This window comes from Trachypithecus francoisi, unplaced genomic scaffold (genome assembly GCF_009764315.1).
Source record: "Trachypithecus francoisi isolate TF-2019V2 unplaced genomic scaffold, Tfra_2.0 Contig01579, whole genome shotgun sequence".
NCBI lineage: Eukaryota > Metazoa > Chordata > Mammalia > Primates > Cercopithecidae > Trachypithecus > Trachypithecus francoisi.
In genome coordinates this window covers 8265701-8409563 of record NW_022681442.1, presented here as the reverse complement: position 1 = coordinate 8409563, position 143863 = coordinate 8265701, and the positions used below count along the sequence as shown (strand labels likewise).

At 44.7% G+C, this 143863-nt stretch overlaps 3 protein-coding genes across 5 annotated transcripts; all 3 read left to right on the top strand.

The window, feature by feature from the left end:
- Window positions 1-44058: 44058 nt before the first annotated feature.
- On the top strand, window positions 44059-48721 carry HMX3 (H6 family homeobox 3). The gene is made up of 2 exons (XM_033178508.1): window positions 44059-44533; window positions 45147-48721. The coding sequence occupies exons 1-2, from the start codon at window positions 44134-44136 to the stop codon at window positions 45818-45820; spliced, it is 1074 nt and encodes a 357-aa protein (XP_033034399.1). The 5' UTR covers window positions 44059-44133; the 3' UTR covers window positions 45821-48721.
- A 1752-nt stretch (window positions 48722-50473) lies between these two features.
- HMX2 (H6 family homeobox 2) lies at window positions 50474-58748 on the top strand. The gene is made up of 3 exons (XM_033178507.1): window positions 50474-50517; window positions 56431-56699; window positions 57628-58748. Exons 2-3 carry the CDS (start codon window positions 56432-56434, stop codon window positions 58179-58181), a joined length of 822 nt encoding a protein of 273 aa, XP_033034398.1. The 5' UTR covers window positions 50474-50517; window position 56431; the 3' UTR covers window positions 58182-58748.
- Window positions 58749-62306: 3558 nt separating this feature from the next.
- On the top strand, window positions 62307-101269 carry BUB3 (BUB3 mitotic checkpoint protein). Of its 3 annotated transcripts, none has more exons than XM_033180044.1 (8): window positions 62307-62543; window positions 62971-63165; window positions 63712-63781; window positions 65907-66058; window positions 68650-68808; window positions 70472-70649; window positions 70848-71064; window positions 101236-101269. In XM_033180044.1, the coding sequence occupies exons 2-8, from the start codon at window positions 62971-62973 to the stop codon at window positions 101252-101254; spliced, it is 990 nt and encodes a 329-aa protein (XP_033035935.1). In that variant the 5' UTR covers window positions 62307-62543; the 3' UTR covers window positions 101255-101269. The 3 variants fall into 3 exon arrangements, with proteins under 3 accessions (XP_033035935.1, XP_033035955.1, XP_033035945.1); XM_033180064.1 differs by lacking the exon at window positions 101236-101269 and adding an exon at window positions 73276-73598; XM_033180054.1 differs by lacking the exon at window positions 101236-101269 and adding an exon at window positions 72057-73598.
- The last annotated feature ends 42594 nt before the right edge of the window (window positions 101270-143863 follow it).

Genomic DNA, 143863 nt, shown 5'->3' with positions numbered 1-143863 from the left:
ATTTTGCTATTCAGGACACTGAGGCTCAAACAGCATGAACAACTGACTACCGGGCACAGAGCTATGGGGGCAAAAGTGGCCTGTGCAGAGTGTAAGTGCAGGAGTCCCGGGGTGGAGCTAAAACAGCCAACATCTCTGTCGGCCTGAGCCCTTCACCTTGGAGTCCCTCATGTCTTCATGCATCTCCATGGGCTCAGCAAGGCTGTGTGGGTGAAGGATGCTAAGATCATTGCCACTCTGGAGGAGCAAGACATGTGACCCACTGTCATATGTCAGGGGCCCTGGGAGAGGGGCATGGCAGCCTTTCTCAGGGAGAAGGATGTGGCAAGGCAGGCCCTGGTGGTGAACCTTGCAGGGGTAGTGCCCGGAAATGATCCGTTCCCCTGTGCGTCTCTTCACAGTATGCCACGCCCTCCCATACATGCTTTCTAACACGGCCCTGATACTTCCCTGGATGATATGCACAGCCCCACTGAACAAACAGCGGAGGCCAGAGCAGATCAGAGAGGATGAAGGCCTTGTCCCAGGTTGTACAGCTAAGAGCCTCAGGACAAGGCTGGGCGCGGTAGCTCACGCCTGTAATCCAAAAACTTTGGGAGGCTGAAGCGGGTGGATCACTTGAGGTCAGGAGTTGGAGACCAGCCTGGCCAACATGGTGAAACCCCATATCCACTGAAAATACAAAAATTAGCCAGGTGTGGTGGCAGGCGCCTGTAATCCCAGCTACTCAGGAGGCTGAGACAGGAGAATCACTTTAACCCGGGAGGCGGAGGTTGCAGTGAGCCAAGATCGAGCCACTGCACTCCAGCCTGGGCAACAAGAGCGAAACTCCGTCTCAAAAAAAAAAAAAAAAAAGCTTCACGACTGGCCTCCTTCTCATGTGATACTTTACTCCACTGCCGGGGGAAAAGCCAAATGATCTATGTTAGCAAAATACTTCCTACCTCAACAAAACTCGAAAAGTTTAGAATAAATCAGTTAAGAGACAACTGCTGTGTGGCAGCCATTGATTTTGGCTGCTCAGACCCCTTCTCTCTCCCCACAGCTAGAGGAGAGTGACTGGCCAATCAGTGGGCTGCATTTGCTTGGCCACTATGATTGGGTCAGGAAGTGGCTACGAGCTGGGCCAATCACAGGTCATTAGTTTCCGGCTGGCACTGGGAGTGGGTGGGGATTGGCTCTTGCCAACTTAGAGAGAAAAGCCGACCACAGAGCACGAGCCTGAATGGGCAGTGGGTAGGGGAGACCTTCTTCCTGGATCCGCCTCTGGCTGAGACCAACCCATAATAGGAATAGCAAATTCCTATTATTCCTGAGCTGGTTTGAGTTGAATTTCTGAAAGAATTGCCATGAATACAGGCGTTATCCCACAGAACTGGACCACATACTTCTGGGTATTAGCTGAGATAAACTAACAGACCCAAAAATGAGTCATGGCTCGAACAAACAAGCTGATTTCACATTCATGCAAATAGTGCAGAGCAGTTCGGGTGGATGGTGGGGGAGCGGTGAAGGGAGAGAGGTCAGGGCTTTGTTCCCCACCATCACTGGGACAGAGGGCAGAGACCCTCACAACCTTGACGTATGACTTCTGAGGTCATCCTGGGCATGAAAATTGCCAATGGAAAGGGTGAGATCACAGAGGACTGGATGCGGGAGATCTTTACGAGTCAGGCCTGGGATCAACAGATACCAAGGGGTGACCTAACCCTGATAAAAGCAAGGAAGGCTGGGAAATGTATTTGGCTAGTGTCCAGGAAAAGAGGAAGCAGGTTTGGTGACCAGCTTCTGCCAGATGTGGAGATCTTCAGATCCCATTGCCTCCCTCTGTGTCCCTGGCCTGACACTCCCCTCCTACCTAGCACCCATCTTTTTGAGCAAGCTCAGTAACCCTGGGGGAGAGAGAGCCCAAGGCTGGGCCCCCCGAACACCTCAGAAAGGGCCACTGCAAGCGTGTCCCAGGCAGAGCTGCTGTCCTAGAAGCATTATTGGGAACCACAGCTGGGAGGGCCCGCCATACAGATGCATCTCTGGAAAGACTTGACCGCTGAGGCACGTCCTGAGAGTAGGTCTCCAGGGCCTTCTGGGAGTAGTTCTGTGAAAGCCCCTCAAGGGAGAAAGAGCTCTCTCCACTCACTCTCCTGTAGGTCATCTCAGCCCAGCCTGCTCCAGCTCTCTCTTACTGCAGCACCTTGAGGAGTTCAGCCAGATGGTCTGGGACAATGGCAGGCTGGTGGGCATCCCCAGATCACCACCATACAGTCTGAGGCTTTTCTGGCTTTTCTTGGTTCAGCATATTGAGTGCCAAGGCTGAGCCTTGGGGCTCTGGGATGCCTCCTCATCTCCAACAGCCTCCTTGAGCCCCGTGGAACGTGCCTGGGGACCAGCCTTCCTCCCTTGGGTTGCTTTGAGGGCCTGTGGCTTTGCAGACTCGAAACAGTCAATCTTATGTGCAGAGCCTGCTGTCCCTCTCTACTTCCCATCAGGCCAGGAAGTTTTGACCAGGCCCTTTCTTTCCAACAAGGAAAACTGTTTCCGATGATGCCTGTCATTTTCCTCCTAGCCTTGGCATGACCCCCAGACCTCCACCCCCAAAGCCACAAGAAGCAAATGGCTACAATCTGGTGTTGAAACCACCGGGACCCTCACCAGCAAGAACCCTAGATGCCAGACTATCGTGGCCTATCTCTCAGCCTAGCACCACGGTGCTTTCTCAGCATCTTCCTCTAGGTTAAATATCTACAGCATTAATTATTACAATTTATTAAATCTGGAGAAATAAAATCTTACTGCACTCCCCTTGCCACTGCCCCGTGCCCCCACCAAAATGGAGTATCTTATTTTGCTAACTGCTTAAACATAAAACTCCAGAAGAAAAAAATTGTCCCCACAGCTCATATTTTTCATCATTTGGTCATTAAATAGTGATGGATATAAACCTATAAAGAACCTAAACTGAACCTTTTAACAATCCATGAGCAATACTATCATTTCTTTAATAGAACCTGCTGACCGTGCCGCGCGCAGACACCATTTGTCATTTTCAGCACGCAATAATCAATAAGTTGGCTTGAAAATAAATAATATAACAGTCACAATATATTATCTTTCAGACTGGCCTTATGCTAACCATAAAATGGGACTAAAACAAGAGAGAAACTTTTACATAAATGTTAAAAAGTCAGGGACATCACAGTGAGGACTGATGCATGAATTAGGCCCATGCCAGGGTCCCAAATTTGCTGTGAGTTCTGTGAGCCTCTGCTGCCGCCCACTGCCTGCACTGTTAGAGTAATGATGCAGCAGCCAGGTGGTGGAGTCACAGTCAGCATAGTGTGTGGGGGCCAGAGGTGACAGAGTTCTGTCACAGGCTATATTACCCAGGTGCAGACTTCCTGACGTCATTCCAGGTACCCTAGAGCATAGCTTCAAACAGAACCACCTGATCAGTCATACACCCAGTGCCAGCGCTAGGTGGAGGTTTGCTTAGTTCCAGGAGGAGGCCATAGTCCAGATTCAGCTTCAGAGATTTTCATTCTGTGGGAGAGAAATGCCACAAAGAATCCAGGCCAGCAGGTGGCATTGGTGGAGAGTGGGTTCCGGAAGCAGCAAGGTAACGGCTGCAGATCACAGTGAGCTTGTCGTCATCTGGGATAGGATGACCCTTAGCAGCCCTCAGCAACTCAGTCTTGAGTCTGCTGACCATCTGGTGCTGCTCTTCAAGAGCAACAGAAACCCCCCTAGTTTGTTCATACGTTCTTTCATCCATTAATTCATTCATGCGTCCATTCATTCATTTAACAAAAAAGGTATTGGGAGCTTATGCAAGTTCCAGGTGCTGTGCTAGGTGCCAGGAACACAGCAATGAAGCAGACAAAATTCCCTCTGCTCCCCTCCCAGAGCTTACATGCTAGTTGGCGCACTACAACAGGCAGGATATGTAAATCCATGTGACAGGGGTGGTCAGTGCTAGGGAGGACTGTAAAGCAGGGCAAGGGGACAAGGTCAAGTGTGTGCCCTTCAGATCAGGTCTTTCTTGGTTCCCAGGTGCTTAGGCCTTCACTCTGAGTGCCCCATCCAGCCTCGCACCTGCCTTTGGCTCCCTAACTTCTCTGGTAACCAGTCTCCATGGCGTCCTGGTTACACCCCATGCTGTTAGCACCAGACCACCAGAAACCACTGTATGGGAGGAGCCCCATGCCCTGCTGTGAGGCAGGCAGCACTGTCTCCACTGCACAGTTGGGAGCCCAAGGCTCAGGGGCAGTATGTATTTGGTAAGCAAATTTTGCTTGGTGCAAATTTGGTTTGGTGACCAAATGTCCCTGTTTGCCTGGGAATTTCAGTGCTGAAACTAGCACAGTCCCGGGCAAGCTGGGATGATTGGTCATCCTCAAGCAAGCGGCACAGCTGGATCTCAACTTCATTTGGGTCAAAGCACTTTCCACCACCCCCTTGGGGGCCATCTTCTCACTGAGGCTGGTGCACTCCTGGGACATTCTCATAGCAATTTGGTTTCTCTCTTATTATTATTATTATTATTTTATTTTTGAGTCTCACTCTGTCACCCAGGCTGGAGTGCAGTGGCATGATCTTGGCTATAGCAACCTCCATCTCCCAGGTTCAAGTGATTCTCCTGCCTCAGCCTCTGGAGTAGCTGGACTACAGGCATGAACCACCATGTCTGACTAATTTTTTTTTTTTTTTTTTGTATTTTTAGTAGAGTTGGGGTTTCACCATGTTGGCCAGGCTGGTCTCAAACTCCTGACCTCAAGTGATCCACCCACCTCCGCCTCCCAAAGTATTGGAATTGAAGTTGTCAGCCACCGTGCCTGGCCTCTCATAGCAACTTGAAACAGCAACTGTCACTAAAAGTTCTTAGATGATTTGGGCTTATCTGCACAGAATTTGGAGTCAAACAGACCTAGGATTCAATCCCAATTTGGGCATTCAGTAGCTGGGTGGCCTTAGTCAGGCTACTTAAACTCTCTGAGCCTCATCTGAAAGTGAAGGTAAATATGCATATTTCAGCAGGGTCTTGATGCGAATTTGACATCTTGCAAATGACCTAGCCCATGGTAGGTATTCCATAAGTGGTGGTGTTATTAATACCTAGAGGGTTTTATCCCAGGAACTAAAGGAAAGAAGTCCTGTTCCTAGGGGAGGTGTGGAGGTAGAAATGAGTGCTGCCACATTTATTATGAATCAGCTCGCTGTGTGGAGCCAAAAATACTCTCCTTGGGTAGCGTCTCTGTGACTGATATTAAAAATGACTGATTTAAGAGAAAGTGCTTCACCCTTGTTGCAAACTAAGAAGGTAGGTCTGGAGTATTCTCAGCCTTAAATGCTGCCAGTATTTCATCTTTGGGTAGTCATAAAGTTAAAGGTTAATAGGCTGTACAAATGACAGAGTTTAAAGGGAAAGATGGGGAGGGGCCGGGGAGCTCCGGGCAGCCGCGGGCATGTCGGAGACAGGTGGTGACTCACCTGCAGGCAGGAAATAAGGAGGTGGGGCTGACCCGGCCTTCTCAGTCCCTTCTCAGCCCCTTCTCATTCCTGCTCCCATATGGAAACTCCTTATTCCAAGAGCTCTTTTCCTCTACAGGGATTTCTTCCCTGGTAGGACCCGAGGGCACAGGGCATTGGAGACACAGCCTGGGCAGCCTTATGAAAGCCAGTGCTTGATTTGTGTCCTGAGAAAGAGTGCCAGGAAGCAAGGGGACTGAGGCTCTTGGAGACCTGGGAAGAAGGCAGGAGGGTTCAAATGGAATTGCAGTGAGCCCCACTTTTATGAGGCTGACCTTGTGGTCAGAGTTTTGGTTCTCAAATTTGGGAGCACATCAGAATCACCAGGAAGCTTGTTACTTACTCAAAGGCAGATTCCTGGACTCCAGCCTGGAGATGGAGTTGGGACCTGGGCATCTTTATTTTCGTAAATTCCTACCCATCTCCCAGGGTGACTGTAATGTGGCTCTAAGACAGATGATCCATGGGCATGCCTTGAGAAATCCTGAATCAGTCAATGCACTGGAGTCTAGTTCTAGATCCAGATTCCTGGCCCTTCAGTAATGAGGGGCTTTAGGGATTATTGTGCCACAAGCTGCACCCAAATCAGCTAGGAGCTGTTAAATCTGAGTCCCCACTGGGACTTCATTGGCCACACAGAATCTTGAAGGTGTTAACAAGCGGCCAGGGGTGGGGACCTCTGCCTCCCACCTGTTACCAATGGGGAAGTAGAGACAATGCCCAGGAATGACCTGCCCAAGGTCAACCACATAACAGGGGAGCCAGCACTTGGACTCCCCAGTCTAGGGCTCTTTCTACTGCACCACAGGCCTCTTCTTGTCATTGGCAGGGGCTTGTGCTCGCTTCACCAACCACTGCCATGGAGCCTGGTTTCACCCATTCTCGCTTTCTACACATACGAGGCCAGCTCTCTCCTGCACTCTGTCGGGACTGACAAAGGGTGTGTGTGAAAATATCCTGACTGCAAGTGCACACATAGAGCTCCCTAGAATTCACTGTTTACCTCCAGTCTGAGGTTCTAGATGAAGCAGGAACAGAGCCGTCTGTGAACACAAACTTGTTTGAGGAGGGCAAAAATGTTATATTTAGTGAAGCAGAATCCTTGGCAGAATCCAGAACCTTCCAGAAAAGACTTTTTAATTTCAAATGCACCAAAAATATCTTTTCTTGCTAAGGAAATTAACAGATTACAAAGTGCATTTATTGCTCCACCTCCTTAGATCCTCATAAAAACACCATGAGGTAGTGGGTAATGTTCCACTTTAAGGCTAGAGAAACTGAGGCCCACAAAGGCCAAATGACTTGTCCAAGGTAACTGTATAAGCAGAATAATGGCTTCCGAAAATGTTCACACACTGATCCCCTAAAGTGGTGAATATGTTACCTTCCATGGCAAAAGGGACTTTGGGCATGTGACTAAGTTAAAGATGTTAAGACAGGGAGATTGTCCTGGATAACCCTTGTGATGACAAGAGTTTCTATAGGAGAAAGAGAGAGGCAGCTGAGTTTGTGATTGATGTGAAAAAGACTCGACCCTTCTTGCTGGCTTTGAAGATGCAGGATGGGCACTATGAGGCAAGGAGTGTGAGCAGCCTCCTGTAGTTGGAAAAGGCAAAGACACGGAGTGTCCCCTAGAGCTTCCAGAAGCTCAGCCCTGCCAACACCTTGATCTTATCCCAGTGAGACCCACTTTGGACTTCTAACCTGCTAAACTACAAGATAATGCAGTTGTGTTGTTTTAAGCCGCTGACTTTGTGGTACTTTGTTTAGAATAGCAATAGGAAACTGATACAGTCACACAGAAAGAAAACAGCAGAATTGAACCCAATTCTGTAGGCTCAGTCCAGGACCCCTCTATTGAGGGACCAGTGAGGGGGTGTAGACACAGGGGAGGGGAAATGTTTTGTGATGCCCAGTTACTGTTGCCCTCTGGGAGCTGAGGATCACAGCAATGGGATGGTAATTATTCAAACTCCAGCTAAAGTCCAAAGCAGAGAGAAATTACGTCCTCTCTCTTCTCTTCTCAGTCAGTCCTGAGCTCTCTGTTCCACAACCCAAGCCTCCACTGGGCCTCTGTCTACAGGACACAACTTGGAGGCTCAGACTTGCCCAAACCCCACATGGAGACGTTGGTCCCTTCCTCTTGTCCCAGAGCAGGCCTGATGGGAACCAATGCAGTGTAAAAATCCCGAGTGGCCAGCGGCTCTCTGTCCTGTCTCTGTCTAGGCCAAAGCAGTGGGTGGCCCCTCCTCTGGTCCGTCCTGGGTCTGGGGCCCTGGTTGATCCCCCAGTCCTGTGTCAGCCTCTTACCTCAAGGCTCCAGGACTGTCCTGGAAAGGAACTTCTTGCGATCAATCTTACCACGGTCTCCATGAATTTTAAATAATAGCAGCTTTGCTCTTTCTTGCTCACTCCCTGGGTGCGTCAGACTGCAGCTTTCACAAGATCATATTTCTTCACATTTTCATACAATTATTTTAAATGGACAAGATAATGTTGAAATTCTTATTTAAAATGTATGCAGGTAGAGAATGAACCTTCCTGCTTTTTATATTTAACACCAGACGGAGCAACAGAGGGGAATTTTAACAGCAGAACTGAAGTGGAAGTGTCCCCTGCGTTCATGATGGACTATGGTTTTAAGCAGCTGGTTTTCTTTGATGAATAAATAATTATGCCCAAAATAGACAGGTTGGCCATTATCAATCTCATTTTAGACTGTGCACATTTTATTGATTCTTAAGTACAAGAAATTTGCCATTTTCACCAAAGGGTGACTGTCCTAATTAAAATGTAAGTAAAAAAAAAAAAAAAAAAGTTTCAGCAGTCTTGTCAGAGCCAGGGTGGCAGAGGGCCTAGTTTCTTCCAGAATGAATCCTTTCTAGACTAATGATCCCCAGAGATACTTCACACAGCCAGCCCATCTCCTGAGCAGCCAATGAGACCAGCAGAGACCTGCTAAAATGGGGCACCAAGACACACGAGCCAGCCTGGGTAACCATTAGCCTTCTGTTTGGTTTCTGTCTATGTGACCTCAGGAAACAGGGGTGCTTGACCTTCCCGCTTCCCCAGTTCACCCACTCATTTGGGTGTCTCATACAAACATTGAGGAAATTATCTTTTGTTTTTTAATTTAAAAAATTGTTTTACTTTAATACTTTTTAGACATAGGGTCTCACTATATCGGTCAGGGTGGTCTTGAACTCCTGGCCTCAGTCCTTCTGCTTGACCTCCCAAAGTGCTGGGATTCCAGATGCGAGCCACTGTGCCTGGCCTCTTTTGTTTTTTAAACGCTTGTTTGAATTTTATAAATAGAGAACATCATAAGGAAGAAAATTAGATAATCTTATTGCACAGTGATTTGGTTTGGCTCTGTCCCCACCCAAATCTCATCTCGAATTGTAACCACCATGTGTCAAGGGAGGAAGGTGACTGGATCATGGGGGCAGTTTCCCTCATGCTGTTCTCATAATAGTGAGTGAGTTCTCACGAGATTTGATGGTTTTATAAGGGGCTCTTCCCCGCTTTGCTTTCTTTTCTCTCTCCCTTCCCACCATGTAAGAAGCGCCTGCTTCCCGTTCTCCCATGATTGTAAGTTTCCTGAGGCCTCCCCAGCCATGTGGAACTGTGAGTCAATTAACCTCTTTCCTTTATAAATTACCCAGTCTCAGGTAGTATCTTTATAGCAGTGTGAAAATGGACTAATACACAAAGATAATACATATTGACCTTTTGCAAATAAATGAAGGAAGTACACTTAGAAAGTTCAAGAAGAGAGAGAGAAGTGACTAATATTTATACAGCACCCACTATGGTTTTAAGTATACAAAAATCGTGTAAGACAGACACAGTTATTACCCCTGATTATCGATAAGAACACAGATGCACAGGGAAAATGAACATGGCCAAGATCACCCAGGTCAGAAGGGGCAGTGCTGGGATTCGAACCCGGTCTCTAGTGGAACAACTATGCCCTACTGCCTCTTACATAAAAGGATATTTTTAAAAATTATTAATTTATTTATTGAGTCGGAGTCTTGCTCTGTCACCCAGACTGGAGTGCATTGGCTCCATCTTAGCTCATTGCCGCCTCCACCTCCCAGGTTCAAGTAATTATCCTGCTTCAGTCTCCTGAGTAGTTGCAATTACAGATTCCTACCACCGCACCTGGCTAATTTTTGTGTTTTTAGTAGAGACAGGGTTTCACCATGTTGGCTAGGCTGGTCTCAAACTCCTGACCTCAGGTGATCTGCCTGTCCTGGCCTCCCAAAGTGTTGGGATTACAGGCGTGAGCCAAGGCCCCACCAGGATTTTTTCTGAAAAGCCACTCACTTCTCCACCCCATCCCACAGAGGGAATCACTGTCAACAGCTTCTGGTAATTTCTTCCAGAAAAAAAATAAATGCTTGCAATTGTATCATGTTCTGCTTACAGGTGTCGGAAATGTGAAGCTACCAGCATGTTTTCTCATCAGCAAAATGGTGAGTTTTTTAGAAACTTCACCCCCAGCCCAGCTTCCCTGGGGCAGCTCTCTGGTCTGTTTCACGGGCTTTGGTTCTGTGTATCTGTTTGTGAAGAGAAGTCTCATTGCTAAGGGAAGCAGCTGAGTGATCATTTGCTAGGGTCATTCCAGGCTCAATGCCCACGTTCTAGACACATAACATCACCCAAACACAGCGGAGGGCCCTAGCTGCCACTAGAGGAGATGGGGGCACAAAGGGGGTCTATGGCCATTGGGGGAGGCTCCAGCCAAGGCCAGATTTGAGCTGGAGCTGCAAATTAGTGAGGGAAGAAGAGAGCGGTAACCGCCAGGAATGAATGTGGCGCAAAGTGACAAAATCACTCTGGAAAGTTCTTTAAATCAACCTCAAGTGCAGATCCCTGCCCTGTTTATTTGCCACGTGGAACACTGACATGTTGTCTCCCAGCAGGCCCACCTCAGGTGTAGAGGATTTTCTTGGGCAGGGGAGCAGAGCACCATCATGAAATAGCTGACATTTAGGGGCTGGGTGGTAGGAAGAAGACAAAACTTGAAATCCAAAAGTCACATTCAACTTCAGTGTGATTCTCACACTCAGAGAGGGCCCCAGAAACAAGGCTTTGGAGGGAAGAACAGGAACAGGGTCAGGTCCTGGGTCCCACTCTCACCCCAGGGCATACACTCAGACAGAACCAATTTCCCTCACTGTCTGTCTCTTGCAGCATGTACTTACGTTGACCTTATACAAGATGCAATTCCTCTGTGATGGAAAATAACCGCAGGTCATCAGGAGGCCGGGCCTCCTTGGGAGCCATCTACTTGTAACAATTCAACTTTTAAGAATTCTAATGGGTCACCAGATTTGCCATTAGTAATGATGACAATCCTTTGGTGAGCCTACCTAATGCCAGATGTATCCACCTAACTTATTTGCTATACCAACAACCAGTGAGAAAATGGGGCACATATTCAGAGTTTTCCTTGATGTGTCAGCCACCTAGAAAGGGGGGGTTTTCTTAGTTCTGTAGCCATTTCTACTTAAGGTGCTATCTCCTATGTTTGAGATTTACAACTAATTCTGATACAATTTCAGTGGAATTGGGATGGTTATGGCTGTTTTTCTTTGATGGAGAATCAAAACATGTGACTTGAGTGAGTACTTGCCTTTTATTACCCATCCCTGTCTGTAAAATATCTGGTTTATGTGCCAAGGAAAGTATAAACATATGGCACAGTATTGGTTTTTCAGTAACTTGGCTTAAGGCAGAGGGGGGAAAAATCTCATCTTGACACTATTTATGAAACAATTAATGTTGTCAACAGCCTTCCCACCTGCTGAGTTACACATAGCCTTCTAGACTATGAGGACTCCAAGAAGTGTCAACAATTCTAATATGAACTGTTGAAGCAAATCCATTTGAAAGGACTTATTTCTATGACTTATAAAACCTGATGATAGATAGCCCTTCCACTGTAGAGCACAAAAGATGCCTTATTCTCCAGCAAAATCCCCTCATCATAAAGCTAATATCCAGGTAGCAAGCAATGATGATATGCCATCCATTTCTGCAAATGGTATCTCACTTAATCCTAACAACAGCCAGGTGAGGTAGGTATTGCTATTGTTATCTTCTGTGTTATAGAAGAAGCTAGTTCTCATTGAGGTTAAGTAACCTGTTCAACCTCATGAAAGTACTTAGAGACTGAACAAGGATTTTGGATTTGATCTTTGGGATCTAAGGGAGTATATGCCCCAAAGGCAGGTCCCCTGGGAGGGCCTAGGGTGAACCTCACCTAAATAAACCAGACACTTCCAAATTTCTTTGTTTAAAACTCAGATTCTAGAATTCAGTGTTTTTAAAGACAAAATACTGTGAAATACTTTCAAAAACTGTTCAACAGTTTCTTATAAATTTAAACGCAACCCTTGATGTAGTTTGGCTGTGTCCCCACTCAATTCTCATCTGAATTGTAGTTCCCGTAATCTCCACAGGTGGTGGGAGGGACCCAGTGGGAGGTAATTGAACATGGGGGCTTCCCCTTATAAAACCTTCCCCGTGTTGGCTTCCCCTTCCACCATGATTCTAAGTTTTCTGAGGCCTCCCCAGCCCCACAGAATTGTAAGTCAACTAAACCTCTTTCCTTTATAAATTACCCAGTCTTGGGTATTTCTTCATAGCAGTGTGAGAATGGACTGATACAACCCTACTGTATGACCCAGCAATTTCACTCCTACCTATTAGTCAAGAGAAATGAAAGCATATGTCTACACAAAGACTTGCACAAAAATGTTAACAGTCATCCTAAACAGAGAACAAACCAAGTGTGCATCAACAGATGAGCAGGTGAACAAATAGAGGCACATCCATACAAAGGCATACTAGACTGCAAAAAAAAGGAGTGAGCCACTAATACCAGCAACAACTTAGATCACTACAAAAACATTCTGCTGAGCTAGAGAAGCCAGACACAACAGAGCAGATATCAAATGAGTCCATTTAGATGAAATTCTAGAATGGGCAAAACTAATCTACAGTGAGAGAAAACGTGTCAGTGGTTGCTCGAGGCCAGGGGAGAGAGAGATAGCAATGAAGCAGGAACTTTCCAGGGACCAGGAAATGCTCTTTATCTTGATTGTGGTGGTGGTTACAAGGGTATATGCATTTGACAAAACATTGCACTATGTACTTAAAATTGGTACCTTTTATGGCATGCAAATTATACTCAATAATGTTGATTTTTTAAAACACAGGATGGGACGGTTATGTTGAAAAGTAGCACGATTCTCAACGTTAGAGGACCTGACTGCATCAGCCTAGCAATTTCTTGGACTGGCTGCTTCATCCCTCTGAGCTCCACCTTCACCTTGCATTAAATAGAGATGAAGATACTAAGGCTGTGCTGGGTAGCATGAATTTTGGCTGCACAGAACAGAAATCCTATAGCAGACTTCCCAGAGGCATTTTCAACACCTCCACTTGTACCTGGTTGGCTAAAATCAAATAGCTTGACAATCCTAGCTGCAAGGAAGGCTGGGATATATAGTTCTTTATTCCAGGTAGAAATGTGCCCTCCTAAAAATTGGAGTCTGTTACAGGAAGAGGAAAGAGGGTGCTGGGGGAGGCATCCAACAGCCTCTGTCCCAAAGATCTCTTCTTCCCAATTAATCTGAGGATCCAAACGATTTCACTTACCCGTTCTGTGGAGCACAGTGCACATAGTTACCAGGCTGGTTATTGATTAGATATGTATTGATTAGATCTTGTTGATTATTCCTCATCCGTAATGGAATGTTTTCTATGCAAAAGCTGTCGCTTTAGAATTCCACTAAAATAGCACCTTCTTCCACTGCTTTTGCACCAAACTTAATCACTCTCCCAGAAGTCAGAGATCCTGGATCATCCAATTGGTCAAATCTAGGTCTCATCTGCAATAATTATTAAAATAATAATAAATGTTGTAACAATGATCACAGCAGACGTTAATGAGCCCACCCTGTGTGCCCACCCCCCGTGTGTCAGCCCACAGTGTGCCAGCCCCCCCATGTGCCAGCCCCCCTTGTGTGCCAGCCCACACTGTGTGCCAAGCACTCCATATGCATGTTCTCACTTAACTTTTTCCACAACACCCAGGTGTTTCGAGGGGACATTTACCACGTTTAGGCCACCTGACATGAGATACAGGGGAATCACACCATTGTGTGGATCTTGGAGGTGGAGGCAGCGCAAGCTGAAGTGGGGCAAATCTGTTATCTTCCCATTGTTGGTGGCTGGGATAAGGCATATCACCTAGGCTTGATCTATTAGATGCTCCCAGCAGAGACTTTGCACCTTGGGAGAGAGGTGCAGGGATGCAGGCCAGTTGGTGTTGTTCCCAGCAGAGGCTGCAGAGGCTGGTGGCCATGCTGGTGAGGGCCTGTGTTGGTGGCTCCCACAGCAGCCATGTCCTAACTGGCAAGCCTGTCTGGTGGGACTCTGTGCCTGCTGCTGTCTGGACAGCCTTGTTTCCTGCTTTTTTCTGAGCCAGTTCTCCAGCTGTCCTCTCTCTTCTTGAATGGCCCCATGTCTTTCCAAATAATTTGTTGTTGCCTAATCCCACTGCCACTGCTGCGGGGCCCACCGTCAGTATTCTAGGGTCTAAGCCGGGGGTGCTTGAGTCAACTCTATAAAGAGGTGCAAGACTGGTCTCCTTCACCAGTACACCTGAGTCCTACAGCCATGCTGCCTGGGCCCAAAGTCACTCAAATTCTGTGTGTTACCAGCTCCTCATTCTGGACTCAGTCTCTCTCCGTATCAGGCTCCAAGTCAGTCCATGGAGTTTGGAAGAGTTGGAAGAGTGGGGCAAACACCATGCCATTCCGTGTCTCTTCTCCTCTGATCTCTCCTTCTAGTTGAACAAAAACAAAATAAAACAAAAAAGTCTTACTCCTGTTGTATCAAAGCCAAAGCTTCCATCCACATCAACTTACTAAATAAGAGACCACCAGGTTGCCAGCTTAAAAAAGAACGCTGGGCACAGTGTAATCCCAGCACTTTGGGAGGCCAAGGCAGGAGGATTACTTGAGCCCAGAAGTTCGAGACCGGTCTGGGCAATATGGTGAGACCTGGTCTCTACAGCAAATACAAACATTAGTTGGGTGTGGTGGCTTTGCCTATAGTCCCAACTACTTGGGAGGCTGAGGTGGGAGGATTGCTTGAGCCAGGGAGGTAGAGACTGCAGTGAGCTGTGATTGTACCACTGCACGCCAGCCTGGGTGACAGAGTGAGACCCTATTTTAAAATAAAAAGAGCTACATTCTAAATCCCATTGTGCACCTAACTAGGAACCACCGTAATAATAAATACACTGTACCCATATGAACACACACTGCTGAGTGTGGTTCTCAGATGGAGTCTTCGGGAATACACGCCCCTGCGCTTTGACTGAGCTGGCTGATCTTGTCCTCGCACAACCAGTTTAATTTATTCTTAGGCCGGGCGCGGTGGCTCACGCCTGTAATCCCAGCACTTTGGGAGGCCAAGGTGGGTAGATCACCTGAGGTCAGGAATTCGAGACCAGCCTGGCTAACATGGTGAAACCCTGTCTCTACTAAAAATACAAAATTAGCCTGGCATGGTGGTGTATGCCTGTAATCCCAGCTACTTGGGAGGCTGAGGCAGGAGAATCACTTGAACCTGGGAGGCGGAGGTTGCAGTGAGCCGAGATCACGCCTTTGCACTCCAGCCCAGGCAAGAAGAGTGAAACTCCATCTCAAAAAAAAAAAAAAAAATTCTTAACCATCAGCTTCACCATTAAGTGACTTTCCAATCTACTATTATTTGTTCAAACAAACTACCCTCATTTTGTCCTTAGATTTCAAAGCAAATTGATGCTCAGCAGAAGCCCACACTAGATCTTCTGTGTTCATTTTGTGATTTTATTACAAATAGCATCCATATTTTATCCTCAAATACTTTCCTTTAAATGTTTTATTTCAAATGTACTTTGCTTTTTAAAAAACAGAACATTTTTTCCTGATTACAAAAATACTTGCTTATTGCAGAGAATTGGAAAATTATACAAAGTACTAAGACTAAAATAAAATTACCCATTATCCCATTATAAAAAACAATCCCGAAAGTTTTATTATATTTTTCAGGTTCCCTGTCCCCTCCCCCAACACACACACACACACACACACACACACACACCCCTTCCCTGTCTCTATCAAACACACATTGACACAGTATTTTTCTTTTTAACTGTGTGAGAACTTTTCCTTGTCATTAAGCAGACTTCAAAAATCAGTTCTGATGGCTTACATAACATTCTATTCCACTGTTTGGCTACGCCACAGTTTATTTAACCGTTTGCTTATTTACATTTTATTGTATTACAAGTAATAGTAGAATGTATGTCTGTGTATTGGTAGGTATGAATGTGTTAAGAATCCAGCTTTTTTTTTTTTTTTTTTTACGATATACTGTATTCTAAAGGGAAACCCCTGGCTCAAAATATTTGGATTTAAGAGCTCTTGATCCGTATCGCCAAATTATTTTCTGGAAAACTTACACTGATTTACTCCCAATGGTGAGGTGTAAATATATCATTTGATTTTCATCCTCACCAGCATTAAGCATTAGCTTCTTTTCTTGGCTTTGCTAATTTAATAACAGGCAGGTATTTCACTGATGTTTTAATATGCATTTATTAAATTCATAAAGATTATGATCTGCTCATTATTTCTGTGACTTGCTCCTTATATTCTTTGCCTAGACTTCTACACCTGTTAAATATTTTTGTAATGGTTCATAAATCCTTATTTTTGTATTTATTTTGGAGACAGAGTCTCACTCTGTCACCCAGGCTGGAGTACAATGGGGCATTCATAGCTTACTGCAGCCTCAAACTCTTGGGCTCAAGCGATCCTCCCGCCTCAGCCTTTTAAGTAGCTAGGACTACAGGTGTGCACCCACTCGGCTAATATGGGGGCTTGCTGTGTTGTCCAGGCTGGTCTCAACCTCCTGGCCTCAAGCAGTCCTCCCACCTTGGCCTCCCAAAGTATTGGGATTACAGATGTGAGCCACCATGCCTAGCCCTATAAATGCGAGATGCGAGATATAAATATATATATATATATTTGGACGGAGTTTCACTCTTGTTGCCTAGGCTGGAGTGCAATGGCGTGATCTTGTCTCACTGCAACCTCAACCTCCCCAGATCAAGCAGTTCTCCTGCCTCAGCCTCCCGAGTAGCTGAGATTACAGACGTGCCACCACGCCGGCTAATTTTTTATATTTTTAGTAGAGATGGGGTTTCACCATGTTGGCCAGGCTGGTCTCAAACTCCTGACCTCAGGTGATTCACCCACCTTGGCCTCCCAAAGTGCTGGGATTATAGGTGTGAGCCACTGCACTTGGCCTTGCTTTTTATATATTAAGGATATTGACTCTTTGTCTTATTTGTGGCAAGAAATTTTTCCAATCGTTTTTCTGTATTTATAGGCTTATTTTGGTTGCATATTAAGACCATAATTTTTTTGAAAAATTCTAAACTTCCAATTTGATAATAGAAATAAATGCAGAACGTCTGGGCTTGTTATGCAGACTCTCGATTTACAGAATCTGTTTCTCTCACAAAGTAGGTACAGGTTTAACTGACAAAGTAGTTCTTCATAGACTAACTTCTGAACTGAAGTGAATCTTTGTGAAAGACATGGAAGTCAGCTCGATATCTACAATGACCTTCCCTTTTTGGAACTTTCTGTGTATTTCCCTGTGGTTCTCATGCCTTCCCTCTCCACTGCCTTCCAATGGCCTTTGCTCTTATGTAAACTTCTTCCCATCTCACCTTAGTCTCTGCATTCAAGAAATGGTCCCTGCTTTGGGTGAATATTGTCTCTTATTTTCCTCCCTCTCTGTTAAATATCTGCTGTCAGAAAGGAAAAAGATGGCCCTTGTAGTCAGGCTGACCTGGAGTCAACTCCATGTTTGCTGTGTGACCTCAGACAAGGTCTCTGAGCCTCAGTTGCCCTCTTTGTAAAGCATGATTATTGCAGGGTTTAGAGTTCAAGGAAGTCAGACCAAGCACAGAGCTGGGCTCAGTTAGCAGCTTCTTTTATGAGTTTGGCTTTCTGAGTCCTTTTTCCTTGAATTTTAAAGACCAGGAAATGACATATCTTTTCTCCCAGAATTCTTCCCACTCTTCTGCCCTGTAGCTGTTATTCATTAGCTGGGTAACTTGCCAGAGCATTTAGGGGTACAATGCTTATACTATACTATTAAAAGTGAAGTTTTCTTGTATTATTTAATAATGATATTTTTTGCCATTTTTAAATAATGGAAAATGTGTGAACTGTGTCTCTCCCCTTATTGCCAGGTGCTCCAGTACTGCAAATTGAAAAATAACATTTTAGGGAGTAATATTCCTTCTTCAGGTCATACATCATATATATGTCATCTTCATTGTTTAATTGATGCTTTAATTCCCCCATTAAGATACAAGCAGAAATAAATTTCACTTCTTTCTCTATAGATGCAATTTCATTTCGATCACATGTGTCAGTGGGAGCAATAAAACATCAATTAAACAACAAATTTCTGACAAATACATGGCATTTGATGCATCATTACCTCCCCCACCCAATCTCACTTTCTTCAAGGCAAAGGCTTCCTCAGCCCACTTCTGTTCCAGGTTTCACCCCCTAAATTAGGGCATGAGCTTTTCACCTTTCTCCCCACCCACAGGACAGGAATCTTGAATACAGCCCACCAAGGAGGAGCTAGGCTGGCAAGGATCTTCTAATTATCTTGGATCTTCTAATCATCATCTTGTTATTGAGATGAGTCTTGGGAGGCAAAAGCCTTGCATGACCCCACCGCCACCCCACCAGGGTGCAAGCCGGGACTAGAGCTCAAGTGAGCTCACTTTCTGCCTCCGATTCATCCCAAGAAAGGCCAAGAATGTAGGGGATGGGGTGCATCTCAGAGAAGTGAGGCTTCCTGGGAGTCCCAGCACCTGGCTGGGAAGGTGGAGCATAGAAGTCCTTCTCTCCATTTCAAGCTCCCTAATGCATTCCACAAACAGGGTTGAGGGTTCTTTGTGTGTGGGGCTCTGTGCGGGTCCTGGGGACACTGGCTGTGCATTTGGTGCCATGAGAAATGGATAAACCCAGTGCGGTGAGGGTAGGGGGAGAGGTGGAGCCCAGAGCCTGGGGAGCCAGGGGAGGGACCTATGCAGGAACATGGGAAGCACGTCCCATACGGAGTGTTGAATGGATTAGGACATTCGAGAGTCAGTGACTGCTTCACCACCAAGCTGCCATCCAGTGCCTGGACTGGGAGCAGCACTGCAGCAAGTCGGCCACCTGCCCAAGCTGGCAGGCAGGCCCCAAGCTGAACGGCCGGAACCATAATCCCAAGAATGCTAAATGTTTGGGGACCGAGGTTGCCTCCTGGAACCTAACGGTGGCTCCTTTTTCAGGAAAGGCTGTCATGATTCGACTACAGTGTCTGGTGGAGGGGAGTGGAGGAGGCTGGGGGGTGGGGTGAAATGGGCCGTGCCTGAAGTGTCATTTAAGGGGATGTTTAACTTCCACTCCCTGTTTCTGAAGAGTAATTTTCTGCAGAGACAGGAAGAATAATAGGAGAAACTTGGCTCATTTTGGCAAATTGCTCCAATTTTCCCACAATCTCAGCCCCCTGTCTCACCTGCCCCCACCTGTCTATTTGGGCCACTTAATGCCCTGGATTCAGACCTAATAGAGGCTGTTTGTTTGGCCCTGGCTCAAAGGCTAGACTTGTTTTCAGGACAGAAGCTGGAAGAAAAACCAATCTGGACATCTAAATCACAGCCAGGACTCATTACATAAATGATATATTTACACAATTGATCCCTTTTCTACTGGGTAATTAATTTGGCATCGGAACCCTTAACGATTTAATCGTCATATGTTTAAACTGAAATGGTCGCCACAAATTTCCAAAGACAAGACGCAGATTGAGGAGAGGGCCTTCTTTTGTCCTCAGAGTGGGGGTGGCCTCCCTGCTTTCAATATTGCCATCAAAAGGAGAAAAACCTGCTGCTAGCCCCGAAAGGGCTGACACGTCAGGACTGTGTCTGTCTGGGGGCCTGCCCGTCTTGCTGGATTAGGCCATTTAAAGGAGGAAGGGGCCAGGTGCGAAGAGAACTGAAATCCAGAAACGGTAGGTGGGGCCCTGCTTCCACACTGGATAGGACAGGCCTGTGCCTACCCAGATCCCCTGAATCCTGCTCACTCCGTCCCACCTCTGCACCCTGGCACTGCTTGCTTCAGGCACTTCGGCTTCCCATGGTAAGCAGCTGTGACTGTTTTGGAGGACAGCTGAAGCCACTTTGCCCCAGTGACCAGAGAGCCAGAGGAGCCTGGAAGCTCATGTCCTCCAGGGCAACCTTGACCACAGACCTCCTGAGAGCAGGAATAGGAAAGGTCCAGCGCCCGTACCTCTGACAGGGACAACCCCGAGGCATGACTCACCCATCAGAGCTCCTGGGAGGATGAGGATGGATCCCCACAACTGCAAAGCTGTGGCCAGGGGTTGGACAGGTTGGCTTCCCTTCCCTCCCTGCCCCATGATCTCTGCCCCTTCCCAGTCTTCCTGGGGGCATTTCCTTAATAAACCAATCCTTCCCTCAGGGCCTGCTTTGGGGGAACCCAGCTGAGGACAGCTACTCTCTAGCTGAGTGATGCTGGCAAGGCTCTTACCTTCTCTGTGCCTCAGCGCCATCCTTCCTAACAGGGGGCACTTACGGAGTGTGTGCCAGGAAGCTGGCATGAAGGCACTTTCCACACTTTGTCTCACTTAATCCTCTCAGCAACTCCAAGAGGAAGCTACTTCCATGATCCCCATTTGACAGATGGGGAGGTGAGGAGCAGAGCAGTTAAGCCCTTTGTCCATATTCACAAAACCGGTGTAAGGGCTGAGTGTTTTGTATCCCTCCCCAAATTCATGCGTTGAAATCCTAACCTTCAATGTGATGGTATTAGGAGGTGGTGCCTTTGGGAGGTGATTAGGTCATGAAGATGGAACCCTCATGAATGGGATCAGTGCTTTTACAAAAGGGACCTCAGAGAGCTAGCCAGCCCTCTTCCCACCATGTGAGGATACCACGAGAGGATGGCCATCTGTAAGCCAAGAAGAGGGACCTCACCAGACACCTGGCACCCTGATCTCAGACTTCCAGGCCCCAGAACTGCAAGAAAGAAAGAAACAAACCACAGGGTCTCTGGTACTAAGTTACAGCAGCCCAAACTGACAAAAACAGCTGGTGAGTGGCAGGGATAGGATTCAACCCCAGGCAATTTGGCTGCAGAGAGTACCATTGACATCCCTCCCTCATGCATAACACAGCCCACGCAGCAGAGATATGCTGAGGACCAACAGAGGGTTGTGGAAGCACTGGTGACTTACAGAGGGCCTGGGATCACTCCAGGACAAAGGAGGTCCACCTAGCCCCTTGGCTCACCTTAATCCCTAGAGAAGAAAGGGGAGAGTGTCGAGGTCTTGGGCATATTGCCACTGCCTCGGTGCACACCTCATAGTTCTTCAGAGAAATGAAGTCACATGCCTTCCCCACTTAAGTCCTGCAGCCTCTCCTGCCTCCAGAGAGTCCATGACCCATGGACACCTCTCCTCCACACTCCCCCACTCACACACATAAGCACACACAGCCCCCAGAGTGGCCAAGTTGGCCTGCTCTCTTTGTGGATTCAAAACATTTGTGAATAATCAGGAGGCTGAGGTGGGAGGATCACTGGAGTCCAGCTGTTCAACATTAGCCTGGGCAACATAGCCAGACCCCTGTCTCCACAAAAGTTTTTAAAAATTAGCCAGGTGCAGTGATGTGTGCCTGTAGTTTCAGCTACTCTAGAGGCTGAGGTGGGAGGATTACTTGAGCCCAGTTTGAAGCTGCAGTGAGCTATGATCGCACCACTGCATTCCAGGCTGGGTGACAGAGCAAGACCCCATCTCTAAAACAAAAACAAATACAAAAACAAAAAACAATAACAACAACAAAAATCATCTGTGCAACATAAGGGAGTAGAAGCTTTGTCCTAATGTCATGACCAACATTTGGTGAGAGAGAGAACAGGCATGAAGTGTCTGCACCACCTCAGGCTTCTTGGCTGGGTCAGCCAAGGAGGCAGCGGTGGGGATTTAATGGACCAGGGAGCCCTTGGCCAGCTCTATCTTCCTAGATTTTTTGTGACCCTGCAAACCCAGTTAACTGTTGAAGTGAAATATCCCAAGCTTTTGGCTTCATACCTAAGGGCATTGTCTACCAGGGATATGGTATAGCACAGGTGTGTCCAATCTTTTGGCTTCTCTGGGCCACACTAGAAGAAAAAGTATTGTCTTGGGCCACACATAAAATACACTAACACTAGCAATAGCTGGTGAGCTAAAAACAAATCTCATAATGTTTTAAGAAAGTTTATGCATTTGTGTTGGGCAACGTTCAAAGCCACCCTGGGCCACGGGTTGGACAAACTTGTTAAGTTTTAAGAGCATGGCCTTAATATCAGATAATGTACATGAAATATTTAGCACCACAACAGGCTCCTGCTGTAAAACACACATGCTACCAACATCCTAAAGGGGTTAGTCACGTACACTTTAGTAAGGATGAGTACAACTCTTTCCAAATTGACAGATAGGTGAGATTAAGTTCTTAAACTACCCTAACTAGAAAATGGAAGTTTGAGTAGGTGAGTAGAACCAAGTTCAAGAAAGTCATCGGGGCAGCCCCCTAAACTGGACATTTTCTTGCTTCTCTTCCTCCAGACCTACTTTTTCTGCTTCATTATGCATATGGTGAGTAAAAGGTGTCCAAACGTTTGCAGCCAGTGGGCATTGTCATGCGTTACTGGGGATGAGAGAGGGAGAGAGAAGGAAGATCAATTCCCAGGAAAGGAGGTATCTCAACAAATTGAGAGCCATTCATGCTGGAAGTGAGAGCATAGAGGCCATGGGCATGAGGGAAGGCAGTGTGGCTTGCAAACAGAATGCTGTACAATACTTGGAGTTCGTATCCCTGTGCCCCACTTCTCCCCTTACAGCTTTGCTTCCTCGGACAAATCGGTCAACCTCTGCTTTCCCAGATGCAATCCAGCAGAAATATTAAGATGTAAGAGTACTGAATGAGATAGCATTCATTCAACATGTACCTCACACTACCCCTGCCTTCAATAGATGCCCAGAACATTTTGATGAAAGAGTGATGAAGGAAAATTTCACTTTTTTGCTTAAGGCTTACCCTGATCAGTAGGCTTAATCTCTAGGTTTGGCAATCTGGAAATAAAATCTATAGTTGAAGTCAATTTATTTGGGAGGCTACACACTAGAATTATTAAATAAGAGAATTGTTCTGTAATAGTACAGTATTTTTACAATTGCCCTTTTAAGAAACAGCATACCATTAATTACCATTATTTTTTCCAAGTCTAAAATCTTGTTTATCTCATTTACTAATTTGTCTTCCCCACCAGAATGTGAATCTCAGGAGATCAGGACCCTCTGTCCTGTCCATCTGTCTCCCAGGGGATATGCTAGAGCTGGGCACTCAGAAACTACTTGATAAATACGCATTTTAGAGTGTGTGCCCAGGGTTGACTCATAGTGACAGTGGAACACCAAGTGGTGATGCCGTAGTGACCTGGTTGACAAAGTAGGGACCAGGTAGAGCTGGACACAGAAACATCACAAATCCCTACAGTTTTAGGACATTTATATGTTTTAACAGAAAAGAACTGCATTAGAGTTTTGAAATTACAATTTATATGCACACATATGTATATATATAAACACACCAGCAGGTCATTTGTTCAGCATTATGCTTGAAACTTCAGAGATATTATTAATCTGGAATGGGTCAGGCCAAGAATATTCCAGATAAATTACTGTCCATTCTACACTATTATTTTCTCTTAATCTGATTATTCTCTACTCCACATATTTAAAACCAGATTCATCATGATTACCCTCTCTATCAATCGGCTTGTGCCATGTAACAAACCATCTCAAACTCAGTGGCTTAAAGTAACAACCATTTATAACTACTTTTGTGAGTCAGCTGATCTAAGCTCAGTTCTGCTGCAAGCTGAGTGTCCAACTGGCCTTGGCTCCTTACCAAGGATTGGGCTTAGTTCTGTTCAGTCTGGGGCCCATCCTAAAGGGACAGCAGCTACCCCAGGGAAATTCTCTTCACCACGATTGCACAGAACGGCAAGGTCCACCACATCAGTACATGTCAAGCCTCTACTTGCAACACACCTGCCACCATCTCATTGGCCTAAGCAGATCAGGTGGCCAAGACTGAAGTCAGGATTGGTCAGATACAATTGCCCATCATTAGACCAAAGCAAGTCCAGGGCCAAGCTTGATATCAACGGAGTGGGAGGTGCAATCCTCCCATGAGGTGGTGAGTAGGGGGTGTGTGTGACTGTTTTGAATAGCTATTTAACCTGTCATATCCTCAAACCGAGTTTTCCTCTTATGTTCCCCAAACTATTGTGTTTCCTTAGTTCTAAGAATATATGTGCTTTTATATTTAACATTTCTAAAAATGGGATATAAACTACACCTAATATATACATTTATTGTAGTGGTTTCTTGTTTTTTTTTTCTTTTACCTGAAAACTTGTAATTAAATTGATGGTGCATCTTTTTTTTATTTTTTTATTTTTATTATTATACTTTAAGTTCTAGGGTACATGTGCATAACGTGAAGGTTTGTTACATATGTATACTTGTGCCATGTTGGTGTGCTGCACCCATCAACTCGTCAGCACCCATCAATTCGTCATTTATATCAGGTATAACTCCCAATGCAATCCCTTCCTCCTCCCCCCTCCCCATGATAGGCCCCGGTGTGTGATGTTCTCCTTCCCGAGTCCAGGTGATCTCATTGTTCAGTTCCCACCTATAAGTGAGAACATGCGCTGTTTGGTTTTCTGTTCTTGTGATAGTTTGCTAAGAATGATGGTTTCCAGCTGCATCCATGTCCCTACAAGGATGCAAACTCATCCTTTTTTATGGCTGCATAGTATTCCATGGTGTATATGCCACATTTTCTTAATCCAGTCTGTCACTGATGGACATTTGGGTTTTTGCTATTGTGAATAATGCCGCAATAAACATACGTGTGCATGTGTCTTTATAGCAGCATGATTTATAATCCTTTGGGTATATACCCAGTAGTGGGATGGCTGGGTCATATGGTACATCTAGTTCTAGATCCTTGAGGAATTGCCATACTGTTTTCCATAATGGTTGAACTAGTTTGCAATCCCACCAACAGTGTAATAGTGTTCCTATTTCTCCATATCCTCTCCAACACCTGTTGTTTCCTGACTTTTTAATGATTGCCATTCTAACTGGTGTGAGATGGTATCTCATTGTGGTTTTCATTTGCATTTCTCTGATGGCCAGTGATGATGAGCATTTTTTCACGTGTCTGTTGGCTGTATGAATGTCTTCTTTTGAGAAATGTCTGTTCATATCCTTTGCCCACTTTTTGATGGGGTTTGTTTTTTTTTTCTTTTACCTGAAAACTTGTAATTAAATGATGGTGCATCTTTTTTTTATTTTTTATTTTTATTATTATACTTTAAGTTCTAGGGTACATGTGCATAACGTGAAGTTTGTTACATATGTATACTTGTGCCATGTTGGTGTGCTGCACCCATCAACTCGTCAGCACCCATCATTCGTCATTTATATCAGGTATAACTCCCAATGCAATCCCTTCCTCCTCCCCCCTCCCCATGATAGGCCCCGGTGTGTGATGTTCTCCTTCCCGAGTCCAGGTGATCTCATTGTTCAGTTCCCACCTATAAGTGAGAACATGCGCTGTTTGGTTTTCTGTTCTTGTGATAGTTTGCTAAGAATGATGGTTTCCAGCTGCATCCATGTCCCTACAAAGGATGCAAACTCATCCTTTTTTATGGCTGCATAGTATTCCATGGTGTATATGCCACATTTTCTTAATCCAGTCTGTCACTGATGGACATTTGGTTTTTGCTATTGTGAATAGTGCCGCAATAAACATACGTGTGCATGTGTCTTTATAGCAGCATGATTTATAATCCTTTGGGTATATACCCAGTAGTGCGATGGCTGGGTCATATGGTACATCTAGTTCTAGATCCTTGAGGAATTGCCATACTGTTTTCCATAATGGTTGAACTAGTTTGCAATCCCACCAACAGTGTAATAGTGTTCCTATTTCTCCATATCCTCTCCAACACCTGTTGTTTCCTGACTTTTTAATGATTGCCATTCTAACTGGTGTGAGATGGTATCTCATTGTGGTTTTCATTTGCATTTCTCTGATGGCCAGTGATGATGAGCATTTTTTCACGTGTCTGTTGGCTGTATGAATGTCTTCTTTTGAGAAATGTCTGTTCATATCCTTTGCCCACTTTTTGATGGGGTTGTTTGTTTTTTTCTTGTAAATTTGTTTGAGTTCTTTGTAGGTTCTGGATATCAGCCCTTTGTCAGATGAGTAGATTGCAAAAATTTTCTCTCATTCTGTAGGTTGCCTGTTCACTCTGATGGTAGTTTCTTTTGCTGTGCAGAAGCTCTTTAGTTTGATGAGATCCCATTTGTCAATTTTGGCTTTTGTTGCTGTTGCTTTTGGTGTTTTAGACATGAAGTCCTTGCCCATGCCTATGTCCTGAATGGTACTACCTAGGTTTTCTTCTAGGGTTTTTATGGTATTAGGTCTAACATTTAAGTCTCTAATCCTTCTTGAATTAATTTTTGTATAAGGAGTAAGGAAAGGATCCAGTTTCAGCTTTCTACTTATGACTAGCCAATTTTCCCAGCACCATTTATTAAATAGGGAATCCTTTCCCCGTTTCTTGTTTCTCTCAGGTTTGTCAAAGAGCAGATGGCTGTAGATGTGTGGTATTATTTCTGAGGACTCTGTTCTGTTCCATTGGTCTATATCTCTGTTTTGGTACCAGTACCCTGCTGTTTTGGTTACTGTAGCCTTGTAGTATAGTTTGAAGTCAGGTAGCGTGATGCCTCCAGCTTTGTTCTTTTGACTTAGGATTGTCTTGGCAATGCGGGCTCTTTTTTGGTACCATATGAACTTTAAAGCAGTTTTTTCCAATTCTGTGAAGAAACTCATTGGTAGCTTGATGGGGATGGCATTGAATCTATAAATAACCTTGGGCAGTGTGGCCATTTTCACGATATTGATTCTTCCTATCCATGAGCATGGTATGTTCTTCCATTTGTTTGTGTCCTCTTTTATTTCACTGAGCAGTGGTTTGTAGTTCTCCTTGAAGAGGTCTTTACATCCCTTGTAAGTTGGATTCCTAGGTATTTTATTCTCTTTGAAGCAATTGTGAATGGAAGTTCATTCCTGATTTGGCTCTCTGCTTGTCTGTTACTGGTGTATAAGAATGCTTGTGATTTTTGCACATTAATTTTGTATCCTGAGACTTTGCTGAAGTTGCTTATCAGTTTAAGGAGATTTTGGGCTGAGACAATGGGGTTTTCTAAATACACAATCATGTCATCTGCAAACAGGGACAATTTGACTTCTTCTTTTCCTAACTGAATACCCTTGATTTCTTTCTCTTGCCTGATTGCCCTAGCCAGAACTTCCAACACTATGTTGAATAGGAGCGGTGAGAGAGGGCATCCCTGTCTTGTGCCAGTTTTCAAAGGGAATTTTTCCAGTTTTTGTCCATTCAAAATGATATTGGCTGTGGGTTTGTCATAAATGGCTCTTATTATTTTGAGGTACATTCCATCAATACCGAATTTATTGAGCATTTTTAGCATGAAGAGCTGTTGAATTTTGCCAAAAGCCTTTTCTGCATCTATTGAGATAATTATGTGGTTCTTGTCTTTGGTTCTGTTTATATGCTGGATTACATTTATTGATTTGCGAATGTTGAACCAGCCTTGCATCCCAGGGATGAAACCCACTTGATCATGGTGGATAAGCTTTTTGATGTGCTGCTGAATCCGTTTTGCCAGTATTTTATTGAGGATTTTTGCATCGATGTTCATCAGGGATATTGGTCTAAAATTCTCTTTTTTGTTGTGTCTCTGCCAGGCTTTGGTATCAGGATGATGTTGGCCTCATAAAATGAGTTAGGGAGGATTCCCTCTTTTTCTATTGATTGGAATAGTTTCAGAAGGAATGGTACCAGCTCCTCCTTGTACCTCTGGTAGAATTCAGCTATGAATCCATCTGGTCTTGGACTTTTTTTGGTTGGTAGGCTATTAATTACTGCCTCAATTTCAGAGCCTGCTATTGGTCTATTCAGGGATTCAACTTCTTCCTGGTTTAGTCTTGGAAGAGTGTAAGTGTCCAGGAAATTTTCCATTTCTTCTAGATTTTCTAGTTTATTTGCGTAGAAGTGTTTATAGTATTCTCTGATGGTAGTTTGTATTTCTGTGGGGTTGGTGGTGATATCCCCTTTATCATTTTTTATTGCATCTATTTGATTCTTCTCTCTTTTCTTCTTTATTAGTTTTGCTAGCGGTCTGTCAATTTTGTTGATCTTTTCAAAAAACCAACTCGTGGATTCATTGATTTTTTGGAGGGTTTTTTGTGTCTCTACCTCCTTCAGTTCTGCTCTGATCTTAGTTATTTCTTGCCTTCTGCTAGCTTTTGCATGTGTTTGCTCTTGCCCCTCTAGTTCTTTTAATTGTGATGTTAGAGTGTCAATTTTAGATCTTTCCAGCTTTCTCTTGTGGGCATTTAGTGCTATAAATTTCCCTCTACACACTGCTTTAAATGTGTCCCAGAGATTCTGGTATGTTGTATCTTTGTTCTCATTGGTTTCAAAGAACATCTTTATTTCTGCCTTCATTTCGTTATGTACCCAGTAGTCATTCAGGAGCAGGTTGTTCAGTTTCCATGTAGTTGAGCGATTTTGATTGAGTTTCTTAGTCCTGAGTTCTAGTTTGATTGCACTGTGGTCTGAGAGACAGTTTGTTATAATTTCTGTTCTTTGACATTTGCTGAGGAGTGCTTTACTTCCAATTATGTGGTCAGTTTTGGAATAAGTGAGATGTGGTGCTGAGAATAATGTACATTCTGTTGATTTGGGGTGGAGAGTTCTATAGATGTTTATTAGGTCCGCTTGGTGCAGAGATGTGTTCAATTCCTGGATATCCTTGTTAACTTTCTGTCTCATTGATCTGTCTAATGTTGACAGTGGAGTGTTGAAGTCTCCCATTATTATTGTATGGGAGTCTAAGTCTCTTTGTAAGTCTCTAAGGACTTGCTTTATGAATCTGGGTGCTCCTGTATTGGGTGCATATATATTTAGGAGAGTTAGCTCTTCCTGTTGAATTGATCCCTTTACTATTATGTAATGGCCTTCTTTGTCTCTTTTGATCTCTGATGGTTTAAAGTCTGTTTTATCAGAGACTAGTATTGCAATCCCTGCTTTTTTTTGTTCTCCATTTGCTTGGTAGATCTTCCTCCATCCCTTTATTTTGAGCCTATGTATGTCTCTGTATATGAGATGGGTCTCTTGAATACAGCAGACTGATGGGTCTTGACTCTTTATCCAGTTTGCCAGTCTGTGTCTTTTAATTGGAGCATTTAGCCCATTGACATTTAAGGTTAATATTGTTATGTGTGAACTTGATCCTGCCATTATGATATTAACTGGTTATTTTGCTCGTTAGTTGATGCAGTTTCTTCCTAGCCTCGATGGTCTTTACATTTTGGCATGTTTTTGCAATGGCTGGTACTGGTTGTTCCTTTCCATGTTTAGGGCTTCCTTCAGGGTCTCTTGTAAGGCAGGCCTGGTGGTGACAAAATCTCTAAGCATTTGCTTATCTGTAAAGGATTTTATTTCTCCTTCACTTATGAAACTTAGTTTGGCTGGATATGAAATTCTGGGTTGAAAATTCTTTTCTTTAAGAATGTTGAATATTGGCCCCCACTCTCTTCTGGCTTGTAGAGTTTCTGCCGAGAGATCTGCTGTTAGTCTGATGGGCTTCCCTTTGTGGGTAACCCAACCTTTCTCTCTGGCTGCCCTTAAGATTTTTGCCTTCATTTCAACTTTGGTGAATCTGGCAATTATGTGTCTTGGAGTTGCTCTTCTCGAGGAATATCTTTGTGGTGTTCTCTGTATTTCCTGAATTTGAATGTTGGCCTGCCCTACTAGGTTGGGGAAGTTCTCCTGGATGATATCATGAAGAGTGTTTTCCAACTTGGTTCCATTTTCCCCCTCACTTTCAGGCACCCCAATCAGACGTAGATTTGGTCTTTTTACATAATCCCATACTTCTTGCAGGTTTTGTTCATTTCTTTTTCTTCTTTTTTCTTTTGGTTTCTCTTCTCGCTTCGTTTCATTCATTTGATCCTCAATTGCTGATACTCTTTCTTCCAGTTGATCGAGTCGGTTACTGAAGCTTGTGCATTTGTCACGCATTTCTCATGTCATGGTTTTCATCTCTGTCATTTCATTTATGACCTTCTAGCTGTCAATTCTTCGACTCTTTTTTCAAGATTTTTAGTTTCTTTGCGCTGGGTACGTAATTCCTCCTTTCCTTTAGCTCTGAGAAGTTTGATGGACTGAAGCCTTCTTCTCTCATCTCGTCAAAGTCATTCTCTGACCAGCTTCGATCCGTTGCTGGCGGTGAGCTGCGCTCCTTTGCAGGGAGAGATGCGCTCTTATTTTTTGAATTTCCAGCTTTTCTGCCCTGCTTTTTCCCCATCTTTTTGGTTTTATCTGCCTCTGGTCTTTGATGATGGTGATGTACTGATGGGGTTTTGGTATAGGTGTCCTTCCTGTTTGATAGTTTTCCTTCTAACAGTCAGGACCCTCAGCTGCAGGTCTGTTGGAGATTGCTTGAGGTCCACTCCAGACCCTGTTTGCCTGGGTATCAGCAGCAGAGGTTGCAGAAGATAGAATATTGCTGAACAGCGAGTGTACCTGTCTGATTCTTACTTTGGAAGCTTCCTCTCAGGGGTGTATTCCACCCTGTGAGGTGTGGGGTGTCAGACTGCCCCTAGTGGGGGATGTCTCCCAGTTAGGCTACTCAGGGGTCAGGGACCCACTTGAGCAGGCAGTCTGTCCCTTCTCAGATCTCAACCTCCGTGTTGGGAGATCCACTGCTCTCTTCAAAGCTGTCAGACAGAGTCATTTGCATCTGCAAAGGTTTCTGCTGCTCTTTTTGTTGTTGTTGTTTAGCTGTGCCCTGTCCCCAAAGGTGGAGTCTACAGAGACAGGCAGGTTTCCTTGAGCTGCTGTGAGCTCCACCCAGTTCGAGCTTCCCAGCGGCTTTGTTTACCTACTTAAGCCTCAGCAATGGTGGGCGCCCTTCCCCCAGCCTCGCTGCTGCCTTGCGGTTAGATCGCAGACTGATGTGCTAGCAATGAGGGAGGCTCTGTGGCCGTGGGAACCCTCCCGGCCAGGTGTGGGATGCAATCTCCTGGTGTGCCCGTTTGCTCAAAGCGCAGTATTGGGGTGGGAGTCACCCGATTTTCCAGGTGTTGTGTGTCTCAGTTCCCCTGGCTAGGAAAAGGGACTCCCTTCCCCCTTGCGCTTCCCAGGTGAGGCAATGCCTCGCCCTGCTTCAGGTCTCGCTGGTTGGGCTGCAGCAGCTGACCAGCACTGATTGTCTGGCACTCCCTAGTGAGATGACCCCAGTACCTCAGTTGAAAATGCAGAAATCACCGGTCTTCTGTGTCGCTCGCGCTGGGAGTTGGAGACTGGAGCTGTTCCTATTTGGCCATCTTGCTCCGCCCCCTGATGGTGCATCTTAAGACTGATATTGTTTTTAGAAACGTAGACATTATTTATTTATTTATTTATTCAAAATTCTATTTGATTGGGGTAGGAACACTTAGTATGAGACCTACTCTTTTAACAAAGTTTTAAGCACACAATACAGTATTGATAACTATAGGCATGATATGGTACAGCAGGTCTCTAGAATTGATCTTGCTTAACGGAAATCTTGTGCCCATTGATTAGCAACTTCCCACTAGTCCCTAACCCCAGCCCCTGGAAAAATAAAATAGGGAATGCCATTTTACTCTTTTATTTATTTTTATTTTTATTTTTTGAGTTGGACTCTCACTCTGTCACCCAGGCTGGAGTGCAGTGGCATGATTTCGGCTCACTGCAACCTCTGCCTCCCAGGTTCAAGCAATTCTCCTGCCTCAGCCTCCCCAGGTAGCTGGGACTACAGACACGTGCCACCACACCCAGCTGATTTTTATATTTTTAGTAGAGACGGGGTTTCACCATGTTGGCCAGGCTTGTCTCGAACTCCTGACCTCAGGTCATCCGCCCGCCTTGGCCTCCCGAAGTGCTGAGATTACTCACGGCGTGAGCCACCATGCCTGGCCTCCGTTTCACTATTTGATTATATGTATTTGACTATTCCGGATACCTCATATAAGTGGAACAATGCTGTATTGGTCTTCTGTGACTGGCTTGTTTCACTCAGCATAGTGTCCTCCAGGTTCATCCATGTTGTAGCATGTGTCAGAATTTCCTTCCTTTTTAAGGCTGAGTAATATTCCATTGCAGTATCTACCATGTTTTGTTTATCCATTCATCTATTAATGGATATTTAGGTTGTTAACATATCTTGGCTATTGAGAATAGTGCTGCAATGAACGTGAAAGTCCTAACAGCTCTTCAAAATCCAAATTTCAATTCTTTTGGATAAATACCCAGAAGTGGCATTGTTGGATCATATGTAGTTCTACTTTTAATCTTTTGAGGAGCTTCCATATTGTTTTTCCATAATGGCTGCACTATTTTTGCATTCCCACCAACAGTGCATAGGGCTCTGATTTCTCCACATCCTCACCAGCACTTGTTTTGGTTTCCTTGAGAATAGACATTCTAACAGGTGTGAGGGGATATCTCGTTGTGGTTTTCATGTGCATTTTCCTGATAATGAGTGACATTGAGCTTCTTTTCATACATGCGTTGGCATCTGCACATCTTTCTTTGGAGAAATGTCCATTCAAATCCAAATTGGTAATTTACGACCCTCCTCCTGAATGTGTTCATCTCAAGCACCTTCAACCGCTCCCTCTCCTTGACTCCCATGGCTAATTAGTCACAAGTCCTGTGACTCTGCCTTCTCAGTGTCTACCCTCTGATCCAGTTTCCTCTTCCATTCTCAGGGCCATTTTCCTGGCTCATATCCTCATGCACTCTGCTCTGAACTGTAGCCATAACCTCCTGCCTGGTATCCCAGTCACCAGACTCTCCCTGCTCCCCTCCAGCCTCACTCCATTGCAGATTTATCTTCATGAACTACAGCTTTGATCCTGCAGCCCCTTACTTCCACATCTTCTCTGGCTCCCCATTGCCACAAAAATATCTCAGCTGCCTATCTTTCTATTAGGATTCTCATGACTTGGAGACAACTTCCATTCTCACTGCCCCTTCTCTCACACAGACTGTGCTCCAAGTACAGGAGAGGGCCAACCCCATTGTGCATTTGCAAGTCTCTGTGTCTCCAAACATGCTGCCCCCTCTGCCTGCTGCCTGGAATACCCTCTCCTCTTTCCCCCATCTGTGCTTATTGAAAGCTCCATCTTAGAGACCTACACTGTATCTCTGTGATAGCGCTTATCCTGTTCTGACTTGACATTTTAGCTTTCTGTGGCCCTTATCTGAATCCTGCTCTAGACAGTAAAGTCCCAGAGAGCAGAGACTATTCAATTCAATTGAATTCTTGCCCCTTTGCAGGGTTTTAATGCACGGTGGGTGCCTGTACATGTTTATCAAATTAAATTCTATTTTTAGTACTCTAGTCACCCCATATTCCAGAAAAACAATGCACACCCCTGGTGGGATCAGCATGCAAACCACACAGATCACAGCATCCTGCACATTTAAAGATAATCAGTTTATCTGATTGATCATGACAATCCTTTCATAGTTTTAGAAAACACTTATGTCTTTCAGGAACAGATGTGCAGGGCTAGAGTTGCTCTTGGGCCTCCCATTTAGGGAGAAAATTGGGGCAAACTCTTGTGTTGAAGTGACATCCTCCTTGCTGCCGTTCCTGAGAAGACCAGCCTTATCAAAGGTCAGTTATGAACTGTGAGTATGAGAATGCTGTCCTCTTTCAATTCTGTCCAATCTACTGGAGTTTCTACAGGAAATGAGAAAAGCACACTACAGAATCATAGCACTTTCAGGCTGGATCTATCTGCTGCAGCTTTTCACTTTATGGATGAGGAAACAAGGAAAATTGAGCTCTTCAGAGGCAAAGGATTCAGCCAAGCCACACAGGTGGCCAGTGATGAGCAGGACTAACCCATATTCAGCCTTCAAGCACTTCCCCTGTGTTAGGGACTGAATATTTGTGTCCCCTCTCCCAAAATTCATATGTTGAAATCTAATCCCCAATATGATGGTATGAGGAGGTGGGGCCTTTGGGAGGTGACTTGGTCATGAGAGTGGAGCCCTCATGAATGAGATTAGTGTCTCTCTAAGAAGAGACACTGAGTGATTATATCTCTCTCTTCACCACGTCAAGTTACAAGAAGGTGGCCATCTGCAAAGCAGGAAGAAAGCCCTCACCAAGAAACCAACTGCGCAGGCACCCTGATCTCAAGACTTCCAGTCTCCAGAACTCGGAGAAATCAATGTTTGCTGTTTAAGTCACTCAGTCTCTGGTATTTTTGTTATAGCAGCCTACGCTGACTGAGGCACACTGTCACTGCCCTCCTGCCGTCTGTCCAGCCTTAAAGTTTGGTCAGTTGCCATTTACTGAGCATTTATTAGTGACAGATTCCATGCTTGGCATTCTGCACACACGACCTCACTTCAGCCTCACAACTCCCCTGACAAGGGGCCTGAGACTTAAGAGAAGTAAACAGCTTGCTAAAATTCACATAACCTGTAAGTGATGGAGATGGAATCTAAAGCAAGCTCTGTCTGATTCTAAAGCATTTATTAGGTAACTGCTTCCCACTTTCCAGCCCAATTCCTATTTCTTGGCAAGTCCATTAGAACCCACACCAGGAGGAGAGAATTTTCTTTCACAACATCTCAGAAAAACTGAACCCTGTGTGAAGACCTCAGCACAATCTGGCAGCCTCTCCACAGCTAAGGGTCTGGTACTAATTTCTAATCAATGGATTTGAGCCAAGTTGTCAGGGAGGGTAAAGTCTTGGCAAACTAGATGAAGGAGAGAATGGCAAGTTGTTTAGCATCCCTGGGGCTTAGTATTTGTTTTTGTTTTGTTTTCTCAAAGGGAATAATACAGACCCCTGACCACAGAGTCGGGAGGAAGATGTGGGAGACTGAGTGAGAACGTGCTTTTCAAAGTATATGCCTGGCACTTATGTGAGGCACAGCAGGGATGACCTGAGCAGTTCTGGGTGCACCAGGATCCCCTGTGGGATGCTCAGCTTTCACCTTACCCAGGCCCTTGCTTCCTGTTGTCATATGAATCTCTGTCACCTGGTTTTTCCTTGTGTGTGGAAGGGAACAGAAATATATCCTATGGTCTACAATTCTACTCCTGGAGATGCTGAACAGAAATGCACACATATGTTCGTTAGAAAATATATATCTATCAGTTGTATGTATAACTGCCCCAAAGTAGAAATCGCCAATAGGTCTATCAACAGCAAAATGAATAAATACATTTTGTTGTATTCACCCCATGCAATACGAAATAGCCATGAAAAAAAAGAAAAAACTTAAATTGCGTGAAACAAAATGACTACATCTCACTAACACAATCTTGAACAAAAGAAACCAGGCACAAAAGATAGAAAACTACATATGATTCTATTTATATAAAGTTCAAATGGACCAGGCATGATGGTTCACACCTATAATCCCAGCACTTGCGAGGCCAAGGCGGGTGGATCACTTGAGACCAGGAGTTCGAGACCAGCTTAGAAAACATAGTGAAACCGGCTGGGCGCGGTGGCTCAAGCCTGTAATCCCAGCACTTTGGGAGGCCGAGACGGGCGGATCACGAGGTCAGGAGATCGAGACCATCCTGGCTAACACAGTGAAACCCCGTCTCTACTAAAAATACAAAAACTAGCCGGGCGAGGTGGCGGGCGCCTGTAGTCCCAGCTACCCGGGAGGCTGAGGCAGGAGAATGGCGTAAACCTGGGAGGCGGAGCTTGCAGTGAGCTGAGATCTGGCCACTGTACTCCAGTCCGGGCGACAGAGCGAGACTCCGCCTCAAAAAAAAAAAAAAAAACCACACAGTGAAACCCTGTCTCTATTAAAAACACACACACAAAAAAATAAAAATCAGCTGGGAGTGGTGGTGCATGCCTGTAATCCCAACTACTTGGGACACTGAGGCACAAGAATCACTTGAACCTGGGAGGCAGATGTTGCAGTGAGCTGAGATTGTGCCACTGCACTCCAGCCTGGGTGACAGAGCAAGACTCTATCTAAATAATAATAGTAATAAAATCTTAAAAAATAAAGTTCAAATGCAGGCAAAACTAATCCATGAATTGTGATTATTCTTGTTGGAGATGGGGGCAAGGATGATTGGATGGGAACACAAGGAGGCCTTCTGGGATTCTAGCATGTTTGGTTTCTTAATCTGGGTGCTGGTTTTATGGGAGTATTCAATTTGTTAAAAATTGCTGGTAGTTCAGGTCCTCATTAACCACCTCCTAACAAGCCTCCTAGCCTCCTGGTCCTCCCTGCTCTGACAAATCCTTCACTCTGTTTAAATGGTCTTTCTAGAACACAATCTGATCAGGTCCTCTTGCTTCCTGGGGCAAATCCTTCTATGGCTCCCCATTGCTTAGGTCTTCAAACCCTAATAGGTGTAAGAAATACCTACAGAACTGTGCTTATTAGTTATTGTCTACTGTTTAACAAATTACTCCAAAACTTAGTGGCTTAAGACATACACATTTATTATCTCACAGTTTCTGTGGGACAGGACCCTCAGCTGCATGGTCTATTGCAAGGTTCCAATCAAAGTGTTGTCTCAGGGACTGTGTTCTCATCTGAAAGCTTGATTGGAGAAGGATCCACTTTCAAACTCACAAAGTGGTTATTGGCAACACTGAGTTTCTCACAGGCTGTTCAACTTAGGAATTCAGTTTATCACTGGCTGTTGGTATGAGGCCACCCTTGGTTCATGAAAACATACAAACTGAGAAAGGAATAGAGAGAGTTAGCTAATGCACAGAAGTTACAATCTTGTAACCCAGTCATGCAAGTGACATTCCATCACCTTTATTGTATTCTGTTGGTTGCAATCAAGTTACTAGGTCCAGCCTATAATCAAGGGGAGAGAATTACACAAGCACATGAATGCTCAGAGGTGGAGATCACTGTGGGCAGGTGAGTTGAATTGTGTCCTCCAAAAAGACATGCTGAAGTCCTCACTCCCCAGTATCTGTGAACTGACCTTATTTGGACCTTGTCCTACCAGAAGCTGGGAGACAGGTATCCTTCCCTAGAACAAATTCTTCTTTGGAAACTCAGAGAGAGCATGGCCTTACTGACTCCTTGATTTTGGACATTTGGCCTCCAGAATTGTGAAACAATAGATTTTCATTCTTTTAAGTCCTCCAGATTGTGGCACTTAGTTAAGGCAACCCTAGGAAAGTGATACAGGGGTGGTGCTAGAAATCAGCCTACTACATCTAGCAAAACTGCAGATTCCTGAGCCCATACTCTCCTTACTGCCATCACAGTGTGATACGATGGGCTTTGTGGAAAGACCTATTGATTTTGATGCAGGAATTCAAGGGCCCACAATCTCTGATGCAGGAATTCAAGGGAAGCAGTCTCTTTGGCCCAGCTCTGTTCCCCATACTCTAGTTCTCTGTGCACCCACCCTCCCCACCACAAACTCTATGGCTACGCTCTGACATTTCCTCTACCTCTTTGTCCTTTTCCCTTCTCTACCTGATAACACACCCATCAAGACCCTGGTTGATCACCTCCTCCAGGAAGCCTCCACTGATTACACTGAACCACCAGACTGAATGAGTTGTTTCCTTCTCTGTGATCCCAGATCACTTTGTGTCTAAATGTGCTAAAGGCACTTTGCCTCTCACATTGCATTGCCGTTATTCGCTCCCTTTTCACTTTTCATTTCTAAGCTATGAGCGCCCCAAGAACAGAAGTTGTGACTGATTTAGTTTTGTACCCCCATTACGGAAGTTGTGACTGATTTAGTCTTATATCCCCAGAGCCTGGCACAATGCCTGCCCAGGCGTATTGCTAACTAAGTGAATAAATGAGATGACTCTTCACGGCTGCTCAGGCATTGTTGGGAGGAAGCTTCAGCCATTCTTCGCCTGGCTGTCTTTAGGAGTCATCTTGGCTTATATGACATGACCTTTGATTGTTCTGATTGTGCTACATTTGTGTGGCAGAAGTGGTGGCTCAGGGAGAATGGGTCATTCCTTAGTCACTGAGGGAAGAAGCACAGAATCAAAGAACATCAGAACTAGAAGAGAGACATCCTGGATAACAGCCCAATGTGGGCCATGGGGACAGGCTTCACTATCAAGGGGCTCAGCTCTGATGTGGCTTGCATGACCTCACTGAGGGCTACATGGGCTAGGCTTCCTCCTATTCTGTGGGGAGAGAGTTTCTCATATACAGGAGGCTGAGCCAATGATCCTTGCATCCCTCACCCCCTGCCCAGCCACCAGCAGAAAGAGGAACTATGTAGGGAAGGTTGGGGGAGCCCCAGCTGGGTCACTGGACCAGCTCCATGGGGCTCTCAAGACAAGAGGCATTGGAAAGCTTGTACCTATGTGTGGTGGCTGGGAGGTGAATATTCATAACTGCTTTACTGAAATAGCACTAATATATTATACAATCTACTCACTGAAAGTTTTAGTACAGTCATGGAGTTGGGCAACCACCATCACAACTAATTTTAAAACATTTTTATCACCCCCAAAAAGAAACCCCATACCCGTTTGCAGTCACTCCTCATTCCCCTTATCCCCCTAGCATCTGCTAATCACTTATTTCCTTTCTGTCTCTATGAAGTAGCCTCCTCTGGACATTTCATTTAAATGGAGTTAAACAATATGTGGTCTTTTACAATTGGTATCTTTCAAAGGCTCATCCACATTGTGGCATCTATCACTGCTGCATTCCTTTGTATTGATGAATAATTTTCCATTGTATGGATAGGCCACATTTTCTTTCTCCATTCATGGGATGTGGAATTTCTTTAGGCTGAGAATCCCATTGGAACTTGATGAATCTAAAGTTGACTTAAATGTAAACCAGATGTGCCACTCTTCTGCTAAAAATACCCTGAACAACAAAACAGATGAATTGCACAGATTCATTGACTCAAAGAAGCAGACTCAGAAAGAGTACATACTGGACATGGTTATTTAGATGAACTTCTAGAACCAGAATAACTCATCTTTAATATAAAAATCAACAGTGGTCTCTTAGGGTGGGGTTTGGGGGAATTGACTGCAAAGGGCCAGGAGAAAACTTTCAGGGTGGGGAAGTACAGTTGCTAATTACTCAGGGGTATACACTTCTCAAAGTTTATGAAGTTGTATCCTCAAAATTGTGGATTTTATTGCATAGTAAGTTATACTTCTTCTCCCCTAATGAGAACTCTGAGGATAGAGAGCAACCTGCAAATAATTGCACTTGAAAGATTCTTGGTTGGGGGAGAAAGACCTTAAAAAAATTTTTTTGTAGAGACAGGGTCTCACTGTGTTGTTCAGGTTGATCTCAAACTCCTACCCTCCAGTGAGGCCCTCCTACCTCAGCTTCCCAAAGTGCTGGGATTACAGATGTGAGCCACGGTGCCTCCCCATAAGAAGAACTTTCAAAGAAGACAAGGGAACCAGGAAGAGAAAGGGGGACATGGGACAGCTGGCTCATTTCTGGATAGAAGAGTAAGGCCTCCTTGAAGTAAAGAAGCAACTCTTGGGGCATCTCTCCATTGTAGAACTGTGTTAGCTTTCTCAAGGCAACACTGCAAGAACAGACTTTGGCCTGTGGGTTCATCTTGAAGAATGAATGAATGAGGAATAATAGCACAATAGCTAGGACTTATATAGCACCTACTGTATGCCAGCCCTGTCCTTGTAACAACCCTATGAGGCTAAATGTTTTAGTACTGTCTCCAGCTCTTCCTTGTCATACTCGGGACCTCAGTTTCCTCATCTATCAATCAGAAATAATAATAGTACTTACCTCACCAAGTTATAATGCCTGGCTTCTAATAAGGATTCAATGACTGTGAGCTGATATTACCTCTGTGTAACTGTTACCCTCACTGTCATGAAAGGGTTAGACATTTAGTCACTCTAAGGACATTGTATGTGACACAGGAAACATATGTGATCAGGCACAGCTTGGCTATGACCTATCTCCCAGGGCTGTGTATTATCTAAGGGTCAGTCTTTAGCCAGAGGGAGATGTCATTGACAGCATTTCTGGTGGCATCGAGAAAGGTGGGAGAGAACTTTCGAGGAAAGTTCCAGTAAAGAGCTTGTGTAGCATGTGTAGGTAGCACAGTTTCCCCAGGATCACAATTCCAGGCTTTTGTCCATTCTTCCTTCAAAGCAAAGACCTGCACATCAGAAGAAGTGAGTGGTAAAATGAGGCCATCAGGGCCAGGGCAAACTATGTTAATTGTGGAGACCTCCAGCCTGGGAACTTTGCAGCTTTGGCTAGAAGCCTAAGCAGTCACCACCCCCTCCATGGATAAGGAGGTGGGCTGTGCCAGGAAGCTGCTCCAAGGAGGACTGCAGTATGGCTATGGAGGGAAGGAAGCAGCCTTCTCTTAGGTGAAGTACTGGAAAATACAGAAATGCTCCCCTCCTTTGGGATGCGCCTTGCTTACTGACTTGTGTGTGTGCACAAACGTGTATGTGCTTTGTGTGTGTGGTGGGCCTGGGGCAGGTGAGAATGCCATGCCAAGCACTCCTGTATCAGGCCTCATGCTTTTGTGTAAAAGTTGGGTGTTAATCACTGGCATTCTCCAGGCCCCTTCTGCCCCCTTGGCTCCTTGTCCCAAGGGTGGGTGGTGTGGTGTAGAGACCCTCTCTCACAGCCCATCTGCCTGAGATTAGCCTGGGAAAGGTCCCTCAAAGGTCTTATTCCTTGGGCTCCTTTAGGTTTTGTAAAATATAGCATCAAAAGATCTCAGATTTTCATTAAACTCTTTAAAAACAGCTTTGGGGTATGATCAGGTTATTTGAAGGTCCCTAATCAAATGGGCCAATTCTCTGTAAGGGAGCTGTGAATCCATTCATTCATTCATTCATTCATTCGTCTCACTCAGGTATTCAGGCATTAACACAAGCGTTTCTTGAGCACAAGCGTTTCGTCCGCGGTTGGCCGACGGCACTGAGTCCTGGGAAGACGAATGAGGCAAGCCCGTCCCCTCCCCGCGTCCTTCCTGGAGAACACCTAGCTTGAGGTTAGGACTGGCGCCTAACGGATAGAACGAAACTGGGACCACAGAATGGGCCCTAAAACAGAGGCAGGAAAAGCGGGAAGGAGGATGACAGGCAGGCGAGACCACTTCCTGTCGTGGCCAGGTAAAGATCAGCAGAGATCTGAAGGTGATTTCACCCACTTCTTCTCCCGGGATCCAGAGAAACAATGCTTTTGTTCTCTAACTGCGGCGGCGAAGGGCGAGACCTCAGTGGTTTTTAAATGTCTTGCGCCGGGACAGTGGTTTCTCCAGCGGAACCTGCAGGCTTGGTTCAGAGGCTGTCCCACAGAGGGCGCTGTCTGCCTGACTTTGAATGGAGTCGTGAGCGCAAGAACGCTGGCCACACCCCTCGCCAGAGGGCGAGTGAAGGGCTGAGCCCGCGCCGAGACCCGACTTCCACCAGCTTTCTCCAAGGGGAAGGGAAAGATCTACTCAATGTATCCCGCTGTTCAGCCCAGCAATCCCTAAAACTGAGAGGATGGGCTGAGAGTGCTGACACTGGGGAAGCTCCTCTCCCTGGCCGAACACAAGCACACAACAGCGCCCCTAGGAGGGGAATCAACCGGAGAACTTGGGGCGACAACCGGAAAGCCGGGAACAGATAGCCGCACAGCAGGGACGTGGGCTGCTGTCCCGGACTCTTCTCCCGCCACACTGGGCTAGACTCCCCATCTGGGTCTAGCCCTGGAGTTGTGATCAGCCACGAGTCCCCCTCCTCAGACAGAATCCTCAGCATTTTCGGCGACGTCTGCCGGGGCGCTTTTTTCAGGGGAGATGACAAGCTTTTCCACCTGTCCCAGTTTAAAGGCGACTTTCATGCGTCAGAACTCTAGCCAAGTTTACATGCGTCTGCCCTGAATGGTGGAGCTCCCAAAACACACGGGCACACACCCAGGGGTCTCTCCACACACACTCGGCCGCGTGGCAGGCTGTGTGCAGACGGTGCCCACCCAACCCTCATAGACCTACGTGCATCGAGCTACTTCCGCAGTTGGGGGAAAATGATCTCTGGATATCCAGCAGCGGTTGGGCGAGCTAGGCCCAGTTTCCTCCTCTCTGGGCGCGGGTTTCCACTTATAAAATCCAAGTATGAGACCCACCCTGCTGGGGTCTCAGGGCAGTGATCCTTTCCAACCCAGATTTTGGATGGTGTAGCGTTTTGCATTCCAGTAAAGCCCTGTGTAAACTCAAGGAAGTAATAACAGTAATTGTTTATGGAAGCGCCATTTACGTTTCCAGATTTCCAAAGCAAAAATGGGGTTCGCTGCTGTAGATGAATGCAGAAAGAAACATTACATATGCCCGTCGAGATTTGGTGGGAGAGGGTCTGACGCCCCAGGACCGAAAAACAAAATCTACGTCTCAAGTGGGTACCCCACACGGTCACGTCTGCCAGTGCAGGGAGGCCTTGAATTAGGCGAGGCTCAATCTAACGAAAAAGAAAGCGGTGGGGAGGTAAAGGGATCCCAAAAAGCCCTCGTGTGCGGGAGCTTCACCGGGGTGGAAGAGGGTGAGGCCAGTTTGTCACCTTTCTCTGATAAGAAAACTGTCTCACGGGAGGGGAACCCACAAACAATTCTGATTCACTTGACGCTTAAATCTAGAGTCTTAAATGGCTGCCCCATGGGCTTCTCGTGCGAACCGGGGAGCTGTTTCTAAAGCCAATGGAATGGAGTGTCCTTGCACTAAGCCGTTCTGCAAAGGTCCAGTGTGGTTCTCTAAGGACTTGGCTGCTGTCGAGCCGCGCAGCGGATGCCTGTGCTTGCCGCGGCGGAGGAAGTTACGCCGCTGCGCCTTCGGTTCACCTTGCCCCTATTAAAGCGTTAGGTAGGCAGCTCCAAACGCCGGCCGGCCAGAGAGACTTCCTGGGAGAAAGTGCTGTCTTCGGGGTCACAGACTCTGACTTGAGCCGGGAGCCTTGGGCACCGGCGGCCAGAGCAGAGGGGTGCCCTTCCGAGAGCAGCCGTCGGTGCCGAGAAGCTGTTGCCCCAGCAGCCCCACCGAGTGACGCGCGGGTTTTGGCCGGGTCAACGCTCATACGCACACAGGCACACCCACTCCTGGTCCCGGGGGAAGGCTCACTCTTCGATTTTTCAGGGCTAAAGGCCAAGGCCACGCGGATTTCTGAGTCTGAAGACGCAGTGCGAGGACTTACATGCGGATTCCCTTACTATCGGCTGGACGATGGGTGGGGAACCCTAATCCCTCTCTTCTTGGCCTCGCCCTTCCTAGCAGGCTTTAGGAAAAATACTGAGGTCGCCGGACCTCAAAGGGTAGGAAAGTGATGAGTTCTCCGCAGGCCGAGGTCACGTCCTGCCTCTTGGGCCGGCGCTGCGTGGCTCTCCAGCCGCGTGGGGGCGGCGGGCCCCTGTCCTGCCCCAGGGGGCGGGGGAGCGGCAGCTGCGAGCGCAGATAACCCGGAGGTGACCCGAGAGGGCCTGGTCCGCCCCTCCCCCCTCCCGCAGGCCTGGCGGCGGGAAGCGGGTCCCTGCGCCGCAGGGGGGAGCGGCAGGCGCGGTCTCTGGGCTCGCGGCTGTCAGTGCGCTTCGGCCAGGGGCGCCGCCTGCTCCGCGTCCCTCGCTCGCCTCCTGCGCTCGCAGGAGCGCTCCGAGTGCCTCTTTAGCGGGAGCCAATATCCTTTTGTGCTAATAGGCTTGTCCTCATTTGCTGCCTAATTGGACTATATAAAGCCAATAACAGGCGGGCTCTTATAGCCCGAAGCCAAAGCGCCAAAATCCGAGGGAAGGCGAAGAGGGGGCGGTGGCGGAGGCGGCTGCGGGGCCGGGGCTCGGCTGAGCCTTCGCCTGCCTAATCCCATTTGCCATTGTACGCGCCCAATCGCCGTATACTCCCTGCATTTAACTTGGATGACATTTTGATTTCATCATTAGCATCCGGCGCCGGATTGACGCAGCCTCGAGCCGGGGACTGCTCTTGCTGCCTCCTCCGCGGGAGCCGCAGCCGAGCCGCCTCGAACCCTCCGTGCCACCGCAGGGCCGCTCCCCGCCCCTCCACACCCCTCCCCCATGCGAGCCCGCCCGACTGGGTCCTCACCCCGCCCTCTCGCCGTTGGATTTGCGCCGGGGGCGGCCCCCAACTTTGCGCCCCGTAGTTGAGTTCCGTTTATGGTCTGATTTCCGGCGTCTTGCCTGCTTGCCCCGCCGCCCGCCTGTCCCGCTCCCTCCCTCCCGGGGACCCGGAGGAGAGGGGACCATGCCGGAACCCGGGCCGGACGCTCCCGGCACCGCCAGCGCACAGCCGCCGGCGCCGCCGCCCCCACCACCCGCTCCCAAGGAGTCCCCGTTCTCCATCAAGAACCTGCTCAACGGAGACCACCACCGGCCGCCCCCTAAGCCGCAGCCGCCCCCACGGACGCTCTTCGCGCCGGCCTCGGCTGCCGCCGCCGCCGCCGCTGCAGCCGCCGCGGCGGCCAAGGGGGCCCTGGAGGGCGCCACGGGCTTCGCGCTCTCGCAGGTGGGCGACCTGGCTTTCCCCCGCTTTGAGATCCCGGCGCAGAGGTTTGCCCTGCCCGCGCACTACCTGGAGCGCTCCCCAGCTTGGTGGTACCCCTACACCCTGACCCCCGCCGGCGGCCACCTCTCGCGACCTGAAGGTACCGACCACTCTTTGAACTTTCGTTGTCCCCCTGCGCGCCCGTTCAGTCCCAGCCCCGCGCTGCTTCCCTCCGCAGCTCTGGGACCCCAGCACCCGCAAATCCTGTTTGGTCAGTTTTTTCGGCCCCTGGCCTGCATCTCTTGCCCACGCCCTGGGTTGCGCTGCCCGTGAATCCAATCCCACTTGGTGAGAAAAGAAGTGGAATTGGAGCCCGGGGCACGGCGCTTCCCGGGAAAAGTGGCCTCGGGCGTGAATAGGGAGGCTTCGGACGGCTGGGGCTCGGGACACTGCCTGGAAGGAGGGGGTGATTCCAATGCGCCTAAGCCGAAAGGGAACCGTTCTGCCGGCCCCTGGCGGGGAAGCTGCGGGAAAGGAAGGAGGTGGCTGCGATGCCACCATCTGCTCGCCTTTCCTCGGGAGGAGGGGGATCCCAGGACCTGGCGCCCCTTCTCTGGCCCAGCCGGGAAGGAGGTGGCCCGCGGGAATGGTGAGGCCTCATGGCCCGGGACCTGGAGGCCGGCGCGGGTTGAGCCTGCCGTCCCCAGGCGCCGGGCCTCGCTCAAGGCTGTGTCGGTGTGCATGTGTGTGCGTCCGTCTGTCTGTCTCCCCAGCCTCGGAGAAGGCCCTCCTGCGAGACTCCTCCCCCGCCTCGGGCACGGACCGCGACTCTCCGGAGCCACTGCTCAAGGCCGACCCCGACCACAAGGAGCTGGACTCCAAGAGCCCGGACGAGATCATTCTGGAGGAGAGCGACTCCGAGGAAAGCAAGAAGGAAGGCGAAGCGGCGCCAGGCGCAGCCGGGGTGGGCGTAGGGGCGGCGGCGGCGACTCCGGGCGCAGAGGACTGGAAGAAGGGCGCCGAGAGTCCGGAGAAGAAGCCGGCGTGCCGCAAGAAGAAGACGCGCACCGTCTTCTCGCGCAGCCAGGTCTTCCAGCTCGAGTCCACCTTCGACATGAAGCGCTACCTGAGCAGCTCGGAGCGAGCCGGCCTGGCCGCGTCTCTGCACCTCACCGAGACGCAGGTCAAGATCTGGTTCCAGAACCGCCGCAACAAGTGGAAGCGGCAGCTGGCGGCGGAGCTGGAGGCGGCCAACCTGAGCCACGCCGCGGCGCAGCGCATCGTGCGGGTGCCCATCCTCTACCACGAGAACTCAGCGGCCGAGGGCGCGGCGGCTGCAGCCGCGGGGGCCCCGGTGCCAGTCAGCCAGCCGCTGCTCACCTTCCCACACCCCGTCTACTACTCGCACCCGGTAGTCTCTTCCGTGCCGCTGCTACGGCCAGTCTGAAGCCCCAGAGGGGTGGGGGAGGGAGCGCCCGGCCTCCTCGTCCGGACCCCGGAGGAGACTGGGCCGGGCCGAGGGCGCCGAGACGTCCAGCGGCCTTCAGGAACTGGGGCTTCTGCGCGCAGCCTCGGCTTCCCCTCCCCCAGTCGGTAGCGTTTTGTAAGTATTTGCAATGCATTTTCGTGCAATTCATCCCTAATGGATTGGAGGCGCTTCCCCTCTTACTTTTGGTTTTTGGCTTATATTAAGAGAAAGCAGGAACAAGACCAAATTTTCGGGTCAAATATTTCAGCCGATAGGTTTGTAAAATGTGCAGCCCTCCCCACCAAATTTCCGTTGCGCTGTGGCTTTTTGGTTTTATTTTTATAGAAGGAAAATGAGCGCAAAACCTGAATCCCTCTAGTTTATTCTTTTTTGTTTGTTTCGAGACGGAATCTTGCTCTATCTGTCACCCAGGCTGGAGTGCAGTGGCGCGATCTCGGCTCACTTCAACCTCCACCTCCCGAGTTCAAGTGTTTCTCCTTCTCAGCCTCCCGAGTAGCTGGGATTGCAGGTGTGTGCCACCACGTCCCGCTAATTTTTGTATTTTTAGTAGAGACGGGGTTTCACCACGTTGGCCAGGCTGGTCTTGAGCTCCTGACCTCGTGATCCGCCTGCCTCGGCCTCCCAAAGTGCTGGGATTACAGGCGTGAGCCACCGCGCCCGGCCTAGTTTATTCATTTTCTATAGAACTGTTTTCAGAATCCAGAGGAGAGAATTCATATGGTAGTATTTTTATTTCTGGATTTCTGGGTGTGTTTCTTCCTCCCAACCCCTAAATCAGTTATCCACCTTAATTTTCAGAATATGAGCAGCCTCTCATAAGAATCCTGACTCAGGCCGCTTTTCTCTTCTGGAGAGGTCTGTCGCAAGTAACCTCTTCATCGGTCTTACTTTGTGATGAAAGAATTCTCTAAGTGTTTAAAGGGAAAAGACAGCCAAAAATCAGAACTCTGACTGTTGAAACAGCTCTATATCTGGCCTGGTCTAAGTGGTCTTATTTATTAGTAGCATTTATTTTGAGAATTTCATTTGTAAATTATTATTAGTATTACTATCATTACTTTGTTCCCTGTTTTGAGAGAGTAATTTCAGTATTTTTAATATGGTATATTTTTCCCTCTCCTCTTACTTTCCATGTTCTGCAGTAACTGTTGTACGTTGACCTGTGCAATATTGTACAAAATTTCCTGAGAAAGCTGTTTCCTCCTCCACCGAGGGAAACAGACCTTTTCACTGTATAATCGTGGTCATTCATTTAGAAAGAAAAAGTTAGGCAGGGGAAAGAGGGGAAGGAAGAAACAAGCTTAGGTAGTGATGCTCAAAGGAGTAAGTTAGGCATACTGGAGCGCTTTAAGTGAAGGACAATCAATTTAGAAGAATTTTAACTTATTTGATAAGTGTACAGATTTCTTGTAAAGTTCACCCTCTACTCCGCAGGACTCCTGGCTCTGTCACCCAATCTGTTTTCTTTCTGTCTGCTACACCTGTTGTTCTGCGATAGTTTGTTTCCCGTCATCTCCCTCACCTCTGCCTGGGTTGAGTCCCTTTTTAAGAAAAAGAGAAAAAAAAATCCACAAAATATTGTTACACTAATGTTGTCGTGACATTGAATTAATTAAAAAGAAAAGCTTTTCGTGTTGCCAGAGTGTGTACTTATGGACGATTTTCCTCAGAGCAGGTGTCTCCAAAACTCTTTTCTGTCTTGCTCGCTGACTGCCTCTGCGCTCCCTAAGGGCAACCTGGACGCACATCCCTGTAATCCGGGAGGCAGTGGAGACAGAGGCGGCTTTGTTCGCGACCAGAGGCACTCTCTCCCCTGTACCTTCCGCGGTTTGAAACGCCCAGCGAGCAGGGAAGAATGCTAGGTGGAAGGGGAGTGGACCTAGGCTCATCTAGTTTGCGAAATTGAGCAAAGCGACAGCGCGCGAAGCGAGATACCAGAGACAGCTGGTATTTCCGAACAGTGAACTGCAGTCTCGCGTTCTGTTCTTAAACCTTGGTTCCTTCGGGGACTGAGAGCTTTTGAACAGGGCATCCCTGGGTATTCATCAGCTGGTTGACTTTGGTGGGCTCTGGTTGGAGGGAAGAAGGAAGTGAGTTCAGAGTTTAGCAGCAGCCGAAGGCTGATTGCAAGTCAGTCTAGGAGAGGCTGGGCCACAAGAGGACAACTCCGGGGACAGCCAGCTCTTGGGACTTGCTCCCACTTCCAGCAGAGGGGAACTTCCACAGGGCTTGAGGAGCTGAGATTCCCGGGGCGGCTAGAGCATGGGCGCGGTCTTGATGTGCCAAATGTGAGGGCACAGAGGCTACCTAGCTGCGGCAGCTGCAACAGAGAAGACCTTGTCTCTTCCGTGCCAGGCTCTTCTCTTTCCCCCGGAGCCCGACACCTTCTGGGCGGCATCTCTAGATCCCCGACCCTGTCCTGGCTGACGCCGGGAAGCGTAGCGCTCACCACGCTCGCGTGCTACTGGGCTCCAGGCCGCCGCGCTCTTGGTGAGCAGCCTGCGGAGGCACAGCGCGCCGGAACCGCCTGGAAGGGTGGGTCCGCCGGACAGAAGCAGGTGCCTGGGCGACACTCGCTGGTCGGGTGTGGCCGCCTGCCTTTAAGCTGAGGTCTGCACGTATGACTCCTGGCGGGGCACCTTTGAAGCTGGGAAGCCGAGAGGGGAAGATGAGGAACCGAGAGGCTGAAAAGATTCCAGAGAGCAGCCATAGGGCGCGACCGCTGGGGAGCGCCTGCACGCCTGCCTTTCCTCTCGCAGTGTGTTGCTAGGTTCCTCAAATTCAATCGACACAATTGATTCTACTGTGGCTGAAACGTCCAGTATAGTTTTCTGTTAATGGAAAACTGCCCTCCAAATAAACTGACATGCGTATTTATGGCAAAATTTTAGCCTGGACCCCAGTGAAGATAGATCTCTCTTTATTTCCCTCTGGTTTGGAATAAAAACGAGGGCATGTGTCATAAATGAAAAATAAACAGAAATTCGGGTCAAAATATGTTGTTCCTTGTGTTACCTACAAACATGGTGATGCCTTTTACTGTTGGCAATACCAACCGCAGGACAGGCCAATAACAGCTCATTAAAAATAATGTTGCAATAGCAAACACGTTCTTAGATTTTTACAGTCAGAACACGATGTTATCAAAGGCAAAGAAAATGCTTCTTTATTTGTGTTTGGATTCTCGAAAACGGTTCTTGACTGACCAGGTCTTTACAAAGTCGGGAAATAACTGGTTCTCCACAAGCACAGTTTATCCTTTGTCCTGCTCCTACAGCCTCCCTTTTCCTCCTGTTGGGGAGCCCCACTGCCATGGACCCCTGAGCATTCCTCCCCCAAACAGTGATGTGTGCCCTGGGGGAGGGAGGTGGTGCCAACTTGGCCTGGGGACTGGTGGCTGTGTGAGCCTAGAAGCTGGTCCAGGTGGGAAATGTCCCCTTCCCTCCTGTCAGGGGTCACCGTATTTATTCCAAGGCAAGAGAGGGGGTTGAGCCAGGGTGTGGGGCTGTGGAGCACAGAAGTCACTCTACACAAAGCATCCTAAGCTCAACTGCAAGTTTTTCTGTGATTTTCAAGCCAGGAGAAGCCAAGAAGGCACTTAGTGGGGCTGTCACATTTCCAGAGCTGGCCGTCTTCTTCCCCCACCCACAATGCCCCCCTCTCTGCTGCCTCTGCAAAGATTGCTGGGAGCTGCTGGCACCACTCACCAAAAGGGGCCTTTTTTGGGAAAAGTGAAGGTGCCTACACAAAATTCCTCCTGGACATTCCCTAGGGGAAGACAGGGCATCCCATGTCCTCTTTCCTAGGACACTGAACTGGCACTCTCAATTTTGTCTTTTCACCCCTCCTTCAGACTGTGGAGCCCAGCTTCTCTCTGCCAACCCTAGCTTTAGATTCTTCCTCCCCGTCTGCACCCCAATTAATCTTCAAGTCAATGCAAATGACTTCAGCTTCCAGGCTAAATCCTTTCTGCACCACCCAAAGAGACACACATGGAAACAACACACAAGATACACTCACATTTGATATAAACACTCACGTACACATCCACACACTGTAGACCTCCTAACACCAGTTCCATGGGTTCCTAGCATACAAATGTGTTTGGCATCACCACCATTGCTGGGGCACAGACGTAATCACACACACCTTGTTCGAAGTGACCCTTTTCTCCGATGGCCTTAGGCTTAGGCAAGCTGGGAAGAATCCTGGGAAAGGATTGGGCAGAGTGAGGTGGTGCTCCCACCTCTGCTGCAGGAAGCCTGAATGAACATCCTTTGGACTGGAATGCCTCGTAATCCCTCCTCACAAGCCATCTGGGATAAACTAGCGGAGCCTGCCACCATCCCACTGCAGACCCCCATGTTCTTGTAGGCTGGGATCCTACTCAGTGTCCGCCTCTTTACAGTGCCAGGCTCTGCCGCTCTGAGCACCCCCGAGGCCTCTGGACCCTGGGAGACCACAGAGCCAGCATGCGAACTGTTTCTGTTGGCAACACAGATGTATTTCTTTTATTTGGTAGTAAATAGAGTAGGTGTGTGTACATCAAACAACAGCAAGACAGACATAAACTGCCCCCCCACCACCGGGCGCTCATTCTGAGCCGCGACGCCCCCTCAACAGGTTCCTGGCGTCGCAGAGCCAGAGGCCACGCGGTGAGAACCCCAGTGCGTGCGCTCTCCTTGTGTGAGAGGCTGGAGGTAGAGTTGGGAGAAAGGGAGCAGGGGAAAAGATCAGTGGGATCTGCTTTCCCTTCTGCGGCAGAACGCTGGGTCAGCTAGGACTGGGGCCTGCGAGATGGGGAGCAGGGTCGGAGGCTTGAGGGCGGGAGGGCGGTGCTGCCGGCTGCTTCCTGCAAGCGCTTTGAAGAGGCCTCGCGTTGTCCAGCCGCCTGGGCAAGGGCCACACGCTGCTGCTTTCACCCCCTTGCGCCCGCGGGGCACCTGGACTCCCCTTGAGAGTCCCCGTGGGGCTTGAGCTTCTGCTGAGCGCTACCCTGCCTTCCACGATTCCATTTTGCCCAGTTTATTCGGGTCGTCCACTTCCCGTGGCTCAGTGACCCAGCCAGGGGGCGTCTTCCGCTTAGCGGTCCAAGTGTAGACTCCGCAAAGCGGTTAAGAAGACCTGTCTACCGGGGTGCGCGCGATGGGGTCAGGGTGGAAGAACCAGGAACCTCATAGAAACCCCTGCTTGGGGTCCAAAGCGCAGCCGGGCACACCCAGAGGACAACACCCGCCCCCGCATATACATGTGGCCCCGCAGGAGCCCTCCGCAGGGCTCCCACTCTTGGCTCCCCGCCCTCTCGCTGACCCCCACCCCCTAACCCGGGCTTTGAGATGTGAGTGATCCCTTGCCTCTGGGCCTAGGACTCTGGAAGTGTGCACGGCCGGTGTGCAGGGTGGATGGTGTTGACCTTTTGACCTGAAAACAATTGGGGGGTGGGGGAAGGATGGCGGAAGAAAGGAAAGAGCCACGAGGACAACTAGGCAGGATGTACTTTTGAGCCCTGCCAGGTGCCGCCGATCCGGGTCTGGGGTTGAGATTTGGGCTGCACTTGTCCCCGGTGTGTCTCTCCCGCGGAGTCCCTGAAGGTGCACGAGGTGGGGAGCGTAGGCTGAGGGGGGTAATCCGCTCCTGGATAGAAACACCACCCTCGTCCTCACTGGGGCCCATATATGCGCCTGGGATTCCTCCCCACCCTTCCATCTCCAGGACCCCTGAGGGTATCACTCGAGCGACGGGGCGGCTCCGGAGACCGGAGGGAAGGGATAGCTGGAGACTGCAGCGCGCCTCCTCCGAGAGTCCTCTGGAGGTGCGCACGAGCTGTACTAGCCCAGATCTCTTCCTCGGCTGCTGCTCCCGGCGATGCATCTCCGGGGGAAACTTCCCAAAGTCTGAGTTGCCGGGTTCCAAAAGGATCCCTTTGGGTTTAGGCCTGGGAGAGGTATAGAGCCAGCGAGAGAGCGCGTTGCGCCTATCGCTGAGGCAGGAGCGGTGAGGTGGAGTCACCTGGTGTGCCTCACCCAAGCGCTAATGTCTTAAAGAAATATAAAGAATCCCCTTCTTTGGTGAGCTCCTTCACCGCCCTCGCCCCCTTGGTGATGGAGTGCACGCATCAGATTTTCATCAAAGTTCTATTAAGTGAAACATAGGTTGCAGGGCACCCTTTGATTGAAACAGTTTAAATTTTAATTGTGTTTTTAATTTGACATATAGTTGCAGAAAGGAATGACACTGCGTCGCCAAGGGGCGGTCGATTTTCTTAATTTCTCCCAGAGGAATTGATGAGTCTATCAGGCCACTAGATTGGAAACCCATTAAAGCTCTCTGGTTAGGCTGTTAATTGGAACTTGATGGATGTGGGGGTGGGGGGGAGTGTCGGGACTCGGCTATGCTGATCCAATCTTCGTGACTTTCTGTTTTCCAATAAATTACACAATTCATTTTCCAGCCGCAGATTACATAAATTGTACACCTCTGGGGCTCTCTTTTTCAAATAGGGAGCCCTTTTCCCCAAAAGCCTATTGTGAGATGTCATTTGCACCAAAGAACGAACAGCAGAGGCCCTTGAATGAAAATCGAAACATAATCAACGTTTATACTTAGAAAATTTATTGAGATCATTTTCTCTGGTATTTCCTTATTTTAAAGTTTGGACACGCCATATATCATAATCCACTCGCGTGGGGGGGCAACTGTGTTTAATATTTATCGAAGCTTGATTCCAAGATCAAACTTGTTTATGACTTCATCTGTCATTTCGGAGGGAGCCTTCTTCTACTATTACCCGGCTCAGCCAGCCTATTTCCCAACTGCCGCAGAGCAGAGAGGATCAATTTTTATTAGGCTCCTCGGCAAGTTTGCTCTGGGCCGCTTTAATATTGAACAGTGGCATAATCTCGGGACCTAAACTTTAAGCGGTCTTTCAGTCTCAGAAAGTTTATCATCCCTTGGAACCTGGTTATGCCTCATTCCCAGGAGACCGAGACAGGGGGTCGATCCCAGAGATGCAGAGGGGCCATCCTCCAAGGTGTGGGTATTAAAATGAGTAGGATTGGGCGGAGCTATCCCAAGGCTAGGGGGGTGGGCGGGGTGTGCCATAGTACTGAGTTGAAGGATTGCCACTCGTTAGGGGAGAGACATGAGGTGTCTGTGGGTGGTGGTTCCAGGAACTGAGTGTTCTTGGGAGTGAGTTTTGCAGCTACACTGGGCCCAGGAGAGGGCGTCTGGGCCTCCGTGCTCCAGGTGAAGATCCCCGTATGCCAGAAGTGGGTGGCAAGCAAGGTTGTTTCTTGTCCCTCCGGTCCTTGCGGTGTGACGGCTGTAGATGCTGGAGGGGCGGGAGGTCCCTCGGGCGATCAATCCAGAAGAGCTCAGGGGAGCTGCAGTCAGTCAGGCTGCAGAGCTGGGTCTCCACCACAGCCTTCCTTGCCCCAGCCCTGTGACCACCACCATCTCTTCCCTGGTTAAGTGCAGTGTGGGTGTGACGTGCACACACTAGTAGGAGCTCAGTGAACGTTTGCTGAATGAATGTGTGAGCGTCCATAGGCGTTTATGCAAGTGCCTTCATGCGAATTAATGCGTCCTTTGCCGGATGTGGCAGCAGAGGAAGTGCCTTGGTGAAGATTAGACCCTCGAAGCGATTAAAGAGACGAGGCAGAGGAAATACAAGGCAAGATGGATCTTTTTGACTTCCCACACTATCCCTAGTTGGAGGAGAGATAGGGACACAAGGCTTCATAACTTCCTTGTTTAGAGTCCGCAAGCCAGGCTCCTTGCAAGGGTCGATTGCCTAGTCTCTCACTGTTTCAGGGCCTGGGAGCTGCTTTTCTGAGGCCCACCTCGAGGTCCTTTGCCCTGACAGAGGTCACTCCTTGGGCTCTGGCCTCACCCATATACCCGCCCCCGCCATCCCGAGTCAGCGGGATCCTCACAGCCTCCCCTGCAGCCATCCTCCAAGCTCAGTGCGTGTCTGCTCCTCTCTCCCTCCTCCCAAGTGCGATGTATTGGCAGTGGAACAACCTTGAGCACGAATCTTGCTTTCTCTGCCTGGGCTAGTCTCTTGTTTTCTTGAACCTCAGTTTCCTGGCCTGTACATTGAGTGAATAGATCTGTGTCACTTGTTTGCCATCAGGATTAAAGTGAAGAATGATGGGGGAATTCCCAGCATGTTCCCCGCACGAAGTATTTACAGTTCAGGAATGTTCGATCAACTCCCCCTACCTGCCCCCAGCTTTCTTCCCCAGCGGGGTGGCTGGCACTGCTCCCCGAGTTGGCCGGCCAGTTCCCCTCGAGGTGCCTTGACCCTGGCTCCGGAGGTAGCGCCCAGCTTAGGATGTCCGCGGGAAGCGGATGGTTAGTGAGAATCGGACGATTCTTTCCCTGAACCTCTCGTGTACCCCCCAACAGCGCGGGAGCACGCGGGACCCGCTGCGACGTGGCCCGGGAGCCTGCGCCGCCGCGGCGCAGAGGAGAACGCACAAATTGTATTTCAGCGCCAGGTCCTTCCGGGTTAATGAGCTGACACCATGATTAAAGCTGACCATTTGTAATGTGTCTCGACCCTGCCGCCGAGCCCTGAAGAGGTTAATGCGGTGACGGAGGCCGGCACCTGCCCCTCGCTGGCCTCCTGGGCCGCGGCGCGCAACCGCTGGCCCCCGCCCCCTCGCCTGCTCCTGCCCCGGCTGCACGGCCGACTCCTAATCAATTAGCCCATTAACGAGCCCTTCGAGGAGTTAAGTAGGGAGAGTTCTGCCAGGGGCAGGGCCGCAGTCGGTAACTCACCGCGGCTAATGATATTATAAGCGCTTTACTTAATAACCCGGGCGCGGCGCGGGCGAGGAAGGAACTGCATCGTCATCGTGCAGCTTCTGGACATTTGTGGGGACTGATTCCAGAGTCTCCACTCACCCATGGCTGCACTTGGGGGGCCCCCTAAAGACAGGGTTCCCGGAATCTCTTGGTCAAGGGGTCCGGAGGCCACAGCTTGAGGGGGTGGGGTTGCCTGAGCACTTCGGGCCTTGCCTCACTTCAGTTTCCAGGAAACTTGTGCAGACGACTGTGGCCCCAAACCGCTTTGCTTGGCTGGGCTAATTCTAGCTCAGGTAACAGCTGGTCTAGGAATTAAAGGGGCGAGAGCCAGGGCACAGAAGGGGGCTATGGGAACATAAAGAGAATCACTATTTACTGGGCCCCATGGTGTGCCAGGCTCGGTGCTGGGTAGTTTGACCTTACAACAGCCTCTGCGAGGGAGGCACTGCTTCCTCCAATTTTAGGAATAAAGAAATCGAGGCTCAGGATTTCCAAGTATCTTCCCCAAGATCACCCAGCCGAGATTTGAATCGACTCTGCCCAATTCTAAAACTGAGTCTTGTTACCAGCTCCTTCTCTTCTTCCTGGGAGCAAAGCATCTATTTCTGCAGCAGTTCCGAAATCTTCAATATTTACAAAACAAAAACAAAAACACAGATTCGCTTAAAACACGGGCGGGCCATGGGCTACCCCGCCAGGTTTTGGAGTACCTACTATGCGATGCTAGTGCTTCGAGGCTTTCCATCCCTTCCTGAGGCAATCCGAGAAGTTATTTTCGACTACGAGGGCAGAGAGGCTTTAATCGGTATCAGAGTTGTGCAAGTTCACTAAGTGTGTAAATAGTTATGCCGGGATTTGAACCCAGATCTCAACTAGAGGTCTTAGGACTTCTTCCCTCCCACAAAAGATCCTGTAGTTCCGTAGGACCTGTGACAGGGATGAGGTCTACAGAAGGGGAAGGGGACTGTCTGCTCCAAGGGCTACTGGCCATGCTGGAGAGAATGAGCGTCCTCCTGGAGACACTTGCTCCTAACCCACCTCATCCCCACGCAGGGCGCCATGGTACCGGGAGTGCCGGCTCGGCCCGCCCACTGGGGCTAGAAGGGGTGGAGGGCTGGGGGAGGATCGTGGAGCAGCCTGTATAAGCCCCTGGGAGGCGCGGAGACACGTCGCCTGCGGAGGCGTCGAGCCACTCCAGCTCCGAGTCCCGCACCGCCCCTGCCTCTGGAGAGAGGGGTTCAAGGGGTCGGAGTCGCCGCAGCCGTCAGCAACTCGGGCTAGAATCTACGCTGCTTTCAGCCCTGGCTGCCCTTGGTTAAATGCCGCTGATGCCCGTCCGGCCCTTGGCGCGCTCTGGGGGCGCACCGGCGCTGTATGCCTGGCCCGAGCGTTTTGAAATTTTCCGGGGCCTCTCGGCGGCGCTGCGATTGGCCGCGTTCGGGTAACCTCTATGCAAATGAGGCCGCGCCGCCTCCGCGCCGCCGGAGACCCGGCGAGCTGGCGGGCGAGGAAGGGGCATTTGCACCGGGGCTGGGCGGGCGCACCCAGAGCCGGGCGGGCAGGAACCCCCGCGCAGCCGTCCGGTGCCCGCGCGTTCCTCGCGCGGAAGGGACGCCTCACCAGCCTTGGCGCCCCCTCCCCCTAGATTCCCTCCCCGCCCTTCCCCGCTGCCTGCCTGCTGCACCACCTTCCACCCAGATAACCCAGATCGTCTCTAAAGGGAGTTCTTGGTTTCCTCCAATTTCTTATGAACCCAGGATGGGCAGCAAAGAAGATGCGGGCAAGGGTTGTCCGGCGGCCAGTGGCATCTCCAGCTTCACCATCCAGTCCATCCTGGGCGGGGGCCCCTCGGAGGCACCGCGGGAGCCCGTCGTCTGGCCAGCAAGGAAGCGCAGCCTATCCGTGTCTTCGGAGGAGGAGGAGCCGGACGACGGCTGGAAGGCGCCCGCCTGCTTCTGCCCAGATCCGCACGGCCCCAAGGAGCAGGGCCCCAAGCACCATCCCCCCATCCCTTTTCCTTGCCTGGGTAAGGATCGCACGTCGCCAGTGTGGCAGCCAGCAAGCGCGAGGGGAGGGAGGCTGAGCGCCCCGCCAAGACTCCCGCGCCGGGCCCCCTCTGGCCAGAGCTGCGGCAGCCTGGGGTTCGGGACCGCCAGGAAAGGGGCGCGCGCACTGTGGTGCCTCCTCCGCCCGGTAGGCCCTCGGGAGGAGGCGAACACAAACCAGTGTGGGCTTGGGCTTCTTGGGGAAGGTTGAGTTGTTAAAGAGAGTGGACCACAGCGAGAGGGACACGCAGCCTGCCGTACGCCCGGCTGTCCTCAATCACTTTGCACATCTGGTGCTTTCTTTCCGGACACGAGGTGGATATCTGCAAGTCAGGTCTGGGCAGTCTGTCTCTACCGTAATCTCTTTCTGCGTCTTCTTCCTCACTCGCTCCGTATCTCTGCCTTTCTCTCTCTCCCTCCTCCTTGGAATGATTAGCACTCCAAGATGATTGACAATGGTGCGTTTCAGAGACGGCTCCTCTTTACAACATTTGACGAAGGGGAGCCCTGCGTTAGTCCTTAGCGTGATTTCCAAACAAATGGCCTGTGAAATGATGCCACCCTATAAAGCTCGAGGAACTCTTCCAGCTCAGTTACTACAAGGCAAATTCGCCTTTTAAAACCATGTTAATGTTTCCCCCTCTAGACCTCCTCTCCCTGTTGCCCCAGGCCCGTTCATAAAGGTGGGAGCACAGAGACTCCATACCCCAACTAGCTGGGTCCTTCTCTTGTCGCTTTTAAGGGACGGGGTGCTGGGTTTGGGGAGCCAGTGAGGGATAAGAGGAGGGGATTGGTAAGGTGGGACCAAGGCGGCAGGCGCTTGCCAACTGCATGGTCCCAGGGAGAGCTGGCGGTCTCCGAGGCTCCCCAACCAACTCCATGGCCTTCCTGTCTGCTCTCGCTTCTCAGGTACCCCCAAGGGCAGCGGAGGCTCGGGCCCGGGCGGCTCGGAGCGCACGCCTTTCCTCTCTCCTTCGCACTCGGACTTTAAAGAAGAGAAAGAGAGGCTCCTGCCCCCGGGCTCGCCCTCGCCAGGGTCCGAGCGGCCGCGGGACGGCGGCGCTGAGCGGCAGGCTGGCGCGGCCAAGAAGAAGACGCGCACAGTCTTTTCGCGCAGCCAGGTGTACCAGCTCGAGTCCACCTTCGACATGAAGCGCTACCTGAGCAGCTCGGAGCGCGCCTGCCTCGCCTCCAGCCTGCAGCTCACGGAGACCCAGGTCAAGACTTGGTTCCAGAACCGCCGCAACAAGTGGAAGCGGCAGCTCTCGGCAGAGCTGGAGGCGGCCAACATGGCGCACGCGTCGGCTCAGACTCTGGTGGGCATGCCGCTGGTGTTCCGGGACAGCTCGCTGCTGCGCGTGCCGGTGCCGCGGTCGCTCGCCTTTCCCGCGCCGCTCTACTACCCGGGCAGCAACCTCTCGGCCTTACCTCTCTACAACCTCTACAACAAGCTCGACTACTGACCGGCCCGCCTCCCCGCGCCGCCTGCCTGCGCCCCGGGCCGCCTCCAGCTGCCCGCAGAGCCGGGCGCGGAGTGCACTGTAAGCAGGGCTCCGGAGCAAGGTGGCGTGTTTCCAGAAATATGAAGAAATACACCATGTGTATTCATTAGCTCTTATTTATGGCCTCTGCCCTACTTTTTGTTTTGATTGTTTCGGGTATTTATCGGCATTCCCTAAGTCAGAGAGCCTGCTTTCTACCTAGACCCAACCAGTACGCTTTGAAAACCATTCGGAGTGGGATGTTCTCGGGTGGTGGTGGGAAAGGGAGTCTGGCCAGACAGGCTCTGGTTCGTAGGAAAAAAAATCAGGCAAACACCTACAAAACCAGGTACACTCCTCCCCCATATATACACCTGTATATATGTACATGCATACACGCTCGGCCAAGCCAGGTCCTCAGAGGCTTTGGACAATTACCTAATTGCTTCTTTTCGTTTCCCTCATCCCGAGGATGGGTAGAGACGAAAAGGGGAGAGTTCAGATCTGTAAATATTTTTAAAGAGAAAAAAATAAAACATTTTAAACATCTTTGCTAACTTTGGTGGGATTAATTGCCCGGCATAATAACGCACGGAAGGTTTTCAGGTTTTTCGGTGGAAAGACTTGCATGCATCTCTCTGCAGAAGTCTGGCTCGCGCCACGTGGAGGGTGGGACTGGGGTCAGCGGTTAAAGGTCGGGACCTTGGCACCGCCCAGACTGCACGTGGCTGGAGCTGCCCGCCCACTCTCCCTCCTTCGCCCAGAATCGTCGCGCGGGTTGGGGTGCACTGCGGCTGGAATCCAGCTCCTGAGCCCGCGCGGAGAAAGACAAAGACAGGGAGGCAGGCCTCGCCACTTAAGCGATTGCTTTCCGGGAACGAGCGAGCCGGGTGCCCAGCGGCATATTCCCAGCACTGGGCTCGCCTTGAGCTTGGCCACAGCAGGTCACGCTACGACGTCCCCTGGGCCGCGCACTTCCTCTCTAGGGGTATAAAGCAGGCGATGGCGCTGCTTGTACCTGGTAAAGCCTCCACTTTGCTAGCCGCGAGTTTGGCGCTACGAGCTTGTCGCTGCGCCCAGCTACCCGGCCGGTGGCGGAGTTATGTGTGCCACGCGGAGAGGAAACTGGGGGCGGTGAGGCAGTACTTGGGCTCAGGAGAGATCCGAGAACCGGTACCAAGCAAGGAAGGCGAGGGAGGCAAAGGCGCTTCCCTACACTCTTTTGTTGTTAATAGTTTGCATTGGTTCAGCGTGTGGCTGGATCACCGGTTAGCACGCGGCGCTTGCTCTGAATGGAACCGTGACGCGCGGCGGGGCCGCCCACGGACTTCCTCGCCCTGACACCTGCGGCCGCGCAGGGGCTGGGAGGGCGCTGCACCGAGAGAATAGCCGCGGGAGTGTCAAGCAAATTGCAGATTCTCGCTCCCGTTAGATTGCAGCCACCTGTTCTTGGCAAAACGTCGGAAAAGGAAGCCTGAGCTTGGAGGAAGCCGTTGGTTCAGCACCACCTGGGGCGAGCTCCTCCGTCCGCCTGCCTCTGACCTCTGGCCCCGCAGAGCAGATGCAAAGGAACCTGGAGACCGCAGCGCTGAGGCCCTATCTCATCCGCTAGAAGGAAAACATTTGCGTATGAGAGTTGACTCTGAGCTGCAAGGCATCGAAATTATCTACATTTTGTGAATATATACGGGATATCTGTAAACGTCTACGTAACTCGCAGTGTTTTTTGTAAACTGGCCAAAAATATTCTATCTGATGTTGTCCATTTTGAGATCATGTTTTTTCTCTTCGCGTTAGATTTCATAAAAATCACCATCTATTCCAAGGTGATGTCAGAAGGATATTACCCAATAACACATCTGCTGACACTAGGTTAGTTCAATTACATTTATTTCAACTGAGTTTACATCAGTAAATATTTACTGGGCCCTAGTACATGCTGGGAAACTATGCTATTGGGTAGTCAGATAAAAGAGACAGTGGATCCGTTTTCTTGTGATTTATCATATACATATACTTCATTTCAATGAAATTCTTTTGCTCCAGATGACTTTTAACATTTTTCCTTATGTTCTTTGAATATTCCACGAAAAAAACAAACTGCATCCAAAGAACTGCTTCTATAGGAATATTCCATCCATATCATTTTTGTTTGCATTTCAACAGATTACAGTTTTTACAAGAGATCATGGTTTTAACAGTGTTGGGCCACTGTATCCTCTGTAGAGTTCCCTTATAGGAAATGATTTCTTATAACCATTGCAGTCACTTAATGACAGTGATCTGTGCCCTTAAAATTTTAGGGAATGATCCTTTTCCAGTCTGTCATGATGTGTATATTTCATTCTTTTTACTAATCCAGAAACTAGCTGTCAACCGTGATCCAACAGTATAATTAGTTTTTAGAAATTCCTCTCTTACAGATAACTAAGTTTTACACACACACACACACACACACACTCTGCATTTGGATTTAAATGTTGTTCAGGACTCCATTGTTGCCAGATTTCCTGTCTCAAGACTATCAATTCATTTGAATAATCAGCAAAATCATCAGCCTCCTTTCAGCCTCTAAACTGGATTTAAAAGATTGACGTTTTTGAAAACTCAAATCGAGTTGGGCTGCAACTGCATGCCCAGAGGGACCTGAATCATACACACACTGGATAATGAAATACACTTAGATTTTATTAGTGGGTAATTCATGCTCAGAATCTTGGAACAATAATATAATTAAATAAACAACTGGGAGAAGGAACCAGATAAGTCAAGAGGTAAAATTATTTAGCTGAAGTTAGAATGGAAGTAAGGAACTGCATTAAAAAATTTTGAATTCAGCCATTAACTTGTGGAAAGAGAAGAGATAGAGAACTAAGTACCAGACTGGCAAGGAAGGAGGGCAAGAGTCTTTCAGCAGTAATATCATCAATGCAGTAGGCAGAAAGGTTGCTGTTGTGTGTTTATTGTGTCAGGAATCATACAAAGATGTGCATCCAGTTCAGGGTGTGTGAATGCATAAAGATCACCAACACTTTCTCATTACTGTCCCTTAAAAGTTAATCACTTTAACCCCAACAATTTTCTCTCACTTCGTACAAAATCAAATAAAACAATATATATTCTTCTTTTACAAAAGGCAGTGAAAAAGCAGTTAAAGCATCGATTAAATTGAAATTTTTCAGTGAACCTTTGACATTCAAGAATCAGTCACTTCATTCTACTGATTAAGTATTGCTTTTCTTTCATGGAGATAAAATAATTTCTCATTACTCAAGCAACCTTCTTGATCCTCATTTCTAGAGGATTCTAGAAAACAGTAAATGGAGCATACTGAGCCTGCAACTTTGGGGAGTGGCAGGACAGAGTGGAAGGGGATAGGCTTGTAGCTGTCGTTTTAGGATCCTTCAATAAGCAGCTCTAAAAGAAGCTGTGGGAGCTTTAACACTTTGCAGAGTACCGTTTCCCAGGCTGTGCACCCTTCTGAAGGGCGGTTCCTCCAGGGCAAAGGCTGGTCTGATTACATGCATCTTTCCAGAGCCTCTCACCAGGCCTGGCACCAGTGGAGGCTCAATGTGGAAAGATGGGGTGGAGAGAGAAAGCATAATATAAATATGAACGGGTTTCTTCAGTAGAACTTGAGACAATGGGAAATGAGAGACCCTGGTTTAAAGGTGGAAATTCCAAAGAAATGAGAAAAAAAAAATCAACGCAAAATAATGCAGTTAATTAATTAGAGCAAATATTTCCTTCTCTACATCAACTTTTCGTTAGCTTCACGGGCGTGTGCGCATCCAGGGATAGGGAGAAAACTTTAGCACTATGGAAGTATTGACCAAAATGGGATTCTTGTGTTTCAGAGACTAACTTAAAGGGGACGGCGCCACGGACAGAGCTATAAAGATCTTTCCCGCTTTCTACTCAGAGGGCGGGCAGAGCGTCAGCTCCCCCACCAGAAAACTACATTTCCCAGAATGCCATACGCGGGCGGGAGAGGGCGTGAACAGAGCCTTGGCGCGATGGTCCTTGGGAGTTGTAGTTTCCACGCGTCCAGCTCGAACGCCGGTGCCTCGGTGGTAAAATGAGCCCACGTGATCGGAAAAGCAGCCGTTTCCCTTTGAGCCGGAACAGGATGACTGGGTTGACCGATGCTGGGCAGCTGAGCGGACCAATCGGCCGCCTAGACTGAGTCGTTGGCGTTTGAAATCAGCCAATGGAAGGTCTACGCTGGAGCTTCCTCTGCGCCTCCTTCGCCTAGCCTGCGAGTGCTCTGAGGGAAGCAAGCAGGCGGCGGCGGCGGTGGCGAGCGGCGAGTAGTGGAAACGTTGCTTCTGAGGGGAGCCCAAGGTAGGGAGGCGAGGCGAAGGTGTGCGGGAGCCGACTCTCCAGGGACTTCCCGGGTCTGCACCTGGCAGGGCCGTTCCGTTCGCAGGGGATCCCGTTTCATTTCTATTGTTTTCCCTTTATTTTTAGGAGTGCCCGGGGCGACGGGACCCGGGAGAAGGGAAAGGGAACGGTCTGGGGTCCGGGCATCGCTGCAGGCCGGGCTGGGTTTAGGGGGACTGCGGTGCCTGCCGGGCCGGTTTGGGCGCGGCGACGGTCGGAGGAGGGGACGAGTTCCGACCTTGGCGGGCTAGTGCTCGGCGCAGGCGCAGAGACTCCTCGCGGTCGTCGTCTCGGCCCCTCCCTCTGGGGTTCCCCACCGCCAGGCTATCCGTGCGCAGCCCCAGCCCGCGGGACCCTTGGGGACTCTGACTGGGCCCCTGTTCTGCAGATGACCGGTTCTAACGAGTTCAAGCTAAACCAGCCACCCGAGGATGGCATCTCCTCGGTGAAGTTCAGCCCCAACACCTCCCAGTTCCTGCTTGTCTCCTCCTGGGACACGTCCGTGCGCCTCTACGATGTGCCGGCCAACTCCATGCGGCTCAAGTACCAGCACACCGGCGCTGTCCTGGACTGCGCCTTCTACGTAGGTGCCCTCCGCCCCGCTCCGGCCCTCTTCCTGTGTTACGATTCTCCACGTTAAGAGCGTTTCTTTTCCAGTGTTGGGTAGAGGCGTCTGTCAGTGGGGTTATTTAGACAGTTCTTTAGCTTTTCAGGAGCACCTGCCTTGAGCCGGTACCGTTTTAGGTTGGGGATATGCAGACATTGGAAACTCCGTTTCCCCTTTCCATTAAAGGCTTGTGGAGTAACTCTGTAAACTTTCTGAACATAAATGATCATTATATTTGCAACAATACTGTTTTGGCTGCCGTATTGAACGAAACCATTTAGGGGAAATGTATGTTTACCCTCAGCTGGCGTGTTGGCTAGAATAAAGCAGCCCTCCTTTAATTTCCTGACACAGGAGTTTAGTGACCACTTGCTTTTTTATGCTGTTTTTTGGTTTGTTTACCATGAATAGTTGAGTCCAGTGCATATCCTTAGCATAAACTGAACACTTACTTGTAGAAATAAGAAAGTTGAAACCCTTTCAAAAGTTCTAGTTTCTAAATGGTTCAAAATTGTTTTATAGGATCCAACGCATGCCTGGAGTGGAGGACTAGATCATCAATTGAAAATGCATGATTTGAACACTGATCAAGGTAATGTGACAATATCTTTACCAGTCTGTTTTCTTGACTAGTGTTCTAAAGTATAAATGTTTATGTAGGAAGAGTAGTTCCTAAATTGCTTAGTTACCAAGTTGCTTAAGCTTGAATTTAGGATGTTTTTGTTTAAATGATAACCATTGAGTTACTGATTACAGAACATTATGCATATATTTTTGCAGGAAAACCAGTTGTGGTCACCATTGTCAGTGTTTACATAAATTGACACTTAAGTATTTGGCCTTTATTTTGTTCTTAGAAGTGGGCTGGATCCCAGACTGGCCAGCATTTCATTAGGATTTTCCACTACAATGCTGATGTTTTGAGAGTTCAGTTTTCAGAAACTAATTTAGTTTTCAGAAGCTAAAGGTAGATTTAAAACCTGACAAAAAATTGGCAATCATGTTTATATTAATTGTGTTTGTTATAGGTATTTAGCAAAATATGTTTCAGTTGCAGTTTTTGAATGAGTAACTAGATGATACATTTCCTTTCAGTTAAGTAGTTTCTTAGAGGTCCAGATATGAAATGACTTATTCAAATTTTTTTGGTGACATTGGGACAGTGTAGAGATTGGAATGGAACCCACATGCATAGAGCTGTCTAGCTGAGCATTTGTTTCCATGTATCTTCATCAGACACAGATATCCTAAGGAGATAGGTTGGTACGGAGATAGGACTAGATAGAAGATGAGTTGAGCAACGGGAGAATGGTTGGAGGATGGCCACATTTTGTCCAAAAAACTAAGCACCCAATTAGAAGAGGCTTTTGCATGAAAGTTACTTTCGTCTTTAACTTATACTGCAGGTATTTGGTTTTGTTTGCCAGTAGCTTACCCTGTGTAATAAGTAAGCTTGGAGATCTAGGTTCTATTTGTTCAGAAACTTGTGGGGGTAGGGAGAAACACTGAAAAGCTAACTTCTCGATTTTCAGTGTTACATAGAGAATTAGCTGTTTATTCTGTGAAAGTCACCGCCAAACTTCATGAAATTCTTTCTTTCTTTCTTTCTTCTCTCTCTCTCTCTCTCTTTCTTTCTTTCTTTCTTTCTCTCTCTCTCTCTCTCTCTCTCTTTCTTTCTCTCTTTCTTTCTTTCTCTCTTTCTTTCTCTCTGTCTTTCTGTCTTTCTTGTCTTTCTTTCTTTCTTTCTTGTGATGGAGTCTCGTTCTGTTGCCCAGGCTGGAGTGCCGTGGTGTGATCTTGGCTCACCACAGCCTCTGCCTCCCGCATTCAGGCAATTTTCCTGCTTCGGCCGCCCAAGTAACTGGGACTATAGGTGCGTGCCACCATGCCTGGCTATTTTTTGTATTTTTTAGTAGAGGCGAGGTTTCACTATGTTGACCAGGATAGTCTTGAACTCTTGATCTTGTGATCCGCCCACCTTGGCCTCCCAAAGTGCTGGGACTAACCTTACTGTTTGAAGGTCAGGACCATATATTGTTCCTTCCTATATCCTTAGCAGTTGGCACAGAATCTGGTGTGTAGTAGATGTTAGTTGAAGGAATAAATGAGATATGGTGGGAAGGTTCAAATTGAAAATAAGGAAAATGTCTAATTGAAAATTTGAACCACAGTGGAACCAGGTAGAATAATGAGAAGACTTCACTCTCAGTTCTCATAACCCTTTAGCCTTGTAAATAAGTTTCTTAGCAGCATTGGCTTCATGTTCAGCATAAATGTTGTTGATCCAGAAGACCAGAGTTCTCTATTCATTTGTTCATTCAACAGATGTTTCTTGAGCACCTAGCCTGTACCAGAGCTTGCACTAGATACCGGCAGAGATCACAGAATTAAACGCAGTTCCTGATAGGAAGTCTAGAATCAAGTGAGGAAGATAACAGACATGCCACTGTTTTAATGTAATCTGAAATTCAAGACAGTCTTTGGTATGTGCCATACTAGTGAGTCATGTGAAGTGTGCACTGTAAGGTGAACAGAGAGGAATGGATAACTTTGTAGTCATGGAGAGATTTTTCTGTCTGTAGACATTTCCATGGGGTTGGATGAGGCAAATTGATTACAGTTGAATGAATGCTTCTTTTAATTGTTTATTTTAGGAATCTTTAGTAAAGGTAGTAAGCTAGATGTTGGGGATTCCCCCCCCTTTTTTTTTCCTATAGAAAATCTTGTTGGGACCCATGATGCCCCTATCAGATGTGTTGAATACTGTCCAGAAGTGAATGTAATGGTCACTGGAAGTTGGGATCAGACAGTTAAATTGTGGGATCCCAGAACTCCTTGTAATGCCGGGACCTTCTCTCAGCCTGAAAAGGTAGGCTCTTTATATTCATTGCAGGAGTTGATGGTTTTGGGGTGATTTTTGTCTTGATGCATGATTGCTGACTATGTTGGTTGAATTTAAAGGTGAAAAGTCAACATGGGGGGAAAAAGTTGACAGTCGATTTTATAAATCCAACTACATAGAAATGCTTTCATGCAAAAGAAAATTAACTTTGGGATTTGAGGCCAACTTTTATTTGTCAGTTGTTATATTTGCTTCCATGTATTGTTAATGCTTTAAATCGCAGAATTGAGAAGCAACTCACTGCCTTTTCAGAGAAGTCATTTAGCAAACTGTTTGATTGTCTTAAATTGACGCTCCATCCCAAACCAGAAAATTGGATGGAACATCACTTATTTTCATTTGTTATCTGAGGTTTCTTTTGAGTTGACTGTTGAGAGGGCAAAGTGGGTTATCATTTCAAGTTCAGTGAGAAAGGTGTTTTATGTTCCCTGGCTTCTGTTTGTATATTTCTTTTTTAATAATGATAGATGTAGTTTCAAGGCTCTTAGCGAACAAAGCTTTTTAAAACCGAAACTTTGTGTATTATTCTAACCTTTTGTTCTGTATGATGAAAGTGTAATTGAGCATTCCTTCTGTATCCTCATCAGACTTTATCAGGTGGTAGTTAATTTTAAAGATTGATTGTTTTAGCAGTTTAAAGGCATCCCTCACTTGAGTCTATTTCCTCAGCGTAAATATACTATTCAATTCCTGTTAGCCATCATTATATACAATAGTGCATCCAAAGAGCCATTATTTTTGTCACATCACAGTCGAATCTACTCCTGGCAAGACCTTTGTTCAGAATAAAATAATTGCATTGTTTCTAGTTTTGATTTATGGTTGTATGTAACATGTTAAGAACTGTGATAAATTGCTGACAGAATATCATATAATGGACAGCCACACTGAATCAAGCTGCTTATTGGTTCAGCAAGGTTCATTATGTCACTTTTCTTAATACTTTCTTTGATAAATGTATATACCTAGTCAGTAGCATGACAGTGGTTTCACTTGATTTATGATCAGTGGGGATAGAAAGCACTATTAGAAGCTTGTGTGTCACCTATATAGTAAAGATTTAAGATAAAATTCCCAGTATGATTGTACCATTATAAATCGATTTCTTTCTGGATTCTCTGTTTTTAAAGTTTGGTACTTTATACATCTTAGATTAATTTTCATTTCACTGCAAACATTTTGTTTTCTGAGTAAGCTATGATAAATCTTAACAACATTTCTCACATTTAAATCTGCTTATATTAAATCTGTTGTTTTGAATCTTAATTTTAATTCCTTATTTTTCCCTTAGTCACATTAATTGTTGAATTTTAGGGCCAGATTCTAGAGAGGGGTGGGGCATGGCGTTGTTACAGCTGGTAACTTGATTCTTCTTCAGCTGATGGTATGTGGTTAACATACTAGTGATTATTAACAACATATGGCTTAAGTATTGAATGTTGAATAGACATCTTACCTTGCCATGGGGCCTCTACATTTTTTATGGCAGTTCTTCAGGTTTGAAAATGCTAAGTCAGATTAGAGTTTCTTATTAATTGAAAATCATAGAGCACAGTTGTGAGTCGCAAGTCTAAATTTTTTAAAAGTGACTGAACATGATCAGGAGAATATTTTTTTGCCACCTTTTTAATGAGTTGGCTACCTCTGTTTTGTTTCCAAGTAACATTATATTTGCAAATAAACCACTAAATGTTCGCTTGTAGGAAATTCTATGGTTTGTTATAAAGGAATTTTTGTGGAAAGAAACCACTAAATGTTCGCTTGTAGGAAATTCTATGGTTTTTTATAAAGGAATTTTTGTGGAAAGTTTAATATTGAAGAAAGGCATTATGAGGGGAAAAAGAAGGGATACAATACTTTTAAAAATTTTCCCTAATGTTGAACTTCTATCATGAATGTGTAGTATTACGTCAGGGCACAAGAATTGCTTTGTTGTATGTCAGAACACTGTCTTGTCTTTTAATTTTGAGTTTGTATGCCACCAAAGGCTACTAAACATCTAATTAGTGGTGGCTCCCTCACCCTTCCTGGAAAGGCCTATTTATTCCATGTAACAACTGAGGGAAAAAAAATCAAGATTTTTAGAGTTGCAAAATGAAATATTCTAAAAGGGTGATTATAGAAAAATAATTTTGAAAATGATTGTTTTATGAAAAGCCAGAAACCCATTAAACTCTACCTTGAATTATTTTATGGCTTTATTATCTCCTTCTTGAATTTTTTTTACACTTTTATGTTGTCTCTAAATGAAACATGAAGGCTGGGAAAAATAGTTTAATTTGTTTTAGTAATGGAGAGAATTAAGACTTCAAAAGCTCTTTTACAGAATTACTTAGAATGTACATTATATGATGCTTGGTGAAGTATGAAGAGCATCATGGGTTTGCTATTTTGTGCAAACTTGGTTTAAATAATTGCAGTATCTAAAATTGTTACTTGTGATTGGGGAATTCGGTCAGCTAATTTTTTATGGTTTTATGATCAGACTTTTTTTGGGGGCAAAATGCCATTTTCAGGCAAGTAGGTGATTTTTAGCAAGTTTTGATCTTTTTTAAAAGGTATATACCCTCTCAGTCTCTGGAGACCGGCTGATTGTGGGAACAGCAGGCCGCAGAGTGTTGGTGTGGGACTTACGGAACATGGGTTACGTGCAGCAGCGCAGGGAGTCCAGCCTGAAATACCAGACTCGCTGCATACGAGCGTTTCCAAACAAGCAGGTACTGAACTATAGTCCCTCTTCTTTCTGGAATTTGAAAATAATGTGATCTTATAGTATAATGATTTGGCTACTATCCCCTAAAGCCTTCTTTTTTTTTTTTTTTTTTTTTTCAGTAGTGATTTAGAATTTGCTGTTAGGTGTATTCCTTGATATTTTTGACAGCCATGTGTTAAAAGGAAGTGCGTTAACCCCCATTTTAGAGACGACCTTGATGTTCAGAGAGACCAAGTAATCTGCTCAGGAAGTGGTTTGAATAGAGGAGGTCTTCTGATCTTTTGTTGATCCTGGTCCAGGATGCTTCATAGGTATACAGAATCAAAGAGGGCTTTGCAGATATTTCAGTTTACAAAATGCTGAATTAAAATTTATATCTGAATTTTAAGCTTATGGAATTTGCTGTTTTCTTTTTGCCTTTTTGTAATCCTAATGCTTATAGAGTTCTTTCCCCAGTTTGACAATAGAACTTTGTGTTTTTTTTTCTTAAACTCAACTGAGGTTAGAGAGGCAGGGCCCCTCTTATGACGGATGTACAGGGTGCCCTTCCATCGCTAAATAAGATTAGCCTGTTTATTAGTGATCTCCCTCCTCCCTCAAGTCCTTAAAGTTTTAAGAGGAGATGGTGGTGTGGTCAGTTGCAATAGAAATTTTGCAAGAGGAAAAGTCATTAAAAACAGAAGGTGTCTTTGGTATCTTATGGCTGTCCTTTGGTGGTTGTAGAACTTGAAGCAGGTATGTTATTCTCTTGGCTTTTTAGCCTGCAAAGGCTAGTACCTCAAATGGTGACCACAGTTCCTTTTTTTAGGAAATTGGAAGTTTCCATTGAAGATAAAGAATTGCAGTTATGTGAAACTTTAGAGATTTAAATATGTGATTAAAATATGCTTTCATTGTGAACATTATTTTAATGCCATTATATCTAATATTTTCTATAAGATATTTCTACTTTGTAATGGCAGTTAAAAAGTCAGATTTTACTGACTTATTTATTTCTTCATAAACAGTTTTCAGGAATAAATCTTTTTCATACCTTGAAGGATTAAAAAATCATAGATTTTGTATTTGGTGTGTTCTCTCTTATTTTTTAAGATATTGTCATTTCAAGGAAAGATGAGAAAACGTATGAAATTGTAAACCACTTTTGAATGTCCCTGAAAGTCTTTGTGCAAACCTGACTTACTGTACTAAATGTAAGAAGTAGCATGACTGAGATGGAAGACTGGTGTTCCAGTTTATTTGGATTATTGATACCCCCAATGAAGGAAACACAATTCTTAACAGTTGTTCATGATGAAGAGGCACAGAACATAGTAGAATATATTTTAACTGAGGGAACAAATTTGAGTCTGCTGGGCAGGACAACAGGACAACAAATAAGCGACACTAAAACACTAAATTTTGTTTAGGTTTGATGTAACAACTAGACATTTTTTATTGTAATGTGCAAGGCCCTGGTACCTGTGAAGAAAGCAAGTGATGCCAGTCTTATTTTCTTTTTAAAGTCATCGTAACTATGTTAGTACAGCCTAAACACTTCATTAAAGCCTGCTGTACTTCTCATTTCTGAAATAATCACTCTTTAGTGTGGGTTGAATTTGGGAATTAGCACCTTGTTTTTGGAAGCTGGAATTTACCATTTTTTCCCTCTGGTTCTCTCTTGGCAGGGTTATGTATTGAGCTCTATTGAAGGCCGAGTGGCAGTTGAGTATTTGGACCCAAGCCCTGAGGTACAGAAGAAGAAGTATGCCTTCAAATGTCACAGACTAAAAGAAAATAATATTGAGCAGATTTACCCAGTCAATGCCATTTCTTTTCACAATATCCACAATACATTTGCCACAGGTAAAGTATGGCATGCTGACCTATATTTATTTATTATATTATTTGGTGCTTGCTTTTTATGGTATTTAGTGAGAAAAAATCTATATAATGCTTTATGGAAATGTAATTTCCATGACCGAAAAACTTAACTGTTAAGATAATGGTTATTTCTGTATCTGGTGTTAAGAACCATTTTAACTATTTTGAAATTACTTCCAGGTGGTTCTGATGGCTTTGTCAATATTTGGGATCCATTTAACAAAAAGCGACTGTGCCAATTCCATCGGTACCCCACGAGCATCGCATCACTTGCCTTCAGTAATGATGGGACTACGCTTGCAATAGCATCATCATATATGTATGAAATGGATGACACGGAACATCCTGAAGATGGTATCTTCATTCGCCAAGTGACAGATGCAGAAACAAAACCCAAGTGAGTATGCTTCACCTGTATTTGAGCCTTTTCTTGCATTCAACCCAGGATTTATTAATTTTTCTAAATTCATGAATAGCATTGTTGATGCCTGCTCGATATTACAGCTGACTGTAGGGTTGGAGTTGATGTTATCATGTTCTCCCAAGCTTTCAATATCCGTAGGTTGATAGACGTCTGATGGATAAAATTGTGCCTAGTTGTTTTGTACAGAAGAATGTCAAACTCTCATTCTTCTTGAATAGGCTCTATTATTTGAATCTCTGGAGTTATTACCAGCTCATTGCTTCAGAATTAAGTTGAGGAATTCAAGAATAATTTATTTTAGTAAATTCTATTTAAGATGTTTAAGAATTTGAACTGCCAAAAATCTTTCCTCTCCACAGAGGTTGTTTCTTTAATATTAACACAAAGTAAGTGACCTTCGGGTCTTATTGGAAACCCAGAGTAATATGGCCTTGCCTGGAATTGCAAATTTCCTTAGTTTTGAAATTTTCGTAGACGTCTTTGGTTCTTGGTTGTAACTGTTGACTGAGAAGAGCCATTTACATTTTTTGATACCAACAGGGCAAAGCTTTTTACTTAATTACCTCCACCAGGCTAAAGGGAAATCTGATACTTCAGCATGTGTTAAATTATAAAATATCTACCCCAAGTGTCTTTGCCCAGTTCCTTGTCCCCTCTCCCCAGGCCCTTAAAGGAAGTTCTTGATACATATTTGTGGAATAACTGAATGTTTTCAGGATTCTTATACTTTGCTGAGTTAAATTGGGTGTGGTACCTTTGCTGATTGGTTGAGCCTCTGAGAGGGGGCAGAGTATTAAATATTCCATATCAGATATGCTTTTATAGGTTTGACTTTAGAAAAGTCTTAGCATGTGAAGCCTGTTGGATAAAGGGCTGTGTTTGCATTTAATCTGTCACTTTTGTATCTCCTGTCCTGGCTGGCCATTTTGATCTCATGCTGTTCTTTTTTTCTTTTGAACTTGTAGGTCACCATGTACTTGACAAGATTTCATTTACTTAAGTGCCATGTTGATGATAATAAAACAATTCGTACTCCCCAATGGTGGATTTATTACTATTAAAGAAACCAGGGAAAATGCTAATTTTAATATTATAACAACCTGAAAATAATGGAAAAGAGGTTTTTGAATTTTTTTTTTTAAATACTTTCTTAAGTGCATGAGATGGTTTGATGGTTTGCTGCATTAAAGGTATTTGGGCAAACAAAATTGGAGGGCAGTGACTGCAGTTTTGAGAATCAGTTTTGACCTTGATGATTTTTTGTTTCCACTGTGGAAATAAATGTTTGTAAATAAATGTAATCAAAATCCCTTTGCATTCTTTCTGGACCTTAAATAGTAGAGGAAAACGCTCATGAGCCATTTGTTTCTTTTGCTGGTTATAGTTGCTAATTCTAAAGCTGCTTCAGACTGCTTCATGAGGAGGTTAATCTACAATTAAACAATATTTCCTCTTGGCTGTCCATTATTTTCTGAAGCAGATGGTTCATCATTTCCTGGGCTGTTAAACAAAGCGAGGTTAAGGTTAGACTCTTGGGAATCAGCTAGTTTTCAATCTTATTAGGGTGCAGAAGGAAAACTAATAAGAAAACCTCCTAATATCATTTTGTGACTGTAAACAATTATTTATTAGCAAACAATTGATCCCAGAAGGGCAAATTGTTTGAGTCAGTAATGAGCTGAGAAAAGACAGAGCATATCTGTGTATTTGGAAAAATAATTGTAACGTAATTGCAGTGCATTTAGACAGGCATCTATTTGGACCTGTTTCTATCCCTAAATGAATTTTTGGAAACATTAATGAGGTTTACATATTTCTCTGACATTTATATAGTTCTCATGTCCATTTCAGTTGACCAGCCGCTGGTGATTAAGGTTAAAAAGAAAAAAATTATAGTGAGAATGAGATTCATTTCAATGTAATGCACTAAAGCAGAACACGAACTTAGCTTGGCCTATTCTAGGTAGTTCCAAATAATATTTTTGTTGTCAAACTTTAAAATTTATATTAATTTGCAAATGTATGTCTCTGAATAGGACTTGGACCTTTCCTGACATTTATTTTATCCGTGATGTATTTTTTAAAAATTCTTTTGATACAGAGAAGGGTCTTTTTTAAAGTATTTCAGTGAAAACTTGGTGTAAGTCTGAACCCATGTTTTGAAATGTATTTTCTTCATTGCAGGTCCACCTAATCATCCTGTGAAAGTGGTTTCTCTATGGAAAGCTTTGTTTGCTTCCTACAAATACATGCTTATTCCTTAAGGGATGTGTTAGAGTTACTGTGGATTTCTCTGTTTTCTGTCTTACAAGAAACTTGTCTATGTACCTTAATACTTTGTTTAGGATGAGGAGTCTTTGTGTCCCTGTACAGTAGTCTGAAGAATTCCCCCTTCTGTCTCCTAGCAAGCCCCGTTGCTGTATCTGAACAGTTTGAGCTCTTTTTGTAATATAATCTAGACCTGTTGTTTCTGTGCTATCTAATAAACGAGATTCAGAACCCTTGAATGTTGGATGTTTTTGAATGTTGGTAATTAATATAATTTACTTAAAAAGGCTTGTGTAAAGCAAAACTTGCCATCACAGGCATGTTGGGGATGACATTTTACCTTTAAGTCCACTCTGCCTCGTTTAATTGTCTCCTCTGATGTGTGTTGGGGATTCAGTCCTGCATAAAGTGATTTGTTGGAGTTCAGCCATTTCCCTCATGCCCCCTTGTGCCCTCTCGGTGGATCAGCAGGGCCTTTGAGCCAAGTGTACAGCTTCACTCAGGATGGGCAGAGACTATGTGGCAGCCGCTGGGGACCTTTTGGCTCAGTGCTCTCCTACTAGTGCTGGTGCAGTGGTGCTCAGGTAGCTTGTACATCCCTGTGTTGATGTAGTCATAGTCCACACACAGCCAAATGACAGACCCTTCTATACTTAGCCATCAAATACCAAATCACAGTGAAGCCCTTGGGATGGTAAATAATGTAATAGCCAGGGACTAACTGATGCTATTAGTTCTTTAGTGTGATTATGTGCTTCTAAAAGTCCCTGACCACTTGGTTGAGGACAGATCATAAGTTTAAAACATTGTATAAGTGAAAGAATTAATATAGTATTGTTATAGGTAACCAAATTAAAGTAATGTGGACTTGTTTTTGAGGTGCTGAGGGAGGGCTTATTTTATGGTTCCATGTGGATGCCCTCTTGTCTCTGGATATCAAATGTGCCTCCCTCCATCTCTACATACCCCTTAATCAGCTCTTCACGGTTTGCTTGTTTATGGTTATAGCTACCTTTTCCCCAAATTACCCAGATGTAGTTACCTTGGCCTCATTGGTTTCCCTTACCCACATTCTTTAAATGTCTCTTCTGTTTATTTTTTCTTCCTACTGCTCCTATCCCATTTCCTTCTGGGTGAATGTGGCAGCCTCCAGTTTCTGCCTTAAGTCCTCCATCTAATAGAGCAGTGACTTTTGAACATTGTAGTTGTGACCCAAGTAAGAAATACATTTTGAACTACAGTTCAGAACGCAGAGGTCAGTATCGTATGCATGACAGACAGAAGGGTCCTGAAACATGACTTGCCCTTCCTGCATGTGATGTATCTGGTGCATGCGTGCATTTTTTTTCTTTGCTTTTTAAGAAATCCTGGTTATGGCACCTTGAATTGAACAAATGCCTGTCACCTGTAATTTGGAAAAACTCGATCAGATTTCTAAAAATTTTCTAGATTTTTAAAAAATGTATTCTTATGTCGTACTTGGAATCCTCCACTGCTTCCTGTTGCTCATAGTCGCCCTTCAGCGATTTCATAAGGAGATGTGCTGCTTCCCAAGCTTCCAGATCATCCGGAAGGGGCTGCGGACTGTAAGGTGCTTTCAGAAGATGGGACTAACTAACCCTTGTTGGGAATATAAGTAAGCAGGTGGGATGGGAATGTTAAAGTGATAGCAGTATCTGGTTCTGAGTTCTGTTGTGTAAAAACTTAAAGGTATATTAGCAGGTTAGCCTTTGTTCTGTGGGAAATCCAGGCCTTGTTAGAAGGACCAAGGCCAGAATGCCCAGTTTAGCGTTGGCATTCAAACCCTTCATTGTTTTTCCTCCATTATCTGTTAAATTCCTGCTTTGCCAAAGGTATTTTCTATACCCTAATAACTCTAGCTTCCTTCCCTCAGTGGCGACTCAACGCACATTAGCCTACTGAGAGCTTAGATCACTACAATGAATCCTTGTAAATTTGTTTAACTCAGTTTTCCCCAAATTCGTTTGAGCCGGTTGGTTCTACTTTTTCTGGTCTTGTTCCCACAATCGTTTTACCTTTTACCACTCCTGCAGAAAACACGGGGTTCTTTTGTTAGCTGAGAGCCAGGTTACTTTCTTCACTGTCACTCTGACGCTTGTGTTGATTCCCAAATCTCAGTTTGCCCAGGGGCATTCTCTTTCTGAATTGCTCTTTCAGGATTTAATTTGAATCCTGCAAAGTCCTGTTCAAAACCCCTTTGCCATGAAGCCCTTCTTCCTTGTTGCAGCTCACAAATAAGTATGCCCTTTCTCAAAACATGCATGAAACACCTCCCGCTTGTATACCTTTAGCAGCAGTTACTCATATTGCCTGGCATTTAAACCTTTTTGTATGCATACATCTTGCTTTCCTACTTACAGCAAGAGCAGGACCACATCTTTTTGTGTGCTCTGGTACATGCCTGTTGGACCACTTTGATATTGCCAAATTATATAGACTCCTTTTAAAATAATTTGAAATATAATTTTGGAGTATAGACATCTTGTCCAGTGCATTAGACAGGTGACCTTTGGCTTTGTTCATTAACATTTAGTAAGTCTCTTAGAAGTGATATGTTTACTGTAGAAAAATTCAGATAACATGCAAAAAATGAAACATACTGTCACAATCCTATGATATAACTTAAAAATTCCAGCTTCATAGAGATATTTGATGAAAATTGTATATATTTAAGGTATACAATGTGATGTTTTGATACATGTATACATTGTGAAATGATGATTACCACAACCAGGCTAATATCTCCATCACTTTGTTAAATTGAATTAAGCAAATTTATACGTTGACAAGTTACATTTATAAATTTATGTAATTTTTTTATGTGGTGAGAATACTTACGATATAATTTCAGCACATTTCAAGTATACAATACATTATTACTAATGATAGCCACCACACTGTGTGTCAGGGCTCCAGAACTTACTCATCTCAGAGGAGATAGCTACTTTTAACATTTTTGGTGTATATCCATCCTTCAGGATTTTCTGTATATTTCTCTAACAGTAAAGTTTTTGTTAGCCGCATCACGTGAAACGCCTGGGTAGACAAATTTAAAGATGTTACTTGGGATGGTGTGACTTGAACAAGCCACATAGCCTGCATGGTGTCCACTTTGAGGGGGATGCCCATAGCTATACTTAGAAGTCATCACCTAGAGCACGCTTGTCCAATTTGTTGTCCATGGGCCACATGCTGCCCAGGATGACTTTGAAGGTGACCCAAAACAAATTAAGCTTTTGTAAAATATGAGAATTTTTTTTTTTTTTTTTTGAGACAGTCTCGTTCTGTCGCCCAGGCTGGAGTGCAATGGCATGATCTCCGCTCACTGCAAGCTCCGCCTCTCGGGTTCAAGCGAGTCTCCTGCCTCAGCCACCCAAGTTGCTGGGATTACAGGCACCCACCATCATGCCCAGCTGATTTTTGTATTTTTTTTTAGTAGAGACAGGGTTTCACTATGTTGACCCAGGTTGGTCTCGAACTCCTGACCTCAGGTGATCTGCCCTCCTTGGTCTCCTAAAGTGCTGGGATTACAGGCACGAGCGACTACACCCGCCTGTGACTTTGTTGTTGTTGTTGTTGTTTTTTCAGCTCATCAGCTATTGTTAGTGTATTTTATGTGTAGCCCAAGACAATTCTTCCAATGTGGACCAGGGAAGCCAAAAGATTGGACACCCCTGCCCTAGAGCATCTGAAGCCTGGATACAAAAGAGCCTGTGGCTATGACTGACAGGATTCTGGCCATTAGGAATTCTGTGACATGGAGGGAAAACGGCCACTTCAAATTTGCACCCCCAGGTATCATGTGGGCAGGTGCTCCCTGTGGCTGGCGATAGTTGTGAGTGAGCCTTGCATGGACTTTCCCTCTATTGGCTGTTCCAGAGTGAGGGGCTGCAGGTGTCTACTTATGTACCTATGGCTAAGATGCTCCTGAGCAAGTGGGGGCCAGTTAGTATGTATAATTTTTACAAAATTTGGATCATGTTACATAAATATCTTGCTTCATGCACTTAATATGAGATTTTGCCCGTGATTTATTTTTTACCTTATTTTTAAGGGCCACCTAGTTAGTATTTGATTATTTGAACAACTATTTAGTGCCTGTGATGTGCCAGCCACTGCTAGATTCTAGGGTTCAAAACACTGACAGATGCTGTGATACCACAGCGTGGCCACATTTTGTTTTCAAGACCTTGGCCAACCTTTGGTCCTCACAGCCACTGCCCTGGTAGTAAGGGACTTAGTTAAGTTTGGTGACTGCTTGAAGTCTAAGATCAGCAAAGTGGCTAATGCAGGCACTGTGACAGTCTGAGCACTAGGAAAAGCAGTGTGGGTAGAAATTCCCTGTTTGAGAGCCTTCTGGTTATACTTTAAAAATAAGGGAGCGTAGCATCTTGTCAAATCTTTGAGCCCACTCACTCGAAGGGCCTGTCACTCATCCAGAATTGAATCTGCTAGTTTAACAGGTCAGGCAGTGTGATGTGACAGCGTGAATCTTAGAGTCCAGCCTTTGAACGTGGCTTTGAATCCTGACTTTACTGCCTATTCAGGGGGCCACTAGCTAAGTTAATTTGTGAGCCTGGGCAACATGGCGAAACCCATCTCTAGAAAAGATACAAAAATTAGCTGGATGTGGTAGTTCATAGCTACTCTGGAGGCTGAGGCAGGAGGATAACCTGAGCCTAGGAGATTGAGGTTGCAGTGAGCTGAAGCTGCACTACTGCACTCCAGCCTAGGTAACAGAGCAAGACCTTGTCTTGCTGAAAGGAAACTGCTGTAACTAGTCTTAATAGCATAAATCAGTACTTTCCCAAGTGAAAGATGGGCTACCCAGAGATATTTTAAAGACTGAGGTGGGGAAGTCAAAGGAGAGAAGAATCATGAAACTAGCACTGTGTTTGCTCCCCAGATGCCAACCTTGTCTTAATCTAAAAAATAAAATTTCTGAGCTGTAGTTTCCTCGTCTGTAAAATGAAGATAATACCTAGATCATGGAGTTATGAACAAGTATGTTAAATATTTATCAGCGTGTACCTGACACAGTCAGTAGAAAATATCTGCTCTCTTTGGATGAAAAATATTTAACACTTCACTCTCAGATATAATTATTAGCTGACTTTTTAGATTCTTTTTTCTTTTTCATAAGTTAATGTAGTTCTCAGATATCTATGGGATTTCTAGTTCTTAAACATGCCAGTATTTTTTTCTGTTAAAATGTTGGTGAACTATTTTAAACATTCAGAAAAACTTGGGATCATACCCGTAAACCCACTGTCCAGATTTTAAAATGTTTAATGTTTTTCCGTATTTTATCTCTTCATTTTAAAATAAAGTTTTTCAAATGCTTGAAGCCTCGTTTGTACCCCTCCCTTGCCCCATTTCCATTTTCCACTTTTCTTCAATGTTGTACCCATTTATTGCTTTTTTTTGCTTATGCAGTAACCATATAAAATACGGGCTTTGTGTTTTTGCAAGTTTGTAGAAATGGTAACTGGTAACTGTTTCTATCCCAGAATAAGCCCACCCCCAGTTAACATCCAGTGTGGTTAATAAGATATAGGAAAGGGAAAGGGACAAAGCTACAGTCCATCACTGACCAGGAAAACTTAGCAGCAGCAAGGTTGGGCAGGGGAGTGGCGGAGCTGAGCGCCCCCTCATCTGAGGTCAGCCACCATTTTTGTATTGGAATGGCATTTGTCTCTGACTTGGTGAAAACTGCATAATCCCACAGAAGTTGTTCTTTTCCTCAGGAAACTGTGAGCGTGTTAGTATTCAATAGATGAGGTGGATTAAAAACAACATCTGTGTTGACATCTGGGGAGCAAACACAGCGCTAGTTTCATGGTTCTTCTCTCCTTTGACTTCCCCACCTCAGTCTTTGAAATGTCTCTGGGTAGCCCATCTTTCACTTGGGAAAGTACTGATTTATGCTATTAAGACTAGTTACAGCAGTTTCCTTTCAGAACGGCACCCGGCTATGTTGCCTTTGGAACTAGCAGTAAGAGAAATGAAAGAAAGCTGCTGTACCGGTGGCTGCAAATACCAATTGGACCATTGAGTACAAAGGCACTTTCCCCTTGATCAGTGGTGTGTTGTAATGCTGCTTTCTTTTTCGAAGGATGCCCATGGCACTTGTCCTGGGTTGGTTGTAGGGCACTTAGTTGGGAATCATTTTGTGTCCTGATGAAAAAAAATTGGAAGGTAAAACCTAGACTGTACTGTGATTTATAGAGGGCTGTAATTGGGAGAACATGACGTGAGTTGGCCAGCCCATTTAATATAACTCATGATTTGGCAAATGATCTTCCGACTTATTTTAAATGAAAAGCAATTGGTTTTATTTTGTTGTTTTGCTTTCCTTAAATACACCACTGGTATAACTTTCCAAATCACCTGACTTGAGTAGAAAAAAGGAAAATGAAATGTTTTACTGAGCTTGATTTTAGCAGGTGTCACATTTCAGTAATTGAAAGTTCATTTCCAATGGTTTACTTGATTAACTAATTTCCCAAGAAATACTCTTTCACCTCTGACCATATTAGCCAACTCTGTGCAGTTAACAAAAACCTGAAGAAGCCATACAAATTATACCTACTGGTCTCAGAAGCACCTAAGTTTGCTTTTCCAATGTTGTAACGAAGTACCTTTCATCCCCTTTATAGGACTCTGTTATAGGCTATTGCAGTAATTTAAAACCTATGTACCTAGACTCCTGACCTTGTTATAACATCACTTTATAATTCTCAAAATACTTGGCTCTTGAAGATTTTCTTAGCACCAGCCATGTATTCTTAAAGAGCCCAGACAATTTGTCTTCAGTGTTATATTACCCTCCTCAGCTGCTAAGACCTAACATTCTCATTGAATTGTCTGACAAAAAATCCCTCAGTTCCTTCATCATTTCACAGGCTAACATGGCATTCAGTTATTAGCATTCTCCAGGTAAAGAAATACCCTTGCACGGAATAGTAGCAATGTATGCCTTCATCAAGCTTTGGATATAGAAGCAGCTCCTCTTGCTGGGTTCATAGTTAGTTCATCAAAATTGCTGGTGATGTGGAGAAACACAGCTTTCCATATGTGACTCTAGCATAAAGGTGATCATGGAAACGGAGGACAAGTATACCAATAAGCTTCTTAACACAATACCTTTTGTTGCTCCTGTTCATCAGGTGAACATTGACCTCAGTTGCTAGTAGACGTCTAGAATGGGCATTGTTTGTTGAGAGCTTGTTATTTGGTAGCTTGGCTTTCTGGTCCCTTTAGTTATACTAATAGAATATATATTGTTAATTGCGTACTGTTAGAATGTGGAATTCACCTTTGCATTGCTTAACTTTGCAATAGGACATGCTATCTCCAAACATCCTGTACTTGTGTTGCCAACCATTACCCAGGGTTTTGCTTTTGTTTGTTTGTTTGTTTGTTTGTTTATTTTTGAGACAGAGTCTTGCTCTGTCGCCCAGGCTGGAGTGCAGTGGCACGATCTCGGCTCACTGCAAGCTCTGCCTCCCAGGTTCTTGCCATTCTCCTGCCTCAGCCTCCTGAGTAGCTGGGACTATAGGCGCCTGCCATCACGCCCGGCTGACTTTTGGCATTTTAAGTAGAGATGGGGTTTCACCGTGTTAGCTGGGCTGGTCTCGATCTTCTGACCTCGTGATCCACCCACCTCGGCCTCCCAAAGTGCTGGGATTACAGGCATGAGCCACGGTGCCCGGCCCAGGGTTTTGCTTTTGACTCAACTCTAAAGCTATTTAAAAGTTAGATCAGTTGCATTTATTTGGACTCCAGTGACACACAATATGATAAATTGACATGATAGGAAAAAAATCAAATGAGATTACAGAGGATATCCTAACTCCTAAATTGTGAATTCTTTATAGATTTTAACACTTTGTTAATAGTAGTTGTGATATTTGACCTATATATTGAACAAGACCTCTGCGTGGAAGCACTTGACTAGCTGTCTGCATTACTGAGGTTGGACACATTTAATATTTCTAAGAAAACACTTTTTGGCTGAAAACAATAAATCAGTTTGATTTACCCAAGACCTCCCATTCAGAATAACCCTGTGGAAACATGCAGGGAAACTAACCTATGCGGATGAACTGGGAAATAATTGGAGTAATGCAAAATTTAAGTTTGAACTTTTAATTGGGTCAAGACAAAATTTTAATTTGGCCACTAGTCAAAACTTTAGCAAAGGTTTTCTTATTCACTTTTGACTCCAAAACAAATAGAGCTCAAGAAAAAGGTTTCTCTTTTGGGCCATGTTTAGATTTCTTTGGCCAACATTCCTGATCAATTTCATCTTTTTAATCTAAACTGGCTTCTCCCTGATTAGAGCTTAGTAAAATGGATGAGAAGAAAAAATAAGATTAAGGGAAGTTGTTTTTAATACCTGTTGCTGTAAGCATCTAGTTATTGATTTGGAATTACGAGGACAGATATGCTTGTAAAAGGTCCTGCTTTTGGACAACTCAGGAGAACCTGGTAAGAGAAGGAAGAGGACTTGCTGGGCAGATTGACAGCTGTGCCAGAGTATGAGCCGATAAGATTTGTGGGTGGAATTGTCATTGCTTTTGTAAGACAGGGATTAATCTTTGTTTTTATTAGCTCTCCAAAAATAGAGATAAAGGTCAGGAATTGGAAACTGAAGAAATCAGTTTGAAACAGGCCTCCTCTGAGCTATTTTGAAACCTGCTGAATGTGGTTCACTCAACCCTTTGGACATCCAGGAATTGATATCTAAAAAGCTTCTTAAGGCTCAGCCTCTTAACTGGATGCTGAGGGCCTCTGAGAAAACATGGAGTCATGGCTGTTCTAATGGAGTCATCCATCACTGCTAACTGCTTGCTGGAAAAAATAGGGGTCTTTCACAGGAGCCTCATAACCTTCAGGGATTAGAAGCCTGTGCCAGGCTGAATGTTACAGTGGCATGCCATTGAAGGTCTTCTCTTGACCACTGCTTACAGGTAATCATGAAGGTCTGTAATTCAGGGAATATGGTGTCTTCTCTTTTTGCTCTGTTTCTCTCTCACTTCTTTCTTTGTGTGTCCTTTCCTTCTTTCCTTCAATCAATAAACAGTAAAAGGCATTTGTGCACAGTTTGACTTAGGAAAATGTGGCTGGTGGGGTTTTGAAATAGTTGTTTGCTACTCCATTATGCCATTTGGTCCGGGTGGTGGTAGGTGGCAATAGATAAATGAGCCTGTTGGCATGCCCACAAGCCCAAGAGTTGGATCTGATCTAGCATGCATATGCCATGAAGGAATTGTGTCTTTTGAAGGCATGATGACATGGCCCATTTTACTTACAGTGCAGTGAAACCTTGAAACACACGTATTGTGGAGAGAATCTTCCAGGCAGCAGCTTAGGACATGCGCTTATCCTTACTTGTAGGCCCAGTTCAGGTTTATCTGCACATGGAGTTTCAGAAGATAGTAGGTATTTGGGGACACCACCAGGTGTTAAAATTGCATATTAATCAGGCGGTTACTGGGATACTGTATAGATTTTTCAAGTCTAGTAATTTTGGAGGGAAGAAGATGGGAAAATATTGTGAGTTCTTGAAATTTCCATTCTGAAATAAGACTTCATAAGAGAATGTAGGGTAGTGATAATAGCTTTGGGCTAGTTAGGAGACATGTGGCTTGGGAGATCATGCTTGAAGACCTTGAGTTACCTTCTGACCATATCTCAGTCATGATTTTAATCACATCCTCAGCCATTTGAATTATTTAGTATCTTTTTGAGATTACATATTTTACTCCTAATTATATGACAAAGATATATACCATGAAATATTTATCATGTAATTATGATGAAAATGTGCAGTCTCCCCAAAGATGTGAATACTCACTTTAAGTATTCTATATTTAATTAAAGGAGTCTGGTGGACTGTGCTGGGTCAACTTGGTTAAGCTGAGAACTACATTTCCCAGCGTCCCCTTCCCTTTATGCTTCTGAGTTAGAGCTGGCCAAAAGGGGAACACACACAGACAGGGAAGGCTGAAGAAACATGGTGGCCATTTATCTTTGGGGTTTCTTGGCTGTCAGATGCAGTGATGGATGGTTGCAGAGGTGCCTGATAGAGTTTAACTTCTCTTTACTCGTTGGCTTTGCCCAAGGGCCTGCCACCAGATGCTTGGCTGCAGACCCACAGGACATTAGCTACACAGCCTTTCCTCAGATCCTTTTTGCAGTTCTGTGGTGGCTAAATGTGCCTGACCTCTCTGACTGTGCTTGCCGAACCTCCAGCACCCCATCCAGACCTTCATGCCTCCCCCACAGCTCCTCCGACAACTACAAGGTCAGATTCCTATAATAAAGCCCTATTCCATGAGCTCCTGGAACTCTGCTTCCCTGTCTGAACCCTGACTGGATACAAGGAGTAAGAGAGTTACAGGCAAGTGTGAACGAAGTCTGTTCAAAAGGGCTTTCGTTCTTTCAAAGCCTTTTGCTTTTAAAGTTGTTGTGAAAGGCAAATGTTTACAGGTGGATGAAGATGCTAAAACCCTTCAGCTCCTGTGGTCTCTAGAACATAATGAGAGTCTTTTTCATATGAAGATGATCCTTCTGACCTTCCACCATTTCTGAAGGTGGATTTGTGCTGATCAGACAAATTCAGATTTGTGAAACCTAGAACAGAATGAATACTCACCGCACATCTATTTCTGTCCTTCATCCCTTTGTCTCTCTTTCCCTCTTATATGACCCTTATGCTTTTAGGACCTGTGGGGATTTTTTATTAGAGGTGCAGGTTTTAGCTAGACCAGGAATACAGGAAATCCAAGCCCTTGCCCTCACTCAGGAACATGTCTTAATGTGCTTAGCTCACCAACCACCACAGTATCCACTTTGTGGATCACATTTTGTTTTCCTAAAAGATTGATTCATTTGTCCATCCATCCATCCATCCATCCATCATCCATTCACCCATCCACCCATTCATTCATCTCTTGAACCTAACATTTCTGACTTAGTCTTGGACATATCATTGAGTTTAGGAAGCTGGGCTCTATAGTAGACCTATCAGGCTTGAATGCAGGTGCTGTAACTCCCTAGCTATGGGATTTGGGATCATTATTTAACTTCTGAGCCTTGTGTTCTTACTCTTTAAGTCGTGATGATAACAGTGCCTATTGCATAGGGTTTTTATATGCATTAGGTGAGATAGCAGATATGAAGTGATTAACCCTATGCACAATGTTAATTGCTGTTATTGTTATTATTCAAAGATGAATCACATGTGACCTTTGCCTTCAAGAAACGTATAGTTTACTGGGATGGGACAGGCATATAAATCAGCCAAGTGGCCTGAGGCTTAGAGGAAGGAGGCATCAATTAGTGCCACTTAGAAAGAAGCCCTCTTTTCCTGACCTTGAAAGGGATGTGAATAAGCAAACACATTAGAATAAGTTCCAAAGTCACCCAAAGTCATTTCCAGTTCCCTCATATGTTATTTCCTTTGAGTTGTCATACATTTTTGTATTTGCTTCTTCCCCTTTATGTAAGCAGGCATTTTCTCTCTTAAGCCTAGAGATATTGGAGTTTTAGTGGATGAACATTATGTAGATACATATAAAATGTAAATACTTTGCATAATCATTGTGAAAATCATTGTTAAGGAAAAAGTTTCCCAAGCTATCGCTTTGCCACCATAATCTCTGCACTGGGGCTCTTTCAGTCCTGGACTAAGCCCCTTTTTGGGGATGGTACCCAAAGCCACAGAACTATGTACATGACCCCTCTCCACCCCCAACACCTCCCTAATATATTTTAGTGGACACCAGATGGATACTTGACTCAAGGGCATTTGATTTCCTAGTTGGCCTGAAGATAGTGACCTTGGACTTTTGTTGTCCTTCTCAAGAAAGGTGAGCTGGATCAACTGGAATTCATTCCTAGGGCACTAAAGAGACTGAACCCATTGGTAGTGGTCTTTGCAGCTAGGTGGAGGATCCTGTGGATATGGGGGCTGGGGAAGCCACTTCTTGTCCACATGCAAGCAGGTGAGAAAGTTGAGAAGGGAGCAGAGGTGTGCATTGAGGAGCAGAGACCATGAGGCCCCTGAGAAATGGAGGTCTTACCTTCACTGAGACTTGGTCTAGAGATACGTTTTGTAATGGCATCTAGGCTATATTTTCTAGTACACATCCTGCATACCTAACTTTGTTGGGTATACAGAAACATACCCTTTGTTGGGAAACATACTTTTGGTTGGGTATGCAGATCCTGTAGAACTGGGATACAATTCTACAGGATCACTTGTAGGGCTTTTTTCTCTTCTGCATCGTAGTTAAAGATCAATTGGCTAAAAATTGACAAATGTGATCTAATTAAACTGAAGAGCTCTGCACAGCAAAAGAAACTATCATCAGTGAACAGGCAACCTACAGAATGGGAGAAAATTTTTGCCATCTATCCATCTGACAAAGGGCTAATATCCGGACTCTACAAAGAACTTAAACAAATTTACAAGAAAAAACAACCCCAGCAAAAAGTAGGTGAAGGATATGAACAGACACTTCTCAAAAGAAGACATTTATGAGGCCAGAAAACGTGAAAAAAAAGCTCATCATCACTGGTCATTAGAGAAATGCAAATCAAAACCACAATGAGATACCATCTCATGCCAATTAGAATGGCAATCATTAAACAGTCAGGAAACAACAGATGCTGGAGAGGATGTGGAGAAATAGGAACGCTTTTACACTGTTGGTGGGAGTGTAAATTTGTTCAACCATTGTGGAAGATAGTATGGCAATTCCTCAAGGATCTAGAACCAGAAATGCCATTTGACCCAGCAATCCCGTTACTGGATATATACCCAAAGGATTATATATCATTCTACTATAAAGACATATGCACATGTATGTTTATTGTGGTACTGTTTGCAATAGCAAAGACTTGAAATCAACCCAGATGCCCATCAATGATAGACTAGATAAAGGAAATGTGGCACATATATACCATGGAATATTATGCAGCCATAAAAAAGGATGAATTCATGTCCTTTGCAGGGACATGGATGAAGTGCATTAGGTGAGATAGCAGATATGAAGTGATGCATATTAGTGCCACTTAGAAAGAAGCCCTCTTTTCCTGACCTTGAAAGGGATGTGAATAAGCAAACACATTAGAATAAGTTCCAAAGTCACCCAAAGTCATTTCCAGTTCCCTCATATGTTATTTCCTTTGAGTTGTCATACATTTTTGTATTTGCTTCTTCCCCTTTATGTAAGCAGGCATTTTCTCTCTTAAGCCTAGAGATATTGGAGTTTTAGTGGATGAAGCTGGAAACCATCATTCTCAGCAAACTAACACAGGAACAGAAAACCAAACACCACATTTTCTCACTCATAAGTGGGAGTTGAACAATGAGAACACATGGACACAGGGAGGGGAACATCACACACCAGGGCTTGTTGAGGGGTGGGGGTTAGGGGAGGGATAGCATTAGGAGAAATACCTAATGTAGATGATGGGTTGATGGGTGCAGCAAACCACCATGGCACACGTATACCTGTGTAACAAATCTGCATGTTTTGCACATGTATCCCAGAACTTAAAGTATAAAAATAATAAAAAATTAATTGGCTCTTAATCACCAGATATATGCTATTCCGTTTAAGTTTTGGAGCTTTATTTTTGGAGGTACAAAGCCTACCCAATTTTCTGGTGAGTTTGTAAGGCAATCCAATCTTGCGCCTTCAGCATTTAATGTGTGCCACAGTTCAAAGAGGACCAGTTGGGTGTGTGCTCTGCATGGTTCCCACTGGGAGAAGAATTTTGTCAATAACTGGGAAGCAACAAGTTCATGTGAGAACTGCAGCATGACTTATGAAGACCCTCTTCAGGGACGCTCCCATTTTCTGAAGCATGTGGGTGCTGTCTCAGTGAGCAAAGTGGAGCTTGCACTGAGGTTTTACCAGAAAGAAAATCGAAGCAGCACAAAGAACATCTTGAAGTCGTATGACTTGTAGAATGGAAAATTCCCAATCAGGCAGCCCATGGCTCGAATCTTAGCTTTGCCAGTGATTAGCTATGTTATTCTGGGCAAATTTTCCAAGTCCTAGGCTCCAGCTGCCTCATTTGTTAAAGAAAACCCAAAATGTTGTTAGGAGGATTAAATGAAAATGTAACATATTTAATCCAGTGATAACTGGCATATAGTGATAACTCAATACAGGCTAATTATTGATATATTTAAAAAATATTACGGCTAGTATTATATATAAATACATTAAATATATGTAAATATATATTAATTTATGTATAATACTAGCCATTATTTGTTTTCAAATAATATGTATGGCATATATATATCTTCAAAAGGAATGTATATGTTTTGTATGTATATATCTTCAAAAGCAGTATATATATTTTATAGGTGTGTATATATGTACATATATATATATTCCTTTTGAAGATGGTCTTTGGCCAAAGAAGCCAAAAAGTAAATAAAAATTTCTATTTTTTTTTTGGGGGGGGGTATAGAAATGTTATGTTATTCTGTAACATTAGATTCTTAGGGCATTCATTAAATCTAATACTCTTCCTAATGGGACAGAACTTTTTATTTCAGGCAGTGCATTATGTAACTACATCTTCCTCATTTCCATTTTATTCTCCAGTCTCTTTCAAAACATAAATTGAGTTATAAACTCTGAACTGCTAATGTGGGAGTGGAAGCCCACCTCTGAGGATGCCTACAGCGCTGTGTAGTATTAATAAAGTCCCTGCTACTGCAATGAGATGCCACCTCACACCCATTAGGATAGCCATTATTAAAATTCCAGAAAACAGCAAGTGTAGGCGAGGATGTGGAGAGATTGGAACTCCTGTGCACTGCTAGTAGGATTGTAAAATGGTGCGGTCTCTACGTAAGGCAGTATAGTGGTTTCTCAAAAAATGAAACAGAATTACCATATGATCCAGCAAGTCTGCCTCTGGGTATATACCTAAAGGATTTGAGAGCAGGGACTTGAAGAGATACTTGTACACTCATCTTCATACAGCATTATTCACAATAGCCAAAAGATAGAAACAACTCAAGTGCTCATCAATGGATGAATAAATAAAGAAAATGTGGTGTATACACACAATGGAATATTAGCCTTTAAAGAAGGGAACTCCTGACATGCTACAACATGGATGAACCCCCTCAGAACAGGATGCTAAGTGAAATAAGCTAGATGTGAAAAGACAAATACTGTATGATTCCACTTATGTGAAGTGTCTAGAGTAATCAAATTCATACAGAGAGTAAAACGGTGGTTGCCAGAGGCTGGGAAAAGGGTGGATTTGGGGAGTTATTGCTCAATGAGTACAGAATTTATGTTTGGGAAGATGAAAAAGTTGTGGAGTGGATGGTGATGATGGTTGCACAACTATGTGAATGTACTTAGTGCCACTGAAATGTACACTTAAAAATGGTTAAAGTAATATATTTTATGTACATTTTAACCCACACATCTTAGCAAAGTGTTCAGCACACAGTCTGAATAAACACTGGCTGCCTTAAAAAAAAAAAAAAAAAAAAAGGGGGCCTCTTGGGTTTGCATTGTTATGCCCTGGAGGTATAGCCTCGTGACCAAGGTTTGACTGATTTCATTTCCACCTGGATCCACCTAGTCTTACCCCATAGCAAGCAAAATGTGGCTTTGCAGAAATGTAGCAGAGGCAAAAAAGAGTGTCCTTTCCAATTCTTGCTGGATTCTTGCTTGTCTTTCTGATTATTTCACCTTCTTTTTTTGTTGTTGTTGTTGAGATGGAGTCTCGCTCTGTTGCCCAGGCTGGCGTGCAGTGGCGCCATCTCATCTCATTGCAACCTCCGTCTCCTGGGTTCAAGCAATTCTCCTACCTCAGCCTCCTGAGTAGCTGGAATTACAGGAGCCCGCCACCACACCCATCTAATTTCTGCATTTTTAGTAGAGACAGGGTTTCACCACATTGGCTAGGACGGCCTCGAACTCCTGACCTCAGGTTTTCCACCCACCTTGGCCTCCCAAAGTTCTGGGATTACAGGCGTGAGCCACCACATCCAGCCTCAATTCTTCCACCTTCTTTAGGTTTATTCTTTTATTCTCTTACTGACTTCTTAAGCTGAATGCAATACTCACTAATTCTCAATCTTTCTCATTTAAAAATAAATTTATATAAAGTTACACATTTACTTTTAAATACGCCCTTTACTATAGCTCACACTTTTTTTTTTTTTTTGTTAAGCAACAGGGTCTTGCTCTGTCACCCAAGTGAGAGTCCAGTGGTGTGATCATTGCTCACTGTAGCCTCCACCTCTTGGGCTCAATTGATCTTCCCACCTCAGCCTCCTAAGTAGCTGGGATTACAGGTACACACCACCATGCCTGACTAATTAAAAAAAATTTTTTTTTTTAATCTGTAGAGACAAGGTCTCACTATGTTGCCAAGGCTGGTCTCAAACTCCTGGACCCGAACAATCCTTCCCCATTAGCTCTCCCAAAGTGCTGAGATTACAGGTGTGAGCTACCATGCCTGGCCCATCTCAAAAGTTTTGATGTGAGATATTTCATAATGGTTTGGTTCTACATATTTATAATTTCCACTGAGATTTCCTCTTTTACCATAAATTACTGAGATATATATTTTTAAGTTTACAAACATGTGGGCTATTTTTTATTGCTCATTTATAACAATGGCAGTGTAGTCAGAGTCATCTGAATGATATCAATTTTTGTGATTTGTTAAGTTTTCCATTGTAACACAATTTTATAAATGGCTTATAATACATCTGCAAATAACTTTATTTGTTAGGTACAATGTTGACTTTTTATATTCATTAGATTGTTAATTGTGTTATTCTGTTATCTTATGTTCTTATTAAATTTTGACCTACATTATCTATCAATTTTCTGATATGTTAAGATCTCTCATTATGTTGATTGGTCAGTTTCTGCTTTAAATTCTGTTCTTGCTTTATGTAATTTGTACTTGTTTTGCTTAAATATTTTTAATGTGTGTAATGAATTATATTATTTTGAGGCTGTGTTATTAGTCACATACAAGTTTATAATTATTAATAATTATTATATCCTCTAGGTGAATTTTTTCCTTTATTATTACAAAGTATGCCTCTTCATCCCTATTAATACATTTTGCTTTGCATATCATCTGATGCAATATTCTGTGAGCTTTATTTTGGTTAATATTTGCATGTGATATATATTTATGTTTTATTATTTTCAGTCTTTCTTGTGGGTTTTAGGTGTGTCTATTTTTTTTTTTTTTTTTGAGATGGAATCTCACTCTGTTGCCCAGTCTGAAGTGCAGTGGCATGATCTTGGCTCACTGCAACCTCCTCCTCCTGCATTCAAGCGATTCTCCTGCCTCAGCCTCCCTAGTAGCTGGGATTACAGGTGCATGCCACCACATCTGGCTAGTTTTTGTATTTTTAGTAGAGATGGGGTTTCAACATGTTGGCCAGGCTGGTCTCGAACTCCTGACCTTAAGTGATCTGTCTGCCTTGTCCTCCCAAAATGCTGGGATTACAGGTGTGAGCCACCATGCTCGGCCAGGTGTGTCTATTTTAAGCATCATATAGCTAGATTAAAAATGCAAATGCAGTATAATAATTTCAGTCTTTAAATAGGTGGATTTAATCCATTTAGATTTCTTTGTGATTAGTAATGTATATGAGTTTATTTCTTCAGTTCTGCTGCCTTATTTAGGTATTTTTACTTACAATGCTTTTGTTTTCTCTTTCTTCCTCCTCTGCCTTTTGTTGGATTGATAGTTTTTCATATTTCTCCCCTCTTCACCACCTCACTTCTGGCTTGAAAGCTATAGATTGCTAGTTACCTTTAAAGTATTATCCCTCATAATTAACTGTCTATTTTCCACCAAACTCTATAGTTATTCAATAATTCTAGCTTCTTTCCAATAGTAACAGTCATTTCTCACATGTTACCTACTCACAGAACACTCCTTTTAACAATCTTATAATTGCTATTTATAGTTTTATTTTTCTTCAATTTCAAAACATCAAAGTTAGCTATTTTTATAGTTCAGCAGTTAATTACTTATATTAATATACTATGTGTGTATGTGTGTGTGTATATATCTCTGCCAATAGTTGCTTTTTACCTTTGAGTTACTTTTTTTCTTGCTGAAATATATCCTTTAGTAATTTTTTGTTTTGTGTGTTTTGTAAGGAGAATCTGAGTATGTTTTTGTATTCCAGATAATGTCCTTATTTTGTCCTCACTCTCAAAAGATAGTTTAGCTGGATATGAAATCTAGGTTGACAGTTAATTTTTTCTCTGCATACTTTTTGTACATCTGTACTTCCTGTTGAGAAGTCTGCGTGAGCCTAACTATGTTCCTTTAGAAGCCATCTTTCTTTCCCTCTGTGTGTTAGTTAGGGTTTGCTCAAGAAAGAGAATCAATAAAATAATGTGTGTGTGTATGTATACATACATACATATATGCAGTTATACATACACATACATACATATATATGTATAAAGCTATTTATTGTAAAGAATTAGCTCATGCAACATGGAGACTTGGCAAGTCTAAAATTTGATAGAGGAGACTGGAGAATCAGGAAGGAGTTGCAGTTCAAATCCAAATGTAGTCTGGTGGTAAACAAGGAATAGCCAATGTTGCAAATGAAGTCTGAAGGCAGTCCTACTGGCACAATTCTCTCTTGCTTGGGGAAGGTCAGCCCTTTGTTCTGTTCGGGTCTTCAGCAGATTGGATGAGCCCCCACCCATATTATGGAGAGCAATTTGCTTTACTCAAAGTTGATTTAAATGTAAATCTCATCTAAAAACACCCTCACAGAAACATCTAGAATAATTTCCAAATGTCTAGGTATCCTGGCCCAGCAAAGTTGACACATAAAAGTAGCCATAGCACTCTGGAAGCTAAAATTGTCTTTTTATTCTTTGTATTCTGGAATTTCATTGTGATATGTCTAGTTGTGGATTTATTTTCATATATTCTTGCTTAGTACTGAAAATGTAATATACACCTTCAGTTCTTAAAGATTTTCAGCATTTATATTTCTGAATAGTGTTTCCCCACCAGTCCCTACATTCTCTTGTTCTGGTATTCCTGCTTGGTGAATGTTGGAACCTTATAGTTCTTCCTCCATGTCTCTTAATTGCTCTTCCATATTTTAGTTTTGTTTTCTCTCCATGCTATGTTCTGGATGAGGTCCTCAGAACTCTCTGCAATTTACTAATTCTCTCTTTGTGTCTAATCCAGAATTTATTTCACCTAGTAAGTTTTCAAAAAAATTCTTGGATTTCTGTTTTATTTCATATCCACCTCTTCTTGTTTTACATTTGCTTATTTTTGATACATAATTTCTTGAATTTTTTTTTTTGTTTGTTTGTTTGAGATAGAGTTTCGCTCTTGGCTGCCCAGCCTGCCCAGTTGCCCAGGCCGGAGTCCAGTGGTGTGATCTCAGCTCACCACAACCTCCACCTCCTGAGTTCAAGTGATTCTCCTGCCTCAGCCTCCTGAGTAGCTGGGATTACATGCATGTGCCACCACCCCCGGCTAATTATGTATTTTTAGTAGAGATAGGGTTTCTCCATGTTGGTCAGGCTGGTCTCGAACTCCCAACCTCAGGTGATCCGCCCACCTCGGCATCCCAAAGTACTCGGATTACAGGTGTGAGTCACCATGCCCGGCCTTTTGAATTGTTTTCAATGAAGTTGTACATTCATTTACCTCCTTGAATATTTTAAACATAAATGAAGGCTTTGGTACATGGAGCTATAAAATTTTAATTTCGTCTAGGGTAAATATATATTTCAATTTTGATTTTGAGAGCTGACTTACAATTTTGATTTCCAGGCTTTATTTTATGAGACAGGGTCTTGCTCTGTTGTCCAGGCTGAAATGCAATGGTGTGATCATAGCTCACTGCAGCCTCGACCTCCTGGACTCAGGCAATCTTCCCACATCTGGAGTAGCTACAACTGCAGCTGTGGTGGTAAACTCCCTGCCACTGCTTCCTGCTTCCGGCCCCAGAGATCAGCTCTTTAAGTCCACAGAAATGTTTATTTTTTACTTTGGCATGTGACTGTGTCTTTTTTGTTTTCTCTTATGATTTAGCTGTCATTGCTGTGGTGTTTGGAGCAGAGAGGGATCAGTGTGAGCTTATTGTGTCAACTTGACTGGCTAACTCATGATCAAAAATTTTTGCTTTACTAATGTCACAAGATAGATGGTCTGACGGGAAACAATTAGAAAATAAAAATAAAAGAAACAATTAGAAAGTAAAAACTTCTTTTATTGGTAAGCAATTGATATTGCTTACATTGAGACAATAAACATTGGTTGTGTTTGCAAATCTTAGTCCGGATGGATCTTCTTTCAGAATTTGTTCTACTCTCACTACCAGTATGATCATCAGGTCAGGAGAAAGTATCACTGGTCTTGGCAGTCGGTGGCAGGATGACTTTGCCCTGATCATTTCAAGTTTTGGTATGAAATGGAGATTGTGTCATCCTTATCTACCTCATTGGCGAGAACATGTGCGAAAGCTCTTTGAGATACATTGGGATGCTATGGTATGGTGAGTGCTATTACTAACGCTCCTTGTTTATACTCATGGGAGAGGACAGCATTGTGTGGCCCAGGGAAATAGTTTTGGAAGCAGGTGGATCTGTGTTTTGATTCTGGGTTTCCCTTATTCGTTGTGTGATCTTGGCAGGCAAGTCAGTTAACCTGACTCATCATGAAATGATATAATACTGTGTTCTTTTTTTATCCATTTACCTGGGATGGGACGTTGGCTTCCTCTTTGTTTCCTATCACCCAAGCACTTCATTAGTGCCAGGTTCCATCTCGGAGTTAAATGAGGAGACCTAAAATGCCCAGGGCACTTTGCCCATTATCAATCTTAAATGTGGTTTCTTTTTCCAGGGCTTTATCTATGTGAAGCTGTTCTCGTAATTGCCTTTCATTATTTCTTTTTATTTCTTGGGTATAGGGCCCTAGAACTTGAAAGTGGTTCTGAGGGACATGTCCAAGGGCCCAGGGAGACCAGAGGAATAGATCAATCTCAGCTATCTCCTGTCCTAGCTCTCCTGCCTTCTCTGCCCACCATCTCCAACCATCCCAAGGGCAGGTGTTTGTGATGAGCACAACTATGGTGCTGGCACTTTGTCATCTCTTCTTACTATCATAGTTACATGTACTGGACCAGCAAGGAATGCATTTAGACTTCAGAACCTCTGTGAGGGGATGGAGAATTCAGATAAGGTGTGGTAAGTAGGAATGTCATTCCTGCCCTGCTGAGAGGTGACTGTGATTGACATATATGAATCTTTGCTTGGCAACAAGGGACTCGAACAGGGAGCTCTGAGGCCTTGGCTGATTTTAGCTTCCTCATTGCTGAAAAGGGGTGTTGCTGTTGATGGTGGCGTGAAGTCCATGGCTGAGAGAATGACACTTATTGTTGCTCTGGCTGCACCTGTTCCAGGGAAGGCCCTGGTCCTCGTGCAGCGGTGGGGATTAGTGGCTCTTTGTTGGGTCTCAGGGCAGGATATCTCAGGATGATACTGCAGTCCCTTCCCTGACTCATTTCTTCTTTAAAGTGGCCTCTTGAGAGCCTTCTTTGGCCATCTGCTAAGAATCTGACCAATACCAATTCCTTTCTGAATTTTACTTGCTCTAAAAGTCAAGAAACTAAGATGGAGTGACCAGGATCAATATACTTGCCTTTTCTGGTTTCTGGGTGAAGAAAGATTAGCATTGCTGGAAGGTGGGATGGTTATATTAAATTCATTGCTTCCATGCTAAATCTTGACAAATATTAAAAGCAAAGGGAAAAGGGGGAGGGGATCCCAACTCAAGCCTGGAAGATTTTGAATGGCTAGAAAATCATAGCATTAAGACACAATAAACATCAATCTCCAGGTATGTTATCATTTTATTTTGTTAAGATAACACTGAATGACTGTAACTGCTTTTGGATCGGAGCAGGGAAGCCGTATCCGAACTTGAAAATCTTTCATCTGTTATCCCTAATGCATACTCACAAGCACATCACAGTCTTGAGAAAGTGCAATTAAAAAGGGGGTAATCCTTTTTTCAAGTCCTCAGGTTTAATTTTCCTGATTATGGTAGATTATGAGTCATTCCGGGTCTTGGTCTCCAAGAGAGACAGCGCCTTCCCTTCAGTCCCTTTCAACAGTTGTTTATGGCAGTTTCAGCCTCTTTCTGCCTCTCGGAGGCTCTTTATTTTTAAAGCAAGGCAGACAAGGCCTAAAATTATTCCATTAAAGAGGGGCAATTTTTGTAATGGGACTTAGAGTGCTTTGCAGAAGTGCAGGCAAGTTTCTTCAATATCCTGAGCATTATTCGCTCATTTAGTTAAATGATGTTTCTAATTCTCTGGTAATTACGTGTAATGAGGCACTTTTTCTCTTCTTGATGAGACTTTAGCTTAATATGAGATGGCGTATTTTTTTCTTTTTTTTTTTCCATGGGGATAATTACCCCTTCCCAGGAAAAGCAGGGTTTGTTGTGCAGAATATAGCAAATTATTTTATTTCCTGCCATCTTGACTGCCAGTAAATTATAAAATTAAGTTTCAGTGGCGCATTAGCACCATTTTGGAAAAGGCTCAAGACTCCATTTTTTCTTTTTCTTTCTTTCTTTTTCTTTTTCTCTTTCTTTCTTTTTTTTTTTCTCTCAATTCATGTACTGCTGTCCTCTGGGACTGTAGAGGCTATTATTCATAGAACAGATGTTTTTTTCCTGCCAATTCCTAGTATTCAGATGTATTGAAGCAGCAACATAGGTTTAATTTTTCTGGATTATATCCAGTGTAGAATGTTCTTATAAGCATCTTTGTGTTCAGGTAGTTATCATCATAAAGTTAAATAATATGTCCCCTCTTTTCTCTGGTCTCCTCTCTCTCCTCCTTTGGATGTCAACTTACCTATTTTGGTGCAATGCTTTAATTAGGTGCAAAGCAACTAAATTTGAATCACATGAAGGTGGTGACACCAACTATTAAAAGGCAAGAAACTCTGTTAATATAGTCATTCTACTTAACTCTGTTGTTAAAAAGCAAATTTAAAGAGAAGAGAAAAAAATATGGGGAGAGCATCATTTAATTAAGGACAATGTCATGCCTAACTTTGGTTTTCTGGATTTAGTTATTTTTACCAGTTTTAAGAATTATATGTTTGTGTGTGTGTTTGTGCAAATGCACACTTCTACCATTTTTTATTTTTGTGTGTGCGGAAGAAACATTTCTTTGGAAGAAGCAGCCTAATGAGATGGAAAGAGGAAAAGAGAGCTTTAGCTGGGGAGCCAGGGGGCTGGAGTTGTAGGGTAGACTCCATTTACTCCCAACTGGCTGTGTGCTTTGGGCAAGACAACCTTTTTGAGCTTCACTTCCCTCCTGTTTAAATGCATGAGTCGCAGCAGAGGATCTCTAGTCTTCAGAAACTTAAAAGGTCTTCCTATCAGTTAGCAAAAGAACCATGTGTTGGGGTTATAGCAAAGTAGCCCAGATTTAAAGTTTGTGGTTGGATTGTTGTTGTCATTTTGTGCTCCCCACCACCTGCTCTATCATCCCTTGTGAAGATGCTGGTTTCCAGGGGTCCAGGTGCCGCCATCTCCTGTCTTGCTGATGGTCTTATGGTTCCTGTTTGGGTTCTACTAAACTTCCAGGCCTGGAAAGTTGGGAGATGCCGCCAGTGCCCTGTCCACATAGGATCAGTGTTTCAGGTGTGAGTAAACCAGGGTCATTCGCTGCAGAGGGAGATGCCACCCAGTCCCCTGTCCACACAGGGTCTGTGTTTCAGGTGTGAGTGAACTGGGGTCCTTCACTGCAGAGGGAGATGCCACCCAGTCCCCTGTCCACACAGGGTCTGTGTTTCAGGTGTGAGTGAACTGGGGTCCTTCACTGCAGAGGGAGATGCCACCCAGTGCCCTGTCCATCCAGGACCAGTTTCAGGTGTGAGTGAACCGGGATGCTCTGTCCACACAGGGCCGGTGTTTCAGGTGTGAATGAACTGGGGTCCTTCACTGCAGCCCTCAGTTTCCCTTGAGTCACGGGTAGCCTAATATTTTCCTTTTCTTGAGGGTAGCCGGAGAATTTTTTTGTTTGTTTGCACATTTGAAATCAACAGCAGTGTTCTGAAAATAATACTGTCCTTTTCAGACAAATGGTAAGAGACTGATGTGAGCTGATTTCTTCATGTTTGGGGAATGGGGGATGTTTACCAAAATGACAAGTCTTTCTCACTTGTATAATTAGCCTGCAATAAAAACCTTCCATCTGGAGTTTTTATTTTAAGAAACTGCTGTTTGGAATAATTCTGTTATAGGATAGTTATGTTGGTCACTTCACTTTTTCACTTAGATCACCGAGGAGGCTCATGCCTGCTTCCTGATGGGTCCTCCATAGGCCTAGCTCCAGACACATGCCTTCTCAGCTCAGCACCATGTAGGAGCTCCATGCTGACCAGAGTTCACAGTGTAAACTCTGAATCTCAGCGTGGACCAGAGGTGGGCCCAGAGTCAGATGGATTCAGGTCTGAGTCTTAGATCTACCATTCACAGATCCTGTGATCTTGGGCAAGTTGCTTATCTTTTCTGAGCCTGTTTTCTCATCTTAAAAATGAGCATCACAATAATACCTCATCAAGTAAAATAAGATACACGTAAGGCACAGAGCTTGGGACTTAACTGCTGAGTAATGTGAACTGCTAGTATTATTATTGCTGTTGTTAGGATTACTACCTCACCTTCTACTGCTTGCCTAGAGGTATGTGTGCCACATCCCAGCCACTGGTCCCTAACTCATCCCAGGCTCTCCTGTCCTTGTGCCTCTGTTGATACAGGTTTCTCTGCCCAGCATATTTTCCCTTTCTCACTTCCCCTGCCATTCATTCATTCATCTCCATTCATTTATTCATCAAATACTTATGGAGAGCATCCATGATGTGCTAGTCCTGTTGGCCTGTTGGGCTCATCTCAGACATAGCTTTGGTGACTGTCCTAGTGGGAAAGGCCCTCTGTATCCCCCACAGGCCCGCAGGCCCATGCTTTGCTGTGGCCACATATAACGTACAGGGCCCTCTCTCAGTCACTCCTGTTCTCCTCTTTTCCACATTGGTCCTAGTACAGCATCTCCCATGGAGAAGCTATGTGAACAGAGACTGAATTGAGGGAAATCACTTTTGGAATCCCAGCCCTCTCCTCAGGCCTCGGTGGGGCATGATCTGCGCTGTGGATGAAGTCTGTTGGCACAGCGAGTCCCTGGGATGGAACCTGCACTCACTGCTTGACCCATGGCTGGGTGAGTGGCGAAGCGGTCAGCACAAGCTTCTAGCCCAGGCTTCCCTCTTAGCAGCATGTGGCCTTGGGCATGTCACAGAGTCTCCCTGCCCTCTCCCCCATTTTCTCTTCTGTCAACTGAGCATAACTGATGCTACAATCTCACTGACAGATGGTGAGTGAGGACAGAGTGAGTGGGCATGTGAGGCACTTAGCTCCATGCGTAGCTCACCGATGTTGGCCGCTCTTGTTATCATTACAATGATGATTATTAGCCTTTCTACGTGAGAGATTCTCAAACCTGGCTGCTACCCATGAGAATCATGTGGACAGCCCTTAAACAAAGATTCCTGGGCTACCCCTTGATCTTCTGCATCAGAACGGCCAAGATGGAGTCCGGGAAGGTGTTAGCTACATGCTTTTAGGATGACTCTGATGCCCAACCTGGGAACCCACAAGGGGCATACTCCCGGCATGGGCAGTGTCTGTGTTTAGTGGGTCCAAATACTGCCCTGTTGAATAAAGAAGTGCACTCTGTACTGGGTTGAATAGTGTCCCCTCCCAAAATTCCTGTCCACCTGGAATCCATGAATGTAACCTTATTTGGAAATAGGGTTTTTGCAGATATAATCAAGTTAAGATGAGGTCCTGCTGGAATAAGGTGAACCATAAATTCAATGTAACTGGGCATCCTTATAAGAAGAGGGGAACTTTGTACACAGAAACAGACATAGATGGAAGTTGGTCATTTGCCTGTGGAGGCAGAGATTGGAGTGATGCTGCCACAAGCCAAGGAGCAGCTACCAGAAGCTGAAATAGTCAAGGACGAATCCTTCTCTAGAGGCTCTGGGAGGGGCAGACTTGTGACCTCCAGAACTGCGAGAGAATACATTCCTATCGTTTGCACTCCTCAAGTTGGGGACGATTTGTTATGGCAGCCCTAGGAAATGAATACAGGCTGCAAGTCACCTTCCAAGAATCCTGCGTTGAGGCAAAAACTCTGCTGATAGGGCTCACTTTGTGAATAGTTGACATGATTCCAGCTTTATAAACACCAATTCAAATCTTAGAAGAGAATTTTCCCTTCTGGGCAAAATGGGCGTTGACGTATTTTTAAAAATGGGACTTAAATGCTGAGGATATAGGGCACCTCTGGCCCATATGGGACTAGCTGAGTCCCAGGTCTTCTGTCTGCCCGGTCAGACCTGAGCATGTGCAGGGAGGAGGCCGACAACTGTCTGGGCAGATGCAAACCTCCATTTGTGTATTGCTACCTTTCCAGAGCCTCAGGGATGCTCAGTGGACACCTCACAGGAGGCGAGATTGACGGAGCAGGTTCTAGTCTTAGCTGTCTTCTTCCTTCCAGAAGGTTCCTGGACAAGTCACCTGATCTCGTGGAACCCAAGTTTCTCGACCTCTAAATGGAACACACTAAATTGTTATGAGTGAGCATCAAAGGAAATCAAGAATGTGTGATTTAGCTCTGCATGCAACGGGCTCTCAAGATAATTTTCATTGCAGTTATTTTGACTCCAGTTTGGTGAGTCGACTACCCCAGGTTTTGAAATGAACACAGGGAGGCAGAATGCGTGTTGTAATCCCAGGCTACAATTCTGGAGCCTTTATTGAAGGAGAAGACATTTTTTATTTGTAAGAATGAAAAACGGAAGGCGGGGAGCCTGTGTGGCATGGAATTCAAGAAATGGAGCAGCTGGCCACTGGCAATCGGAAGGCCCACAGCAGATTCTGCAAACCTCTCTGGAGTTTCTGCTTGAGTTCCTGTTTGCTGCTGTGAGCCCCTCACTCTCTTATTGCTGAGACACCTTCACCATGGCTCAGGGGCCACGTGCTATTCCTCAGGTGGCGGAGGGCAGAGACCGAGGGAGTTGGTGAAAAGGAGAGGGCTGGAAAATTCCTCTTAGCATAAGAATAAACAGTGATTTGAATATTCAGTTGTGAGGGTTATAAATAACTGTGAGTTTTCATTGACGTGTAAGCGGTGATACATTTTGTACAATAATTAGTTATTTGATTACTTTTGTTTTAGCCTGAAGTAGAGGACAATTGACAAATGTGAATACCTCTGAGACTGATGGGGCGCAGTAAACTAACTTTATTTATTACAAAATGCAATTTTATTAATATGAATTGACAGTAATTAATTTGCTAGTGTTGATGTTGTTAATAATTGCATGTAATTTATGAAATATTCATGCTAGAGCAGAATGAAAGAATGCACGGGTCCTCTGGCTTGTTTGTTAAGTCTGTGACTATTTCAACAAAGCCTTTCTAATTCAGTGTATTCATAGTACAGTGGTTTGAAATCCCACAAAATTACCAAAAATATTTTAATTTCTTATTTGAGTGTTTCTTAACTTGACTTCCAGGCATGTCCAGGGATACTGTGCTTATACTTCAGGGCACCATGAAACTTCCTGAAATTAAATGGAGGAGGTGTTTTCTTGAGAGCCTCCCCCAGAAGATTAGGTACCAGTGCATTGTCTAACTTAATCTTCATAAAAGCTCCAAAAATACTTTATTCCCATTTCATAGATACGGAAACCAAGGCTGAGAGAGATGTCATCGTTGCTGGTCCCATGTAAGTTGAAGTGTCAGAGGTAAGAATCAACTCTGTCCTCTGGCTTCTAAATCCAGGACCCATGGAGTAAAATCTAATTTTGCCTTTATTCCAATTTTTTTTTTTTTTTTCTGAATGGAAGTATGGACTGTTTCCCTCTCCTAATTCAGTTTGGCCCTCTTGTTCCTAGAAAAGGATTGTAATTAGAGGGCATCACAATTGAATTCAGCTAATGTGATCAGCAACATGGGGGCCCCGCTGGAGCCTGTGGTCAGGCTCTGTGGAGGCGCTTCAGTCTGCTGTCTTGCTTTGGAGACCCCCTCCCCACTCTGAGGGCCGCAGGCCAGTGGCCAGGAGGTGGCTGTATTTAGGAAGAGGCAGCTGTGAGGTGCTGGCACATGCTCTACACCCCCTAAGAACTCAGGTCTCCGTTCCTAACTCCAGGGCTGACTTCCTGGGCCTGCACCGTGTTTCCGGGCCGAGAAGGGCTCCACATTTGGTTCAGTGCTCTAGTGTCACCAATCCTTAGTAACTTTTGAACAAGGACCCTACATTTTCAAGTTCCCTGGCCCCGCAAATTATGTAGCCACTTCTCTCTTCCCTCTGGGACTCTAAGAAGTTATTTCGCTTCTCTGAGCCTCAGCTCTTCATCTGGGAAATGGGGACGAGATGTTTTACTCTCTCAGGTTCTAGAGGGCGATGAATGAACGCATGCCCAAAATGCCTTTTACATTCTGAAGCCCAGGGCCAACGCCAGGGTTTGTTTCAGAGTGTTGTCTTCCAGTGAGAGCTGCAGAAGGACGACCACAGGAGCCTGAGTGTCCACAGCTCTTTCTCAGCCCCTTTGACCTGCATCCCAGGGCAGAGGCATCGAAAAAAGACCTAAGTCCACGTATAATCCAAGGCAATAAATGTGCTCCACATTCTTGGCTGGGGATCTGGGAGGTTAGCACCGAAGCCATCGCATGGGAAGGTGTAGGGTTTGAGAAAGCACCACCATTACCTGTGTGTTTTCACCCCCCAGGCATGTTCCCTATTTGTTTTGAGAAGAAAATGAAAGAAAAAATTTTCTGCACAAAGTTTCCAACTGGCAAACATTTTTCCCGCTGTGAGACCTTGCACACATTTTCATCTCAGAGCTGTTTCTTCTTTTGTAAAATGATGTAATAATTGCAGTTATCTCCCTGGGCTGTGGCGGGTATTAGATAAGAAAATGCAAGTAGAACTCACAGAGATTGGCCTATCAGAAGCACTCAGTAACAGTTAGCTTTGCTTTGTTTTCTTCTTGTGATTGTTATTCTTTAGTAAAATTTATGCTGCTCACAGAGCTCTGTCATTTATTTATGTTTTTGAGACAGGGTCTTGCTCTATGCCTCAGGGTGGAGGGCAGTGGTATGGTCATGCTTCATTGCAGCCTCTGCTTCCTGGACTCAAGCAATCCTCCCATCTCAGCCTCCCAAGTAATTGGGATTACAGTAGTGCACTGTAACATCTGGCTAATTTTTGTATTTTTTTGTGTGGAGACGGGGTTTTGCCATGTTGCCCAGGCTGGTCTTTAACGCCTGAGCAATCCCCGTGTCTCGGCCTCGCACAGTGTTGGGATTACAGGCATGAGCCACCACACCCAGCTAACTCTCTTATTTTTGACAGGGTGGATGAAGGGTTAAGGTTGAGGTGAGAAGGTAGAATTGGTCTTGTCACTCTAGGCCTGCCTAGCCCTTCTTGCTCACCTAACTCCCCCATTTTCTCACTCTGTTTCTCCTCCCTGAGTATCTGGGGAGACTTGCACCCTACCACCTCCAACCCCCAACACCTGGAGAGGGAATTCAGGTGGGAGTTGGGCTACCACGCTGCAGGCTGCTTCTTTTCCCCGGAACCTTGATTTTTACTCCTCAGATCTCATCTCAGTGATCTTCCTGCACTGGGATTGTGGTTAAATGTCTGTACTCAGGATCCACATGAGGGTGAGCCACTTATGGAGGGAGAGCACTTTTCCTCCACCTCATCCCAGGCCTAGCTCAGCAAGGGCCCTGCCCTGGCTGATTCCCAGTGAACACCTGTTGAATAAACAGGGAAACCGAACCTTGATAGGAAAGGGGTGTCTGCATGTAAAGAACACCTCTTTTTCTTTTTTTCTTCTTTCTTTTCATTTTTTCCTTTTTCTTTTTTTAACCCTCTTAACTATTTCCAAGTGTACAATTCAGTGCATTAAGTACATTCGCAATGTCATGCAACCATCACCACCATCCATTTCCAGAACTTTCCTTCATCCCATACAGAAACTCTGTACCTATTAAGCTGTAACTCCACATTCTCTTCTCCCCCCAGCCTTTATTTTACTTTCCATCTTTATGAATTTGCCTCTTCCGGATGCCTCATGTAGGTGGAATTGTACAATATTTGGCCTTTTAGACCTGGCTTCTTTCATTTAGTATGTTTTCAACATGTATCCATGTTGCAGCAGATATCAGAATTTCATTTCTTTCTAAGCCCAAATAATATTCCACCGCATAGATTTTTGTTATCCATTTTGTTTATCCGTTTAGTTATTGATGGACACTTAGGCTGTTTCTACCTTTTGGCTATTGTGATGAGTGCTGCTATGAACATTGGTATACAAATATCTGTTTGAGTGAACTGCTTCCAGTTCTTTTGGGTGAAAATTACCTAGACATGTAATTGCTGGGTCATTGGTAATTGTATGTTTAACTTTGTGAGGAGCTACTGAACTGTTCACACAAACTGCACCATTTCACATTTCCACCAGCAATGTTTGAGGATTCCAGTTTGCCCATGTCTTCACTGACACTTGTTATTTTAGACAGCACTTTTCATCATTGGGCAAAGAATTGCCTCCTTCTTTACAGGCATCTTTGCTTGAAGCAGACTCTAAACCAGGAAGAGCAGGCACAGGAAAGGAGAGGGCCTAGGGAGCCACAGTTATTTACTTTTGCTCAGAGACGCTGAGGGTACCCTTGCTCTTTAGAAAACAGCTGGGACAATCTCTGGTTGAAGCTGCTGAAAGCCCGTGTTCTTCTCTGCTCTTCCAGCAACAAGAGCTACAGGGAAACAGAGGACATTATTATGAGTGAAGATGGCGGCCACCTTCTGATGCCACTCTTGGCTAATTCTGACTACATAATGTGGAGTAAAAGTTTGTCTCCATATGACCTGCTGCAACAAGTAATGAACCGTTATTCTCCTGGACAGAGGTGTGGTCAGGGTGTGTGACTGAGACTGTCACCGTGGAGGCAAGATGAATGTACCAAGCAGTCTCTATGCTGAGGACCTGGTTGTTTTGGAGTTGTAACACCCTAGTCACTTTAGTCATCCATGAGCTTCATGACGACACTGAGCCATCTGACACTCCCACCCTTCATATGGGGCTCCTCTGGGTACCAGGCAGGGGCTGCTGTATGCAGATGGTGTCCTGGGATTCTAAAAGACACAAAGTGCTCGCTGTCTCGCCAGGATCTCTTTCTGCAGCAGGGACCCTTGATAGAGGTTATCCAGCCTGGACAGAGGATGAGGATCCTGGATTCTCCGGTCTGAGAACCTCTCTGGATCTGCTAGAGATCCCAGCCTGTCCTGCATGACCAAAGCACTGGGGTGGAGCTCTTCTTCATTAGTGGAGCGGACCCCTCTTCTTCGTGGAGGCTGAGGCCTGCAGGAGCACGGTCCCACAAGGCAGCATGGCAGGGCAGGGCAGGGCAGTCACAGTTTACTGGCAGATGGGCCCGCAGCATACTTACTTAGGGTCAACATAGGGTCAACAAGTGGGGATGGGGTGCAGGCCCTTAAAGGAAAGTAAATGGGCTGGGTGTGGTGGCTCACACCTGTAATCCCAGCACTTTGGGAGGCTGAGGCAGGTGGATCACCTGAGGTCAGCAGTTTGAGAATAGCCTGGCCAACATGGTGAAACCCCCTCTCTACTAAAAATATAAAAATTAGCTGGGTGTGGTGGCAGGTGCCTGTAATCCCAGCTACTTGAGAGGCTGAGGCAGGATCATTGCTAAAGTTGCAGTGAGCTGAGATCACGACACTGCACCCCAGCCTGAGCGACACAGTGAGACTCCATCTCAAAAAAAAAAAAAAAAAAAAAAAGGGAAATGGAGAGAGAGAGACAGAGAGAGTATATGTGTCAGGTTTCCTGGACACTCCCAGGACCAGTGCCTTGGGAGGTGTGGTGGGCATGGAACCACCCTCTTGCCTTTCTGGGCTGTGTCGCTGACTTGGGCAGTCAGTGGCTCTTTATTGAGCCCTTACTATGTCCCAGGTACTATGCTTTGCATTTGACAGACCCCTCACCACCCACCCTATGGTGGGGATTACCAGCTCCCCTTTGCAGTGTGACTGGCACTTGGGTTGTGGCTATGACATTTCCTAGTTGAGTGATCTTGGGCGAGTCAGTTTACCTCTGTGGGCCTCAGTTTCCTAGTTTGGGAAAGGGAGACAAATGTGAAAATACTCTGTGTAAAGTGGAAAACATGTTTTAAATGTTAGAGCTACATGGAGTGTGAAGTTACCGTGTGACAAAGTTATGTTGACACAAAGAACTTATGAAGATGTTAGGATTCGCATTAACTAATAAGGAAAGTTGGAGTATCTCATGTGTTCAGGCACAAATACTGACGGTGAAGTGTGCAATTATTAGCAACACCAGCAGAATAACCACTGCATAGCTGGTAGGGGCTGAACAGGGATTCATACTCCGATACTTCAGAGATCAAAGTCCATGTCCTTAAGCACCACACTGCAGGGCCTCCATGAGCTTGTGTGAGTCTCACAGTGGCCCTGTTCAGCACGCCAAGAAGAAAGTAATACTTCCCTTAAAAAACGAGGAGATGGAGGCTGACAGAGAGGCATTATACGTGAGAACTCATATAAGGGTGTGGAGCCAGAGGAAATTTAGTCTCAGATTCTAAGGTCTGCAGTTTATAATTCATTCATTTATTTAAGAAATGTTTATTGAGCAGCTGTTATGTACCAGGGACCGTTTGGGGAGCTCTGAACGCCGTGATGAGCAAATTCAGCCCTCATGGACCTTTTGGGATATGGGGGAGGTAAACAAGTAAATAACCCCACAAACGAGATACATAGTTGCAGCTGGGCTAAGAATGCAAGCAGCGCACTGAGAAGCCCAAGGGGAAGGCTGCTTAAAACCATCCAACATTCTAACTCGTTCTCCTGGGAGACACTGAAGGCAGGGGAATGGGAGCTACCATGGAGCCTGCAAGGTTACAGACCGAGAGCCCCTGAAAGCAGAGGAAACTCGAATGGAGTGGATGGGGTTGGGTGTTTGTCTTCACAGTTGCCTCCCCATGTCATGCACATCTACCTCGTCTCCCTGGAACCTCCGTGGGGCTGTAATGGGGCTATTCCTTACACCTGCTATATCACAATACAAGGTGGGCCACAGGAGTGCGTTTAATAGGAAGCCTTAACTTTTCTGGCAGCAACATAGGAAAAGACATCAGCAGGAGAGAGCTGAAAGGAAAGACCAGGAGTTTGCTGGAGTGAAGAGTTACTCTTTGGTAAGTTGGAGGCCTGCACGGTGAGATGCACTATTTTCCTCCCATTCAGTGGTGTCCTCTGCCTCTCCAGTTTGCCTGTGGTTTGAGATAAGCCAAATCAGGATTCCTTGAGGACATTGGAGAAAATGAATGTGTCATGAAGCAATTTAGTGCCAAGGGTCCGAGGGAAGAGGTGTCAGCTAGAGACAGAGGAGCAGGGAAGGCTCGTGGGGTATGTGAGGGCAGCTTGACTAGGGTCCTTGGGACCAGGCCCAGATAAAAACTGGGATTTTCCAGTATGGAGTTGGGTTTGCCCATGACTTCAGAATAGCTGGGTGGTTCTGACTCAGGGTCTCCCATAAAGCTACAGTCAAGTTCTCAGCAGGGGCTCCAGGCATCCCGAGGTTTGAATGGGGCTGGAGGATACACTTCCAAGGGAGGTTATCCGCGTGCCTGGCAAGTTAGTGCTGGCTGTGGGCAGGAGGCCTCAGTTCCTCGCCAGGGGGACCTCTTCATAGAGCTGCTTGAGTGTCCTGACAACATGGCAGCTGGCTTCCTGGAGAGTGAGTGACCCAAGACAGAACAAAGTGAAAGCAATGGCTTTTCTGACCCAGCCTGAGACGTCACACTCCACCATTTCCACAACATACTATTGCTTACAGAGGACAGCCTTATTGGATACAAAGGGGACTATACAAGGATGCAAATATCCAGGGGCAAGAACCATTGGGGGCCATTTGAAATGCTGGCAACCACACCAGGCTTCAGTGTCCTCACCAGTAAGGGGCAATCATGCCTGCTCAATTGCCTCACCGTAAGAATAAAAGGAGAGCCTTTGTGGGAAGGATGGGAAGTGCCGTAACAGTTAGGAGCTCAGGGATAAGACAGGTGTGATGGTTAATTTTATATGTCAACTTGATCGCTAAGGGATGCTCAGCTGGCCAGGTGCATCTGTGAGGGTGTTTGCAGAAGAGATTAGCAATTGAATCAGTGAGCTGAGTAAAGAAGATCTGCCCTCACCAAAGTGGGTGGGCAGCAGCCAATCCATTTAGTGTCAGACTAGAACAAAAAGGTGGAGGACGGGGGAATTTGCTCTCTCTCTATTTGAGCTGGGACATCCGTCTTCTGACATCCCTCAGACATCAGAGTTCCATGTTTTCAGGCCTTCACACTCTAAGGCTTGTCCCCAGCAGACTCTCTGTCGCTGGTCTCAGGCCTTCAGACCCAGACTGAATCACAGCACTGGCTTCACAGGTTCTCCAGCTTGCAGACAGCATATTGTGGGGGCTCCTTTCATAATCACGTGAGCCAAGTCTCATAATAAATCCTCTGTTATATATCTATGTATCCTTGGTTCTGTTTTTCTTGAGAACTCTAGCTAATGCGACAGGATAAAACAGGGTGAGATGTCTGAATTGAGGTGTATTGTAAATGTAAAATATACCCCCAGATTCCTAAGAGTTAATATGAAAAAGAATGTAAATTACCTCATTAACATGTTGAAATGATATTTTGGATAGTGTGTGAAAGACATTTTTTATTAAAATTAATTTTACCTGTTTCTTTTCTTTCGTTAATGGGGCTTCCAGAAAATTTGTGAGTGATGTATATGGCTGGCATTCCATTTCTATCGGGCAGCTCTGGCCTACACCATGAGCCTGGATGGTGTCCTCACCCCTGTCTCTCCAGAGCTTCCAAAGGGCTCAGTGTAGAGTAGATGCTCAATACATGTCTGAGTGAGTGCTCAGAACATGCAGGTGTCCAAGGAATGTCAAACAGACACCCTGGGAGAGAGGGAACACCATGATCTTTGCAGTGAGACAAATCTGGATTCAAATTCTGGTTCAACTCCTTGTTGGGTGAGTCCCTAACCTTATGAACCAAAGATTCCACATCTGCAGAATGGGTCTGCTAGTCCCTACGCAGCTCCCTCTGCTCAATTGAAAGATGCAAATGAGGTATAACTATGCTGACGGGAGGCCTCATTGTATGGGCTCTTAGTATAAGTGCATGCTGGCTCAGGCTAAAAGCAGCTCAGGTGTGGGTGGTAGGATGAAGCTGAGGAATGGCAGCGCTTGGGCACGTGTGCACATACATGTGGGCCAGCTGCACACTAGCCACATGCTTGCTGTTGGCAAAGCCCTTTGGTTTTTCATTTATTTTCCTTTTTTTTTTTTGAAATAGAATCTCACTCTGTTGCTCAGGCTGGAGTGCAATGGCACGATCGTATCTCGCTGAAGCCTCAACCTCCTGGGCTCAGGTAGGTGATCCTTTCACCTCAACCTTCTGAGTAGCTGGGGCTACCAGCATGCACCACCACACCTGCCTATTTTTAAAAAATTTTTATGTTTTTGTAGAGACTGGGTCTCATTATGTTGCCAGCGCTGGTCTTGAACTGCTGGCCTTAAGCAATCCTCCCGCCTCAGCCTCCCAGCGTGCTGGGATTACAAACATGCGCCACTGTGTGTGGCCAGGATTTGCTCATATTGCTGTTCTGTTTCTGTGCCCTGCTGTGGCCTGGTTTTGAATCCCGATGAAGGCAGAGACAACGGACAAAGGGGGTGAGAGGAGAGCAGCCTGCCCAGCACTGTCCTGTCCCCTTAGCCCATCGTGGGCAGCAGTTTGGGGGACACCCCTCCTGACAGTGGAGACTGGTCCCAAGGCGAGAGCACAGGAGCGTGTCAGAGGGGCAGTCTCCCCCGAACCAGGGGTGTCACTCCAGGGGTCTGCCCACCCCTCTCCTTTGCTAAGAATCAGCTCCAAGCTCCACACCCCATGTCTGTTCCCAAAGAGACCAGAGACAAAAGGAAGATGCATTTTCTGTTATCAAGCCACGAAATCCTTATGCTTAATTAAAATGTGCCATGGCAACCAGTGATGTGTGTGTAGCCTGGCTCAGAGTGGCCATCACCACCAAAGGCGATGCCCACGTGCCATCCCTTTGTTCTCGGCTCTGGGAGAGGTGACCACACTGTTCCCTTTGTGAGCGTGGCCTTTGTCTGCGGCACAGAGCAGAACCACAAAGCCTCGGTGGGGCTGATGCCTGCAGCCTTTTTTGGGCCAGTGCCCTTGCCAGGCTGGGAAGCTGGGCAGTCCCAGGGCAGACATGGTCCAGTCTGTGTCAGCTGAGGGCTGTGCTGGGGACCACAGGTATGGTAAGACATGGTCCCTGCACTCTGGACGCTGCTGGGGGAGACAGACACACAGCCAGATTGCTATATGACAGGGCTATAAGACTTTGGTAGGGCATGAGAAACAAGGTACCATGGAGCCTAGGCAGGGGCCTGAGGGTGGAATCAGAGGCGGCTTCCTGGAGGAGGGGTCATTCTAGTAGTTGAGGACTAGTCAGGAGAAGGGAGATGAACGTAAGTGAGAATGGAAGTGAGGAGGGAAGGGATGTTCCTGGCAGAAGGAGGAGCACAAGCCAAGGTGTTGTGCCATGGTGTGCAGGGGCTGGTGCACAGGTCCAAGCTCCTGGACCATAAGGATGGGGAGGAAGTTGCGGGGACTGCGGAGGCTGGAGCAGGATCTTGTAGAGCCTGTGTGCCAGGCTGAGAGACCTAGATGTTATGTGATGTGGGCAACATGGGCAATAGAAGGTGGCTGAGTGGATCAGAGTCAGATGAGAGGCTGCTGAACCGGTGGCCACCAGTGTGCAATGGAGAAACTCAGATGGCTCCTCTGTCCCCCTGTGAGGCTGACATGTGCAGGGGCCACAGGGGGGTCCTGAGGGACAGAGGGGGTGACCTGGGAGAACACGCACTCCCATTATGGAAGGACACCGCAAACTGCAAGCCCAGTGAGTGGCAGATCAGCAGGGCCCAAGGAAGGAGGTAGCCTGGCATCCAGGGACCAAACCCAATCTTGGAATCAGGTATCATTACTGCTGTGTGACCTCGGACAAGTCGCTTAACCCCTCTGGGCTTTGGGTTTCTCTCCCTCTCTCTCTCTCTTTTTTTTTTTTTGAAACAGATTCTTGCTCTGTAACCTAGGCTGGAGTGAAGTGGCAGGATCATAGCTCATGCAGCCTCCACCTTTCAGGCTCAATTGATCCTCCTGCCTCAGCCTCCCGAGTAGCTGAGACTACACACATGCACCACCACGCCTGGCTAGTTTTTCTATGTCTCCTAGAGACAGGTTTTCATTATGTTGTCTAGGCTGTGTTTCTCATTTTTAACATGAAGAGGAAATGAAATCACTTGCATGAATGGTCTGTTTCATCCACTGACCATGAGTTAAGATCATCAAATATTGACAGAATGAGTAAGGGAAGGTGGTGTTGACCCACAGCACTGGGCACTCACCAGGCCCAGCAGTTTAAATTGTCAGGAGATGCCAGGAGAGTTGTGACAGCATTGGCTGCAGCAAAAGAGTCATTAGACTTGAGTTTAAAAGCTAGGAGTGTGAGATCACTGCAGCTGTCTTAATATCCTAAATTAAAATCATATTAAGGCTTCATGAATGTTCCAGCTGCTTCTTGGTTGCCTCTGAGCTGCTGCATGAAGAATGGGAAGCCCTTGGGTTGTTTTTCACAGGCTGCTGGCTTAGACTGGGCAGGAGAAGGCACAGTTGGGCGTGGCATGCACAGGGCCAAGGTAGGGAGCCCAGAAACCTCACTTGGGAAACTTTGTGGTCCAGAGATAGAAAATATCTCAGTAAAAGGACTGTTGCTTGGGTGGGGTAGATTTCTAGGGTCTTTAAAAAGCCATCAATATAGAGGCTCCAGAGTCCCCGAACCGTGATTATTTAAATCATTTATTCGACATGAGGCTCCTCTCTCTCCCCATCTAATTTACCCTCTGTCTTCTCTAGGTCAGCTTAGAAAGGAGGAACTGATTTTCTTTAAATAAATATGGGTTGCAGCTTATGATTCAGGGGGTTTAAGGACTCTTGTGATTTCTCAGTCCCCTTGTAAGGTTTAGGTTTAGAACCGAATTAAAACACCAAAGGCAAGAAGTCTAAAAGGGAGAGATGGTTCCTGCCGATTCCTTCTGGCACCTGCAGTGCCTGTGACAATCTGCCCCACAGGGAGCCTATGCCACTGAGAGGGAAATGGTTCAATTCAGGACTGGTTAGAAATTGGGCTCATATACCAGCCATTAGGGAACTTTACTTGATGAGAAAATGAGAACCTTTTGTAGTTGCTAAAGAGAGCACCATTCTTAATTTGACCTCTTCTTGGTCATGGGAGATGGGCACTTTATCGGAAACTCAAGTGCTCAGAGGAAGAAGAAAAAGGAAGCCGCTGGTGTGAGGAAGGGAGGCCAGCTGCGTCTTATTCCCTTGTGTCCATGCTGTGTTCTTGGTATGCGGTCCCTGGAGCAAGTGCAAGAAATAAGACAAAGACATCGGTGACTGTGTGGAGGCTCCGATGGACAGAGATGCTGGTCTTTTGTAAGATCTATGACAGGACAACATGGGGATGCATGAAAGCTCTCTCACGAGCAGCAGATGAAAACTGTTTTCAGAGCAGGGAAATCTACATTGGCACACACGACATTTGAATTATTTGATGAACTAGATAAGGTCTGACATCATTTTGTCAGGTTGGTTGCCCAAGGTTTGTACACGGGAACGGTCCAGTTAGACAAGTAGGCTGAAGGGAAGTGGGATGAAGTTCAGAAGTGGGGTCTGGGAGGTTAGAGTTCTGCAACTTGATCCATTTTGAGTTTTTTGACCTTGAACTGTAACTTTTTGGACTTTATTTTTCTGAAAGATGAAACGTGGATTTATGATCAAAATTGTTTCCAGGTCCAGGTATGATAAGTCTGAAATGATTTCCACTGCCCTAGACTCCCACCAAGGCACAGGTTGGCTTCCAGAAAATTGTTCTGATGATCTCCTCCCTCTAGGCAGCCAAAGAGCAGCTGCCAATTAATTCAGGGTTAACGGTGTCTATCTGCCTGTCTGTGGAGTGCTGTGGTGTGGTACACAGTTGGCTTTGGCAGGACTTGTTACTTGACAATTTTGAAGCTGGAAAATGTGCTTTAGAACACCATGTGTACTGGTCTAAACCACCAACTAGTTTAGTGCTTGCAACAAATGGCCTTCACAGTCAACATATGAAAGATGCAATTTTGCAGTAGCCTGGGAGAAAGCTCAAGTCTAGAAGGGAAGGAGAGCTTTGAGGGGGCCAGAGTGGTGGGGTGGAATTGTTTAAAAGAATTAGAGGGAAAAAACAAGAAACTTTCATGCATGCTACTTCCAATCCTGAGACTTTGTGATACACAGCAGGGAATCAGCTTTAATCTGAATGCCTACCAAAAAAGTTGGAGGATCACTCATAATACTAGTAAATTTCTTATATCTAAAACAATACTTTTCTCAGTTACATGGAGACAGTCACTGTCAGAACCAGCGTGGAGCCAGGGTGGCTCTCTGGCCCCTCCCTTATAATCAAATAAAAGGACACTTTTAGCAGTTTTAGCCTGTGCGGTAGATTTGTAGGGTAGCTTGTTGGTGACTTTCATTTGAATTTCTTGATTACAAAAGAGGTTGATTACCTTTTTATTAATATATATTTACTGGCATTTAGGTTTCCACTTTGTAAAATATCTATTCAAGTCTTTAAAAAAACACTGAATTATCTGAGTTTCTCACACTGATTTCTGAGGCTTCTTGATATATTCTGGATGTGAGTTCTTTGTTGGTTTTATGTGTTGGAAATAATTTCTGCTCTGTAGCTTCCATTTCCTTTCTCTTACTAGTATGTTTTGATAAACAGAAGCTTTTAATTTGAATGTAATGAATGTCACCAATCTTTTCCTTTATAATTCATGTTTTATAATTCTTTCTCACAAAGACAGTCTTCTGTACTATTTTGCCTTTTACATTTAAGTCTATAATCTGCCTGGAGTTGACTTTTGAGCACGGTGTGAGGTAGGGGTCCACTTTAATTTTTTTCATATGGATATCAAATTGTCTCAGCTCTATTTATTATCCTCCCCTATGGATTGGCAGTGCTAGCTTTACAATAAATCAAGTGTCCATATGTGCTGGGATTTGTTTCTTTGTTTTATATTCTGTTCCACTTGTCTATTTGTCTCTCTTTGAGCCAGTATACTGTGCTAAGTTTAATAACAGTTTTGTTTTCTGATCTTAACAGCTAGCAGGAAGAGTACTCTACCTTGTTCTTTTCAAGAGTTTCTTAACTATTCTTGGCCTTTTGCTTTTTCATATAAAATTTAGACTTGCCTTTCAACTTATACAAAATATCTTTTGGGATTTTGCTAATGGTATTGCTTTGAATCTATAGATCATTTTAGGGAGGAAATTAATATCTTTGCAATAATTGATTCCTCCAATCCATGAACATGATGTATATTTCCATTTACTTAGGTCTCTTTTTAACTTTTATTTTAGGTTCAAAGGTATATGTGCAGGCTTGTTACACAGGTAAATTGCGTGTTATGAAAATTTGGTGTACAGATTATTTTGTCACCCAGGTAAATGCATAGTATACTTAGGTCTTCTTTAATAGTTTCATAATTATTTGGTTTTATCCATGGAGGTCGTGAAGAAGTGCTTGCTACTTTTGATGCAATTGAAAACTGTATCATTAAAAAAATTATTTTTGTATATAGATATATAATTATTTTTTATATATTGATTTTTTAAAAATGTAGTAGGCTTGCCAAATTCCGTTATTAATTATAATAAACTATCTAAGGATTTTAAAAGATTTTTAAATATAAACAATTGTATCATCCACAAATAATGGCAGTTTCATGTCTTCCTTTCCAATCCTTACACTATTTATTTATTTGCCTTATTTCACTGGCTAGGACCTCTAGTAAAATGTTCAATAGAAGTAGTGATAGTGGGCATCATTGTCTTGTTTGCAATCTTAAAAATAAAACCCTCATAATTTTACCACTAAGCATAATGTTTGGTGAGAGTGTATATCCTTTATCAGTTTAGGGAAACTTCCTTCTATTTCTGGTTTATTACAACTTTTTCTTCCCCCCATCATGAAGGATGATGAATATTATCAAATGCTTCTTCTCTACTATGAAAAAAAGTCATTTAATTTTTCTTCTTTAATCTGTGAATGTGGTAAAATACATGGATTTTTCCAATGTTAAACCAACCTTGAATTCCTGCTCTAAACCCAACTTGATCTATATTGCTGGATTTGGTGTGTTAATATTTGTTTAGGATTTTTATATCCATGTGAATGAGAGATTGGGATATGATTTTCTTTTATCATACTGTATTTATCAGATTTTCATGATGAAGTTATACTAGCCTAATGAATTGAGTATATAGCTACAGTGTTTTAGTTGTAATAGTCTTGCCAGGACACTGCTGTTTCTGCTAGGTATTACCACTGCTACCACTGCATTTGGATTCTAACTTTCTCTTGTTTATTTTCTCATTTATTCCAGATTCAAAGTCCTGGATGGAAGTATCTGATTGGTTGAGTAGGCTATTGGGAGATGGTGAGAGGGAGGCTCAAGTTCTCTTGTTGTTTATGGTTAGGAAGGGTATACTGCTTTCCAACAAGGCTGGTGTGGGTTGTATGCTATACAGATTGTCCTGTCTGCCCCTACCCAAAACCCCACACATATCCTCTACAATAACTCTGTACAGTACAGTTATTCTTCTTCTTCTTCTTCTTTTTTTTTTTTTTTTCCCGAGATGGAGTCTCACTCTGTTGCCCAGGCTGGAGTGCAGTGATGTGATCTCAGCTCAGCTCACTGCAACCTCTGCCTGCTGGGTTCAAGCAATTCTCCTGCCACAGCCTCCCAAGCAGCTTGGACTACGGGCATCTGCCACCATGCCCGGCTAATTTTTATGTTTTTAGTAGAGACAGGGTTTCACCATGCTGGCCAGGCTGGTCTTGAACTTCTGACCTCGTGATCCACCCACCTTGGCCTCCCAAAGTGCCTGGATTACAGACATGAACCACTGTGCCAGGCCAGTACAGTTATTCTTATGCTCATTAAAGATTAAGAACACTGTGGCCCAGTTTGGTGGCTCATGCTTGTAATCCTAACACTTCGAGAGGCTGGGGCAGGTGGATTGCTTGAGCCCAGGAGTTCAAGACCAACCTGGGCAACATGGTTAAACCCCATCTCTACTAAAAAAAAAAAAAAAAAAAAAAAAAAATTAGCCGGACATGGCGGCGTTCCCCTGCAGTCCCAGCTATTCCAGCTACTCGGGAGGCAGAGGCAGGAGAATTGCTTGAACCCAGGGGGCGGGGTTGCAGTGAGCCAACATGGTGTCACTGCACTCTAGCCTGGCAACAGAGCGAGACTCCATCTCAAAAAAAAAAAAAAGAAAAAACAAAAACAAATACAAAAATTTGCAGAGTGGCTCATGTCTGTAGTCCCAGCTGCTTGAGGGGCTGAGGTGGGAGGATCACTTGAGCCCAGGCTGTTGAGGCTGCATTGAGCCAAGATAGCACCACTGCACTCCAGATTGGGCAATGGGAGTGAGAACCTTTAAAAAAAAAAATTAAGAACACTGTGTTGGACCAAAGGAAGGAATAAAAGGAAATGTATATACAGATGGACAGATGTTTGGGTGTTCACATTGTTATGCATTTAAGATAATCTGAAATACCTGGTAGTGAAGTTTGGAATTTGGGTAACCCAAAGGGTTCTTGCTTGCTTGCTTGCTTGCAGTATTTACTTTATTTTAACTCAACATCACCCTCCGTAATCATCACAATGCTTTAAATACACATTAAAGCATTGGTGGGTTGTGAGGACTTAGTGAAGTAATAAATGTGAAAGCACCATGCACAGTATTCAGCACACAGTACATGCTCAAACATGATTGTTTTGAGTATAAAACTTGCTTGATCAATTCCACATACAATGATTTTTAAAAATGTATACATGAGAGCATGACTGCTTGCATTTTCAAGTTGACTGAGCAGTGGAGCCAAACAGAAAATGCTGTCCCTCTTGCAGCCTTGGCTACTGGGCTCAGGATGCCTGGGACAGGTGAATCTTTAATGGTCAGGTACTAAGGTAGTTCCTAAGTTAAATTTGCATTTGAGATGCCACTGATTTAGTTTTTACCCCTAATTATTTTATGGATTTCAAACATGTTTGTCTTTAACGTTGTTTTTCAAAAATTACGAGAAGCTTATGTTTCCACTGCTCTTCCCAGGCAGGTGATTGATTTTGGATGCATTTGTGATCTCCCCTGTTTCCATTATGGTTTGCATACATCCAGCCACACACCTGTGTATGATATTCCTGGGCATGCCTGAGGTGGGAGCGTCAGGCTTTTTGTCCCCCTCCCTCCCCTCCTCCACACCACTGTTATTGATTCCCAGAAATCTGGTTATTTTTATGGTCTCAACAGAACAGTGTGTTCAGAAAACAGTAGATCCTGGAGTCTACATCTGGTATATAAAATCCTGGTGCAGCCAAGCGCTTCAAGCCCTATGTCTTTTAAGAGGGCTGCATCATTATTATTTTGTTCTCCAGATTTCTCTTCCAACTGCCCAGGATCCTCTCAGCCTCTCATGAAGCCGTGGAGATAGAGCTCTTTATCTTCACCACCATTGACTAACTGGATATCACAGCGCCCCCTAGGCACATGGAGGTGTTAGTGTTCCACTGTTTTAATTGTTCATGAAGTGATGATTGCCCCATCCTGAATGTTCACGGGGTCTCCCAGTGTGCCCCCTGAACAAAGGAAAACAGTTAATTTAAAGACTTTTTGTTCATTTGTGAAGATTATTTATTTAGTTATTTTGGTCTCTCTTTTGCTTGTTCCTGTGATTATAAAGATAGCATACATGATTATTAAATGAATACTCTCTTTTTTTTAACGTTTAAGTTCAGGGGTACATGTGCAGGTTTGTTACACAGGTAAATGTGGGGTTTACTGCACAGATTATTTCATCACCCAAGTATTAAGCCCAGCACCCATTAGTTATTTTTCCTGATAGTGTCCCTCCTCCCACCCTCCACTCTCTGGTAGGCCCTGGTGTGTGTTGTCCCCCTCTGTGTGTCCATGTGTTCTCATCATTTATCTGCCACTTATAAGTGGGAACATGTGGTATTTGATTTTCTGTTCCAATTAGTTTGCTAGGGATAATGACCTGCAGCTCCATCCATGTCCCTGCAAAGGACATGATCTCATTCCTTTCTATGGCTGCATAGTATTCCATGGTGTATATGTACCACATTTTCTTTCTCCAGACTATCAGTGATGGGCATTTAGGTTGATTCCATGTCTTTGCTACTGTGACTAGGGCTGCAATGAACATACACGTGCATGTGTCTTTATAGTAGAACAATTTATATTCCTTTGGGTATATACCTGGTAATGCTATTGCTGGGTCAAATGGAATTTCTGTCTTTAGGTCTTTGAAGAATCACCACACTGTCTTTCACGATGGTTGAACTAATTTACACTCCCACCAACAGTGTATAAGTGGAATGAGCACTATCTCTTAAGAAATATTTTATTTTTCATATTTACAAAAGGCCTATGTTCTTTGTAGAAACTTCAAATAATATACAGATGTTTGAAATAGAGTGTAAATATCTCCTTGCCCTCTACTTTAGTATTACTCCCTAAGGGTTACTGTTGACAGAAGTTTGGTATATATTATTCTAGATTTTAGAAATGTAAATAGAAGCTTCATGCACAGCTACTTGTGAACACAAACACTCATACCCACACAGTGCATATATTGAGAGTTTTTTTTTTTGAGACAGGGTCTTGTTGTGTTGCCCAAGCTGGAGTGCAGTGGCATGAACATAGCTCACTGTAGGCTTGATCTCCTGTGCTTAAGCAATCCTCCCGCCTCATAGGTGTGAGCCACCATGCCTGGCTAATTTTTGTTTTTTAAATGTTTTTGTAGAGATGGGGTCTCGTTATGTTGTTCTGGCTGGTCTCAAAGTCCTGGGCTCACGTGATCTTCCTGCTTTGGCTGCCCAAAGTGGTGGGATCACAGGCACGAGCCACTGTGCCTGGCCTGAGATTTTTTTTTCTCCTTGAAAATTGGATCATTCTATCAGTAATATTTTTCAGTTCTCTTTTTTTGATTCCCCAATATATCATGGGTATCTTTCCATTTTAATTAATACTCATTGATCCAGTTCTTTAATGGCTGTGTAATAATCTATTTAGTCAATCCCATTGTTGTGCCATAGCAAATGATGCTACAGCCAGCTCCTTGTATAGCTGCCCTTGCACAGCTGTGTGAATATCTCTGTTGCATAGATCCCCTGAATAAGATAGGACCTTTTAATTAAAGCCCCCAGCACAGGCCACAAGCCTTAGAGGGTTGCTCCATAAATATTGGTTGATGACACTACTATGTTGTCATATTAATTAAAACAGGAAAAGACCCATTAGGGCAACAAATACACATTCACAGGGCAAACTGCTTCTAAGGAAGGCAGATATAATACTTAATATTCTCATCTGCGAAAAGCCAAACCACATTAAATGTAGTAAGTAGCAAGTTGCCTGTGTACTAGCATGTAAAATATTCCCAAAGGAGTGTTAGCTTGACAGAATGCATAAAGATACTGCATTAAAGGTAAAACAGAGGGACTATTTACCCAGCATAGTTATGTAGAAAATATACAATTTGATCTAGATAGAGGCTTTTACCGTATAAATTATTGTGGCCCCTAGTTCAATCACAAACAGCCTTCAAGTTGGGCAATTGCATTATAGAAAAAGGAGAAGAGAACAGTTTTCAATTGTCTAGAATGAGCTTCAAAAACAGGCAACTCAGTTCTGATAGAACAATTTAAACTGCCCATCTCCTTATCTGATGTGGACATCATTTTTCAGAGGGGGCAACCAGCTCGAATTAAATAGTTTTGCTGCAGACAGTCTGTCTGTCTATTCCGCTCCCCCCTCGCCCCCCTTTCCTTCCCCATGCAGGGTGCTGCAAGCCTCTGCTAATTTCGGAAGATTGGTCTGGGCAGTGGTAAAGTGAGATAAATAGAAACAACTTTAACAGAGAAAAAAATGAGTGATATTAAAAGAAAGAATAATAATGGATCGTCAGAGACTGATTTGACACTGGAGACTCCATTCCTGCCTGGTTGATTGTCTCATAAACCCTTTAGAAACCCTGGGCTTTATTTGCAAATGATCTTCACTGTGGACCAAGAGTTCAACAGGAAAAATAATGAGTAAAATCTATGAGTTGGCTTGAGCCAAATAGGGCTATCGTGCCTTTGTGAGAAGAGGTGAGAGAGAGCATCTCAGAGACCATTTTGATCGAATTGCCGTGGTTCAGGCAGGGGCTGCTTATCTTACTGTCTCAGGTGCTTCCCAGGCCTCCTGCATTCCCCTGGCCTCCTCCCACCATTTTAACTTAGGCTGAGTGAGCTGCAGCTGCAAGGACAAGAGGGGTCTCTTCCTCCAGCCCCAGTGGAGCATTTGAGCAGACAGAATACTGAGGGGTGCAAAGAGCCGGGCAGGCGTTTAGAGAACTTGAGGACATTCAGGGACAGTTTCTTTTCTTTCTTTTTTGTTTTTGATTTGCTACAGGATGCTACAACTCAGAGTCAGCCTAAAGCTGCCTTTCCTCCTAGCATACAAATGTATACATGTATGATTTTTTTTCACATGTATGATTTTTAAAAGCCTTTTTATTTTGAAATAATTTAAAATTTACCGAAAAGAACTCCGTGTACCAGTCACCTAGATTCACCAATTGGTACCATTTTGCCACATTGCTTTGTTTCTACCATTCCTCTTTCACATGTAAATACGTCGGTGTGTATCCCCTGAACACAGGGACATTCTGCTGCACACGTTAGTAAGGGTATCAACACTGGGAACTGTAACAGTGATACCTGCATGTATACACACATGCTATTATCCAACTCACAGTCCGTATTCAGATTATAGCAAGCATTCTATTTTTTAATCTTCTTTAATCTGGAATGATTCTTTAGCCTTTCTTTGCATTTTATGACCTTGATACATACTTTCTTAAGATAGAGTCCTGCTCTCTTGCCCAGACTGGAGTGCAGTGGTGTGATCATAGCTCACTACAGCCTGAAACTCCTGGGCTCAAGTGATCCCTTCACCTCAGCCTCCTGGGTAGCTAGAACTACAGGCATGCAACACCGCACCAGGCTAATTTTTAAATTTTTGTAGAGACAGGGTCTTGCTGTATTGTCCAGGCTGGTCTTGAACTCCTGGTCTCAAACTATCCTCCCACCTTACTGCTCCTGGCCATAGTTTGATATTTTTGAAGAATAAAGACTAGTTTTGTTTTGTAGAATATCCCTCAATCTGTGTGTGTCTGATGTTTCATGGTAAGATTCAGGTTATGTGTTTGGGCAGGAAGCCATAGATTGTTGTTCTCAGTGCATTAGATGGGAGGCACATGATGCCATTTTGTCTCATTAGAAGTGATGTTAATTTGGATTAACATCAAGTAAGAAAGGTAGTGTCTGCCACTGTTAAATTACTGTTTTCTTTTTTGTAATTAATAAATAATCTGAATCTTGAAAATATCCTGTTTCCCATTAAACTTAATAGTTTTAGCATCCTGGCGATTCTCACATGTATTAATTTTATAATTAGTGGCACACAACAACTAGATTCCTGGAGATGCAGTTGTTTGGCAAAAGACTATTTCTAAGCAGCCAGAGGGGATCTAGTCACATCAGAAAGAAGCCAGCTTGTCTGGGGTGACTTAAAATTTATACTACTTTTTCTTGTCTGAGGCTGTGACATTCTTCTCCCATGTGGCCCAGGTTGTTCTGTGATAGAACCAGGGTTGCAAGTCACACACTCACTTAGTCATTCAACAAATATTTACTGAGAAGCTACTGTAACCCAGGCACTGTTTTGAAGATAAACAAAAAAGAAAAAGAAGTCCTAGCCCCTGCCCAGAGGCTGGTGGGAGAACAGATATGGGCACAGGGCTGTGGATCAAAGGGCAGCCCCTTTAAGAAGGTGAGGGTCACTTCACAGAAGAAGTAAATGTCTTTAAACTCATTATTGCAAAGATGATACAGGAGTTGGGGGTGGGTAGTTCCACACACCCTTATCCAGTTTATCCCAGTGGTTATATTTTACATAATTACAGTATAATATAAAAAATGAGAAAATTGACATTAATACTGTGTGTGTGTACAGTTCTATGATATTTTATTTTCTGTGTAGGCTTTGGTATCCACCACTGCAATCAAGATACAGAACTGTTCCATTACCACAACTATCTCCCATTTCATAGTTATATCCATTCTCCCATAACCTCCCACCATCTCTAACTTTTGGCAACCACCGATCTCTGTCATTTTGTTTCGAGAATGCTGTATAGATGGAATTATGCATTATGTGACCTTTGAGACTGGCTTTTTTCACTTAACATAATACCCTTGAGATCTGTCCATGTTGTTGCATGAATCAGTAGTTCCATTCCTTCTTCTTCTACTATGAATGTAACACAGTTTAACCACTTACCTACTGAGAGACGCTTTGATTGTAGTTTTTGGCTATTACAGAAAGCTGCAATAAACAATCACGTACAGGCACCTTTGTGAGGACATAAACCTTCATTTCTCTGGGATAAGTGCCTAGGATGCAATTGATGGGTCGTATAGTAAGACTGATTTTTTTTTTTTTAAGATTGTTATGTTTTCATGGTAAATTGACCCTTTTATCATTACGCAATATCCCTCTCTGTCCCTGGCAATTTTCTTTACTTTGAAGTCAACTTTTTTTCTGATGTTAATATAGCTACTCCTGTTGCTTTCTTTCGATTAATGTCTGGATGGTATGGTCATTTCTTGGTATCTGTGGGGAACTGGTTCTAGGACTTTCTGTGAATGCCAAAATCTGCTGATGCTTAAGTCCCTTATATACAATGATGTAGTATTTGCACATAACCTACACACATCCTCCTGTATAAATTCTCTCTTGATTACATAAAATACCTAATACAATGTAAATGTGATGTAAAGAGTTGTTATACTGTATTACATAGGGAATAATGACAAGAAAAAAACCCGTACATGTTCAGTATAGGTGCAGTTTTTCTGTCAAACATTTTCAATTCACAGTCATTATTTTGGTGCAAAAGTAATTGCAGTTTTTGCCATTAAAAGTCATGACAAAAACCACAATTACTTTTGCACGAACCTAATAGTTGACTCCACAGATGCGGAACCCATAAATACTTTCAACTTACCACTATATTTGAAGGGAGTTTCTTATAGACAGCATATAATTAGGTCATTTTTTTGAAGTCAACTCTGCCAATCTCTGTTTTTTAATTGGTGTGTTTAGATCATTTACATTTAATGTGACTATTGCTATGATAAGCTTAAGTTTGCCACTTTTTTTGTTTTAGGTTTCTTCTCCTTTTTCATTTTTCTTTTTTATTTTCTGCCTTTCTGTGAGTTGCTTGGACATTTTTTAGAATGCTGTTTTAATGTTTTTGAGTATATCTCTTTGTATAACTTGTTTTTAGTGGTTGCTTTAGAACTTGCAGTACATGTACATAACTTATATAAATGACTAGTGTCCACATTTACCAGTTCAAGTGAAGTGTAGAGACCTTATCAACTTTTATATCCTTTTGTCATTCTTGATTTATCATATTATTGTCTTAAATATTTTCTCTACCTACATTGAGAACCACATTAGACACTTTTATAATTTTTGCTTCAACTGCCAAACTAATATAGAAAGCTCAAGAGAAAAAGGAAACATTATTGTATTTGCCTGAATTTTTGCATTTTCTGTGCTCATTCTTCCCTCCTGAGGTTGCAAGATTTCTTCTTTAATCATTTTCTTTCTGTTTAGAGAATTTCATTTAATTATTCTCTTAGGACAGGTCTGCTGGTGAGAAATCATCTTAGGTTTTTTTTTTTTTTTTTAATCTGGGGATGTCTTGACTTCCTCTCCATTCATGAATAATATTATTTCTTTTTTACCGGATATAAAATTCTGCATTGACAGGTCTTTTCTTTCAGTATTGAAAAATGTACCAATTTCTTCTGGCTTTTATAGTTTCTGATGAGAAATCTATAGTAATTTGGATGGTTTTTCCCTTATAAGCAACAAGTTGCTTTTTGTTCTGGCTGCTTTCAATATTTTTTTCTTTGTCTTTAATTTTTAGAAGTTTGACCGTAATGTACGTTGAAGTGAATTTCTTTGGGTTTATCCTGTTTGGATTTGCTCAGCTTTCTGAATTTGTAGGTTTATGTCTCTTGCCGAATTGTGTTAGTTTTTAGCCATTATTTCTTCAAGCACCTTTTCAGCTCTATCCACTTTCTCCTCTCCTGGGACTCTACTGACACAAATATTTGATCTTTTGTTATGCGGTAGTCATCTCTTGGTATCCACAGGAGATTTGTTCTAGGACCCCCCCTCGAATACCCAGATCCACAAATGTTCAAGTCTCTTAAATAAAATTGCATAGTATTTGCATCTAACCTGGGTGCATCCTCCTATATACTTTGAATCATCCCTAGATTACTTATAATACCTAATACAATGTAAAATGTCATACGATATAATACCTAATACAATATTAATACCATTATACTGCATTGTTATTTATTTGTTTTTTAATTATTGCATCATTATTTTTTATTTTTTTCCCCCAGATATTTTCAATCTATGTTTGGTTGAATCCACGGATACAGAGGGCCAACTGTATTTCCCAGGCTCCTGATGTTCTGTTCATTATTTTTAGTTTATTTTCTCTCTAACCAATTTGAGTAGTTTCTATTGTTTTGTCTTCAAGTTCACGGATTCTTTTCTCTGTGTTCTCCATTCTGCTCTGAGCCCATCCATTGAAGTTTTATTTTGGTTATTGTATTTTTTGGTTCTAATATTTCCATTTGATTTTTCCTTATAGCTTCCTCACAGCTTTGGTAGTATTTTCTGTTTCTTTGCTGTTATTTTCAATTTTTAAAAATTTGTTGCATGTTCTTAGCTGCTTATTGAAATATTTTTATAATGACTACTTAAAAATTCTTAGTAGATAATTCTAACATCTGTGTCATTTTGGTGTTGACATCTGTTAATTGTCTTTTTTCATTTATTTTGAGAACTTCCTGGTTCTTGGTATGAGGAGTAATTTTGAATAAAACCTAGGAATTTTGAGTATTATGTTCTGAGCCTCTGAGTCTTACTTAAAATTTGTGTTTTAGCAGGCTTTCTCTGACACTACTCTAGTGGATGAAAGAAACCACCATGGCTAGGAGGGGCATTAGTGCCTCTTTTCTACACCCTACATGGTCTCCACTGCCACTGTGTGTGTATGTGTGTTGGGTGAAGGGGTGGCCTTGTTCTGTCCACTGCTACCACCCCAGTGAGGAGAAGGAGCACCTTTTTATACCTGGATTGGGGGAAAGTCTAAGCTCCCCATGAGGTCTCCATGACACCTTGGTGGTGGTGGGGCACTTTGCTTTCTCTGGGTGGGATGAAAGTTCAAGCTCCCACTCAACCTTCTTGACACCTCCCTGGCAAGGCTAGGGTGGGGGTTGGGGTAGTTTGTTGCAGCCTGATGAGGGTGGATGTTTAGGTTCCCCACTTGGCCTCTGTGGGTCCATTGGAGAGCTTTGAGGTATGGCAAGATCGGATTATAGTTTTAGAAAGTTCACCCTGATTGCCTTGTGAAAAATATTAATAGATCGGGCATGGGGGGAAGCAGAGGGTGGAGCAGGAGAGCAGTGAAGAGGCTATGGTAAGATCCAGGGCCAGATGTGATGACTGGTAGGAGGACAGTGGAAGCCAGAGTGGTGGCAAGAAGTGAGACTCCATATCTACTGCAAAGGTTGAGTTGGCAGCATTTACCAAGAGACTGGATGTGGATGTGTGAGGAAGATAGGAGAGGAAGTGGACTGACTGAGCCAATGTGGGGTGAGAGCAATGGTTGATCTGGAAGTTGCTTTTTTTTTTTTTCAAGTAAGAGAAAGTTAAAGCATTTTCATTTGTTTTTAATGAGAGCAAGATGTTCAGGCAGCCATCTTCTCACAGGGAGCAGGACAGCAGGATAGAGCCCTGGGTGGAGGAACATGCAAGATACCCGTGAAGTCATTTGTGCAGCTGCGTGATCTGGGACAACTACTCCGGTTCATTTAGTTACTTAGATCTATAAGCCTTGGTTTTTATCATCTGGAAATGGCAATAAAAAGAGAATCGGCCTCATAGATAATCCTCTGTAAGAATTAAAAGAGATGAAGAATACACTGAACATACTGCCTGATGTCTACAAAGAAAGCCATGATGTTCTTTCTCTTAGCAAGGAAGTAGGATGGAGCTGCCTGTTCTGCTCCCTGATCCTGGACCATGGTTCCACCCACGTCCTGGTGTTGACATTCCTTTGGGGATAGGGGCATGGGCTCTAATCCACATCTTTGCCTCTGATTTTGCAGCCTGCTGAAAGGCCTTCACCTGATCTGGCAGGTGCTGTGGACACTCTGAAAGTTGTTGAGGGTCCAACATGATCACCCTTGGTGTGGACAGACCTGGGCACTATTGACAGTTTGAACCAGATAATTCTTTGTTGTGGAGGGCTGCTCTACATACAGGAGGGTGTATGTAGCATCTTTGACCTTTATCCACTAGTTGCCAGTAGTACTCTTCCTCCATGTGACAATCAAAAAATGTCCCTGGACATTGTCAGATGCCTCCCAAGGAGAAAAATTACACTGATTTGAGAACCACCCATGTAGACCGATTACTGAGGTGTACCAGCTGGGGAGTGGCAGAGGAGAGGGTCCTTTGTGACCCTGGATGGGGCCCAGGGTGGGAGTTTTCTGCCCTTTAGAGGGAGCTTCAGGCTGTTCCTCTTGGCCATCTTCACACAGAAAAGGTCACAGGGCCTTTGTCTCAGGGCTGTGGTGTGCTCTGGGATGGGGAGCAGGATAGGAGTGTGGCTGCTGTCCCCTGCTTCTCCCTCCTTTGCCCAACTACACCTTGACCTCCATCCCATTCTCCTCCTACCCCTGCTGGTCCTCCATGGGGCAAGTGTTGCAGGATGAAAAGGTCAGAGAAGTTCCAGAGCCATCATCAGAGAGGACAGGGCCTCCCTGCAGTCCTTCCACTGAAGTATCCATTGTAAATAAGGAATAGCTCAAGAATTGGGCCTTAGAGTCATTGAAACTTTGGGCAGTGCCCGTCACTGCCATTTCCTGGTTGTATGACTTCAAGGGCAAGTAACGTCTCCTCTGGGCCTCAATTTCCTCATCTGTAAACTGGGATGATTACATCTCTGCCTAATAAGACTGTAGTGAGGATAAAATGCCCTGATGGATATAAAGCATCTAACAGAGTGTCTGCTACATAAATATTAGCTATCATCATCATCATCATCATCATCATCAAAAACAATCATGTGAAAGTACTCAGTGGATTGCAGGGTTCTATGCACATGGTAGTTGTAGAAAGGAGGTGTTCTGTTGAGAGACTCAGGGTATCTTAATGCTGTGCATGTCATTTAATAACCAATCAGATGCATGTTCCCAGCCTTAGAAACAGTCACATGACAGTCTTAGGACTACCAAGGCATAGGACAGGCAGGGAGAAAGGAAAGACAATATCATCTACTTTGCTACCAACGTACTTCCTTGGAGGAGAATGGGCTGAAGGGAAGGTGAAGTGTGTTTATTAAATAAATTTTCAGTCATTTCTTTGGAAGGGTAAGGCATTTAGAGCAGGAAGGGCACCCTTGAAGATGGAAAACATTTATCATGAGGATGTCCAAACTTGATACCTGTCCTGCAGAGATCTGAGCCCCCATTTCCCCCATGTCCATCACACATCAGGAGATACATCTCAATGTCTAAGTGAGTCACTTTAACCCAATTCCCCAGACCCTGTGGCCATAGCTCAGTTGCTTGAGAACAAACTAGGAGATGCAGCTGCCAGCTGAAAGTTACAGGTTGCTTCCATTAACCCGCCAGTGACTACACTTGACACAGAAGAATGGGTCTCAACCTCCCATGTCTGGTGATAGATTGAAGACGTTCAATTTGCTTGAAGTTACACTTGGTGGGAACTTTATTACCCCATCTGTCATGACAATCTTCTGTTCTGTCTGCTTCATGTTCCTGGAGAAGCTCTGAACTGCAGAGTCAAGTCTCTGCTTTCTTGAGCTCCTGAATTCTCAGAGGTGACCAAGAAATGGCTATTCTCAGATTGGGGTGGTCTTATCCTGGCATTGTTTGGAGAACTCCACAGGGTAATGTAGGTGCAGTGGTCTCCTTAGTCACATGGCCTGTGGATTGGTCCCTCTCTCTGGGTTGACACTCTGAGGCCACATTTACCCTTACAAGCCAATGTAATGCATACAGCTTGAATAGGAGTTCATTCAATTCAGGAGAACTATTTGTTTGTGTGTGGAGGGGGGTGGAGGGGGAAGGGGTAGATGGAAAAATTCTTAGTCCAATAATTTTTTTTGGTTGCTAGTAAGAAAAACCCAATGCACACTGCAGTAAATAAAAATTTACTGGCGTCTTCAGCCTTAAGTCCAGAAGGCAAATCCCCACCTTGAAATAAACTTGTGAAATGACACTGAGTTACTGAACATTGATTCCTCCCTTATCTCGGTTAAGCCTTCACACCTTGTTGGTGGATTGTCTCCATTTCTTCCTAAGTGGCCTGCCCCTTCCAGCATTTATTTATTGTAATCTGTCCTCCACCCTGCTTCCAGGCTAATCTTTCTAGAATGGTACTTTTATTGTGTCATTCTCCTGCCCTAAAACTTTCAATGATTTCCTTGTATCTACTAATGAAATCTAAAATCTTTTTTTTTTTTTTCTTTTGAGACTGAGTCTCGCTCTGTTGCCCAGGCTGGAGTGCAGTGTCATGATCTCGGCTCACTGCTGCAAGCTCCTCCTCCTGGGTTCACGCCATTCTCCGACCTCAGCCTCCTGAGTAGCTGGGACTGCAGGCACCCGCCACCACTCCCAGCTAATTTTTGTATTTATTAGTAGAGATGGGGTTTCACCGTGTTAGCCAGGATGGTCTCGATCTCCTAACTTGTGATCCACCCGCCTTGGCCTCCCAAAGTGCTGGGATTACAGGCGTGAGCCACCACGCCTGGCTGAAATCTAAAATCTTAACCTGGCTGCCTATGCTTTCTGTAGTCTGGCTCCGGCCAACCATCCCAAAGTTATGGCCCATTGTGCTTAGACTCAAAATCAGTCTTCCAGCCACTGTAATTTTCTCTCTGGTTCTTGTTCTGGCTCCACCCCTTTGCTCTCCCTGGTCCCCTTACCTGGAATGTCCTTCCTTTCTCAGCTGCACCCTTATTAGCCCCTCTCACAAGGCTTGCAGGTCCTTGTTTTCCCTGCCAGTCCTGACCACAAGGATCTCACATTTTACAATCCCCTCAAGAGGACTCTGGATTTTAGCATAATTATAGTCATGCATCAATGACTGACCAGCTTCTCATAAGATGATTTTAATGGAGCTGAAAAATTCAGCTATGACCTAGTGACATTGTAGTTGTTGTAAATGTCTTAGCACAATGCATTACCAAGGTGTTTATGGTCATGCTGGTATAAACAAACCTACTGCGCTGCCAGTTATATAAAAGTCTAACATACACAATTACGTATAGGACATAGTACTTGATGATGATAATAAATGGCATTGTTACTGGTTTATTTATTTCCTATATTATACCTTTTATTGTTATTTTAGAGTGTATTCCTTCTATTTATAAAAAAAAAGGAATTAACTCTAAAACTGCCTCAGGCAAGTCTTTCAGAAGGTATTTCAAAAAAAGGCTTTGTCATCATAGAGACGACAGCTCCATGTGTGTTATTGCACCTGAAAACCTTCCAGTGGGACAAGATGTGGAGGGTGGAAGACAGTGATGCTAATGATCCTGTCCCTGTATTGGCCTAGGCTAATGTGTATGTTAGTGTCTTAGTTTTTGTTTTTATTTTTTTAAGAGATGGTGTATTAGTCCGTTTTCACACAACTGACAAAGACATGCCCAAGACTGGGCAATTTATAAAGAAAAAGAATTTTAGTGGACTCACAGTTCCACGTGGCTGGGGAGGCCTCAAAATCATGGCGGAAGGCAAAAGGTACATCTTACATGGTGGCAGACAAGAAAGAATGAGATCCTAGTGAAAGGGGTTTCCCCTTATAAAACCATCAGATATCATGAGACTTGTTTACTACCATGAGAACAGTATGGGGGAAACCACTCCCACGATTCAATTATCTCCCACCAGGTCCCTCTCATAACACATGGGAATTACGGGAGCTACAATTCCAGATGAGAGTTGGGTAGGGACACAGCCAAACCATATCATTCCACCCTGGCCCCTCCCAAATCACATGTCCTCACATTTCAAAACCAATCATGCCTTCCCAACAGTACCCCAAAGTCTTAACTCATTTTAGCATTAACTCAGAAGTCTATGGTTCAAAGTCTCACTTAAGACAAGGCAAGTCCTTTCCGCCTATGAGCCTGTAAAATCAAAAGCAAGTTAGTTACTTTCTAGATACAATGGGGGTACAGGCATTGGGTAAATACAGCTCTTCCAAATGGGATAAATTGGCCAAGACAAAGGGGCTACTGGTCCCATGCAAGTCCGAAATCCAGCAGGGCAGTCAAATCTTAAAGCTCCAAAATGATCTCTTTTGACTCCATGTCTCATATTCATATCATGCTGATGCAAGAGATGGGCTCCCACAGTCTTGGACAGCTCTGCCTCTGTGGCTTTGCAGGGTACAGCCTCTCTCCTGGCTGCTTTCACAGGCTGCCATTGAGTGTCTGCAGCTTTTCAAGGTGCACAGTGCAAGCTTTTGGTGGATCTACCATTCTGGGGTCTGGAGGACTGTGACCCTCTTCTTACAGCTCCACTAGGTGGTGCCCCAGTAGGGACTCTGTGTGGGGGCTCAGTTAGAGCCCACATTTCCCTTCTGTACTGCCCTAGCAGAGGTTCTCCATGAGAGCCCCACCCCTGCTGCAAACTTCTGCCTGGACTTCCAGGACATCCATTGTTTCCATACATCCTCTGAAATCTAGGCAGAGGTTCCCTAACCTCAATTCTTGACCTCTGTGCACCTGCAGGCTCAACACCATGTGGAAGCTGCCAAGGCTTGGGGCTTGCGCCCTCTGAGGCTATGGCCCGAGCTGTATCTTGGCCCCTTTTAGCCATGGCTAGAGTGGCTGGTATGGATGACACCAAGTCCCTAGGCTGCACACAACAGGGGCACCTTGGGCCTGGCCCATGAAGCCATATTTTCCTCCTAGGCCTCCAGGCCTGTGATGGGAGGGACTGCCGCAAAGGTCTCTGACATGCCGTGGACACATTTTCCGCAGTATTTTGGTGATTAACATTTGGCTTCTAGTTACTTATGCAAATTTCTGCAGCCAGCTTGAAATTCTCCTCAGAAAATGGTTTTTTCTTTTCCATTTCATCATCAGGCTGCTAATTTTTCAAACTTTTATGCTCTGTTTTCCTTTTAAAACTGAAAGCTTTTAACAGTACCCAAGTCACTTCCTGAATGCTTTGCTTCTTAGTAATTTCTTCTACCAGATACCCTAAATCATCTTCTTCAAGTTCAAAGTTCCACAAATCTCTAGGGCATGGGCAAAATGCCACCAGTTTCTTTGCTAAAACATAGCAACAGTCACCTTTACACTAGTTCACAAGTTCCTCACCTCCATCTGAGACCACCTCAGCCTGGATTTCATTGTCAGTATCATTATCAGCATTTTGGTCAAAGTCTTTTAAGTTTCTAGGAAGTTCCAAACCTCCCCACATTTTCTTGTCTTCTTCTGAGCCCTCCAAACCATTCCAACCTCTGCCTGTTCCCCAATTCCAAAGTCGCTTCCACATTTTCGGGTATCTTTACAATAGCACCCACCTTACCAGTTTTACTGTATTAGTCTGTTTTCACACTGCTGATAAAGATATATGCAAGAATGAATAATTTATAAAGAAAAAGAAGTTTAATGGACTCACAGTTCCACATGGCTGGTGAGGCCTCACAATTGTGGTGGAAGGCAAAAGGCATGTCTTACATGATGGCAGAAAAGAGAGAATGAGACATTTCTCACTGTCACCCAGGCTGGAGAGCAGCAGCATGATCACAGCTCACTACAGCCGTGAACTCCTGAGTTCAAGGGATCCTCCTGCCTCAGCCTCCTGAGTAGCTGGGACTAGAGGCCTATGCCACTAAGCCCAACTAATTAAAATTTTTTTAGAGATGGAAGTCTTGTTGCCCAGGTTGATCTTGAAATGGCCTCAAGTAATCCTTCCTCCTCAGCCTCCCAAGTAATTGGGATTACAGGTGTGAGCCACTGCACCCTGCTCTGTCTTAGTTTTTAACAACATTATTTTAAAAAGTGAAAAAACAAAAAACAAAAAAAAGCAAAAGCCAGATGTGGTGGCTCATACCTGTAATCCCAGCACTTTTGGAGACTAAGGCAGGTAGATTGCTTGAGTCACGGAGTTCAAGACCAGTCTGGGCGACATGATAAAACTCTGTCTCTACCAAAAATACAAAAGATTAGTGAGGCATGGTGGTGCACACCTGTATTTCCAGCTATTTGGGAGGCTGAGGTAGTGAGGATTAACTGAGTCTGTGAGGTTGAAGCTGCAGTGAGCTCTGATTGTGCCACTGAATTCCAGCCTGGGTGAGAGTGAGATCCTATCTCAAAACAAAAACAAAAACAAAAACAAGAAAAAAAGAAAAAAAGTTAAAGTAGAAAAAAACTTATAGAGTAATAATATAAAGAAAGGAAACATTTTTGTACAGCTGTACAACATGTTTGTGTTTAAAGCTATGTTATTACAAAAGTATCAAGGTTCTTAAAATAGAGTTAAAACATAAAAAAGTTACATAAGCTAAGATTAATTTATTATTGAAGAAATAAAATAAAAATACATTTTTATAAATTTAGTGTAGCCTAAGTGTATGATGTTTAAATGTCTACAGTAGTGTACCGTAAGGTCCTAGGCCTTCACATTCACTCTCCACTCACTCACTGACACTCACTCAGAGCAACTTCCTGTCCTGCAAGCTCCAATCTTGATCAGTGATCTATACATGTGTACCTTTTAAATATCTTTTATATGGTATTTTGACTGCACCTTTTCTATGTTTGGATATATTTATATGCACAAATACTCATGGTTGTGCTATCATTGCCCACAGTATTCAGTACAGTAACATGCTCTACAGGTTTGTAACCTGGGAGCACTAAGCACTAGTCTATCCTGTATAGCCTAGGTGTGTAGTAGCACATCTGTGTTTGTGTAAGTTCACTCTGCGATGTTTGCACAGTGATGTAGTTCTCAGAATGTATCTCCATGGTTAAGCAAATTATGACTATATATTCACTTTGAGAGTTCAAAGGAATTTAGCAGGGATAATTAAGTCTGTAAGAATCCCTTCTGTGACAGAAGTGGATGGGTTATCTAGTTGTTAAACTTGTGAGTTGCAGAGTTGAACTAGCAGGATTGAGTCTTAGCTTTGTTAGTTATTAGCCATTAGCCTTGGTTTTCCTCTTCTGAAATTGGTGATGATATCAGTACATACCTAGAAGATGAAATGAGTCTACAACTGTCAAGCAAGTAGCAAAGAGCTTGGAAAAAAGTAAACACTTGAGGACAGGTCACTGTGTTCATCCCATTGTCACCTACCTCCCGCCTCTGCTTGAGAGATGGCTGTCTCCATTTTCACGGATGCTCATTGCTTAGTTTGGTAGCCTGAAGTCTTAGAAAGTTCTTCATTTATGGAGCTGCAATTTGTCTATTTCTACCTCAAAGTCATTGGTCCTTGTTTTGTCCTCTGAAATGACACAAGAGTCAGGAAAATCTCTTCTCTGTAAGATGGTTTGTCAAATATTGAAGGTAGTGCTATGGTATGAATGTTTGTGTCCTCCTAAAATTTATAGGCTGAAACCTAATACCCACTGTGCTTGTATTAAGAGGAGGGGCCTTTGGGAGGTGATTAGGTCATGCATGGGCGCAATGCCCTTATAAACGAGATCTAGGGAGCTTTTTTACCCCGTTCTACCATGTAAGGACACAGTGAGACGGCACCATCGGTAAGAAATAGGCCCTTACCTAACACGGAATCTGCTAGCTCGTTAATCTTAGACTTCCCATCCTCCAGAACTGTGAGAAATAAATGTGTGTTATTTATAAACCACCAAGTTTATGGTATTTTTGTTATAGCAGCCTGAACAGACTAAGACAGGTGGCTACTATGTCCCCATGAAATATATTCTGTAGGTATAACTCTCTGTTTCCTGCCATCATTCCTCAAAATGCATGGTTTTGAGAGCCTTGGTTTTTGGTTTGAGTATAACATTGGTCAGAACAACACCCTGCCACTCATTCCTTTTGAATTTAAAACTTATTGATCTATCTTCAGCTGCCGATAGAACAATAGAACACATCAGCCTCTCCGTAGCAAAGAAGGACAATGTGTCAATTTTAGAATACGATGTAATGGACACACAGCCCATCTAATCCTCTGGGAATTCTAAAGTCTACTCTTTCTATCATTTTTTACAGGTCATTAGAGAGCAACATGCCCAAATCACGTGAGCATATGCTCTTACAGGATGTTTTTTCTGAGTTATGTTGAAAATCCATTTCTCATTCTTTTCATATGAAAGCAGTGCTATCAAATCTTGTTTGCTCTTTGTATAAAGCCGTTTGTGCCAACTCTCTCTTCTCTTTGTCCATACAGTTCCCCTGGGAATCCGTCTGTGACCGCGGAGACCTCACACCGTGAGAAGGGACTATGCCCCCTTGGCCTATGCACCAGTTAGGCTCCCTCACCTGACCATTAGAGAGCACCTTGACAGAGAGCTGCTAGGGGCTGCCCATCCTTCTCTGCGTGTCCGATGATCAAAGTAAAGAACTCTAGTTTGTCTTAGTTTTTAACTCTTGAAAGTTTTTCTAAGGGTAGCTTCAGGCATAGGGAAAGGAAATGTTTTCATAGATCTGCTGGACATTTGGGGATTTTGAATTTCTTTGGAATTCAGAGACCTTAGCATTTTGTGGTATCCCATCCCCTTTATATTATGCCGGTTCCCATTTGCTTTCATCTGTGTAGCTAATTAAGCACTTCATGCATTAATTTCATAGAAGTTAATAACAATATTAGGACAGATGATGTCTCAGCTATGGCACCTGTATGTAGAGCTCCCTGTAGACAAGATGGCCTGTTTGTTTTTGCAGAGACCAAACAATCTTAATTTTGAGAATACCAAAATGAAATGGAAGACAGTTTTGCACACACAGTGAGGAAAGAGTGGAAGACTCTGGCAATCCATAGCCAAATCCAGTAGCCAAAGGATTTCCAGAAGGACTCTGACATTTCTTCCTAAGGAACCCATTGGCTGTGACAAATGTCAGGCGGGTTGGTAACCTGAGCCCATCTTACCCCTTGCCACAGACCTCCATGACATTCCTTCCAACTTAATTTCAGCCTAAGGGATGCTTTTAAGAAGATTTTAGAGCATGAAAACATCTCCTCGAAAGAATTGTAGTTAGGAATTCTAAATACCTTAACTGAAATATTTATTAATATTATAGAAAAGAAGTATTAGTCCATTTTCACGCTGCGATAAAGACATACCTGAGACTGGACAATTTACGAAATAAGGAGGTTTAATGGACTTACAGTTCCACGGGGCTGGGGAGGCCTCACAATCATGGCAGAAGGCAAGGAGGAGAAAGTCACGTCTTACATAGATGGAGGCAGACAGAGAGCTTGTGTGGGAAACTTCCGTTTTTAAAACCATGAGATCTCATAAGACTTATTCACTATCATGAGAACAGGATGGGAAACACCCACCCCCATAACATAACTACCTCCCACTGGGATGTGGGAATTATGGGCGTTACAATTCAAGATGAGATTTGGGTGGGGACACAGCCAAACCATATCAGAAATCCACAATTATTTTGACAGAGAAAAACTCTTTGATGCAGTGCAAAGGGTAGCCTTGGTAGGTGCCCCCCATCCAGCTCAGTTCCAGACCCTTAAGCCCCCACCCTGTTCACTCTCCCCCTCCTCGAAGACTCATTTGTCACCATTATGTGGGTGTCATGTTCGGTGATGAAGTGCATTCTCGCCCTTTGCCTTGGCAGCTGTGTGCAGGAACAGGCATGGCCACAGAGGTGAGAGGGAGGCTGGGCTTCTCATTGCTCAAGGCTCATGAATCATGTCAGGCGGGTTGGTAACCTGAGCCCATCTCACCCCTTGCCACAGACCTCCATGACATTCCTTCCAACTTAATTTCAGCCTAAGGGATGCTTTTAAGAAGATTTTAGAGCACGAAAACATCTCCTTGAAAGAATTGTAGTTGCATTAAAAAGTAATTATCAGAGCTTAGGGGTATAGATCTGCTGCCATATTTTACGTGCAGAGCAATTCATCTCCCAGACCCTGAAACATCATTACGTAATAGGTTAAGGACACCAACCCAGGGGATACTGGGAAAAAGGTAGTAAAATCACCAAACCCTGGGAAATGACTAGCAATATGATTATGACAAAATAGCTCTGCCCTCCTGCTACAGCAGTTTCTAATATAATACAATTTAAAAATAGCACGTCCTCAATGAGCCCATGCATAAAAGTGTGGGTAAATTTAGTTTATCTGGTACCTCCAGGCTAAATGTGATATTTATCTTTGAAAGACTTGACTTTTTTTGGCATAAAGAACCAGATGTTATAATGAGAAAAAAGATGACATGTTTCCAAGTGTCCATGTCATGTACAGCACTGTGCCAAGTATTCACGTGTGTTATTTGAGCCTTACAGTAAACTAATAAAGGTGAATATTGCTATTTATTGCTATTCTATGGTTGAGGAGTCTGTGAGCATCAGAATGTTTTTGGTTGTAGATAACAGGAAACAACGCCATTGGCTTAAACAAGAATGTATTATTTCAAGTAACTCAAAGATCCAAAGTGAATGGTGGGCTTGAGTCAGAAATTCAACAGTGATGTCATAGTTTCTTTTTATGTCTCTGCTTTCTAGAAGTGCCACTTCATCCTTTCATGGTTCCAAGACGGCTGCCAGAAACTCCCAGGACACCATGCTTCCTTGTTCACATCCAGAGAGATGTCTTTGTCCCAACATTTTCTTTGAGTACTTCTGATTGGATTAGCTTAGGTCACATGGTTATGGTGGAATCAGTGACATGGTCTGGGTGATGGAATGAGTTAACTGGCTTAGTTTAGATCACTTGTGCTACACCCTGGAGCTGATGTTAGAGTCAGTATTTGATATGGTTTGGCTCTGTGTTCCCACCCAAATCTCATCTCAAATTGTAAATCTCACGTGTTGAGGGAGAGACCTGATAGTTGGTGATTGGATCATGGTGATGGTTTCTCCCATGCTATTCTCAAAAGATCTGGTGGTCTTAAAAATGTGGCACCTCCCCTCTCTCGCTCTTTCCTGCTGCCATGTAAGACATGCATTGCTTCCCCTTGGCCTTCCTCCATGATTGTAAGTTTCCTGAGGCCTCCCAAGCCATGTGGAACTGTGAGTCAATTATGTCTCCTTTCTTTATAAATTACCAAGTCTTGGGTAGTTTATTTTAGCAGTGTGAGAATGTACTAATAACAGTGTTCTTCAATCCATGAGGATCCCAAATGGAAGCCCAGGGAATGGTAGCTGGGGACAACCCCAGATGTTCACTGGGGCTAGGGGCATTAAGTAACTGGTCCGTGATTCACACAGGTAATCGGTGACAGAGACTGAATTTGAACCCAGGTAGTCTTACTCAAGAGCCCTTTCTCTGGCCTTCTAGATTCTCCAACTCTTAAAGTCTTGTAATAAATATCTTACACATATATCTTATGGTTTCTTTACTAAGAATGTCACTCGGTTCCTAAGTGATACTAACTTTTGGCAAACAATAATTCCAGAAAATCATAGAATGTATCATCTTATGGTGTGAAGAGGTAGTAAGGGCACTGGGTTAAGAACTAAGACTTGGTCCCCTGTTAACCTTGGACATGTTTCTTACCTCCCAGAGCCTTTGTTTTCCTCACTGGCAAATGAAGGGTGATGACTCCCCTTACATACCTAGCTGTGTGGTTCTAGGGGTCAAGCAAGACAGTGCGGTTTGAAGAACCTGAAAAGCACTAAATGTTTATGAGCACATAAATTATTATCACTATACATAGGATTGTGATCTATTTTGTTCCAAATATGAGAACATAACACTTTTTTTGAATTTGTTGAATTTGTTAAATTTTCTTTCTTTTTTTCTCTGTATAGACTCTGTGTGTGTGTGTGTGTGTGTATATATGTACATATACTGTCTCTGTCTATATATATATACTTGTACCCCTGAACTTAAAAGTTAAACATATACATATATATGTGTGTGTGTGTTTAACTTTTATTTTAAGTTCAGGGGTACAAGTGCAGGTTTGTTACATAGGTAAACTTGTGTCATGGGGGTTTCTTTTTTTTTTTTTTTTTTTTTTTGAGACAGAGTCTCGCTCTGTCGCCCAGGCTGGAGTGCAGTGGCCGGATCTCAGCTCACTGCAAGCTCCGCCTCCTGGGTTTACGCCATTCTCTCGCCTCAGCCTCCCGAGTAGCTGGGACTACAGGCGTCCGCCACCTCGCCCGGCTAATTTTTTGTATTTTTTTTAGTAGAGACGGGGTTTCACCGTGTTAGCCAGGATGGTCTCGATCTCCTGACCTCGTGATCCGCCCGTCTCGGCCTCCCAAAGTGCTGGGATTACAGGCTTGAGCCACCGCGCCCGGCCCATGGGGGTTTCTTGTACAGATTATTTCATTACCCAGGTATTAAGTCTAGTATCCATTAGTTATTTTTTCAAATTCTCTCCTTCCTCCCACCCTCCACCCTCCAATAGGCTCAGTGTCTGTTGTTCCCCTCTATGTGTCCATGTGTTCTCATTATTTAGCTCCCACTTATAAGTGAGATATTTAGTTTTCTGTTCCTGTGTTAGTTTGTTAAGATTGATGGCCTCCAGCTCTATCCATGTCCCTGCAAAGGACATGACTTTGAAGAACCTGACACCTAAAGGGCCTCTTTTAAGCCTCAGACAAACATTTTAATTCAATAAATGTTTTCATTGATAATAGCCTGTCACTATCACCCAAACAGAAAATTTGTGGATCTTCAGCTCCCTTCCCTTCCCTTCCTTCTCTCTCTCATTCTTTCTCTTTCTTTCTTTCTCTTTCTCTTCCTTCCTTCCTTCCTTCCTTCCTTTCTTTCTTTCTTTCTCTCTCTCTCTCTCTTTCTCTCAGACTCTCTCTCTTTCTTTTTTTTTTGACAGTGTCTCTCTATGTTGCCTAGTCTGGTCTCAAAACTGCTCGCCTCAAGCAATCCTCCCACCTTGTACTACCAAAGTGTTAGGATTCCAGGTGTGAGCCCCACACTGGCCCTTCAGGTATGTTTCATAAAATCCATGCTAAGGTGGCAGGATGTGCATTCATAAGAGGCTCTTAGTTGCCTCTTGTTGAGGTGTGATGATTATGTACATAAATGTTATTCTACTTTTAATTAAACTACGGCCTTATTAAAATGGGAGGTAGAAAATCCTGATCAGTTCCATTTCAAGATACAATATACCTATAAGGTAGAAAAAAAGCATGTGGAAAGAGTAGGAATCAGATAGAATTTAGAGATGAGATCTCTGGCCTCCCATACCCCCATTAATCTGCCTTTTCCGAGGTGTCAGAATGAATGGAGACAGGGAAATGAAACCTACAATTTCAACAAAATGAAGGAGACATCTAAAGATTTGATATTCATTTTCAATAAATGGTTTCAAGGGTAACTTGTGAGCTTTTAGGAATCATGTGACCACCAGGCACAGGCATGTGCACAGGTTACTGCATTTGCTGTTGTTTTTGATAGGATGGCTACAGAGGTGAATCAGGCAGGAAGGTCAACTGCATCCTTCTTTCCTTGCTTGCTTTTTAAATTTTTTCGACAATTACTTATTGAGTGCCTACTACTGCCAGGCACTGTACCAGGTGCCAGAGATATGGCAGTAAACAAAACAGGTAACACCCTATGTCCTTTGGGAGGTTGCAGTCAAATGAAGGACTTAAGTATTGCATACCTCACTTCAATAAGGTGTTAGACCAGGCCTCCCTTGGAATCCCTGGAACAAGATGGAGACACCACAAGTTGATTTATGACCATACTGGAGGAGAGATGATTCATGGACTGGGTGGGTGAGGCCTCTGGAGGTGTGCCAAGGGCTCTGAACCATTTCATCTAGGGTATTGGATAAGAGCAATGTGCCCCAGCCATACCTAGCTTCACGCAGCTCCTTGAGGATACAAAGCTCCTCTTATCTCAGAGTTTTGCACATGTTCTTTCCCCTGCCTGTACCATGACTTGCACCCCACTCATCTATGTGCCTTCCACTTGCCCAACTCCTGATTGTCCTTCAAATGTCAGGTTATGTGTTACTTTCTCTGGAAAACTTCCCCTGAGCCCTCGGGTCTGTGTTAAGTGTCCCTGCTGAATGTCTGCCTCTGTTGTTTTAAAAGACCTGTCTTCAAGTTCAGAAATTCTTTTTTTTTTTTGAGACAGTGGTGCAATCTCAGCTCACTGCAAGCTCTGCCTCCTGGGTTCATGCCATTCTCCTGCCTCAGCCTCCCAAGTAGCTGGGACTATGGGAGCCCACCACCACACCTGGCTAATTTTTTGTAGTTTTTAGTAGAGACAGGGTTTCACTGCGTTAGCCAGGATGATCTTGATCTCCTGACCTTGGGATCAGCCTGCCTTGGCCTCCCAAAGTACTGGGATTACAGGTGTGAACCACTGTGCCCGGCCCAAGTTCAGAAATTCTTTCTTTTGCTTGATCTAATCTGTTGTTGGAGCCCTCAATTGTGTTTTTCATCTTGTTCATTAAATTCTTCAGCTCTAGGATTTCAGGGTTTTTTTTTTTTTTTTTTTAGTGATATCTATCTCTTCGTTGAATTTCTCATTCAAATCATGAGTTGTTTTCCTGATTTCGTTGATTTATCTATCTGTATTCTCTTATATCTCACTGTGTTTCCTTAAGATTATTATTTTGAGTTCCTTTTCTGGCATTTGTATATTTCCTCATGTTTGGGGTCTGTTACTGGAGAATTATTGTGTTCTTTTGGAGGTGTCATGTTTCTTGCTTTTTCCTGTTTGATATGTTCCGACATGATTTCTACATATCTGGTGGGACAGTCACCTCTTCTAATTTTATAGGGTAGGGAAAGACTTATTCATAGACCTTGGGATGTCAGTATGGTGGGGTGTGTGGGTTATTCATAGGCCTTGGTTCTAGGTGGATGCAGTAGTGTAGTCTCCATACGGTTTCTTAAGCTGTGATCCATGCTAGTGACATTTGTGAGTATCTCAGGGGCCTAGGCTGAGAGAGTTTATGGTGATCATGGTGCAGCTTTTCTGGGGGTGGAATCACCAGGCTGTTACTCAGATTGGGGGCATATGCATGCACACAGTGGGTAGGTCAATTAGGGGTCTGGCTTGCTGAGATAGGGGACATGGAACTGTTATTCTGGCTGGGACATGGGTGGTTGTGTAGTTGCTAGGCCAGCCTGGGGTGTGTTTGCTGGGGGTGGCCTATGGGCTGTTTCTCAGGCCCTGAGCATGGGTGTGTAGCTGCTTTGCCAGCCTGGTGGCATCTTAGCTTTTTGGTGGCTCAAGGACCTCTCCCTCTCAGAGGAGGGTTTGGCTGGCTCAAGGATGGGTTCACCCTGGCCAGGAGTGCCAGACTGTTCTTCCAGCTGTAAGTCCAGGCAGTAGGGGGTTGGTTTCCCTGCTGAACAAGACCAGAGTCATAGCCGATCCTGGGCTCAGGCTCCAGGCAGTTGAGGTAGTGGCATTCAGCCACTCGTGTGGGCTTCTGTGGATGCAGATGGAGCCCCAGTGCTGGATAGGTGCAGTGGCTACTTATCCCCAGGGGAGGGCACACTTCAGACTTCAGGACTTAAGAACTTAAGAGAGTGCTGTGCTGCAGCAGCTTGGCTCACAGTGAGTGAGTGTGAGGTGGGGAGTGCACACTTTGTGCTCCTAATCTGGAGCAACGCAGCTGCATTAATTCTTGGCAATGCTCCAAATTGTACTCAGGGCTTACAAGGACTGTGGGATTCTCCTATAGTAAGGACTGCAGGTATTTGTGGTGGCAACAGGGGCTAGTGGGGTCCTTCTACTTACCTTTTCTCTGCAAAGGAAGTCCCTCCTGTCTCCTGGCTGATCTGATCCAGGTGCTGTTGGAAAGATGGGGCTGCAGAGGCCAGGTTCTTTCATGCTGCCCTCTTGGGGGTGAGAGGTGCAGTGAAATTGGAGTTGCAGAGGCCAGGTGCCTCCATGCTGCCCTCCTGGGCTTTCAATCACCACAGCGTCTCTTTACTTCCCTGCTGCACTTCAGCACTCTCCCTTTGACACTCCAGTCAAATCTTAGCTTTTATTCATTGCCTTGGTTTTTTCTTGTGGGGGTTTCAGGAGTGGGAAAAGCATCAGGCATCTCTAATCAGCCATCTTGCTCCTCCCTTGTTTCTGAATCATTGTTCTCTGCTGGTTTTCTTCCTAGGTCTTTGGTCATCCATCTCAACCTCATTCTCTCAGGAACAGTGTCCACCATCAATTGGCATTTGTTGGTGGACTCCTAAGCATCAATTATCCTTTCTCCTCTCATCAGCTTTAATTTCCTAGAAGGATTCTTTTGCTTGATCTAATCTGTTGTTGGAGCCCTCAATTGTGTTTTTCATCTTGTTCATTACATTCTTCAGCTCTAGGATTTCAGGGTTTTTTTTTTTTGTAGTGATATCTATCTCTTCTGAAGTGATATCTTCTCCTGTGGTTCAGGAGAAGCTGATACCACCCCATGTTCTGAGGGTGAAGCCTGTGGCCTGGATTAGGCCAATCAGCACATTTCATGCCCCTGGCCAGGGTAACTGCTTCATAGGTGGGCATCCATTAAGTCAATTCAAATGAAAGGAAGCTCTGGACTTGTGCTGGGCCAGAGATCCTCGCTTTTTTGAGGAAGGATGTAGCTCTAGGAGCCATGTTTAAGATGAAGACTACATAGGCATGGTGGTGTGTGCTTATAATCCCAGACACTTGGGAGGCTGAGGTGGGAGGATTGCTTGAGGCCACTTGTTTGAGACCAGCCTGGGCAACATAGTGAGACTTTGTCTCAAAGAAAAAGAGAAAAAGATGAGGACTACACTCAGGAAAGCTAAGCAGAGAAATGGAGCGAAAATGGGTTACTGCAGACATGGCTACATCCTTGATCAATTCTTGGCCCAGTCAGAGATTATCTCCAGACTTTCCAATTTCATAAATTTATTTTATTGTGTGGGTTGACTATTGTGTTACTTGCAACCAAAAGCATCCTTACTGACACGCATTTTCTTCCCATCCCTTGGGGGTTGCTGCTCTGCAGAGGGTTATCTTTGGCTCTTTTCTTCTCACTTCCATACTTGCCCCAGGCACTTTGGTTTTCTTCTATGACTTAATTTTCCTTTGTATGTCTCCAGCTCATGCATCTCTCTTGCATTCTCTATCTGTAGAACTGGATGCCTGCTGGACATTTCCACCTGGATATCTGGGTAGCACCACAATCCTAATATGTCCCAAGATGAGCAGAACTCATCTTCACCTTGTAAGCTGCTTTTCCTCTTCTCTCTTTTGTTTGTTGATTGGCATTGCCATCATCCTGGTTTCCCTAGCTAAAGCCCAGGCAAGTTCTTGTCCTCTCTTTCTCTCTCACTTCTCCCCCCGCCCATCAACTTATTCACTCATTCTGGTTAATACTTTCCCCCTAGTTAACTCTCAAAAGGATCTACCATTATCCATGGTCACTGCTATTGCTCTAGTCATAGCACCACCATACCAATATGAACCCTGTCAACACCCCTATCTCTAATCTTGCCCATCCACTCAAGAGCCAGAGGGATCCTTCCAAAATAAGGTCCCTCCTTTGCTTAAAATCTTTAGTGACTCTTTACCATCCAGAGAATCAGCAATGCGCCTCATAATGTGGCCCAGACCCAGCTCAGGGTTTCCTTCCCACTTCTCCTCCCATATCCTGGCTCTATTTACAATTCACAGTGTTATAAGTCATCCCTGCTCTCCGTGACATCTGCACCTGGGTCTTTGCATGTGTTGTGCCCTTTTCCTGAAATGT

Bases quoted from the DNA above. Each gene is read 5' to 3' on its own strand.
- BUB3 (XM_033180044.1), top strand. From the start codon at position 62,971: ATGACCGGTTCTAACGAGTTCAAGCTAAACCAGCCACCCGAGGATGGC. The intron at 63,166-63,711 runs GTAGGTGCCCTC...ATTGTTTTATAG, and splicing joins TCCTGGACTGCGCCTTCTAC to GATCCAACGCATGCCTGGAG. The intron at 68,809-70,471 runs GTACTGAACTAT...CTCTCTTGGCAG, and splicing joins GAGCGTTTCCAAACAAGCAG to GGTTATGTATTGAGCTCTAT.
- HMX2 (XM_033178507.1), top strand. From the start codon at position 56,432: ATGGGCAGCAAAGAAGATGCGGGCAAGGGTTGTCCGGCGGCCAGTGGC. The intron at 56,700-57,627 runs GTAAGGATCGCA...CTCGCTTCTCAG, and splicing joins CATCCCTTTTCCTTGCCTGG to GTACCCCCAAGGGCAGCGGA.
- HMX3 (XM_033178508.1), top strand. From the start codon at position 44,134: ATGCCGGAACCCGGGCCGGACGCTCCCGGCACCGCCAGCGCACAGCCG. The intron at 44,534-45,146 runs GTACCGACCACT...CTGTCTCCCCAG, and splicing joins CCACCTCTCGCGACCTGAAG to CCTCGGAGAAGGCCCTCCTG.